Here is a 144,179-nt window from a genome sequence, read left to right as displayed (position 1 = left end):
ACCCTTGGCTCTCTGGCTGTTGCTAAACCACAGCTCCCATTAGCCCTAGCAAGCATGGGCTATGGTCAGAGATTCTGGGGGCTGGAGTTCAGCAACATTTAGAGGTCCATAGATTCCTCAGCCTGCTACGGGTAAAGTCATACTCAGAGTAGACCCATTGAAATTAAAGGACTTAAATCCATCTGTTTAATTAATCTACTCTGTACAGTCATACCATGGAAGTCAAATGGAATCTGTTCCGGAAGTCCGTTAGACTTCCAAAGCGTTCAGAAACCAAAGAGCAGCTTTTGATTGGCTGCTGGAAGCTCCTGCAGCCAATTGGAAGCCCCATTGAGCGTTTGGCTTCCAAAAATAGTTCGCAAACCAGAACAGTCACTTCTGGGTTTGCAATGTTCAGGAGCCAAAACATTTGAGAACTAAGCTGTTCAAAAACCAAGGTACAAATGTACTGCCAACAATGGATAATACCCAGTGATTCAACCAAAACTGTGTGAAATTAGCCCATTCATTTGAGGATAAATGGTCCCATGAACAGCCCAACTAACTTGGTTTCATTTTTGATTTGCCAACTCATTGATACCATTACTTAGCAATAAGGATGAAGGAGAATTCAATTTGGTTAGCATTTAAATATAAATCTAACAAACTCATATTTTCTAAAACAATATGAAAACCAAAACACAACCCAGGGTCAAATCTTCACACATATATAAAAAATGCTGTGAAAATGCTTTTTTAAAAAATGTTTTGAAAAATGCATTCAATTTTGCATAGCTCACTGTCACCATCTAGTATCACATTTGTATACTTCACTTTACAACACATTTGAAATTTGCAGTTTTATTTGCAGCTGTGTAGCTGAGTCCCAGCTTTCAAAATTCACACTCATCTGAATTTTGTAAGCCAGTTGTCTAACCAAAGAATGTCTACACAAATGCAAATATTAGGGAAAAGTGTACATAAGCATTAATATATTAGCAAAAATAACATACAAAATGCATTACAGTAGAGGAAATTGCTTGTAAAATGTGCACATCAGTCAAAACTGCATTCAGAATGTGTTTATTCAGAGAAATTTTCACTGAAATGCTAATGAATTTTCATGGAGAGTTTTTTTTAATGCAAATTGCTGCAGAAATGTCGAGAATTGAATTTAAGGGTGAAAAAGTGAAAATTAAAATGGACAGGTCCTTCCATCTCTATTTGGCAATAAGCCCCACTGAGTTCAATAAACTCAGTGGGGCTTATTTCTGATTTGATATGCATATGATATGATTGCTCTCAGTTTCCAACCTCCCCCCCCCCTCAACCACCACCCCACCCCACCCCCAGCAAGGGGCACCTTCTGCACTTCAGGTCTGCTTTCAAACAAAGCATCTCTGAATTTTATCAAGCATTATTAAAAGAAAGAAAAGAAAAGAATTCATGTATAAAGGAAGTTTATCTTGTATTTCAGATTTATAAATAAGCTCCCATAAACAAGCCTGCTTCAATCATTGCACTTTCTTTGGAGCGTATTTTAATATTGCAGATCTCAAATAAAATAAGCGGCTTGAGAAACCGTCTGCCCATTCTTTAAAAGCGTCTGCTTTTCTGTAAATATTCTACTTCTATCCACTATAATGGTAGCCCCCAGTGAGTGGAAAGACCATTTGTGGTGCGGTGGTATTCAAATACACTGCTGAGATCAATGTTTTCTCAGAACAAAATATCATAGATTTGTTTTCCCTGAGACATTTTCACATCCATCATGAAATACTTAGGCCGAAAGTGGGCGAAATGATCGCAAACTAGTCAGTTTCCTACAGTTATCCTCCGGCAGCTCTTTAGGGTCCAACACCCTGCCAGGGTCTACTACTGTTGCCCACCTCTTTTTTTTAAAAAAACACATTCCAATCAGTGCTGGGCATCTGGGTCTGGGAGATGCCAGTTTAATTTTCCAGAATGTCCCCAATGTGGCATCACCATGGAACACTGTGGCAAATTTAAATGCTCCACGCACCTTGGGCTGATTCAGACTGCTATTGCAACTGCAAGACTAGCCCTCCAGAATCTCTGTTTTCCTTTACCTTACCAGATCTATATTTTATTATGTATTAGGTACCCATCTCAAAATGCAACTACTTTCCCCCACTTCATCTAATTAATAACTTGAAAGGGCAGGGGGGGGAGCCTACAGTATTGCGTTGGTACAGCTGAGCTTTCTACAAACATCTTCAAAATCTCATCACTAGATGGCAGCGACCTTCACAAATTTCCAATCAATGAAATCTTTATACGAACTCAACATATGAGCCAGCCTTTTGCATTTCCCTTATTAAATGCTGATTAGTGCCTAATGTGGATGTTTTGTTTCCATCCGCAAATACTATTCACTCGGATTCCTCACAATATTACCAAACCATTTGTCAGGAAATTAAATAGGCAGGTTTCCAAGATACGCCATTTAGAAAATGAATTATTTGCATGCAGGGAAAGCGTCGCCTTCATTTAAAGCAGAGTTCTGCAACAAACTTAAGGAAAACTTCTAAACAGCTTCTAGCTGATTTTGGTCAAATGGAGAATGTGCATACAGACCAGCCGTTGTGCACATTTATCCAAAAGTGGATAATGTGTACAAATGAGAGTGGACAATGGTCAGGGACTATGCAGACCTTCTGATCATCAGTGGTACTATATTTTGCATATTGCCTGTTGCACAAATTCATATTCTCCATTTGGAGACTATGGGCATTAGCTGGTCAATGTGTGTAATACATTGTCCAACATGATGTGAGGTCTATGCATATGAAACAGACCATGTGCACAGTTCTCTATTCATGATGTCCACGAATGAGTATAACAGACCATTTTTATGCACGTTCTCTATTAAACTCACATCAATTAACCCATTGTAAAGGAATGAGCTGTTGGAAAGTGCCCAAAGATTTTTTTTAAAGCACAATATATAGTAAGCATCACTTAACCCAAAGCAATGGGTTGAAGAATTAACCAGATTAGTTGAGCCCTAGATACTAGTGAGTTCAATGCTCAAGAAGGTGGTTTCTGCACATGCTGTAAAGCAGGCACCCCCAAACTCGGCCCTCCAGCTGTTTTGGGATTACAATTCCCATCATCCCTGACCACTGGTCCTGCTAGCTAGGGATCATGGGAGTTGTAGGTCAAAAACATATGGAGGGCCAAGGTTGAGGAAGCCTGGCCTAGGGCTTGCACCTGAGGTAACTTCAGTGCTGCTAACACAGCCATTTGATCTAGTTACAGGTAGGTAGCTGTGTTGGTCTGAGTCGAAGCAAAAAAAAAATTCCTTCAGTAACACCTTAAAGACCAACTAAGTTTTTATTTTGGTATGAGCTTTCGAGTGCATGCACACTTCTTCAGATACCTGAAGAAGTGTGCTTGCACTCGAAAGCTCATACCAAAATAAAAATTTAGTTGGTCTTTAAGTTGCTACTGAATGAATTTTTTTATTTTACAGCCATTTGACTTCAACCCCGGAGGCGCACTCCATTGTCTCTTGAGACAGATGGATGCCAACAACAGATGCTAGGCAAGGAGGTTCACTGCACAGAGGAGGAAGAGGAACAGGAAGAATAAGCCTAGCTGTCTCTAAAGTTGAATATCTGGTGTTATAAAGAGTTCCAGGAAGGAGGACGGATGATGGTACATGTGATGTAAAGGAAGGGGCAAAATTAGAGATATTGAGGCAGAACAAGAAGAGTCACAGCTGAGGCTAGGCTGCTACAAGGCTACACTAAGGTAAGAAATGATGCAGTGAGGAAAGATGAGCTGAAGGCAAACAAATGTGAACAAAAACATAGCCAAGAGCAAGAGAGGTTTAGTAATCGATAGTATGCACCAAATCATGTTGCCCCCAATGAACAAATCTGCCTGATGCTCAAGTCACACACCCCTATAATTAAAAGTTGGGTTTATCTCTCCACTCCTTTCAGGTCATGATTATTGATAGATGGGGGAAACAATTAGTGATTAATTCCAGATAATTACTGGCAATTACTCTAGATTAATAAATCAGGAGTAAAAGATTGAATTGTATGTACATAGTACTGAATGGTGGCGCTTGTAAATTCGAACTATACAATTTATTATCACAATCCTCTTTAATAATGAACTTGCACGTTTGAGTGATTACCAGTTTAGAAGTGAAACAGGGCCACCCAAAAATAAGAAAGGGGTTTTTACATCCTTGTGGGAGCCTCTTAGGAACACAAATTGTGCAAGCTAATAAACTGAAAGAATGTTTCTTTTAAAAAAATAAGCAAACAAAAAGGGTTGCAGTCTTTCAAGACCCGAGAGCTTCCATTACTTTTTGGAATGTTTAGGGCATATCAATTATAAAAGTCTAGAGCAACTCATATTCTGGAAAGGGGAGGTCCATATTCACACAGAATGCTACTTTTTGTTTGGTGTGAGACACCCTGCCACCCTATCATGTCCACACTAAAATCCTGTATTTCGTCATCCCTTCACCATGGACAGATCTCCCATTTGCCCCAGAAAAAGTAGGGGAAAGGGTTTAAATAAACTGGAATTCTTGCAGATGTGGGTCTTGCAAGTCAGTCTTTAATTAAGGGCCGTTGAGCCATAGTATGTTTGAAGTGTCAGCTGAAGAAGGAAATATGAAAATAAAGGAGAGAGAGAGGATTCTGGGCTGCTTGAGCTCCTAACATCTGCTATACTTCTCTCCCCTGTTCTCAAATTTGTTGTTGTTGTTGTAGTTGTTTAAAGGAACAGGGTCAGCACTGACAGTCCTGATACTGATACCTTCTGGACAGCAGGAGGTGGTTTGAAGAGGATGAGAAAGAAAGAAAATGTCTCTTCTTATGAGCACTAAGCCAGGTATTGAGAACTTTTTGCCCCCCAAGCTGTTGCTGAGCTGAGTTGTTGGCATCCATCAGCCCAGGGGTGTAGCATGGGGAGGGCCAGGGGAGCTGTAGCCCTGAGCACATTATTTTGAGGGTGTGTGAGCCAGGCACACCCATGCAGAAATCCCTGCCTTGTCTGCCGCTGGGCCCCAGAGCCCGCCCTGGCCTTACTGCCACACCCCTCAGCTCCTCGCTGAATGGCTGCCTGGACAATGTTAGGGAGATGCACCCACCAAGGGCAGCCGGCTGGGCTCTCACCTGCACTGTCAGGCGGGCAGCTGGCGCAGTGCCTTCTGTGCCCTGCACCCACCTGGCAGGCGCAGTGGGTTTTGTTCAGCCCCAGGAAGCATAACAGCAGAGCTGATGGGAGTTGTAGTTTGAAACAGTTGGTGGACCAGAACTTCCCCACACCTGCCCTAAGGAGTGCTCTATGAGGTTCTTGTTTCATAATAGCTGGAGCTCTGAGCAGGAGTACTCCTGTTAAATCAAATCAAATCAAAGTTTATTGAACGGTCACAGACCAAGTCGGCAAAGCATAACATAGAAAGATACCAGGAACAATTTCAGTACAAGTTGAACAACGATTACACTTTAGGGTTAAAAGACATAATAAAATTAAATGTTAGCATTCCCCTGCGAATTGCCGTTGGGAAACTCTTGTTTCCTACGTCTAATAGCAGATACACAAAACTTTGAAACATTGGTCGTGATTTCGGGGTCCTTATCCTCTACCAGGGCTCTCAGACGTTGCAGTTCTGGTTCGTACTTAAACTTTTGTAAAACTGGGGTAATAAAGGACAAACGTAAATCCTCATAGAGGCTGCAATATGGCAATACTGTACTTGTTTCTACTTCCGATGAGCCACATGTGCAAGTACGTGTCTCATAAGGTTTACCCTTGTACCTGCCTTGCAACAGGGCAGAGGGGAGTACATTAAATCTGGCCATGGAGAAGGAATGTCTATACTTAGGTATTTGTAATTTTGTCAAATAATTTGCAGGAGAGAACCCTCTCCCACAATCTCTTATTTCAGCCTGTTTGTCCATTTTGCCCATATGACATTGCAGCTGCACGTCCCTGATTCGTTGGCGCTCTTGGTTTCTGGCTCTCTCATATCCCTCCGCTATAGCCAAGGTCTGCGGAGAGAACCCCAGGCTTCTTAACTTTTCATACTTTTGGAATGATAGGTATCTAGTAATGTTAGAGGAGCCAGCCCAGCCGGGGGGGGGGGTGAATGAGTTTTAGCCAATAGTGTATCTTTAGAGTCCACAGCAGTGCACTGACAGGTATTTGTCCAACTTCTAAGCGGACTGCTATATTGGAAACGCGGGGGGGGGGGTCCCTAGTAGGCAACGGAAAAAATTAGTTTGAAATGCCTCCAGGGGAGCAAAATTTTTGAAACTGCAAACCTGGGATCCATAGATAAGTTGCGGAAGTATTTTTGCAGTGAAAACCTGGGAGGCTGCTGGGATGTATTGACCCCCCTTTCCAGTAAAAAAAATCTAGTTAGAGCTTTGGTTGCTCTTCCTGCATTGGCAATAGCGTTTTTCATCTGATAGTGCCAGGAGCCCCTTTCCTGAAAAGTTATTCCCAGGTATTTGAAGGTTGCCACCTGCTCAATTGGATGACTATCAATTCTCCATTTATGTTTTCTTCTTCTTTTTTGAAAACACCATAATTTTAGATTTACAGTGGTACCTCTACTTACGAATGTTTCTACTTACGAATGGAGCTCCGTCCGCCATCTTGGATGCGGTTTAGATAGGCTGTTTCTACTTACGAATTTTTAGATAGGGTTGCTTTGACTTACGAATTTTTTCTCCCAATGCATTCCTATGGGATTCGACTTACAATTTTTTTCGAATTACGAATGTGCGTTCGGAACGCATTAAATTCATAAGTAGAGGTACCACTGTACTGTTATTAATTGATAACTGTTCGGCTTGACAATAATTAGCAAGCGATCTCAGAAGTTTCCTTAAACCAACACAGGAAAAAGAAAGTAGGACTGCATCGTCCGCATACAAGAGGACCGGGAGGGGCATACCTGCTAATTTGGGTGGGTGGGCATTTTCTTTCGCCATATTTCCTGCTAAAGAATGAATATAGAAATTAAATAGTGTTGGCGCAAGGATGCACCCTTGTTTAACCCCGTGATGAGTTTGAATTTCTTTAGTTAGGTGGCCCTGTCGATCACATCTTACCCTGATCCTAGTGTTTTCATATAGACTACGGATAAGGCGCAATAAGCGTCTATCTATGCTTGTGGTGCCAAGCTGTTCCCAAAGTCTATCCCTTGGTATTAAATCAAAAGCAGATTTGAAATCTATAAAAGCTGCGTATAAGGAGCCTCCTTTTCTTGAGTATTTTCCCGCTAGATGCTGAAGGATCAGGGCTTGGTCTATAGTTGACCGCTTTGTTCTGAAGCCAGCTTGTACTTCTGATAAGATGTGCTCTCGTTCCAACCACTCAGCTAGTTTGTCACAAATGGGCGGCGTACAGTTTGCTAATAATACTTAAAAGACTGATTGGCCTATAGTTAGCAGGCTCAGATCTGTCTCCTTTCTTGAATATATGGATAATAATTGCTAAACCCCAGTCCTCAGGGATAATAGCTGCTTGATTTATACTAGTAAACAGGGCGGCTAGCACAGGGGCCCACCATTCAGCATTTGCCTTAAAAAGTTCTGGTGAGATGTTATCTGCGCCAGGGGCTTTTCCAGATTTAAGTGACTGAATAAGTCTTAAGAATTTCTTCAGTGGTTACAGGGGGCCATTCAGTGCCAATATCACTCGAAGCAGGAAGCAGGGCCGGGACTTGTTGATTTGATGAGTATAATGAGTGAAAGTGGGCCTCCCATACCCCAGTGGGTATAGAGTATTCAATTTCAATCGGGGAATCTTTCCAACTTTTTGCAATAATTTTCCAAAACATGTCGGAATCTTTCCTTTGGGAGGCCACTATTAAGCACTGCCACTCCTCCCTTTGGGCCTGGAGCTTTTTCTTTTTAATCAGAGCTTTATAACTGCGTTTTATCTCAAACCAATCTGTCGGGAGCACAGGTAAATTCGCTAATCTATAATTCCTATACTTGTCCATCAAGAGACGCTTCATAGCGATACATTCCCGGTCAAACCAGGGTTTAGATTTATTAAGGAATAGGGATTGATGTGGCGTTTTTGTGTAAGTCAAATAAGGTTGTAGGGACAAGATCAAATCCCTGAACATAACTAATCTGGCCTCTGAGGATGGGGAGTTTACAAGGTTCTTTTCTAGCAAGGAATGTATCCGAGTGAAGTCTTTCCGTTATTTCATAATGGAGCTGGGGAGACACAGCGCCATAGGGACACAAATGAGTCCCTATTTACTCCCTCTAATGCCAAATGTGAGTGGTGTGGTGCCACCCAAAAATAAAAGGAGTGTAAGGAAACTGTAGGGATTTATTGCTTTTAAAAAATTAAAATAAAAAGAAATGTTTATAACCTCCAAACATAGCCTAATAAAAAAAACTATGCAAAGTGGCTTCCAAGAAAACGTTGAAGGAAGCCGAGCCACAGAATGCCGGCGGTAGGTACTTCCAGATGGGGCTAATGTTAAAATTGGGTCACTCAGATATCACAAAGAGGCTACTGGCAATAGAGGTTTGTTTCTTAACATACTGGATTTTCTTTGGAAGAGGAAAATCTAAATTGAATTGGGTGGGGATGGGGAAAATATCAGCTGGCATTTTGATGGCAAGAAGTGAACCCTGCAGGGGGAAGAGAGACATGCACAGTCATACCTCGGGTTTAAGTACGCCTCGGTTTGAGTACTTTCAGTTTAAGTACTCCGCGGACCGCCTGGAACGGATTAATCCACTTTCCATTACTTTTAATGGGAAAGTTCGCTTCAGGTTAAGTATGCTTCAGGTTAAGTACAGACTTCTGGAACCAATTGTGTACTTAAACCGAGGTACCACTGCATGTGGAACATCAACCTCACAATAAATACTGGCCTGGAAGCATAACTTGTAAGGCGAAGAAATGGAGTGGCTTTATAGAGTCCTGGAGGGAGGGTTAGATTGTGTGTGTTTCCATGCATGCATGCAGGGGCAACACATCTCACTCCACCACCTGAGGCGAGACAGGAATGTGCCGCCCCTCGCCCCCCGCCACCAGCGCTGCTCCCTCTCTTACTTGCGTTGAACAGCAGCACCCATGAATAGCCAGCAGCATCACTGTGGTTCCTGCAAGATATCACCAAAATCTCACAAGATCTTACTGGAAACTGGTGCCAGGGCAGCTTTCCCACTGGAAGCAGAGACAGCAAAGGAGGCAGCAGAAGCAAATGGGGTGCCGTTCCTTGGGCTTCCACCACTCAAAGCAGGCAGCTCACCTTGCCTCATCACTGGGCTGGGCCTAGATGTGTGCATGTGCACATGCCTGACATGATATTCTTAAAAATTCTCTTCTCTGCACTGTATGGGGAGGTTTCTAGAGGAGGAAAACAAAAGAGGACAACTTTCTCCTTGTTCCCCAAAACTCTCTCCAGCACATCTTACATAACACCAGGAAAGGGGGGGGGAGACTTTCTGAAACAGAAAAGGAAACGATCTTATTTCCCCCTCCTCACTGCCAAAACTCTCTGCCCAACCCTGAACTCTGGATTTGAACACTTGTTTGTTTTAGATTATTTACAGCCACTGCTTTTTTCTGGGAGGGACGCAGGGGTACGCGAACCCCTAAACATTTTGTGAATCTAAGTTTGGCCTCATTGAGGGGGCAGTATTTCAATGTGTGTAGGAAAATGAGATTACCCCTAAACATTTTTTAAAAGGATAAAAAAAGCACTGTTTATAACCAACTTTAGGGGAATATAAATAGAGTGGCTTTCCAAAAAACATCTCACAGTAAAAAGGATGTCCAAGTCTGCCACCAGGAACAGAAATGTCCCACAGAGGTCCTCTGATGCAAAGGAGTGGGGTTGAGCAGCTAGGTCTCACTCAGAAAATCAAGGCGGCCAGTCAACCCTTGCTGGTAGTTAGCATTGCCAGACAACAGCTCATACTGAGGCTGTAGGATGTTCTGCAATGTTTTGTTGCCAGTTCTTAGTTGTGACTTAATATTTATAATGATTTGTTATTTATAATGACTACTAGCTGGCCCTGCCACGCGTTGCTGTGGGTTATTTGTGTGATTTCCCCAACCCTGTGCCGATCCATGATGTATCCCTGTGATTCCCCCACTCATCCCCTGACCCCCCAGCTTATCCCTGTGAATCCCCCCTCTCCTCCCCTTAACTTACCCCTGTGATTTTCCTCCTCTCCTGCATCCAAACCCCCCCCCATTATCCCTGTGACCTGTTCATTTTGCACACTATCATTCCTCCAATGCGCGTGTTTTGTAAAATCCCCACCCCACCCTGTCCCGATCCATGACGTATCCTGCCCCTCCTCCCTCCACCCCCTCGGCTCATCCCTGTGTTTCGGTAGGATACCCTTCCCTCTGTTGTCCCCAGGGAGTGTTGGCTCCTCCCTCCTGTATCTCCATACCTTGGCCCCCACCCTTGGAAAAAGAACTGTCAGCTTCTTCCCAGCATGCACTTTTGTCTGAGCCCTCTGTTGTCCCCAGGGAGTGTTGACAGTGCGCAATCTACCTTTCTATTGGATGCTGCTGGAGTCTTCAGACCTTCTGCTGGTGATGTCTAATTTGGGCGCCACTTTTTTGTGTGTTTAATCATTATTTTAGGTATGAAAGGTGTGCTTTTCTGGGGGGGAAATTGCGCCAGATCCCTCCCTGGTGGGCAAGGTACGTTCTGCCCAAATTTGTTTCAATTCAGTTCAGTGGTTATGGAGAAAGGCTGTTTCATCCACATGCGCAATGCATACATTTTTATATAGGTATCTAGATTTATGTAGCACCAACAATGCCCAATGGCACCTTACGAAGGATAAGCCCCTCCCTCAAGGTACATACCATCAAAAATATGACACAGGAGGATTTAACGCAACATGTTCAAAATCAATGCACAGGAAGAAGCAAAAAAAAAGTCAATTGAACTCTACACAAAGGATTTAACAAGGTGCTCAGAGAGTGATGCATAAGAAAAGAAATACAATGTTAACACTGAACCTGCTAATTTTCTTATTGACACCTGTATAACTAACTTATAGATGTTTTGACCTCAGAGAAGCTACTCTGCCTTCATACTGATTTAACACCCCGAATTGTGAGCCGAGAGAAAAGGGAGGCTGTAAAATTGAACCCTGCTTTAGAAAATGGAATTGAATGTCATCCGTCAAAAAACGGTCAGAGGCAGAGAAAAGACAAAATCAAGTTCATAAGTTCAGTTTCTGGGATCAGAGAGGCTGATTCACAGAGGTTAAGTACAGTTTAAAAATCCATAAAATTGACTTTTCAGAAACCTTAGCACTGCTTGATGTTCATAACGCAAATAAGAATGATGCATATTTTTAATCAGTAGCCCTCAAATCTCTAAGACAGAAATAATGCTGCTGCTCTTCCTGTCTCTGCAGGCAGAGTAATTCATACATTCATACACAAGAGGGAGTCTCTCTTTTCAAGTAAATAATTATTTATGCGACACACAATCTGCCTTGCGTTTTGATACAGAGACAGTCAATGGAGATTGCCCTGCAATTTTGTGCTTTTTATTTCCAACAATAACAATACAGCAGTGATAATAACAAAACAGAAGCTGTTTTGATTTTCTTCCTCATTCAGCTAATCTGCAGGGTTTATTAACCGATGCTGAAGTTTGGGGAGATGAGTTAGCACAGGGGTAGGCAACCTAAAGTATAGTCTCCAGATCAAGGGAAGCAATAGTGCCACTCTTAATTTTTCTCCTGCTGTTTTCTCCTGCTCTGAAACCAATGGCTTAGAGTTACAAGGAAGGAGATTCCGGCTAAACATCAGAAAAAAACTTTCTGTCAGTAAGAGCTGTTCTGCAGTGGAACTTTCTCCCTCAGGAGGTTGTGGACTCTCCTTCCTTGGATGTTTTTAAGCAGAGGTTGGATGGCCATCTGTCATGGATGCTTTAGCTGAGATTCCTACATTGCAGAGGGTTGGACCAGATGACCCTCAGGGTACCGTCCAGTTCTACAACTCTATTAAACCTGGAAGGACAGAGATCAATGTCTGACAAGCAATCTGTGTCGTCACATTTGTGACAAGGAACTCAAGATGGTGTGTGCTCTGTAACTCTACGGAGAATCCCAAGTAACCCTTCCAAAGGTAGCTCCCAGTATGCAAGCTTTTTTGTATGGGCGGGCCTTCACCCACCAGTTTGATAGAATGAGAAAGTAGCTAATTCTCAGCTCTACTCGCAATGTGGATTACTTACAAAGAGCGGTGCAAATATTTTCCAAGCCCTTAAACAAAAACAGATAATGCTCAAATTATCTTGTGCACAATGCAAATGCAGCTTGGGGGGGGGGGGAGGCAGAGGCAATCTTGTGTAGAACTTGAACACAACGAGGATTGATTTCCACTTGGTCTTTGCATTCTTACCAGGACTGCCAAAGTTCTATCTGAATTCAGTAATGATTTTTGTGAGTTTCATCAGCTCCTACAGTAGCAGCTCTCAAACCATTCCCCTTATGAAAGTTGTGCCTTTGTTTTAAGGCTTCCTTTTCACTTGGATTGAAAAATCACTTCTCTCCAGGGTATCAAGCAGCATTTCCTCCACCATCTAGTCCCAGAAACTTGACACTTTACCTGCAACCCTTTGATGACCCACCAGGCCTTTCATAGACCTTTAATTCAGGACTCCAACAATACCTGAAGGGCCACAGGTTCCCCACCCCTTACTTATCTAAAAACAAAACAAAAACAAGACCATCTTATTTGTCTAGAACAGCCAAACAACAAGGAACATATATGTAGGGTTTTCGTTATGTGCGCAAGCTTTTTGTTTCAGTGAACAAAAAGTCAGTCCAAGTTCTGCATAAGGGCTGCTTCTCATGTCTTAAAGAGAAAACAGTCACCTTCAGAGCTGCAGTGGCCAGAGTCAGTCACTCTAGATCTTTCCATTGTAGAGAAATCAGGGAAAGTGCAAACAATGATATACCCCATTGCTCACTAATAACTAATAGAAACAAATCACTTTTAACAGTTCCAAGGTACCTGTATTCATATGCTGGCTGTTCTTCAGTGACTCGCATGGCCACCATGTCCTATCAGAGCAACATTTCTGATTATAGTCCTGGTTCTCTTGCAAGAGATGAACGCTACAAGAGGTTTCCAATTAACCTCCTCATGACTTTATGATCAGGGGATGGAAATGCACCCACTAGCCACTCCCTTCCATACTAATATGTCTGTTGGCCATGTATTGACATAGAAGAAGGAGCTGTGGACACACATGTAGGTCTTCTTCATCTGGTCAGGAATGTTCATTTCCCAGACTTTCCCAACTAGGTGGAGGAGTCCACAGACCTACAGCAGAATGTGCATATTATGTCCGTTTTCTTACTAACGTCGAATGTGCAGAGCTGCTATGGGCATGTTTTCAGCATGTGGAGTGGATGGCCAGAAGATGACCTGTTTCCACTACCCCCTTTATACCACTGAATGTGTGAGGGGAATCGCTGGAACCCCCTTTATATGCAAATATAGTGTGAGACCACTCATACACAGAGGACATGGTCCCTTTGAAAGAAATAGGACTTAAAGCAGAAAAAGAGGCACCGGAACTTACCGTGAACACCTCCCTCATTCTCTTATAATGGCAATGGCGCCTACCTGAGAGGTGCCAGAACCGAATTCTGGAGAGTTCAGGCTGAAAAAAAGCACTGAATAGGACCACAGTCACAACTGGGGTCAGAATTAGGCTGGAAAGAGGACATTGGGAGTAAATAACTGTTCTCTCAGTACATTTATGTACCCTCCAATTTTGCTGCATTCAATGTGTTGGGAGAATATTATATACTGAAAGATGAAAGTGTCTTATCTGAGTGTGCCAGTGTCATTGAAATGTGACCTGAGGAAGTGGCCCTCGTTTCGTGTTCTCTATTCATACGTGTTTTTTCCCCCTGCTTTGAAGCAAGGTGAGAATGTGGGGCTAGAACAGGAAAGTCGTAATGTATAGATGTTTTGTGCTAATACAAAGGGAAAGGTTATCATCTCTCAGCTCCTTCTCACAGAGTGCTGGGAAGAAAAATGAGATAAGAATTCTAAAGCTCTTTGTGCATTGAAAAAAGGCAGCAGAAGTATATTTCATAATGGTAAGGTTAAGAAAACGCATCACGTTTGTCTAGAGGGCCCTAATAAAACGCCTGCTTTTTCTCCCAAGCTGGAGCACTTAAAGTGTGAGCATTGGAGGTACAAGCAAGTCAGTCTGCATTTCACCGTAATAACAACATCCTTTAAGATCCTTTCAGAGAAATTCTATCCCAAAGCCTGTCAAAGATTTGCGATGAACTGACATTACATGTGGCCAGCCTCCTGGGTGGGGATGGGGGGCACCAACGCTCTTTTTCAGCCCATCACTCAATCTTGGGGGAGGGGGGGAGAGAGAAACTCTTGTGGAAATCCTAAAAGCAGGGGGGTCAAGAGGAGGTTGCAATAGCAATGAAAATATGAATGGAACCAAATATTAATGGTTCTTCTGGCTCAATTGTGGTTATTTTGTGTTGAAAGCTTCTGTACTGTTTCAACCTCCCTAACAGTCAACGTCGATTAACATAGCCATTCAGTAAAGAGCAAGGGAGAGAGGTACATAATGAGCACCTGCCTGTACATGTGGAAAATGGAAACTCTTAATGCTATTTCACTTCTCTGTACCAAGAGGAAAGTCGTTATTGTAAAAATGCAAATGCCCTCTGTGAAGGACTGTTTCATTCTGGTGTTTCATTCTGCCTTAGGTATTTCATTCTATTCCACCTAAAGGGCATCTGAAGACGACAAGGGGGCTACTATTACATGGAAGAAGCTAATTCTGCAGAATAATGTTAAGAGAATGAGCTTGCAAATGCAAGTCGGGCTACTTCTCCCTGAGATGGTAAACCTGTGTCTGTGGTCTGTGTACCACATAAGTGCTGGGTGACTCATGCAATTAAATCTTCCTTAAACAAACAAACAAACATTTCCCACATAGAAAATGAGAAATCAAGGGCAAAGGGTTCTATCAAAATCATTTATTTGAAATGCTAGTTTTCTAGGCTCGGTCATCATTGTTGCTTGTGTCTGCTGCATACTTGCCAAGTTCCCCACTGAAAAATGCGGGATCAGTAGCGGCGCGGCACCAGAAGTTGCGTAGAAGCAACTTCCAGGGCCGCTCTGACCATGTGTGGGCACCGGAAATAGGGCAGAGCTTCTACGCATGCCCGGCGGACATCTTGGTGGTGGCCGCATGGTGGCGGACATCTTGGTGACAGCCGCCACCATGCGGACTCTACCAAGATGGCCGTCGCCATGCGGCCACCACCAAGTTGGCCACCGGGCATGCGTAGAAGTAACTTCCTGTGCTGCTCTGCTCTATTTCCGGTGCCCACACATGGGCAGAGCAGCACCCAAAATGGAGGCTCCCTGGCAGGTAGGAAATCCAGGGGATTTCCATTCGGGAGAACAGCAGGAAACAGATTAAAATCCAGGGGTTTCCCGCAAAAAACGGGATACTTGGGCAGCTAAGGTCTGCTGGTTTGAGCAGGGGTGCATTCAGGTATGTGAATTGCCACTACTTGTGGTCAGCATTTGGCTGACATTGCAAAATAACTCCCCCACATGAATTAGGTCATCTAAGACTCTCTGCGTTAGTCATTCACTTACTCTTTTTGAAAAAATAGAAGCCACTTTTGTAGAGCTTCTCTATCCAGCTGCCTGGAGAAAACTATCAAGTCACCACAGGCAAGCAGAAACATGGCTATTTGCCAGCCTTAATTTAGGGAACTGTGCAAGTCAGGGTAGAGGTAGATTAGAAATTTTCGGGTAGTGAGTATAAAGCACAGTAAAATCTGAAATCTACCCAATTTTCAGACCCCCAGTACCAGTCACCTGAAACACAATTTTTCAACAGTCAAACTCATGAAAAACAGCATGTTGACAACCCTACATGAAATGGTAATAAGAATATGAAGTATGGTTTTAATTTGCTACAGGTAAAGAAAGCTCTTTGTGCTGGCATGACTCAAGAAAGCTCCAAAAGTGATGTTTCCTCTTTAATCAAATGGCAGCAATGCTCACGAAACATTTCACAAGAGTGAATCACTATAATTCAAAGAACCTTTGACTTTGAGTGCCAGATGGCCTTTGGAGCTCAGACTTGGGATTCAGCAGCCTCTAGTCACATAGCAAACATCTTTTGAAACTGAATGGGGAGGAGTAGGAAAAAAGAGGGGAGGAGACAGTGATGTGGCAAATAAGCCAAAAACTGGAAGAAAAGTGAAAGATTCTCTGGGCACAAATGAGACCTTGGTTTAGCCTAAAGTAGTTCTCTGGATCCTGGCCAACATCTCTGGACAAGTTCAGCCAACGAGAAATGTATACAAGCTCTCAGCCTGAAGAGCCTTGCTTGCAAAACATGTGCATAAGTATCAGGCACTCCTGTAAGAGTTGGGAACTGTTATGACCAGGACAACAGGTCACACACAGCTGCTGCATCCCCACGCCACTCTCCCTGAGCGGCCTTGAAAGGCTCGGATCCAGGGAAGGTGCTGCAAGAAGGGCGAAACAGTCATGCACCTCTCAAAGATGAGGCTGGGATCGAAAGGTGCATAGCTGCGGCCCCACTCCCTACATGGTCGCCCCCATGAGCGGCCTTGCAAGGCTGGGATCTGGTGAAAGCAGCGCAAGAAGGATGCAACAGTCATGTGCCCCTTGATCCAGGCCTCACCTTTGCTGGGAAGGCTGGGATCGAAGGGCTCATGGCCACCCTCTCATAGCACCCTTCCTGAGCTGCATTGCAAGGACTCGGGGAGGGCAGCAGGAGGAGTGTGCCACCCCCCCCCAAAAAAAAATGCACCCGGGGCAGTCGTCATCCCAACAGCCCCACCACCACACACTACGCCCCTGGCAGCAAAAGGAGGAGGAGAGTGAGAGGAAGCAGTATATGTGATTTTAATAAGCACATTTGCTAGGCAACCACCAGGTAGACAGTCTTTTCAGTAGCTGGTTATGCAATAGCCTTTTCCAAGAAGGCTCACCTGGTTCCAACCTCTGCGGTCTTTTCAGTGCCTGGTGAAGACTTTTCTACTCCACCAGGCTACTCCCTAACTAAGCATATCTCCACCCAACTTAAACTGTTCCCCGTCAGCCAAAGATGACCCACCAATTAAAACAATCCAATTCTGGAAAGTGTGGAAAGAAGTTAAAGTCATGAGTGTTTTAGAAGTACAAATGAAACAGAATTTACATGATAATGATTCATCCAAGTTGGCACCGCTTGTTTAAAGTGAAGCCATCACTTGAATTGTAAGTGGCACTTCCATTGAGGGTTAATAATCAGTCTCTGCTTCATCAAAGGAATTATTAATATGGGGGACAGACATTCAAGGTTGGGGTGGGCAGAAGGATATGTTGGCAGTTTGTAAATATTTGATAGGACCTCTGATAGGAGAAGAAAAGCAAGCGCTGACTGGGTTCCAGCGTTGGGCAATAGTTTAACCAGCTGCTTACTATTTGGGCATAAGAAAAGACTGGTGGATCAGGCCAATGGCTCATCTAGTCCTTCATCCTGTTCTCACACTGGCCAAGCAGATGCCTATGGGATGCCAGAAAGGAGGACCAGAGCAGAGCAGCCCTCTCCCTGCTTGTGATTCCCAGTGACTGGCATTCAGAGAAACATTGCTTTCAACAAACAGCAGAAGCAGAGCATAGCCATTGATAGTCTTACCCACTATGAATTGGTCTAAACTTGTCATTTACTTTACATGTAGTTGAATGACAATCGAAACTACTTTCAGAAAAGTGATTTAAACTATGTTGTAGTGGAAGCTGACAGAGCTCGGTAGGGCTAAATGGAGGGACACCTCTGCCCCACAGAGACATGTCTAGGGTCCCGTGGACCCTTGGCAAGGAGCTGTATTGGTATCCCCCCTCCAAAAAAAACACAACAAACCACTTTTCCACAATAGCCGCAATATTTGTCTAAAAATTACTGTGGAAATGATATTAATGACTGTCAATTTAGTTGTGAATGCTTTAGTTTCATTGATTAAATGTGCCATGTAATTTAATGGTGTAAATAATAAAGTATATAAATCAATTAGACAGTAAATCAATATACACTATGAGCATAAATCAGTTACACACTATAATACATGGGCTAAATGTATTAACTTAACCCTGGATTACTAACCCTGACTAAAATGTACGTTGTAACTAACCCATCATATTTGTTACAACTCTTAAAAACTTTTTTCCCCTATTCATGTTTATTTTTTTTGGGGGGGGGTTACATGATCTACTATGGTATAGTATGGGGATGCAGGATAAAATAAATGAAAGCCAATCTAATTTCATTACTTATATATTTACGTTTAGGAAAACGTTAGCTTTCTAAATATACTATCAGATGGCTTTTTAGGTCCCATGTTGTTTTATACCATTTTATTACAATTTATACACTGCACAATACTGTACGCTGAACCGGCATTGCATGCTGACATCTACAACAATCAACTACCGGTACTACTACTTTACAAAGGGACACACCTATCTGATCATCTAGGAAAAGACAGTACTGTATTGAGAAAGTTTTTTTAAAAAAACAACAAATGAATGTGTGACAAGCATTTGAATTTCCCAACATCTCTAAAGGTGATCCGAAGCTGACCAGCTTCCCAGTTGATTGATTAGCCTTCCGTTCATGTAACATAATCCTCCCTGTCAACAAGATCCAGCATAATCCAATTTACTACTCTACATTTATAAGTGAAGAAATCAAAGTACATTCAGGTTCCCTAGTACCCAAAGGAGTGGGAGGCATCAGGGCGATCTCCTGACAGGTTTCACATAATCAATTTTAGCCGCTCTGGAGTGTTGAAGTTCTACATAATTTTCCCTGTCATTTTGCAGGGCATTAAAACCAAGTTCTGAGCTTCTTGTGTGTGCGCTGTCATTTCAGAACGAAGTCGATGCAATGTATCATAAGGCACAAGGTGCTAATGGGTAAGCAATGATGTGTTAACGGGCAGATTCCAACATAGTAGCATGTCCTGCTTCTGCAAAAGAGCTGGGTGCAAAGCTACCTGTGGAGAATTGGGAGCAGTGGTTGGTGGCCACAGAACATGCTGTTCAGGAGCTGGCACCCCAATGGCACCAATCCGCATTGTGGTTTTTCGCCCCCTGCGGGCATGCACCCATGGCAGGAGCTGGTTCTGCCAATCCCTAGGTACATCCTTGCCACCCAATCCAAACCTCCTCTAGATGAGAAGTTTGGATTGCTCTCTTAGTGCCCATCAGTACTCTTATCCACTTATTATTTGAAGCATGGAAATCGTGTCTTTCCTTAGTCAGACTCAAAGCCTCCAACAAGAGTAAATTAAAACAACATATACCTGTACATATATACCTGTACATTATCTCTCTCTCTCTCTTTCTCTCTCTCTCTCTCTCTCTCTCTCACACACACACACACACACACAGATAGACAGTGTTACCTCCAGTTGCAGACAGGATCTGTTCCTGAGGTCCAGCCGGATCCCGAGGGTTTCGCAACCAGAGAGACCACTTCTGCGCACACACACACACGCACACACGCATGGCGGTAGATGCTTCAAATATCCTTCCGGGTTTGTCGCTTACGTATCCCAAAGTTTACGTAACCGTAGGGATACATAAGTGGAAGTTCGACTGTATAAACTCAAAGCTGCCATAAAATAATAAAAGGGGAATTAATAGAGTATTTCACAAACATGCACTCACACAAGGTTAGGAAAGCAGGTGGAGTAACTCTGAAACAGTTTCCTGCCATGATGCATACAGATGTTTCAGGTGTGCTTTACAACACAGTGGGAGGCAGGACCTGGTGTCCCCTGCCAGTCACACATACAGCAAATGTTCAAGGAATGTAGCATAAGTACAAGCATGAGCGTGTGTGACTCACACACTCATGCTGTCTGGGGTTGATGGAAGATGGAGTCCAACAACATCTGGAAGGCAGTGCATGAGCTATCACTGCACCATTCCTGGGGTAAACATCCGTCCGTCCAAGGAGATTGAATATGCTGCTGGGAAGCGACAGAGGGAAGCAAGCTCTGTCTGGGAGTCGGGGTGCAAGAAGGGCAATATTCAATAGCCTTTGTAATAGATTTCCCCATTGAGCAAAAGAACAGAAATGTATTCCCTTTACTTGGTTATTCATGTAACAAGATGGCAGAAAGAAAGAAAAACTAGTCAAAAGATTAATTTCAGTTCCTTGGGCAATATCTGGACTTGAATTCATACCAGCTCGAGCAAAGCATTCATGTCTCACCAGGTTATCTCCTATGATAGCTTTCCTTACGTTTTTACTACCTCATTATGCAATTATAAACTGCTAGACACCTATATAACTATATAGTATTATGTTTGCTTTTAATTTTATTTTTAGAATTCATATCAGCCTTTCGGGAGGACTGTCTCAGCATGGCATACCCTCCAGGTCCATGAGAGCCTGAAGCTCACAGGTGAAGCAGGCAGTGCCATGGCAAAGCAAAGAGCAGACAAGAACAGGACCATGGATAGCTCCAAGAGGAACCTTGCTGGGTGAAACTTTCTTATCCTATGGCAAGGATACTAACAGCAGCACGTCGTCATCATCCTAGTCCAAAGGAAGGAGGGGTGGGAGTAAGTTTTTACCTGGTACCGAAAAAGATGTCAGCAAAGGCGCCAGACATCCCTCACTGGGGAGAGCATCTCGTTAATAGAGCCACAACTGAAAAGGCCCTTTAATCGTATCAAGACACCTTGATCTACTTGCAACATTGTGCATATAGGAACTCCAGCACAAACACACAGATTCATACACGAATCTACATCGCCTTCTTGAGGAGTTGGATAATAGGTGGGTGCAGTGTGCCTTCCCTGTTTGGGGAAAGGGTCATAGCTCATGCTTTGCATGCAGGTTCAGCCCCTGAATCTTCAGTTAAGAGGACATGGGTAGCGTGACTGGATCTCACAGAGCTTTTGAAGGAAAGCAGTGAAGGAACACCTGCCTTGCATCCAGAAGGTCGATGTCCAATCTCCAGTAACCCCACTTAAAAGAATCTAAGCTACAAGGCTGAGAAAAAGCTCAGAGCCTGGAGAGTCATAGCCAATTCGGGCCCTCTGGATCAGGGTTTCCCAAACTTGGGTCTTCATGTGTTTTTGGACTACAACTCCCATCATCCCTAGCTAGCAGGACCAGTGGTCAGGGATAGTGGGAACTGTAGTGCAAAAACAGCTGGACACCCAAGTTTGAGAAACTGATCTGGATGTTGTTAACTACACCTCCTACCATCCCTGGTCATTAATGGTCGAGCATTCATAAGACCCCAGTTTCAGCCACTGCTACCTCCATGTTAGGGCTGGGGAAATCTCCTGCCTGGAACCTCGGATAACTGCTGCCATTCAGAATGGATAGTACTTTAATGGATATACTGAGTCAGGCCATTAGCCTAAGGCAGCCACCTAAGGCAACTTCGTAGGTTTTCATTCCCATGCAGCATTTCCTGAAATGGAAGAGAAGGAGCAGGGTGTGTCAAAAGCCATACTTCTTCTTTGGCCATCACTTGTAGCAGAGTAAGATTGTCTTCTATAAACACGGTTTTAACACGTCCTTCCACAGTGAGGACATTGGTTTCCAGGCGGGAGTTGATCACAGTGTGGATTTGTCTAGCATGCCTTCCTCTTAGAATCATTGCTTCAATGTTTAAAAACACTGGTGATCTTTGCTTCTTCGAGTACACTGATATTAGTTATTGTGAACTAACTAATAGCAAGCCACTCTATGTTTACAGGAGCTCAGTCATGTCAATTCCTAGTCCGTCTGTCCCCACCGCTGCCCCCACAAGAACTAAAGAATCAAAGCAATGCTAAAAAATTTCATTTTTCGCTTTTCAGCATGATGTTAAAATACTATGTATATAAATGTAAAAAGCTGAGGCTCCAATACTTTGGCCACCTCATGAGAAGAGAAGAATCCTTGGAAAAGACCCTGATGTTGGGAAAGATTGAGGGCACTAGGAGAAGGGGACGACAGAGGACAAGATGGTTGGACAGTGTTCTCGAAGCTACGAACATGAGTTTGACCAAACTGCGGGAGGCAGTGCAAAACAGGAGTGCCTGGCGTGCTCTGGTCCATGGAGTCACGAAGAGTCGGACACGACTAAACAACAACAATATAAATGTATATAAAATCTTCAAGCAAGTTTAAAGCAACATGATGCAAAAATCAGGAAAGAACAATGTGTGTTGGATTACAGCCAACTGTGATGAATACTGAAGTTCATAACATTATTTTGTCAATATTTCTGTCAGGTAGTTTCAAAAGAGAATGTAACATTGTTAAGGTATTTCTGTGTTGTATCCAAAAATACTTTTTTAAAACAGCATAGTATTCAGAGATCTTTATTTGTACTAAATGCAGTTATGTTTTCTAGATGATAAGGTCAGCCATGATGACCACAAAACCACCGAGATCAGGGATAAAACATTTAAGTGCTGTTTACACAGGTATCACAGAAGCAGTAAACAAATGTAATTCAAAACTCATTCTGCGTACATGTTCATCTTAACCTTAAGTCACCCCAGTACATTTCATTTCCTCCTCATTCATTCCTCCTTTATTCATGAAGAGGGAACATCATCAACATTTTCCCCAAGCAGAATAAACTATATTACCATTAATCTTACTATTTATACCAAAGATAACCGGTATATATAGCCACTGTAAAATAAAAACATGCAAAAAATCTGAATGCTACTCAAAACATTCAAATTAAAAATATGATGTGTTACTCAAGGGTCCGTTTTAAGAAACTAGTGAACAGGATGACCGAAACTTCCAAAGCGTATCAAAATCATTTGCACACTCATTTTGTAATGGCGTGTCAAAAGGACTATTCACAAATGCCATTCTCTGCTTGACTCTTTAAGAGAGCTTGTTTTTTGAAGCTCATATGCTGATAAGAATTTGGCTAGCAAGATTTAAGAACACCAACAGAAAGGTGTTCCTACGTTCATTGCAAATAAAGTATTCTGTAAAAAATGTCTGTCTGGGAAAAAAAAATGAAGAGACGGTGGACAGTATGTTGAAATGAAAAGACAGCCAACGCAAGAAGCCTATAGTACTTTTTCTGACTATATGATTATTTGAATACTATGAACAGTGTGCTGATACTTGACCATTTTGGATCATATACAGAGGTTTGCATAACGTTAAATATTTTTAGATTACATTACCTGAATTTTGTTCATTTCACTTGCAGGCCCAGGTACTGTGCACCTTCTGAGAACAAGTTGTTCTGCTAGAAATTTCCGAGACACAAAAATGTTTGCAAAAAATAATAATAGTTTTTACAGTTAAACTATTTTTTTTTTCAGAACTTTGGAGTTTGTTGCCTTTTCTGGCCTGAAGTTGTGCTTTCGCCCACTCATTTAGTCTTTCTGATACTATAAGGTAAACGGTCATCATTGAGTGAATACTGTGTATTCCAATTCCAATTGCCGCTGGGCAACAGCAACTTTGTTGTTGAACCTAGCCATCTATGAGGATGTAAATACGTGTCAGATTGTGCAGCAAAAATGTACTTCTAGGTATTAGAGCAGGGATGGGGAATCTGAGGTTCTCCAGGTGTTGACAGACTAGAACTCCCATCATCCCTTGGTCACTGACTGGGGTTGATCAGATTTGGATTCCAACAATACCTGAAGGTTCTCCATCCCTGATCCAGAAGAAGGCATAGTCAGGTGTAGTTGGATTCCAACGCCAATTAGTCTCAGTCAGCATGGCCAATAGGTGGGGATGATGTGAACTGTAATCCAACAACTTCTGGGCGGGGCACCACAGTAGCTACCTCTGGAGAGAGTAGAGTGGGTCTGAAAATGCATGTTAGCCACCCCTAAATTCTATGCTATCCAACACATTTATTGATATATTTCATTGTTTTGGGGGGGAGAAACCTTCCTTCAGAACAGGGCAATGACCACTGTGAGAACATGATGGTAGACTAGATAGACCTTTGGTCTGATCCAGCAAAGATATTCTTCTAATTTTCTTAGATATATTTAGTACAGAGTCCTAACACCTCTCTTTTTTTTTGTTGCCCATTGCAGCCATTTGGTGTGGCATCCATAGCACTTTTATCAAGATATGACTTCACTATCACTTCATTATTTTTCAAAAAAAAGACACTGTATATCTTCCTCTGTTATCACATGCATGCTTTCTTGATAATAAATCCATTATAATAAGCTTGTTGATCCTATATCTTCTACAAGTTCTCATCAGGTGGTTTTCTTTTCCTGACACAGCTTATATACCTGGGATGCTAACCACACAGACTTCAGATGAACTCACTTCCACATAAATGCATCTAGGACTTGAACTGTAAGAAGGGGCATGATTATGTCCCAATTAAACATCCACAACATTTATTGATATCAGCTAAAATGACTGACACTGGCCTATATTAACATAAGTTAGCTATCAGCAGTAGACTTGCCAAAAAAATATTTGGGCAGTTCTTGTTGTTATTACTTAAGTAACTTGGCTTCACATACCGGTAATTGTATTGGGTAATTATGGACGGGAGGATATTCCTTTGAAAAACAACTGCAGTTATCAAGAAGTGTGTTCATAAAAACACTTAAACCAGCAAAAGTTGTGGTCCTACCAGATGAATAATAAGCAGTGAGGTCTCTGACACTGAGGAAGACAGCAGATATATTATAAAAATAGCTCCATTGGTTCTCTCAGCCATGAAGGAGTGACCCCTATCCACTCTCACAATTTAAGGCTGTAATCCTAATCATACTTACTAGGGAGTAAGCCCCACTCAGGGATAGCCCTACCATTAAGAGTATGACCTGATTGCCTAAAGTGGCAGATACTGGGCAGTAATGGCTACATGCACACAGGCAGGATTCAGTGCCCCAGCTGTAACAACGATGTTGCAGCTGCCCTGGACCATGTCACCTACTTCCTTCTCTCAACCAAACACAGGCAGCAAGCTCGGGAAAGGGCCCTGACTGATTAAGTGAGCTAACATAGTAATGGCCAGGCCATGCGCTCCAGAGGGCATTGTGCATGAGTTGCGCAGCTCATGCAATGCACCCTGAGGCTGCTGCTGCATCACAACTTTTGTTTCAGTGGGCTGTGAGCAGCTGCCAGGTGGAGCAGAGAGTGAGCAGAAATTTGTTGGTGAGGAAAGAGCTCTGTGTCCAGTGAGGCCTGTCTTGTACCCCTAAGCTAGCCTGCTGCCCCTCTGCTTCAGTGAAAGCTGCTTTCCAGTGGCTAGTCTTGAAGTCAGGTTCAGCTTGCAGTTTTTTAATCTGATTATGCCCCCATCTGAGTGGGTTGCCCCAGCCACACTGGACAGCTCCAAGCAACAACAACAAAAACACATAGTAAAAACACAACACAACATCACACACTAAAAACTACCCTGTACATGGCTGCTTTCAGATGTCTTTTAAAAATCACATAACTATCTGTTTGGCGTCTGCTGGGAGGGCATTCCATGGGGCGGATGTGACTACCGAAAAGGCCCACTTGGCTTCTCTGTGTTGATTGGTGAGGGACTCCGTCTTGTCCTTCACTTCAGGTAGCAAAGATGCATTATGCCAGCCTAAATGCTCCCCGCCCGCCCGCCCCCCAAAAGGCAATGGAAAGTTCCCAAGTAAGCACTCAAAAGATTGTACAGATGTGAATCAAACTCTGGCTCAGCTGTCAGCCTTGTTCCACTAGCAAGGCTCCAGGTGTGTTGTACTTTAATTTTTTTCAGAGTGCTCCAATCCATTTGCCTTCCTTAATACATTTTTTTCAAAGCACAAAATTGATTCAGAAACCAGAGGACAGGAGTTCACAATCTCAGGAAGGAGACCTGGGAAAGAATGTCTGGGTCATTATGAGGTGATCTAGGAATATTGAGGTATCCATTGCAACATTTCATTTGCATGTCCTAACTCTAAAGGCAACACTGTGTAGTCATTATACATTATAAATAGAGGGTCTTTCTTGCGCCTCCATATCTCAGATTAATGTTGGTAGTAACAGAAGGGGTAGGCAGGAGGCTGATCAAGATCTAGTGGTGGGTCTCTGAGCGATTTTGCGTGAGATCAGCAAAGGGTTTCTATCTCCCAGTTGTTTAGCAATAGCAACAACCACCTTACTGCCCCACCTAAATTAGACTGTTGAAGTGAAGAAAAGCTTGAAGTATCCAGTAGTGGTTGGAGGAAACGTGAACTCTCTGTTTTGTTTTGCAACTCAGAATAAATTTCTGGGCTCAGAGGTGTCCTGTTCTTTAATATGAAATCCATGCCCTTAGTACCTTGTTCTGATTGGTAGATCTTGAGGTTATTAATAAAAAGCAAAATGTCTGAAGTCTGTCCACCCCTGGTTTAGGGCAACAATGTAAACTACCTAAACTTATACAAAATCTGATGTATTGGTGTTAGGTGCCATTTCTGAAGCAATTCCTTGAAGGTGCCATTTTAATATCCAAGACTGGGCAAAATGTTGGGTGATACTCCACTAGCTGAACTTCCAACTTCAAATAAGGTAAAGGTAAAGGGACCCCTGACAATTAGGTCCAGTCATGACCGACTCTGGGGTTGCGCGCTCATCTCGCATTATTGGCCGAGGGAGCCAGCGTATAGCTTCCAGGTCATGTGGCCAGCATGACAAAGCCGCTTCTGGCAAACCAGAGCAGCACATGGAAACGCCGTTTACCTTCCCGCTATAGCGGTTCCTATTTATCTACTTGCACTTTGACGTGCTTTTGAACTGCTAGGTTGGCAGGAGCTGGGACCAAGCAACGGGAGCTCACCCCGTCACAGGGATTCGAACCGCCAACCTTCTGATCAGCAAGCCCTAGGCTCAGTGGTTTAACCACAGCGCCACCTGGGTCCCTTCCAACTTCAGATAATGTGATGTTATTGGGCACAACTCTGAGAAAGCTGGATGTAATTACATCCTGCTGAGATAGGGGAAATTCTGAAGTCCCATTTCTAAAGTGGGCAAGCTTTGTTTTGTTTTTACTGAATTATGACCTTGGGGGGGGGGGTTGTTTTGTTTTCCTCTCATTTCCCTCCAGTGGTTCCTTCCTGGGGTGTTTCTGGGATCAGTAGATTTACAAAGCAATCATGATACATAAGTAAGTACATGACTATCCCAAGGAAAGATGAAAAGGCAAAGTGATGGGATTCACGTTATACCATAAACCTACATAAACAGTTACCACTTAATACCAAAATTCCACCACTAAGCATGCTAAATTTTAAAAACTGCTTTGCATATTAACATTTCCATGTGTCTTCCATAAGTGTTGCAACAGATATTGATCTAATGAGATATACCAACTAGCTTTATCCATTTCTTATGCATAACCTTCCTTAACATTATATATCTTGCAAAAAATATGTTTGAAGTCCTGCAAAGTACAATAGATTTTTATCTATTTCTAAAACATGTACAGCGCAGTTCTAAAGTAGAACTCATCTCATTGAAACATCTCATTGAAAGAAAAGTTGAAGTATATTACACTATTACTAAATAACCAAGCAACTATAAACCACATGCAGGCAAATGCTGGGAAGCAAATTCAACTGAAGTCAGTTAGCTTGAGGCTCGTTCTACATAGACAGAAAAATGAGTGGGATGGACTGTCCCATTTTTTTCAGACTGCAGGTAGGGTAAACTGGTTTTGAATGCTGCCCATAACAAAACATAATCTGGGAGGACTTGGCTTTTGACTGTTCTTCTAGGCTTATTTGAAGTGATTGTTTCAAATATTTTTATGCCACCTTTGTTAACTTGCTATATAACTTAAAACCATATATCTACTTTCAGGAAGCATTTTACAAAGAGGAGAATTACAGTCAAATTAAGACCCCTGCAGCCTGAAGCAGTACAAACCCATTTTTACCATCCAAGGGCTACACCTTGACGATTTTACCACCTCATTCTGCTTTTCCAGCCCTCAAGCTGTTCTACACTTTAAGCAGAACAAGGCAGGTGGTAGAATTCTGGACTAAGCCACTCTTCTAAACTTTTCTCCCTAACATGCTAGTTTTCTAAATGCGGGGAAATTTTCATTCTGTGTGAGAGTACTACAGAATACAGCCTCCCCATTCTCCACCTTGCAATCTGAATTCTACCACCTCAGTTTCTCACCTCATTCTGCCTAATATGTGGGATGGATCTTGTGTACAACACCGCTTAGAAATTCTAAGGGTTAAGCAGTATATAAATGCCTTAAACAAACAAACAAATACATGTGTGATGTGCTGAGGCACCAGGGATTCGCCCAAAGATGAAGTAGCTTGCAAACTTAACTTGGAAGGGCATTCCACTTCAATAAATAACAATTTCAAGAAAATGTATTATCTTACTTCCACTCCAAGTGAACAAAATAGTGACAACCACAAATGTTTGCACCCTGTTTCATACACATGAGAGCCAGAAAGAAAGGTATGTTTAAATCACACAACCTTCACCCACCCACCCTGCCCGACATGCTGGTTTTACTAATTGGATAATAACACATATTACCATGACTGTCAGTTACCACTGTGCTCATAAAAGTTATGTGACTTAATTGTGCAATTTCATCACTGAGCTGCATAAATAATCAAGTAATGGCAAATCATTTAATGTGAGGCATATCCCCCCCCCTCTATTTCTTCCAACGCAGCATTTGGGTTTCTCTGCTACAGTGATGTGTACATTTCAAGCTCTTGTCCGAATTCTACACTTCTAAGGTAAGCGTTTCCTTATTGTAAACCCAACTCAAGAGTTTACCAAGGTAAAACCCAAAAAGACATGGTGTGCATCCGGTCTCTTTACTTCATAGCATAAGATTGGAGTTTCTGGACCTGCTGTTGTGAACAGTGTAATCTCTCATTGTAAAAACTGTGAGGGGGCTGTCATTAATCCATCGGTACATCATCTCGTTGTCTCCTAACAGAGTTTCAGTCTGCATGCAGTAACCCTTTTCTGACACATTCTTCTAACACTGATCTGAATCTATATGTCTGCAAGCAATTGAAAGATATACTGCCCACTGTTTTCTTCCAACCAACATCTGTAGACTAACAAAATTACTGACATCTTTAATATAGTAGGGATTCCAGATGTTGAAAGCATGCGTGGTTTGAATGTAGCATCTGCAAAATTAAAAAATGTCTCACAAACTTGAGACCTGTGGCTGAATTTTTTTAAATAGTTTTTATATGAGAATTCATGAACATGACAGGTACTAAACAATATCCAAAGTCGAAATAAATTTAAGCATGCATGCACGCACACGCACACACATTCACACAAAACTTCTCCTTCCCCAGCCTCCAAGTTAAGGCAGAGAACAACATCCACTTTGGACAATAGATCATCTTCTTCATATCATTTTGCAGAGGCATCTCATTTGTCCAACTATACCCAAAAAAAGTCTCTGTCTAAAAGTACCAAGAACATGTATGGCACAGGACAAACAAATGCATCCATAAAGCAATACTGGTGTGTCTATTGTCATGTGTCAGATAATCCACGTTAAAGATTCTCCAGATTGTGTGCTAGAACCATATAGCCGACACCTCTCTTTAAGACAAAACCAAACCAAAAGCACTTCACACAGTTTCCAGTGCAGCCTTAGCATACATGTCCTTACCACAAAACAAAACAAAAAGACTCTAGTCCATCTCAAAAAATAATACACCTTCCATTCTGGTAAAGTAGTCAAGCACACACACACTCTCTTTCCTTAGTTGTTCCTTCAACTCCACTTCTAAGTTCACCAGTAGAACTTCCCCTAGTTTATTTTTCCTCATCTATTCCTTGACTCACACTTAAAAGTGAAGGGGATTTCAGCCTACCTCTGGGTGCCTTGCGGTCCAGTCGCCCGTACTGTATGTACACAGTGATGGAGAGCAGGGAACTCTTCAGTGATAATCAGTGCTGAGAGGCTGCTCCCTCGCATAATGTACATCCTCTAGCAGCAGGCTCTGTTCTCCGCAGCTGGCAGCAGCCTTTGCAGGAGCAGTGATGAGCACAGCTTGAGACTATCCACAATTAACCAAATATTGTATGGCAGCAACAAATCAACAACTGAAAAAAGGGGGGGAAGAAACCGAGCTTATAAATAAGAGCAAAGTACAATTTCAGATGGGAGCTGAAAGCTTCGAGTCACCGAACAGTACATTTCGTCTTGAAGATTATTCCAGCAAAGCTCCTTCTGCTATTTTTTTTTTTTACTGTACCATAATGCACTAGGTCTGGCTTTTACCCTATTGAAAGAACATGAATATATTATTATCCACACAAAAGAGCAGGTTATTGTTTATGAATTACCAGCCTTCCCAGCAACAAAGGCTATTTTCATAAGAAAACTCAATTTCATTTTAGCTCCAATTTGATTACCAGCTGAAGAAAAGAAACCCTATGCCTAAACCTCAAAGGATTTTTATTCATGCCACTGAATGGGCTTTATTGCTTCCCTTTCAAGACTGACGTAGAAAGCTTTTAGAGTAAAACATTGACAAAAAATTATTGCGCTGCTATTTTGTGCAATAACAGAGCTGAAGAGGGGCAATGATTTCTCAGTCATCCTTCACTGTACTTCAGAATAGCAAAGGCTGGAATTAATGACAGGCCATAGAGAGGAGCCAAGCTAAGGTCTCACAATGCATGTCAAATCTAAATGATCACTATACATTGAAAAGGCCCCCAAAAAAGAGCTTGCAGCTGATTGATTCATGGCTTTCACAAGAAAGACAGGCTTGAAGAGTTTATTGCACCACAATTTACTCTGAATTATCATAAAAATGAATGTAGAGGCTGAATGTCACCCCGGCACACTCCAAAATCACACATCCAATGACAAAGTTCAACCAGGAATTATAGCAAGGCTGTTCATGCTACTGTAGTTAAAGGTCTGACTGGGGGGGGGTGTTTTTTGTGTTGTTGTTGCTCCCCCTATTATAAGGGTGTTGGCTGTTGTTTTTAGCTCAGCTGTAAAACTAGGATTTAAAAAGAACTTGGCACACAGGGTTTCGTTTTAAAAAGAGTATTCTTTTAACAAATTTAACAGTTTTCCCCTCCTTCCTGCCTGGTTTACAGTTAAACATTTGGAAAAGAAAAACACAGAGCAACAGCTTAGCAATTTCTTCTGACTCAACCATTCTGTGTCGCTTGAGAACATTGTGTGAGATGTTTGTGATGCGCATCTTTAAAAATAAGATTAACTATACTGGTTATGAAGGTTGGCTTCAGTGGAAAAGTCTTTTATCTAACTTATAAGTTAATTACACACCATGTAAAGATGTTTCTATATATTGGTATCTATACATTCCTGGGCATTTCCTCCCCACACAGAGTACTTGCCAACTTCCTCCTCCTCCTCCTCCTCCTCCTCCTCTTCCCCCTCATCTTCTGGATTCACAACTTGACGGAAGCAATGGATGATTTGTTCCATTAAGAAATCTCCACACATCTAAGAATATGTAAACCAAAATAATTCTGCAACTTATATTTTTAAAATGGTCTCACTCTGTTTTTATACAACGTTGTTTTTGCTGCCTTCTGCACCGCATCTAGAATTGGCTTCACCACAGTGCACAAGTTTGATTCAATCAGACTAAGGATTCAGTCCTCTATATTGGCCTTCCTAACTTGATGCCCTCTCAGAACCACAACTCTCATCATCCCTAACCACTACCTGTGGTTGACTGGAGTTGTACAGTATTCCAAAGAACCTACAGGGCATCTGATTGAGGAAGGCTGCTAAACACCTTTCCATGCAAGTATGCCCCACTGAATTCAGCAGTATACAGTACTTATTTCTGCCACAGATGGCAATATTGAAAGCTTAATGCCTACCTGATAGGGAGGGATATAGCAATGTGCCTCAACACAAGAGGAATAACCAGTATCAATACAATCATACATTATCTAAATGGATGAAATCTAATGTAAGAGATCTTTGCTTCTTCTTCGACTTAAACTTGTACTTGAACTCTGAGTTAGCCACCTTCCCTAAAGGAGGCATTCTGGAAGTGGGCATGAGTGAATGATTTAGCATTCAATAAAACAATCAATTACAAAACAGACTTTCAGCAGGCTCAGCTCTATCATGCTTTCCTTTTGGGTTTAAAAATCCAAGTATTAAATAGCTTGTCCCCAAATCCTTAACTTCTGGTGCCTTACACTTAATCTGAATAGATGTTCTTTTCTTCATCAGGAAACGGTAATTTGACTTCTAAAAAAAATAAAGAAATTGAACAGCCCTTGGAAGCTTGGATGGAGACCCTAAGTAAGAAGAGGTACCGACAACATAGCTTAAGTCAACATCACACCAGAGCTGCCATAAGACTTGGCATCTGAGATCCCTTTCAGATACCCTATGCCGAAATCTCCCCCCCCCCCAATTAATCTTTGCTGTAATAATATGAAAATTACTAAATTTAGGATCCCAGATCATAAGAAGTCTGTGAGCTTCCCCCCACCCTCAATACTCAACCAACAAGAAATATTGTTTACCTTTTAACCAACCATGTGGCTTTAGATGTGAAATGCTGCTTTTCTAAAACTGCATTTATTAGACTTCAACTAAAAGCCAACAAGCACAATCACTAGGTCACAAAGCAGCATCTTATTTGCATGTTATGTTTGCATCCTGCTAGTCTTTCAAAGCATTCAGAGCAACTCAGGTAGTTCCCAGGTGGTCTTTCATTTACATGCTGCTCAGGGCCAGACCTGGTTAGCTTCAGGCAATGCTCTGAATTACGATTACATGAAGTAACTTCAGAGGTAGTAATGCTTCTAAATGCCAGTTGCTGGAAACCACAGGAGGGGAGATTGCCCTTGTGCTCGGGGTTCCCACAAGCATCTGGGTGGCCACCGTGAGAACAGAATACCATTGGCCTAACCCATCAAGTTCTTCTTTTGTTCTTCTGTTAACTGCATATTCCTAAGCATGTTGGTTCATTTTCTATCACCAGCCATTTGTGCACACGGTAGCAGAGCCATATGGCCATATGTTGTTCCTCATATCTCCACACACTTGAAAAATGTGCAAACGCACTGTGCAAATGCTTGAAACTGTGTGGCAGTAGGTAGTTGCACATGACTAGCCAACCACAGGCAGGGAATCAACAGGCACAGAAAGCTCAAGTAACTAGCACACTCCAAAGATAGAATCTTTTGTTTTAACAGCCCAAGTTGTCCTGCCAACCTAGTAATTGGAAAGCATACCAGTGCAAGTAGATAAATAGGTATGGCTGAGGTGGGAAGTTAAATGGCATTTCCGTCACAGTGTTCTGTTGTGCCAGAAGCAGTTTAGTCATGCTGGCCACATGACCCGGAAAGCTGTCTGTGGACAAATACCAGCTCCCTTGGCCTGAAAGCGGAGATAAGCCGCACCCTATCTCTCTCTTTGGCGATCACTCGTAGCCGAGTAAGATTGTCTTCCATAAACATAGTTTTAACAATGAGTCCGTAAGTGACTGTGGAGGCCAAATCTGGATCCACGCATCCTTCCACAGTGGGGACATTGGTTTCCGGGTGGGAGTTGATCACTGTGTGGATTTGCCAAGCATGCCTTCCTCTTAGCACGTTTCTCCCTTGCATCGTGAGATCAAGTGTCTTCAAAGCCCATGACACCTTTGGCAAAGGCTGTTCTCCAACTGGAGTGCTCGCAGGCCAGTGTTTCCCAGTTGTCAGTGTTTATAGTACATTTTTAAAGATTTGCCTTGAGACAGTCTTTAAACCTCTCTTGTTGACCACCAGCATTATGCTTTCCATTTTTAAGTTTGGAATAGAGTAGTTGCTTTGGAAGACGATCATCAGGCATCTGCACAACATGACCAGTCCAATGAAGTTGATGTTAAAGAATCATTGCTTCAACACTGGTGATCTTTGCTTCTTCCAGTACACTGATTTTAGTTTGCCTGTCTTCCCAAGTGATGTTTTTCGGAGGCATCGTTGATGGAATCTTTTGAGGAGTTGGAGATGGCGTTTATAAGTGGTCCATGTTTCACAAGCATATAGTAAGGTTGGTAGTCCAATAGCTTTGTAAACAAACATTTTGTTTCCCTGCGTATGTCCCGGTCCTCAAACACTCTGCACTTCAATCGGGAGAAAGCCGCACTCGCAGAGCTCCGGCGATGCTGCAGTTCGGCATCAATGTTGGCCTTTGAAAGGTAACTGCCTAGGTAGGAGAAATGATTGACATTTTCCAACATTACACCACTGAGTTGGATTTGTGGCAATGCAGAGGGATTAGTTTCTACTTGTTGGTGCAGCACTTTGGTTTTTTGGATGTTGAGTGATAGGCCAAGGTTTTTGTAAGCTTCTGCAAAGATATTTAGGATGGTTTGGAGGTCATCCTCTGAGCGTGGGCACACTACGTTGTCATCAGCATACTGAAGCTCTATGACGGAAGTTACGGTAACCTTACTTTTTGCTTTCAGCCTGCTCAGATTGCAGAGCTTTCCATCTGTTCGATATATGATTTCTACTCCAGTGGGGAGTTTCTCTTTGACAAAGTGTAGGATCATGGCAATGAAAATAATGAATAGAGTTGGGGCAATAACACAACCCTGTTTAACACCTGATCCTGTGAATGGTTCACCCTTGTTATCTGCGATTGTTGCTGTCATATTATCATGGAGGAGCCGAATGATCTTTACAAATTTATCTGGGCAGCCAATTTTCCCTTTTCTCGCGAGGAAGCCTGTTCAGCATAAGGGAATTTCCCTTTTAAAAAAGGGAGAACTTGACTGCTATGTAAGGGACTTTCATTAGTTTTTCTTTACTGATCAATGCAAATCTCTTTCCCAAACTTACTGTCCTCCTCGCAGTAATTTGAGGCACTTTTTTCTTTTTGGAAAACACAGGTAATGAAGGAGGTCTGAAATTTATTTCACAGCAGACTTATCACACACAAGAATAAAGTAGACTAACATACCAGGCAAATGACAATCCCTCCTTTCAGCTGCTGGGAGTCCCAAGGATGTAGCAGCAGAATAGATCTCATTCTGGCCAGGCTATGCAGCACCTATGTCATTTTATGCCTGCATCAAAGCTCCCCCAGTCAAGCCCTAAAAATTTTAAGCTGCCTTCCCCTGGCTTGATTGTTAAGCTACCTTCACCAGGCATGGGGGTCTCATGACCTAGGCCAGCAGGCAAACAAAGTATTTAATCTACAGCTGTGTTATCTCTGTACCAGGAGCACAGCTGTAAGCAATCAAGTCAGCATTAGAATCACTACTGCTGGGCTTTAGGAGAGCCATGAAGCCCTGCTTTCATATTGTGATATGAAGGGTTAATTGTGCAAGGCCACATACACCTTTTCAGATTAGCCATTCATCTTCCACATTTCCACTACAGTTCCTAATATAGAGTCCCCATGCAACTTGCTCTTTGATCCTGAGGTAGCATTCTCACATACTTCCAGTGGCATGGGACCTCATGGCGAAAGGCAGGAAAGGAATCTAATAGAGTACTAAAACAATAATAATTCTCTGTGGTGTGAAAATCCAAGTCACTTGGAGTGCGAGTATATCTCACATTTGTGTATTGGAGTACTACTTTTTTGTGGGTCTTTCCCAGCCAAAGGGCACCCTCTCCCTACCAGGCAGTGATCAGGTGAACTTTTTATCAAGGTGGAGAAAACTCATCCTCCTTGGTTTAAAAAAGTAGGCCTACTCACTGCTGCTCTCAGCAATTAATATATTGTCTGCTGCAGTTCTGCTCCCCCAACTGCACCCCAACCTGAGGCACCCTTTCATCTTTTTAAAGCATGGCACAGATAGCGAAGAAGTCTGCGTGCCATTAATAAGCACACTCTCCAAAAAGGAGTGCCGCCAATTCAGAGCTCACTGAACAGAGTCTGTTCAATCTAATCTCTGTAGAGGAGAGAAGGGTGAAGACCAGTGCCAGCTGGCTAACAATGTCATCGGGGATGCGCAGAAGCAAATAGAAAGCTTGAAGAAAAGCCATGGAAAATGAGAAGCAGCAGCCTGAGATGCAGAGCTGAGGGCAGAATGGTGTGTTTGGGTTGCTTGTGTGATAGCACTGCATGAGACAGTCAAACCAGTCGATTTGTCAGAGGGGTTGAAGCTGGGAGTTAAGGGCACGTATATTCTGTTTTTCAGGTTATTTAGTTTCCGGTGTGCTTTTGGTAATAATATGAAATGAAAAATAAAATATTAAAGGTGGCCTTTCCTTCTAACAATGAGTGAGAGCTTTTGTTTATTCAGTTGTACGATACCACAGGATCCCCAAAAGACATTTAATTAGCAGTGATGCTCTGCAAATCTACTTAAATGTACTGCATGTGGACATCATGATCAGTGAATAAGCAAACACTTAAAACTAAAAATTATTTAATCGTTTGACAACTCTAATTTGTGGTCATCTTAAGCATGCATTGTTAATTCTGGTTTTCCAGTTTGGGGTTTTCATTTCATTTTTAGAAATGAATGCTATTTACTAGTTATACCATTCAAGAGTTTCTTAACAAGGCGGGCTCTAAGGAGGAAAAAACAACAACACAAATTCCTCTGATTCTGAGCAATTTATAAATGTGAAATAAGTGAAAATATCCAATGGGGTGGGGGAAGGGAACTACGGAGTCAAAGGCATGTGCCAATCAAAGCACATTTCCTGGTTATTGGGAACTGCTTACAAACTATGAGGCCTAGGAAAATACAAGGTTTCTCATCAGGTATTCTGAGGAGGTCAGTTTATTCACACATGTGGAATAGTAAAGAATGGAGTACTCAGAAAGTAGTAAACTTTGGCCATTGCTAGAATGGCAGTGATGGAATGGTTCCTTCCTTAGAACCAAGCATGCCTACATACAGTACCTCAAAGAGCCCACAAGACCTGCATTTTCTGCAGCTATCCCAGCTGTGTTATCATGGGCAGATTTATTTTGCAAGCCAAGCCCCATTCTGTGGAACCCAGTGATGAAAGAGATATATCATTTAAATCTATCCTGGTTGATAACATTGCAGAATAGGGAGCTTGGCGTCTAATGCTGACATCCCAAGACATTTCCCACCTTGGAAACAAGAAGTCAAGAAATCAAAATGATACCTGTCTCTTGTTCCTCCTCCCACCCGTCAAGATGGATGCTGGAAGCCTCTCAAAACAACTACTTCACTTCGCTTTGTGGTAAGCCCCTTTGCTTTTGTCCCAGCATTCAACTGCATTTTTTTTAATAGTCATTTGGTTGTTTAATAATAGTGACATACCTCAAGTGTTCTTTCAGCCTTCAATGAGTTATATACCCAGTTCTTTTTTTCCAGAAAAAAAGATGCTGCAACACACTTCCTCCAGAAGACCCACAACAGAGCCAAAATAGATCCTCTTCTCCTCTCCAGCCAGAAGCTTGTTGAGGCTGCTCAGCTGAAGCGATGGAAGCCTTCCACAACTCAGCCAAGCAGCTTAACGAGCTCCCACTGCAGCTGTCTGGCTCGTGAGCTGGAACAGCTGGGGCCTTGCTCAGCTGAGGTGTGGCTTTCCCAATCCCACGGGTCACCTGTTAGCTGGGAGGTTGAAGAGCAGGCATCCCCAAACTTTGGCCCTCCAGATGTTTTGGACTACAATTCCCATCATCCCTGACCACTGGTTCTCTTAGTTAGGGATCATGGGAGTTGTAGGCCAAAACATCTGGAGGGCCGCAGTTTGGGGTGCCTGTTGAAGAGCCTCAGCAAAGCCCTGCTGCGCCTCTGGCTCGTGAGGAGACCCTCTCCAGAGCCCTTGGACAATGTCCCCTTTGGGCTCCAGGGTGGGTCTCCTCATGAGCTCGGAGCGCAGTGGGGCTTTGCTGAGGACTGGTCAGATCCAGCACGCTCTTATTATGTTCTTAGGTTTAGTTCTCACTTAATTCTTCGTGCTCCTATGTAAAAGGTGATCTTGATCTTGCTCTGCAAAAAGTAAATCTACAGGGTAACATCTAGTACAATGTACCTCAGTTTATGAACTTAATCCGTTCCGGATTAAACCGGAAACCATTCTTAAACCGATGCACGCTTTCCATAATGAGGCCTGCCCTTCCACCGTTCAGATTCCATTCTTAGAGCAAGGTAAAGTTCGCAAACCAGGACACTACTTCCGGTTTTGCAGAGTTCGTAAACCGAATAGTTCATAAACAGGGCTGTTCTTAAACTGAGGTATTAGTACACCCATTAAAAGCAATGGATGTGTCCCGACTATGTCCCTTTTCACACACATACACAGCATTTTTGTGGAATTGGTGTTACGCTGGCCTTCAGGGCCAAGAAATACAAAGCAATGGCTTTATTAAGCCTGTTTGTTTGTTTGTTTGTTTGTTTGTAACTTTTTTTATATAAAATAAAAAAATTATATAAAAATAAATGGTGTTGCAGAAGAATTAAAGTTTTGCCTTTATACAAACACTATTCAAGGTGTGGCACCGTTTTTCATGCTAAGAAAAAGTGACTTCTCTATTCCCAAAGAAAGAGAGAAAGTATGCAAGAGAGAATCAGAACTGGAAGCAGGTAAGAGGGGATTGAAAGCAACATAAAGTAACTGGTGGCGCCTTTTGCGTTCTCAATATAGTGCATTAAGTGCACTATGTATCAAAATTTTAAGAAGGGCTTCTTCTTCTTTTTAAGTCCACTGTTATTGAACTTGAAACATTTAATGGTGAGCAAAGCAGTGTTTTTCTTTAATATAATTTTACTATTGATTTCTTCATTCATTCAATCTGAATGATTCTGACAGTTTTTTGAAAAGATACATTACCTTGATGAAAGATGCAATATTTCACATCCAAGGAAGTGAAGGCTGATAGCCTTGCCTCCTGTGCCATGGAACTGAATACTAAACTGCAGCTTCATAGCATCAGCAAATGGGGCAATGCATTAAGTTTGCATTCTTTCATGATGCACCATTGTAATGTATATATTAAAATGCAGAAAGTAACCAAGGTGGGACTATGTCTTCATCTTCTATTCATCTTGGTCCTCTCTAGAATAGCAGAACACTATTTCCTTTGGCCATGATTTATGCAAGTTGGTAGGGGTCCCTGACGCACAGCCTGGCATGGAGGCGGGGAGGGAGCAAGATTGTCCCACCTTGGTGTGGTTGTGCTAAAATAGTGCTATTTAAAAGGCAATGGGCTCTGCCTTTTGCAGGGTTTCCAGCTGCACAGAGAGCAGCTACAATATGCATAGGCCAAGAACCAACCCCCAGTTGGTCTGTTGGCAATTCTATGATCTCTTCAGTCTGTTCTAGATGCATTTGCTAAAATTCTTATATCGTTGTCCTTACAATAATGATCTGTTACATGAACTGTTGAATTTGGTTCTGTATTTCTCCACCTGATGAAGTCACATAATTAGTGTTGATCTTGGGTGGGTCTGTGGTTGGACCCTAAGCAGAACACCTCCATCCTTCCTTGTTCTTTTGACCACACCCTCTTGCAACAATTTGTACCTCTGCCCAAAGGGCAAGGCAAGTGGAGACCTTCTCCTTGCATTGCTCCTAAATTAAGAGAGTGCCATTGATACAGGCATGTCAAACCTGCGGCCCTCCAGATGTTTTGGCCTACAACTCCCATGATCCCTAGCTAGCAGGACCAGTGGTTGGGGAAGATGGGAATTGTAGTCCAAAACATCTGGAGGGCCGCAGGTTTGACATGTCTGGATTACAGGGAGCAACAGTGAGGAAGAGGAAGGATGTGTCGGGGGAATCAGCAGTGATAACCTCTGCTAGGTTGAAGGCTTGAGCCCTGTGATGCCAACCATTGAAGCCCAGCCTGCCATACCCGTTCCACCTCCTGCTGTTCGATTGTCCAGATTTCTGCACAGACATTCTTACAGAGATAATTACATGATTCTGTCTAGGCCAGCAAAGTATGAATTTCTGTGAAATTCTTATTCAAATGCTCTGGTTGAATAAAACTGCATGGATCAATACAGTCATTCTGTGTAGAGCTTTCATCAAACCTTCTTAAAGCTACCTATTTGAAGAAAGAAAGAAAGAAAATACTACTTTTTCCATAAAATTTAATCTAAGTTGTGTCCATACAAAGGGGGAAAAACACCCTCAGCATTAAGGTAGAAATTAACCTAATCGAAATTATTGGATAAGAACAGCATGCCACGGAATCTAATTCTTGTGCAATTCATATACTGATGATAGGTTTTACTGGACCAAGTGAATATATTTAAAATATTGAACATTAAGACCAAAGCTCAGCCAAGTCAACAGCTGAGAAACCATTTTTAAAATGAAATTCATTATTGCTGCCCTGGCTCGTCTTAAACTGCAGGACAAGGAAATAGCTCTCCCTACAGTCAAGCTACACCGAACATTAACCCTTCAATCATCTTTTAACTTGACCACTTCCACATTCTAGGATGACAGGAGGAGAGTGACTTGACTAATATAGTGCAAAACAGCAGGATTTAGCTAGATGTTGCAGCCGATCAGGAAGTTATGGGATGGTAGTGTAAAAGGCCTGTTCCACATAAATCTCCATGTATTAACACAGGATGGTATTTTTTCAAATGAAAAGGAAAATGCAAATTGCAGGATGCTATCCATTTGAATAGATTCCCCTCCCCTATTGTTATCCTGTTAAGCTCTGCTGGAACATGGAATAAGCAAACTGTACGGATAGGAATACAGTAGGGTGCTTTCTTGGGGCTGCTCAGAAACCACTAAATCTGGAGTGCTTTTCCTATATCCTTGCAGAACTTGCAGATTACTGAGTGTGGTGAAGTCATTATTTTTTCTCTTAGCCAGGATGTCTGGTTTTTCCTCTTTGAAAGCACAACTGAAGCCCAACTGAAGTGAACTGCAATTGCTGCGTGCTTTGCAAAATCTGGTGCAGAACAATTTACAGTGGCCAGAGTTGCAGATGCACGCACATATATCAAAGCAATTTCGGAATGTTCATGTTCAAGATTTTCCTGCCCTGTATAAGCTTTGTAAATTGGTTTTCTCCCCTTGGCATGCTGGGTTTTGCAGGTCTGTCTTCCTGCCACACATTCTACACCTGGACGGTTCTATAATTGATAACATAATTATCAGCAGAGTCATATTACTTCACCTGGAACATTCTCAACCATTTATCACAATGTTGATCTTTATTTTAAACGTAAAAAAATCGGGCGATCATTTATGTCTCCCGTGCTCTTTGTATTTATTCAAGAATATTTAACAGGAGACAAAAGGTGACTTATTCATTATTCATCCCGAACAAGGCAAGTATGGCAATTTGAAAAGCCTGACATTTGAGCTTTTTGCCAACACTAGCAAAATTATATCCTTCCCATTGTAAATCAATGAAGTAGAATCATTGTGCACAAAAGAATTAAATTGCCTTGTCACTTTAATAAGGCCACCTTATATACATCCTTCAGCCAGTGCCATTGAGCAAAGAAAGAGTGCTTCCTTTGCCTCAGCTGCCTTAGATCTCGGTAGGCTTTCCAATTAAACGAACATCCTTTTAGTCTTTTGCAGCACTCTGGGCAAAGAGGAGGAATGAAGTTAGGATGGCATTGGCACGAACCTTCTATCAATAGGGTTGCCAGACTCAATAGAGGACAGGACTTCTGTGCCTTTAATTGCCCTGCTCTCTTTTGAGTCTGGAAACCTTAAAGAGAAACCAGCAGACCTTTTGTTTGCAAAGGGTCTGCTGGTTTCTCTTTAAGGTTTCCAGACTCAAAAGAGAGCAGGGCAATTAAAGGCTCAGAAGCCCTGTCCTCTATTGAGTCTGGCAACCCTATCTATCAATGGGACATACCTATCAACATGAATTAACACTCACCTTTCCTCCCTAATTTTTTTTTGGGGGGGGCAAACTTTTAACTGGTTTACCCATTATCAAAATGCTAGAGAAGCACTCAAAAAGATCCATTGAAGATTTTGCCCTCTAGGATACAAATATTAGTATCCTGGACAGACAGTGTGAGTACCACCAAGACATCATGTCCAATCAAGCTGAATACAAGTGGCATGAGAAAGAATGGGCATAATTTTCTGTATTGTTAACCTGTGACTCTGTTATTATAATCAGAACTGGGTCCGTCCCCCCTTTTGCTAGTCTAACCCCTTCAGCACTTCTCTCCCTAGAACGTTAACCTTTGACGTTGCTATTTTAGTTCTCTGAGACAAACAGCGATTTGATGATTCAGAATCAATGTCCTCCTCATCCATTGAATCCATTGCACACTGACATTCATGGAGCAAAAGTGTATACTCAAACTACATTTCCCCAGTCCTTGAGTAAGAGACGGAGATGGGAGGGAGAGAATATTGCCATTAATCTCTCTCCAGGGGCAGTCTTTTAATAGAATCTTCATATTTCAAAACATGTGCGAACTGCTGCAACCTCAAATTTATGTGGGGCATCAATATTTGGCATTGTTTTGATAGTTGTTCTGAAATATAGATAATGGAATGGTTAAGAGAGGTGGGAAGGAGGGAGAAAAATAAGACCATGGCAAGGAGCCTTGAATAGTCTCAATGCCGCCAACATTTCAAGTTTTCGTCAGAAAATGTTAATGCCAAATGACCTTTTTTCTGAAGGGCGTTTTGAGGAGACCAGGCGAAAAAATCATTTCTGTAATATGGTTACCATAGTGATCAGTCCTTTTTGAAAGGCTGGAGGGGAGGGTGGGAGAATGGATGTACATTTGCAATCAACTAGTGACTATAACAACAAATGGGCTTGATAAAGCAATACTTTGAATTTAATTCCAAGTAACAAGGATAGCGGGGAAGAAAAGAAGCTATTCAAGGAGGTGGACAAAAGGGACCTTTGGTAACATTTATGATGAACTGGGAAGCATTTTGCTTGAAAAGGATATACTTGAACATAATAGCAGCCAGGTTTCCCAGCTATGATTTCACCATACGTACTGGAATAATGAAACGTGTGATGCGGTGATTCTCAAACTGTGGTGGTTGGGGCGACAGATCCACACCATACATTTAAAGGGCAGGGCTTCCCCCAAAGAATCCTGGGAACTGTAGTGTTTACCCTCACAGATATACAATTCCCAGGATCCTTCACAAACCACAGTTACCAGGGTTCATTGGAGGAAGCCATGTGCATTGAATGTGCTTTGAATGTATGGTGTAGGGGAATCTAGTGCGTCAAGAAACACAAGTGTGCTAAGAGATGAGCAGTTATATGAACATGGGTCCATTGTTCCATCTACCTCAGTACTGTCTACAGCAGCCTTTCTCACCCATGGATTCCCAGATGTTTTCAGACTACCACTACCATAATTGCTGACTGCTGCCCCTGCAGTATGTTAAGTGGGGGGGGGGACAAGTCCCCATTGATTCTAGAATAAAACGTCATGTGTACACACCCTTTGGGAAAGATTTTGAACCAAGCTGCTTCTTTTTTTTTTACAAAATTTTATTTTGTGTGTGTGCGCACCATGCACACACCTTCCCTTCCAACACAACTGCATATCTGCCTCTTAGGATTTTGGGTTTTTTTCTTTTTCTTTTTAACAGCATGTTGCAGCTATTCTAAAGAAAGCACAGTAAGATTTTAAAAGGGACTTGTTTAATAAGACCCTATTGTTTCAGGAGTCAGTGCTGGGCAGGCTCTTAGTAGGCAATGAAGTCATCATGGGCAAATTACGGTAAATCCAGGTTTGGTGTCCACTTCTGTCTTGCCATTCTACAATTCAGTGAGAGCTGAACGGAACAAAATGACTTGATTTAGAATCAATCAAATCCAGAGAGAGCGCGCAATTCTTCTTCTGACATGCCCACTTCTAGCATTAACCCTTTTTGTCTTAATCAGTACTTTGAGTGCTATCTGCTGGAAAGCTAATTGATTGATTGATTGATTGATTGATAATCCACACATTCATAAAAATATATCAAGGTAGTATACAGCATTTAAGAATAAAGTCAGCAATAAGCATCCATTAAAACATAATCAAAACAACAGTCAGTTTTGCTTCTCTCTGTTTCTCTTTATTCCACCTTCAATTCAGTTCTCCGCATTTGTGCAGCAACTCGGGATTTAAAAAAAAACAAACAAAAATACCTCATGAAATGTCTTTAAAAATTTGGTGCAAATTTTTTCCTAACACATTTTTTTGTATGTGATTCTGACTAATGGACACATTTTTACCAGCCATTTCTCCTATTAGGCCTTTCTGAATGTTGTGTTCCTTTTAATGCGTGCAGTTTCTCCTAATGATTGCCTTTTTTTAAAAAAAATTTGGTTGGTTTGAGAACTGCATTGCAAAATTTGGGGGGGGGGAGTGTGAACTTCAAAAGATGGCTGCATTTCGGTTCTCTTACCATTTCGAAAAGTGCAGATTTGATTCATTCAGTTTTATATGTGAAAGTGAATCAGATTTCGCCCCCATCCCTAACAGAGATGGAAGCTGAGCTGGGATCTTAAGTACACTTTTGCTTCTATGAACATGTCTGAATACCATCTTGGACTGCCCTGATGATCACTACTGAATCAAATAATGAGCAAGCATTCAGTAATTGCTTCCGTAGGGCAACACACACACAAAAAACCAGTTACATTTCATATACCTGGAGCTAATCTTCATCAGACTCTGTAGAACTGTCACTTCCATCTGATGAACTTTTCACTTCTTCCTCTAGAGATGACTTTCTCTTTTTACCTGTACAACAACTGTTTTGAAAATTTGTTATTTGCTATTAATAATAACCAGGGTGGATTTGATTTGAATAAAATTGATTTAAATCACGATTTAAATCAAGCCATTAAGAATTGATTTAAATCATTTTTTTACAGAAAGACTCGTTCTTGCTGGTATAATCTATGATTTACAACCAGATGAAGGCTTCATTTTTGGAATAATAAAATTTCAGAGTAGATTTTAAGGTTATATCAAAAATTACTGATTTGGTTATACTATTAGAAGATAGATAATTATGAAATTATTGTGTGGTTGACTGTTTATATTTGGACAACTTTTCTGCTGTACTTTACTGGAAGGAGAAAAATAATCATTTCCTTAGTAACAATTTAAACAATTTAACTACTGAAAAACAATAACATTATAGCATATGTATCCATGTTTGTTAACTGATGTTAAACAATAAAAAGAAAAACTTAGACAGGCTGAGTTTTAGGCACACATGAAAAACTTAAAACAAATCCTTATTTCCTGATGGACTGTAATGTAACTTAAATAGAAAACTAGAAAGATTTTTTTTCCTCAAAAAGCATTTTATTTTAAATAGCCATTTTAAATTTAAATTTAAAAAATCTGTTTTAAATTTTAAAAAATCCGGTTTTTAAAATCATTTTAATCCACCCTGATAACAGTAATAGTAGTACAAATTCCACACTGCACTGTTGGATTAAGGTGGGCTTTATGTTAAACCAGTGGTTTTCAAAAAGTTTCAGGAATCCCTGGATTTTCTCAAAAGCTCATTAGCAGCTCCTCAGCTTGAAGATCAGTAATACTAGAAGAGGCGGTTTTAGGGTAGATTTGTGTGACCATCCTGGGCATTGCGCAGCAGAGGATGCCACAACAATGCAGTAGAACGGAGTGAATAAGGCGGGGTGTGTGTGTGTCAAAATTTAGCATCGCCCAGGGCACCCCCGAAATTTGAGAGCCCAAAGTCCACCACTGATACAGGCCAAGCTTCCCCAAAGATTAAAATTTAAAAACTCATTTTCTATCATTGATCTCACCCTGCAATGTACAGTCCCAATATAATGTTGGGTTGATGCGCTTTTATGTCAGGGGTGTTCCAATGCTTTGCCCTCCAGCTGTTTTGGAGTACAACTCCCATCAGCCCTAGTCCACATGGCCTATGTAGGTGTGTTGGGATCTGTAGTTCACATCATTCAGAAGGCCACAGGTTACCCACACTTTGCTATCTAAGAAACCATTCCAGGGGAAAGCTTACAGGTGCTTCTCGATGGAATGGGACCCTGATCTTACCTGTAGTTGAGCTATTAAGAAACATATTCATACTCTTTTGATGAAAACACACACATAAAACCAAAGAAAATTGCCTTGCTTGTCCCAGTGCAGCATGTTGATGAATTTAGGAATCTAAAGCTTAAGATTCTAAATTTAGAATTCTATATCTTGGTGTGATATATTCCCTGTAAAAGGAAATTTTTAATGTCTACCATTTTATTAGGTTTTCATGTGTGTTGGAAGCTGCCAAGAGTGGCTGGGGCAACCCAGTCAGATGGACAGGGTGCCAATAATAAAATTAATTTATTATTATTATTATTATTATTATTATTATTATTATTATTATTATTATTATTATTTCCCACTCTTCCACATAGTTAGACCACCAAACAAGAAAGTCCCCTCTTCCAGATGCAACCAGTTTAAAATATTACAAATGAACTAAACTTTCTTACAAAGAAAATAAAGGCATTTTATAGGCTCTAGATTGAAATATCCCATTCATTCATTCATTCATTCAGTCTGTCTGTCAGTCCAAAACCTATACCCCTCAACCACACATCTCTCAATCTCCTCCTCCTTTTTTGTGGATCTCATACCTTCTTTCATAAATCAATATGAAGGAAAAAATAAAATCCTGCTCTCCTTTTCTAAACTATAACATTAGCAACGTTTTCTTGGGGCTTAATCTTGGAATATTTTAAGTAACTCATGGGAGGCCGACATTTAGCTAATCAAGTTTGTATAAAGCGTCAACTTACCTATACAGCACAAATATACAGAAGACCACCATGACGATCACTATTAAGCAAATAAATGCTTTCATGTATTCTAAAAATAAAAATGCAACTTTCTTCAAATTTCTGACAGGGTGAAGTGTTAATTTTGAATTTATTTATCTTCTTTATAAAGGACAGCTTTGCTACAAGCATGCAATGGACAGTTACGTGGTCAATACAAGCACTGCAGTTGCCTACCTTACCTTGTGGTCTGTGCCACCGTTTAAAACAGGCCTCAGAGAGTCATCCTGTTCTGCCTAATCCTATAGATAAACTTCCCTTCAAAGCGATTGAAACCATCTTCCGAACTGAAAAGGTACAGTTGACATCATCAGACTTTTCCTGTTTGGCACACTCTTCACTTTAAGAGGAGAGGTGGTTCTCTCATTATTATTATTTTTTAAAAAGGGCCACATTAACCAGGATTTTCCCTCTCCCCCAAAACACGCACACATACACAGCTGTATATTTAGGCAACGTTTCAGAGCTTCATACACAGCCTGTTCGGGCTCATCTAAACGATGAAAGGACTGCAATCATGAATGTTGAAGTCCATGGCCAGCCATTTATCCTGTCTTTGAAGGAGTCAGCTCTTTGAAGCGTTGACGGGTCCAAATAGTATAAAAGATTGCAGTTAAAGCTAAAGAACCAGAACACTTGGACAGCCACACTTGGCTATCTGGTCAGGTTTCCCCCACTATCATGAGATGCATTCTACTTCTATTTAATTTATAGTAATTATTTCTAAATCTGAATTTGCACATATGGATTGGCCTATGTAAATTTTATGCAGATCTGTGTCCTCTGTTTGATGATGTGGTCATCCTACCAGCAGCGCAGATCAACTGAGTTGGGGAGCTGCTGTGGCCAAGGCCCATTTAAGTAGCCAACAAACGAAGCAGGTGGCTCAGACCCTGCCAAGGCCCTGCCAAGTCAGAAGCAACATTCACCACCTCCGACCTAGTGGAGACCCACAACCAATGGGGATGTAGCCCTGAATCCCAACAGACTCTCAACAGGTTTATTCATCTGAGTTCAGATGGGTCCAGCCAGGTTGGAGGCAATCCACACTGCCTCTGAACTGGCTCTGTGCCTCAGAGGCTTATTTGTTTTCACTGCATTTTGTTCTATCCTATATTTCAGGTGGCGCAGTGGGTTCAGGTGGTGCTGTGGGTTAAACCACTGAGCCTAGGGCTTGCTGATCAGAAGGTCAGCGGTTCAAATCCCTGTGATGGGGTGAGCTCCCGTTGCTGGGTCCCAGCTCCTGCCAACCTAGCAGTTCGAAAGCATGTCAAAATGCAAGTAGATAAATAGGAACCGCTACAGCGGGAAGGTAAACAGTGTTTTCATGTGCTGCTGTGGTTTGCCAGAAGTTGCTTTGTCATGCTGGCCACATGACCTGGAAGCTGTACGCCGGCTCCCTTGGCCAATAATGCGAGATGAGCGCGCAACCCCAGAGTCGGTCACGACTGGACCTAATGGTCAGGGGTCCCTTTACCTTTACCTATATTCTCTTTTCATAATTTTCCATGTACCTGTAAACCTTGAATACACTACAAGGCTCTAGGGTTGCCATACTCAAATAGTGGACAGGACTTCTGTGCCTTTAATTGCCCTGCTCTCTTTTGAGTCTGGAAACCTTAAAGAGAAACCAGCAGACCCTTTGCTTGGAAATTAAACAAAGGGTCTGCTGGTTTATCTTTAAGGTTTCCAGACTCAAAAGAGAGCAGGGCAATTAAAGGCACAGAAGTCCTGTCCACTATTGAGTCTGGCAAACCTACAAGGCTCCTTGTTAAGGACTGGAAGGAACAGCTGGGACATTTTGTCTTTCCTCCAGTCACAAACTTCATGGTGCCATGTCTGTCAGTTTGGTAGTGATACAAAACCATTCACAGTACAGTCAAGCTGGTGGATGCAATACTACTATCCAGGTATACATACATAATATATTCATTACTAAATGGAAGAAAAGAGCTCTCCCGCCAGAGAGAGAGAGAGAGAGAGAAACTAGGACTGAGCATGCTCAGTAGCCTTCAGGACCCATGGGGTGTTCATAGTGCCCATTGGAGAGGGGGAAGGAAAAACGGGATGGGTCAATAGGAGTTGCCTTGCTTAAGCCGTGGGATCTTAAAGGATTCTTGAGATAAGGACTTGGGTGTAGGAGAAGTGCACACCATGAGTTTTAAGAAAAGCTCTTCTCCTTGAGCTTCTGGAGGGAAGAAAGGGGAAATGATAAGTTTCCACTTTCCTGCCAACCATCTGCCATCATGCTGTATCACAACTCCTTGTTTTTGTGTAGTAATTGTCAAGTTTTTGTGGCTGTCCCAGGAAAACTGCTTTCTAGAAGCAGCCACAGAGGGGAAATAATAATAATAATAATAATAATAATAATAATAATAATAATAATAATAATAATAATAATAATGTTCTTACTTGAAGAAAGGGGAATTTGCTTTAAAGGTTGGCAACGGGGCTTGAGTTTGGGTTACAAAATTATAGTTACTTACGTGGTACAGCTTTCTTATAGCACGTTTGTTTGTGGAAACAGCACCCCAACTCTGAACACTCAATTCTTGATACATTTTCACGGCATATTTCATAAAAGGGGAATTCACATACTTCAAAAAAGAGAAACACCCAAAGGCCCAAAATGAATTGCAAGCATGATCTTTTAAATATATCTATGCAAATAAGTTAAGAGTTTTGCACTGCTGTTCTGTTTGTTTTAAATAGATTACAAGCTGCATTCAATAGCCTTAATCCTAAAACCTTATACTGTATCAAAACTTTTTGCACATACGTGGATCTGTCATGTTCCCATATGACAGGGAAACCTCACTTCCCACAAAATTTCTGTGTCAGGTGGGAATGCCAACAGCAGACATTGCACACAGATTTCCATGCTGAAGTTCAAAAGCCCCTTTGCTCTTGTATGTGTTGTCCACTTGCATGGACTCTTCCCATTTTTAACAGATTTATATGTGGTTGCCACCAGAGGGAGCTCCCTAGCAGATAATATAACACCTGCACAACTTTTGCCAGACGTCTTATGGTGGCGGCCTCAGTTGGAAAGAATGACTGAAAACTTTTCCTGAAATTTAATCATCATTGTTTCAGCCAGGAACAGCACAGCCAACAGCAAAATTAGTCCACAAATGTTGTAAAAGATGCTTGTTTCTAGCACGATGCCCCCCAACCCCCCTTTGCTTGATCTGCTTGAAAACATTTATTTTACTTATTCCATTAAGGACTTCCAGCAGCGAGGCATAGCTGAATAGCTTTCAAACACAGAGCTAGGGAAGCAGCTTGTGTTGCTGTAGTAAAGATTGTTTTATTATGAGCAACAGGTTAAATACAACTCTGTACTATTAAAACACACATAAAAACCAAGGTTTCCGGAACATTTCCTGTTTAACTTAATTTGTTCTGTATCCCAACAGTGAACATGAATATAGTGCAAAGTTAACTTGACCATCTCTTGCAAAATGCCATCTTATTATAGGGTACTTTAATCAGTTCATGGCAGCAAGGCAGTAGTTTGCTAACATCTTACCTGCAAACCCATAACGGAGGAAATTGGTATTTCGTTTTTCCAGCCGATGAGGCAAGGGTGGAGATTGAATTGCCCTGTCCAACTTCAGAGGTGACTGAACACACAAGCCAGGAGGAGACCACAATGTTAGGCAACAGATTAAGAAAATAAGCCTTGGATTCTGCCCAAGTTCTTCGAGGTCTTTCATTAATGGGCTTAATTATACTAATCCGTAAAAAAATATTTAATGCAGTCATGTAAACAAAACAAAAAACCCGGTTACATTCTTGTGGATTTGCCAACAGCTTTAATTCGTAAGTTCTTTCAGGAAAAAAATATGCAATATTTTGGTGCCACTATTTCCATACATTTAGCAGGTGGCTGATCTAGCTAGTGTAGAAACCTGCCTTGACCCCTCTCTGATGCTTTCTCTCCACCAAGTCTGACAGATGATCTCCCCGCTGTCATGGGGAACAACTTAAGGATGCTGAAAGTTGTGACATCACAGTTGACTGTGTGTTGTCATTAAACTGGTTGCCTAGGGTACTGAAGGTTGAGAGGATAGGGATATGGAAGTAAAAAATGCAACACAAAGCCTGAGCAAAGGAAGAAGGTGAGGTTTGTAGCTCTCCCCGGACTCCTGAAAAACTGCCCATGGCTTGGAGAAGTTATCTCTTGAGGAGGCTGTACCACATTGTCCATACAAGGTGCACTAAGTCAACAGGAATTGAGCATGTTTATTCAAAACCTGCCAAGGAGTCCAATTCCTTTTGTTGTCTTTTTAAAGAGTTTGTAAAAAGTTCCCATTCTAATAGCCAAAAGGTTTGCAAATAATTTATAATCATTATTTAAAAATTAAATAGGCCTATAATTTTTTATTTGCATTAGATCCAAATCTTGTTTTGGAATTGTTATGTAAGCTTCCTTACATGTTCCTGGGATTTCACCTGTTTTAAAATCTCATTCATCACATCTTTCAATGGATTCACTAATTGTTCACTTAACTTTTTATAATATTTTGCCGTTAGTCCATCTGGCCCTGGAAACTTACTTTTTGTCCAATTTATTGCCTCTAAGACTTCTTGAGTTGTTATTTGGGTATTTAGAATCACTATTTGTTCCTCTTTTATTTTTGGCAGATTAGTATTTTTTATATATTCCTCTATTTTGGATTTTTTCCCCTTTTTTATACAATTCAGAGAAATATTTCACAAATGCATCTCTTATTTCCTTCATCTTATCTGTAATTTTCTTTGTTCACTTTTTTCAATCGCCAAGCTAACAATTTCCCTGATTTATTGGCATGCTCAAAATATTTCTCCTTTACTCTCTTTATTTTCTTCATTCACTATCATGGAGTATTGGGTTTGTAATGTTTTAATTGCCTGCTTTACTGACTCTTTGTTAGCATTTTTTGACAGTTCCTTCTCCTTTTCCATAATTTCATCTAAGATTTCTTTTTTCCTTTTAATTTCCTTTCAATTGAATTTTGTTGTACAAACAGTCCCCTCATAACCGCCTTACTTGCATCCCAGACCATTTGTAATTTAGTCTGCCCCTGGAGGTTTATTTTGAAACAGTGCCCCAGGGCCTTCTTTACTTTTTCCATAAAATTTTGATCTTCTAATAAATCTTCATTCAATCTCCATCTAAATGTAGTTTGACTTTCTTTTTGAATTCCCATTATCATGGAATTATGATCTGACAATATTCTTGGATTGATTTCTATGTTGTTGTTTTTACTTTGGGCTCCAATTCTTTGGAAATACATAAGGCATCTATCAGTGAACTGCTGTCATGAACATTAGAATAAAAAGTGAACTGTTTATCAAACAAGTGTTTTACTCTCCAAATATCAATCAAATTTAAAGTTTGGGCCAAATAAAAAAAAATATTTTTGTAATCTGCCTTTTGTATCTTTTTTCCTAGCTGATCTGTCCTTTTCTAATGACGGAACTCCGTTTAAATCTCCCATTAACATAATCTTTTGATCTGCATATTCAAGTAATTCTGTTTCCGGGTTTTTTTTTTAAAAAAAACCCACAATTTATAAGAACAGTCAATGATATGTACAATTTATTAACATGCAGAAAACAATTTGTACAAACAAACCAGAGAGGGGAGCTGAGGGAAGTCCTGAGAGGGTGGGAGAGGGAGGGATGGGACGGGGAAAATTTGTAATTGGCTATGTATCGGCAATTGGTATTGTTTAACAAATCTTTTTCTTTAATAAATATCTATTTAAAAAAAAAACAGAAATTGAGCAGACTCAGAAGCCTAAGGCTAAAGTGCCAGGTTTGGGGGGCGGGGGGAGCACATTCAGTGCTGGTACTGGTGAAGATTACAACACAGACATTAGAAATTGATGGGCTACGGTAGCTTCCTTTATATGAATGTAGAAATCTGTCTCGATTGTTGGGGATCTAGCCACCCAAAAATGATTATGTGCCAGTTCCTTTTGTGGCTGAAAAGCCGGGAAATTCCAGACGTGCAGAGGGTTGCAATGAGAGAACAGGACTGTTCATTCACGTTTTCCCCATTCCCTAGATTGCGGAATGATCTTTCCAAGAAAACTCAGCTTTCCCATGCCAGGCAAATACGTATTTGTTCTCCCACACTGATACCATTTTTAGCCTGTCTTGATGCTCCTCTTTTAATGGGTTGGAGAAGTACATGGGGGGTTTCTTTGTGCGTTTTGTTGTTGTTGTTGTTTATTTGGGGAGGATTTTTATATTTCAATTCCTTGAAAGTCACTTTTCCTTGCAAAAAGATATGGAAAAAATCATAAATAAAAATAATGCACCATATCTCAAAAGTGTCAAAAGGTAAGCCCGGGGAAACCTGTTGAAAGTTTTGATTGCAAGCTCTTCAAGGCAAGGGACTGTCCTTTAAGCTCCTGCACATTTGCACTAACATATACTGTGAGATAATGCAATGCCAAACAGGGTTAGTCCCAGGATTGGGATTACGGTAGTTCCTATTTCCAAATTCACAACACCACTTAAGTATTTAGATACTTAGCCCCATGAAATTTACTCCCACTCCTAAAATTACGCATGTATGAAGCCAGTTCATAAAATAAACAGCCACATAAGCCCTTTATCATCACAATAAACATTTATTTTCAACGGAAGTATAGCTGCCCATTTCTGGTTGCTGGCAGCGAGAAACAATAAACAGCTGAGTCTTATTGCTTCGTAGGTGGGGAATGTGGATTGCCTGTTTGATGCAAGAATCAACCATACAGCATACAGTATCAGAGACGTGTCATCTTTTAGGGGAGACATTACAATAAACACAAGAGCTACCTCCTTAGACGGCTCCCCTATGTTAAGTTCTCTCCTCCTGTAACATGCAGTAAAAGCAATCCTGAATTCTGATCTCATCACAAGTGTTCCCCCCTACTCCAAATCACCAGCTAAGGGGCAGGTAAAGTAACATATGTGATGTCATTAAGAGTCAGGCGAAACTTTTACTACACAATAAGGCAGGGGAAGAGGGCTCAGAACAAGAGTGCGTTCTGCTGCAGGATCCTGCCTAGGCTCAGCAGTAAGACTGATATTTAACACCACCGGGATTTGAACTGATTCACTGACTTCAGGAGCCAAATCCCTTAGTTCCTTTGTCTTCAAGAAATGTTACGCAACCTTCAGTCTGACGCACTGACATGGTACATGATCACAATGGTAATTTGAAAGTATATACCGGTACTGCCAAAACTGCACGCCATAGAGTTCCTGATTACCAACACATTGCAGAGTCCCAGGCTGCAACCCAAAATGTCACAGTGCCGCGTTTCACCGTAACAGCCTTTTTATATGGACAGAGAAAACTAAAGAGACTAATTTTCAAAAAGCACTGGGGTTTTTTTCCCTCATTCCTTTCTTTTTTATTTATTACTTGTATAAAGGGAATTGAGGTTATGTGGACTATAATTGCATTTGATCTTACAGGATGGAGGGGGTGATTTCTGCCCAGTAGTGGAAGATCAAATGCCAGTTCTGAGGTTTGAGTTTTGCAAATGCTTGACATGCATACATACATTAACCTAAACTTGCAACGATCATGATAAAAATAAATAATACGGTTTTTTTCATCCCAAAACAAAAACAAAAAACCCTACACACACTTGATTGGGACTTTTTTTTTTTAACAGCAGTGCTTGAGTGTTCAATTAAAATACTAGCCAGCTGTATGTTAAAGTATATGCACAACCATAAAAAAAAACAACGTACTACACAAATCATCTAATAACCATTAAAAAAAAACAAGAGCAAGTACATCCACCTTTAACTAGTAATTCTGCATATTGGCATGCCAAAAGAAACTTAACTGTCTGTCTTGGATCTTTAAGATGCTAGCTTGAATACAAAATGGTGCCAGTTGTCTGCATTGACAGCTTGGTGTTTTTAAAAAGCATGTTAAAATTGTGTTTGAAGCTTTAAACAGACATAAATAAATTTAATTAAGTTATTAAAAAACAGGCTGGTGAATACTGGGAAATAGGTTGGGAAATTACAAAAAAAAAATTGCAACTAACATCTACTATGTCTAGAACAATTTAAAACAATCCATCTTGGAGCAGAATTTTCAGTAAATTTTAGAAGAGCATCAGGCACTGCCATGTCTGTCTGCTGCAATCATTACAGGAAGAAACTATAACACTATATCAGTCCTGATAACATTGATCACATATGCATTCAAAATTACAGATAATATTTACAAAGTATTTATTTGGGGTGGGGTGGCATCATGAACTGCTTAGCCAGCTGTCGCACTTGCTGCAAAAATGAGGTAATTTAAATGCACACAAGTTAATTCTAGTTCAGTTCAGGGTCCATGCTATCTACACTTAAGTACAGACAGCTTAAGTGAATGGATTGTTGTTGTTGTTGTTGTTGTTATCATTATTATTATACATTGTAAGAAATAAAAATCATTTGATCCAGTTAAGTCCTACTTTGTAGTGCTTGTTATGCAACACTGACTAAATGTCAGAAGACTTCCCAGCTTGATTTGACAACTGGTCTTTCAATAGAAAGAAAAGAACAACAGTAAGTTTGTTATAAATTGGTTTCATCCCAAGATGGATCATTCATACTCTTTAGAACTTTCCGAACAAGTTTTTCCAACTCCTTGCGAGCTCTTTGTTCTTCTTCCAGAGATTTCTTCATCTTTTTGTTATCCTAACAAACAAAAGACAAACATATCATGGTAACCTGGTCTGAATGGCTGGAAGATTAGTTTCTCATCGATATGTTTTTATAAGAAGACATGAGGATCTCATGGAGCACTAGTCTGTTGCAGACTCTTGCTCTATAATATTATCCAGGGACCAGAGATATTTTGCCTCATGAGGTAAAAAACATTTCTACACCAGTAGGCCCAAGCCACAAATGGAAGAAAAGGTGAGTATCATATTAGAAGGGGCTCCATTTTAAGTACATGAACAATGTTAGGTAACTAGTCATAAAGTATAATGGGGGGAACCCCAAAAAACATTAAAATCATGGCAGTACTCGAAGCTTAACATATCTCCAAAAATAATTATCTTGTACAAAGTAATGCTGAATTGTAGCAGGAAGTATCTGTCCCGTCATCACAAGAATTTTCCACTTGCACTGTTCTAGGGTTTACCCAAATGCTTCAGAGCAGATCTAGGAAGGGCATGGGCCATGCAGAGGGTAGGGGGTGAGGAGACAGGGAAAGCAGAAATCCTTGAGCTGACAGCATGATAACTTAACACTACTGAAAGGTTCATTTTATTCCTTTTAGTCTCTGACCAAGAAATCCTGATATTTAGGGATATATTTCACTTTGGAAACTTGGAACACTGAGAGCAAAGGGGGGGGGAGATGTAAGACTAGCCAACGTTCTAGAAATGTGTCCAGCGTACATTTCCACATCTGCATTACTTGGGAATAGCTTTTCGGGGCTCGTATTATATGGCTTTCATTTTCACAAACTGTTTACAATAATACATCTGCTTAAATGCCACAACAGTTAGTAAGCATCAAAAGCAAAGAGAAGGCCATGTGTTTATAGCTGATGATGGGGGTAAGGGGAGTTGCGACGCAGCTTCACGTTCACTGTTTCTTGATAGGGCTTATGCATTTCCATAGTATGGCTCGGCTTTTCATGGTATTACATTGCCGTCAGGTCATAAGAGAGCAGAGTGCAAAGGCCTAGTGCCTATATGCCACAAGACACGCCACCAGGAAGAAACCAGCAGTGAAGAAGCAGGGAGCTGCATGGAGTAATGCTGACCCCACATTAGTAACATTGATAGCAGTAATCAGCAAAGTAAGGAGGATATGGAGATTGTTGGCCCACCTTGACACTTGATAAGACAGCTCTAAAGGAGGCAGAGCACCACACTCTTCAGACATTTGCCATATAGCCCATGGTGCAGGGAGCAGAAAGTTAATCCTCCTTCAACCTCCACTCCAGCATCGATGCTGTGAAACAGCATTGCTACTGGGGCTCACTGATTCTATTGCTAACTCTTTGAAATCTTAAGTGGCCTAAACCACAGCATACTGCCCCCTCCTAGTCTGTGTTGATAAAGGGTGGGATATATATCTTTTACCAACCTGTCTTAATTCCTGAACTTCATCCTTTAATGCATATACTGTGTCAACAAGGCTTCTAAAACAGAAAATTAAGACAGAATACTTTGTAAATATATTACATTAAAATAAATATAAAAATCAGATCAAGAACTATCAATACACATTTAAATGAGAAGCCATACAAATTTTAAGGTGGAAAAGATAGGGACACAAAAATGGGCTGTGTATTCCTCCACAGTATCTTTTGGTCTTTTCTGGCATATTCTTAATTTAGCCTTTCTTGGAATACAGGTTATACAACTAGGCAGCATAAAATCTCTTTGCTCGGTTAGGGAGCAATCTGCTATAGCAGATGCTGTTCACCTGCAAATCCTCTTTGTTTTAATGGGCTTTGGGATGAAGCAACTCTTAACTGTACATTTTAAAAACATAAACAGTAATGTTTACCAGTACAAAAAAAGCACCTAGTAGTGATTCTGTATATTAATAAGAGCAGAAATCCCGGAGCACTCAAGAATGCCACCTTACCCACAAAACTGATCATTTCCCAGCTGGTACAAGGATGAAGGGAGAAAGATGCAAAGAGAAAAGTTAGAGAACCAAAGATTGTTGATATTAGTCTAAATGGGCTAGAGAGGAACGACAGTGCACATTTATATGCAAGACAGCAATGAACTCCAGTAGGATATTCATCTGCTTAAATATAAAGCCAGAGAGTATATTAGGAACAAGTTTCTACGCAGCTCAAGTTATCACACAAAAACTTCCTATGCTCAAGAACACAGACTGCTTAAAGGCCATCATTTTGCTAAAAAAATAAAAATAAAATCTTACTTTTCTTCTATCACAGTCTGACCATTACTTTTTGTTTCTTCTACAATAATTTTCTCCTCCTCTGGAAGCAGTACTTGGGGAGCAGATTCTTTACGGGAGCCTAATGCAAAATAATAGAATTAAAAGATAAACATTCAGGCACTATTAAAAGCATTTGAAAGAATACGTTTGCAAAAACTGCAGGATTGTTATTACATAGCAGCTATTTGAAATATTGGACATGGGGACATATCATGTCTAGTTCTCTTTTTTTGGAGGGGGGGGGGCGTATGCCAATTACTTCCATAGGTGTATTCACAATAGTTAATGTGAGACTGACCAACAAATTGCCACTTATGTTTTTCCAGCTATGAGCAGATTAGATTAGCACTGCCTAGTTAAATCTAAGAAAACTCTATCTAGAGAGCCTAGTAACATAATCAGGCAATAATGATCTTTCGCCAGTAACTTAATCAGGCGATAATGAATTTTCACTAATATAATTGAAATTTCTTTCTTTACTGCAAAAGCACGCCATATGAAAATATCTTGGTTGGTTGTGATCGCCTGACTATATAATACACCTAATAAAAGAGGCATTTCTGATAAAATATTTAGGAATTGCAACTGCTTCAATGGAGTAGCCTGGCTCTAAAATTGGTTGGTCATTAGAAGAAAAATTGTAATGATGCTCCACTCTATTGCTAAGCATAGTTCAAAGTATTAGCCTTCACTCTCAAAATCTATTTGATGTGGGTCACATAATATATAGAGACTGCTTCTTCTCTTATTTGTCACTATAAAATTTAGGATCAAGGGGAAAAACACATTCTTGATAATATTCTCAGAACTAAACACAAATAAGGAGTAGATACAAAGGAAGGACCATACAAGAGGCGTAGAGGAAAATATTTCTGCCACAACAGCTAAAGAAACACACCACCACAAAGCCTATATAGAGAATTGTTTTATCACTTATCTGTACCAAATGTGTAGTATAAGCCTCCTTACCACCTGACACGATGATACCAGTTTACCAGGTGGCAAGTTCCCATTTGGCAAATGGTCACTAGTTAAACCGAAAACCTATGGTACAGAAATCTTAATAAGCCACTTACACACAGGAGTTGTTCTGAAAATAGGATCAAAACCAGATCTTTTATGCTGCAAACGTAGGAAAAAGAAGATACAAAACAAGTGTTTTCCGTCTAACTTGCTCGAACTCAAGAACTTTAAGAAGTAAAATCACAGGACAAGGCAAGGTAACATAAAAATAGATGTTCTTTTACATGCCTAAATAAACAAGGAGTACTTCGTCATTACCCAGAACAATTAGGCGGAAGAAATATAACTGCAACTAATTTTAAAAGAATAAACACCATTAAAAAAACCACCATATCGTAGAGGCAACACTGAATGAATTGTGCTATTCTTTGCACACAATGATGGCACATCATTAACTTTTAAAATACAGTGTAAATCAAGTAATTTCTTGTTACTGTACTGAAATAAAGGGTGCTATTGCAATAACAACACTGAAATTGATGGCATGGAAACACTGTTATCCCTTTGTGTGTGGTAAGCAACAGCTATTTATTTCTAAACATTTTTATCAGTAGCTCCCTGACATAAATTAAAAACATAAACCCAAACTATCAGTTCAGTCCCTAGGAAAATAGGTAACTATCATTTTAGAATGTATGAGATCTGGGAGACAACTTACTTCAACAAATAATGTTTTGATTTCATGGATGTTACAATATATGGAGGAGGAAAGGGAATTGAAAGGATTGTAAGCCTTATGGATGGCATCAAAAACGGTTAAGTTACTAGCGGTAAATGTTTTTTGATACATGGTAAGACAACTATTATGGAATGTCATGAACAGATTCTAGCAAACACGACTACACAATAGATCCGCTTCTCAACTCTAATTTATTTATGTACTAAATAACAATCTAAACACAACCTTCAGCTTGACCTGTCACTTATTTCCCACTTATTTCCAAATAATAATGCACACTTAGAAGTACAGTCCTTGTGTCTCAAAACAACTTTGTTAAATGTTTAGGATATTAAAACCATCCAAAACTTGCATCTTCTTAAAAAAACATGCAGTCGCATGGCAAGAAAAAGCATGGTTTGTAGTGACGGAATGGGCTGAAATGAAGGCACATCAAAGCTCTGTATATGAGAAGGGGGAAACAAAGACACTTCCACACTTTTGATCTACAAAAAAAAACAAAAACCACCAATCATTTCGAAACATTTTAATTACATAAATCTGAAAGGTTTATCTAGAGATCCCACAGACAATTCATTTAGCAAAGGCTTGGGATGGAAATCTACTGATTGACCTACAGCTCATTTCACAAAATGACCACAACTTTTCAATATTGAAATTAATTTATGCCCATTGAAGTGAATGTTCCTAACAAGCCAGGAAGTAGTGAGCAAGTGGTAAGTGTAAGTGAGCCCATGTTGTGTTGATTTTCTTCTGTTAAAACAAATGCTTTGATTAACCCAACAGAACTTCAGCTCTTCTATTTCCCAGAAGCGAATATAACAAAGCCATCTATGCTGCAAATTTGCATCACACAGTATACAGAAATGTGTAAACAACCAGCAGGAACACATACATGTTTAGAATTACATTAAAACAGAAGCAAACTAAAGCATGATAAACTTTTGCAACAAACAGGTAGACTGTTAATAATGGAAGAAGAGTTTTGAAAAACAATATCCAGCAACATCAAGACCAAGCCGCCCATGTTATAAAATTCTGCACTTAAATATATATATATCACAAATACAAATAGCAGCTGCTGGGGAAGGGAGATTGGAGGGGACATTTAACCCTTTCCTCCCTTGCAGTGGTCCTCATGGAACTTGCTCATTTGAAGCTATTTGCATTGGGAGGATATATTCATTTGTGTTAATGGGGCATTTCTTCCCAAAGCAAACAGCAGCTTTAAAAGGGAGTTATTTTCACTGACAAAATCCTATCATTCCCCACTGAAGTTGAAAAGTGCCCCCAGATTCATTGAAAAAAAATCTGGTAACCTTATGATAGTGCTGTTTTAAAGGTTTCCCCAATGTTGATTTTCAAGTGTGCATTCTACAATAATCTTAAAACAATATCCAATGAGTATTTTCCAAATAAGGAAGTTGAGAGACTTTCCTGTTTTGCCTCCCGCTCCCCAATATTTCCACATCATGGCTTCTGGCTTCCTGCATTGCAAAATGCATGTGATTTATTCCTGCAGGCTCTTCATCATTTATAAAGTAAGTGAATGTTCTTGTTTAACTTAAATAAATGATTTTTCCAGGTTGCAATTCTAGAGGTAATCCTGTATGACCTGCATGCATGTACCTGGGACCAAAATAACTTACTTTTTATAGCTGGGTAATCCAAATTCTGCACCATGACAAGTATAAAATTGGAACATATATAAATTAAGCAACATTTGCACACACACACACACACACACACACACAATGTGTTGCATAATGTTATGATTTTTACATTCTTGCATAATTTGAGTTTGCTTGCAATTAAAAACAGCAAGATCAACGAAGCCCACCCCTTGATTTCAGTGGGACTCAAGCTCAATTTGCAAGCTCGTTGTCTTTAAGTAAGATACTATAAATCTTTTGGTTTGATTTACAAATACCTATAGATGTGCTTTGTAAAATGACATGTTCAATGGTCTTTACAATTGTGGTAAAAATAAAAATAATATCGTATCAAGGTTGAAAACTACTGCAGTTTGCACTAACAATCTCATTACTTAGGAAATACAGAACACAGGACACATACACATGGCAATAATTATTTTATTCACATCTCAACTGGCACTCCAATAACAAATTCAAATGGGTTTGCTTTGCTGATATACGTTAGATAAATAATGCATAAAATCAAGAAAATAGCTGGTGAAAAGAGTGAGAAAAGAATAAGGGATTGACCATGATTAAAGATAAAACTTTCTGATTTGTAGATTTAAAACGAAACTATGGAACACTGAAAGGTATAATCCATCTGAAGAAGTTCATCTGAAGATATGTCAAAATGAATAATCATAAAAGATGCCTGCACATCAATAGGAAGTCCCAGTCAAACCATTAAAACAGCACACTTCATGACATGATAACTTGGGTGAATTTACTGGGAGACAGATATGGGAAAGGGCTGAAATCAGAGCTCGACAACCTCCACACCCTGCAGGAGGCTTTTTTAGCAGCACAAATACACCAAAGTAGCATCTGGACTGGTGTCAAGAACATGTTTACATCCTCAGGGATGTAGCCAACACTGCTGTCCCACTCGCCAGGATTCTGCATGTGCAATGGAACTTCCTCCTCTGCTCCCCTGCAAAATAGGCTGCACAGTGCTGGGAGATTTTGGAGGTGCATGGGGAGGGGACATTAGAAGTGCAATGTTGAATACATCCTTCAATCTAGGATCTACTTCCAGGCATTCTGGCTTGTCTTTAAATATGACAATCTTTGAGGGGAGATCACAGCACTGCTGCAAGAGGTAAGCGACAAGAGACCCTAGTAATGGCAATGCTTCCACTTACAAAGCACCTTGTAAATCCATATGCATTACTCAGCTAAATGGACCAATTGTCTGGCTTGGTGTAAGGTGTGTTTCTGTCAATTCCAGTACTATTGATAATGAAGCAAAGAACAGATAGGAAAGACAAGAACACTCCCCAGGCCTCAAGGAGATAAGTACATGGATCCTTACATGAAGAAGGTATTGTACACTTTCCCCAGTCATAATCATAATAATCATAATCATAGTCATAATCTCCAACAGGCCTTTGAGAAAGTTCATATATTGACTGAATTTTGTATGTTCTCTGGCTAATATGCATACTCAACAGACCTTGGGGAATGTGCATATCTCAGCTGAATCTTGTACATTGACCAACCAACATGCATATTCTCTGGTCAGTATGCATATCATTCCCCACCCCACTGTATGTTTCTTGTTCACAAGTGCAGCCAGCTGCTTCTAGTCCTGTCAGTACTTATATGTCCCACATCTTACTGATCAGGCAAGTAGCAGAAAGAAAGGGGGCAAGAAAATATCAACTTTTTCTGTTGTCCAGCCCCCTTTTCACCCCTCAGCTGTTCACCAGTCAGCTGAGCAACACAAGGGGGATTGCAAGGAGAGGGAATGTTTAAACCCACCATGATTATGATGGAACTTGCCCTCTGTATGTCTATTAAACTTAGGAAAAAGCTTATAAGCAGCATGAGGTCAATCATCATGGGAAAAGAGCCGGGAGAGAAAAGTGTGTAAAGTACCTCTGATACAGGTCAGGAAAACAGCAGTCAGGCATAGTCCAAAACCTGCCTGAGGAATGTACAAAATTCAATCAAAATATGCACATTTCCGAAGGCCTATTGGAGGTTACATATATTGACTGAGAAATGTGTACAATCTCCTCTTCATGAAAGAATTATGTTCACATTCTTCATGATGCCTGATGAATGTGCACAATGGTCAGTTGTTATGCACAATAACTGCTTAACTCACATTCCACTTAACACATATATGGAGTTAGAATTTTTTACCCCAATGTGCATCAATTTACACTTGCCTACATTGGATTGCATATGCCATTTCAATGCCCATTCATTCAGTTTGGAGAAATCCTTTTGGAGCAGCCTGCAATCACTTTTTGTACTTACCACCCTGAACAATTTGGTGTCATCAGCAAACTTTGCCATCTCACTGCTCACCCCTAACTCCAGGTCATCTACGAACAAGTTAAAAAGCACAGGTCCCAACACCAACCATTGGGAGGTCCCACTTTTTACACCCCTCCATTGTGAGAATCAATTTATCCCTACTCTCCATTTCCTGTTATTTAATCAGTTATGGATTCCCAAGAGGATCTGTCTGTTTATCCTGTGACTGCTAAACCTTACAGGAGTCTTTAGGAATTTTATTAACAACATTTTGATAGTCCAACTACACAATGTGTACTGGATCACCCCATCCATATGCTTACTGCCACTCAAATAATTGAAAATTGGTTAGACAGAACTTACCCTTGTGGAAGCCATGTTGGTTCTTCTTCAGCAAGATTTGTTCTTCTACATGCGTGGCAATTATATTGTTAAGAATGCTTTCTACCATCAGAACAAATGCTGAGCTAACTGGCCTATAATTTCCCAGATTCCCATAGGATCTAAAAACTGCTGTTACATTGGCACTTTCCAGTTAGGGACAAGTTACAAATTTTAATTTAAAGATTTTACTTTTGAGTTCCTCAAGAACTTTGGGTGGATTCCATCTGGACCAACTGATTTGCTCATTTTTAATTTGTCATTAGGCATAGAACTTAATGTCCTGGCACCACTAATTGCCTCAGTCTCCCTTTCTGAGAAATTTAGTTTAGGAACAGAGATCTTGACTTCATCTTCCACAATGAAGACAGATTCAAATAATTCGGTTAGCTTCTCTATTTGCTTTTCATCATTTAGCACATATATGATCGTGCTAGCCCCCTTCCTGCTTCTAATATATCTAAGGATTATTATTATTATTATTATTATTATTATTATTATTATTATTAGAGGTGGTCTTAATGTTTTTAGTGATGTGCTCTTCAAATTATTGTTTTGCATTCCCTATCGTCTGCTTGCATTTCTTTTGCTAAGATGTATGTTGTTGTTTTTCATTTGGAAATTCCATTTTCTGAAGGAAGTTTCCCTTGCCTCTGACAGCTCCAACTTTTTGCACATAATAAGATATTTTACAAAATCTTTGAAACTCACCTACACTGCCAAGGTGTTACAATACTAGTGGCCATTTGATTAGACGTGAATAGTTGGGAATCAGAAACATTATGAGTATGGGCAAAAACCAAGAGCCGATGAGAGGCTAACTGGGAGGGTCTTGTGTGGAAAGAGTTCATTCCTGTATATGGAACTCAGGAATCTGCAGTGATGGTAGTGAATGGGGATGTATACACTTCCATGAGATTCTGGGAAGGTCAATAAATTGCCCTTTTGAATGGCTTCCCCCATTGGAATATGTGGCATTTGACAAGCTTATTAAAGTTAAGGTGGCTCTTTAATCTCTTGACAATTATAAGATCAATACCCAAGGTCATCTAATACAACAATAACATTATTTTTCAAGGCTTGATGAAAGTATTGAATGAATCCTTGCTCCACAAGGACAAATGGCCTGGGATTGTATGGAGAGCACCCTCCTGTTGGTCTACACTGGTTGGAAGAGAACTGTAACTGGAGCTGGCTGTTCCTTCCAATAGTGTTCATGAACTTGTTCTCAAATTGTTTAGTGGTCAAATATTCTTGCTGTAAGGCTTGTAAGGGACACCTGTAATCCAATAATGGGAAGGGAGGAGCAAGCAATCTAAGTGAGCATGTTAGGTTAGGGGGGAAATAAAAGCCGTACATTAACCCCCCTAGAGCTGCACTACAGTGTTATGGCATAATACTCCAAACACAAAAACACACACCTTCTGAAGAAGAAGGAAGAGGAAGAGGAAGAGGAAGAAGAAGAAGGTGTATGAATAATGGGTGGAAATTCCTGTTCCCAACACGCTGAGGAGTTTTCACCTAGTCAATGCTGAAACTTGTGACATTTTAACAGCCTGCTTTTCATGTTTCTCTTTCCCAGCCCTATGTCTTAGGGTGAAGGTGGGTGGCGGGATTGGCGGGTAACTTGTGGGGTCAGGACATTTGGCTTTCTGCTTTCTCTCTATTCTCATGGAGGCCAGTGCTAGTATATCTGACCACCAATGTGCAAATCAAATTAAAAACCTCTGGGTGAACACCCACACCCGCTATGCTGGACAGGAGAGGGTATAGGTCTTATCCATCCTCGGCCCAAAAGTTCATGCTTTTTTTCTGCCAAGTGAGCAGCAGTCCTAGGTTGGTGGTGCCCCCATTCCTGCTGGTTACTAGTACCCCAGGGGCTAACCACCTATTTATAGGTAGCCAATGCAGCATCCTGTTCCTAGACTGGTGGTTGCTGAAACATTATCAGCATGATCTTTGCTCCTCACTTTTTTCTTCTTCTAAGTACCTTTTAAAGGTGAAGCTGTGTGTTGGGCTCCCTTCCTGATCAGACTCTAAAACTCAAGGAGGGAAGGAGACAATAAAAAAGGAGAGGCAGCAGTCTGTTTGGCCCCACAGCAATGCTAGTGCACCAACCATGTTTACTTAGGACAGAGAAAGAACTTGGAAGTCTCCCCCTATCAGAAGGGCCAAGAAGGACTCGAATAGCACCACCTTCAGAGCAAGTGGGACGAGCTCCGGAAATCCCTCCACCATTCAAGGCGAACTATATTTAACCACGCTGAAACATATTCCAAGATTTCCCTCCTGTCGTAAATTATTATATAAACTCACCCAGAGTAAAAATTTAATTTTCAGTTTAGTTTGACAATTCTGCTCAGTTTGTACTCATGGTTGAGATAGAAAACTGTTGTATCCTGATCTGAGTAAATGACACATAAACAATAAAACCTTTTAAAATACAGGGATGAGAGAACTGCTTATAAAACAAAACATTTTGGACTACACATAGGAGCTTAAACCAAATCAATAAACAAGGTAGAAAAGCTAACAATTGTTCACTTATTCCAGTAAGCTATGTAACACATTATTTACAGTTGTAAAGAAACACACCTTGTGCAGGTTTCTATCTTGTCTTTTCATTAAAATGGTCTCAATAAATAGACCACAAGATGAGGAAAGGATAATATATTTTTATATAGCAGATCACCTGTATTCACTTTTTAAAAACAGAAGGACAAGAGGACATATATTTAAAAGGAAATTATTAATTATATACTTAAAACAGCCCCTGCTCAATTTTTTTCATGAAACTCAACAACCTGTAGATTCTTGCAGCACTGAGTAGGGGGGGGGAAATCTAATCCTACCATTCATTCTGGATCATAGCCTGGCAGCTTAACTGGAAAACATCTGAAGTGTTTTAACTGTGTTTACTTAAGTTAATTGGATTTCCCTAGCACAATACAAAGCATTTGGGTATACATTTGGAACTAAAACAATATACACAACAGTACTGCTCATATTGAAAGTCTGCTTCTGAATACCTTTAGCCGAAAACCTACAAGTGTTGTATTTCAGAGTGAAAATTGACTGGCAAGTGTCACCTGGCAAAATTTTAATTAGTTAAGTCAACCATTAAAAACACATTTCCTTGGCCTGGATCTTAATTTTCCTTCCCTGAGAGGAACACAGTTCAGGGAGCAGGAATTCCCCATCTCCCACTACAGACCCCTACCTGCCCAACCTAATAAATCAGGCATCCCCAAACTTCGGCCCTCCAGATGTTTTGGACTACAATTCCCATCATCCCTGACCACTGGTACTGTTAGCTAGCGATCATGAGAGTTGTAGGTCAAAACATCTGGAGGGCCACAGTTTGGGGATGCCTGTAATAAATGCTATTGGCAGGTGGGGGACTCTTGGAAATAGTGTGGATCATGATGTGAGGTGCTGCAGAAAAAGGAGTGTGCTGCAGAAAATCACTGATGTTTACATTAACAAAAGAACAACTTAGGATTTGAGACCTTGTTTATGAAGTCAGTTGTTTATGCTTTGCAATATTCAAACTGATAAAGGGAAAATATTTAATTGTGCTTTATTTTAAGGCCATTAACATGGATTACTGTTACAATTAAGCTTCATATTCACTTCTAAATAAAATTTCTTTATTTGTGTTATCAACATTAGGTGTTCTGCATTTTATTCCTTTAGCTGTTGCTCCCACTTTACCACACATCTTATTATTCTTCAGTTTTACACTGTCAATATTTGCATATGGAAATGCACTGAAAATTTATGTAGCTAAACAAACATGTCAGAAATCATTTTACGTCACAGACAATGACCAATATTCTTTATTACCAAGAATGAATGATGAGCATAAAAAACCTCAATGTCTGAGTTCACACATAATGCTAAACCATGGTTAATGTCAACCAAGGTTTATAAACCAATAATAAACCAAGCCTCATGAGCATGACTTGTTCATGATTAACAAACCAAGGTTAAGATGGTCAACAAACCAAGGTTAAGATTCTATTGTTTGGACAATAGAAAAATGTGATTTAATAAACCATTGCTTAGCATTACATGCTAACCAAGTCAATAAAATATTTCTGGGAACTACTGTAATAAAAATCTGTTAAAACAGCCTTACAGCCTGATCCTATGCATGTTTACTCAGAAGAAAATTTTGCCATCCAATGAGACTTAATTCCTAAGTAAGTATATACAAGATTGCAGTCTTAGAGACACGGAAATCCAATGTTAAAAAGTTACAGTATTAGCTCCTGTGTTTTGACAAAGGAAGTCAGAGGAAAGTGCACATCGTTTCCCATTTTTTGGAGTTTTAAGGAATGGCACAGGAATACTTACTTCAGAAAGAGACCTGCTCATAAATCCCTAACTGAAATGGATGCTCAGTAGGGAAAAAAAGCAGTCGTGATTAGTTCAGATGAATTGCCAACATAGCAGTAACAATATAAATATTTACATAGCATGACCTTTTCCAGTATTTTACTTAGTTCACACAATGACAATGTTTAAGAACAACAACATCACACACATTTACTATTTGAAAATCCAGGTATCTCGGTGAAAATTCTGTGGCTCTCAAGAGCCAGTTGATGGATATATGCTCCATCCAAATCTAGTCACTTCTCATGGGTGCCAGAGCACCGTCACATCAGAAAGGTCCCTCACTCACCTGGGGTGCCACACTGGATCTACTGCTACTATTTACACTATTGATCAGCCCACACAACAGAGCTCCAAATGTGTAAACATATACCCTGAACACATCTGAGACATTTCTCACTAGACTTAATTTTTTCTTTAAGTCATTTAAGCATGCTCCCTCCCAAATACCAGAGGAGTAACACTGCCATATTAAAATGTATTGAATCATGTGTACCCTGATCCAGCAAATAAGATCTGCATACACAGCTGATGTTGTGGGTGCACATCCCTTTCCCATCTAATCTAGCAAGACAAGTTTGATGCTGATGAACACCCGCAATCAGAGGTCACCCGCTGCACACAATGAAATGCAACTACAGTAGTACCAGAGCCATGTTCTATAAACAGCAAATAACTGGAAATTTAGAACTTTACAGGGTTGTTGTTGTTTTTAGAAAGCTAAAACCCTACATAAAGCAAAATCTGTGTGAAATAATTCATCAGAGCACACAAGGTGTTATATATACACACACCCAGGCCCTAAATGAAACACTTTTAGTTTAGTGCTTGGCTTCCATTTTGCTTGACTACATCTAAAAGGAATATTTTGAAAAAGAAATTATAAAAAGCTGCCCTTTTCAGAGCACAATAATTTTAATATTAAAGGCATAGGCTAGTAAATGCAAAATTTATTTCAACTGTACATAACAGAAACCTTTTTTTAAAAAATCAAAAAAGAAAACACGCAGTTGTTATATGCCACCACAAACAAGAAAATGCAAACTGTACAATACAATGCACATTCAGATATACATCTATTATAATTGTCTTCAAAAGTCAGTAACTTACTAAAGATGGCTTCTCCCATTCACAAATGAAATGAACAATATATATATTTGTTCTTTTTTAAGACATCACTATATACACATTTTATTGTGTTTTGGCATGATTATGCAAAACACACAATTAATAATAGCTTACTGTCACCTTATAGCAAATACTTATTGAATGGCAGTATCGTTTAAGCTGTGTGAAAGGGACTGACAATGGCTCACACCTAACATTCTAATTCAAATTCTGTACGCCTTCATTTTAATACTAACTGTACACACTTATCTTACAGATTGTATAACAGGTACCATTATTAATATCATTCAAGTTTCACAAAAATAAAACACTAAAACTTTGGGCTGAATACCACCATTTTAACACTGGATTATTATTATTATAATTATATTTTAATGCTGGTTGCATTAACACTTCTGATCCGTTCACAAAAGCCAGCAGCCTGTCACAGTGAGAACACTGATAAGGACCTTTTAATGGCATGGTTAAACCAAAGAAAATTACCGTAACAAGACTCCATTGTTCTGATGGTTCGCAGCTCTTGCAATAATTAATGGTGGCAATTTTTTCAGCGCTTTGGATATTCAAAATTAGTTAAACATACTTCTGAGAGGGGGGGGTGGAGTTCCAAAGAAACCATGGTATACCATATCCATAATACATTATCTTGAGAGCAACAGAATCAATTCAAAAGCTTTCAGCCACTGTAAGAAACATCTATTGTCTAAAAGCCAGAACACGATTGCTTAAATTTATGCCTTCAGTGTCGTCTGTTTTGTTTTGCTTTGCTTTGCTTTGTTTTAAACCTGAGCTTTGAGAATTCTCAGGGTCAAATTACTGGTAGGTTTTATGAAGCAGACATGTTTGAACGGTTTCCTGGTTTCCCTTTTTTGTTTTTATGAAAGTCAACAGAGGCCTGGCCGTTTTGACTCAAGCTGCCTCCTTCCAACCGCTTCTGCACTTGCAGTATATGTGCACGAGTACCCTATATATTTTTCTCCAAGGAAGAAAGGCATTCCAGCAGGGGGCACATTTTGAAAAGAAAGATGTTCTGAATGTAGTGTGCTAAGAAAACCCACCCCTGCCATTTCCCTACTCAAAACTTGAGCCTAATCCTATAAACCACTGGAACAGCAGCATAAGCCTCCTGTTGCTACCACAGAAAGTGACTCAAAACCCAGTAAAACAGCAGCTAACAGCTCTGTAGATTGGTGCTCCTGGCTCATCCCTCTGGGTCACTGCTATGATGCATACGGTTCCTCATGTTACTCTCTGCAGCCTTAGGGGATGTGCAAAGGTAGAGCACTACAATGAAATGCTGGTATTAAGTCAAGGCTGCTGCAGCAGCAGGTGGCTTACTGGTTAAGTGGGGCCAGGCTGCAAGCAGTGTCTCGCCTTTCATGCCATTTGACCTGAAGCAAACCTCTCTCTCTCTCTTTCTCCAGCCAAAACTAGACCTTTGGGCTGGCAGTTGAATTAGGTGCAGCTGAAACGGGTTCATGCTATTTCATTGCTAACAATCCTCTCAAGTGCTTCAATTTTGGGACATTTATTCATAAATTGCTTAAAGTTAAGTGCAAGTAGTTTTACATCTACTTGGTCAGTTTGTTTGTTCCTTAGGTCCTTTGTATCCTGTTCAGTCATTAAGCAGTAGAAACTAAAGATTACCTGCAGATGTTTCTTGTCATCTGAGGAGTCATAATCATTTATGATTAAGTTTCTAGAAAGCAGCAATGGAACAGTGCTTAGTTTAATTTATTCAAACAATGATGTTAGGAAAGTGGGTACAGTAGTTTCAACATCCTAGGGGGAAAGAAGTTGCCAGTTTCTAATAACAATTCTGATTCTTTGTTGTTTTATTTTAGATTACCTTTCCTAGTAATTTTATCTGCAAAACAGAGCTCCCCAAAAAGTATATTGGGCTCCTATAATACAAAAACTATCTCAAAGTACTATCAGTGCTATTTTTCTAGAACAGGCATCCCCAAACTTCGGCCCTCCACATGATTTGGACTACAATCCCCATCATCCCTGACCACTGGTCCTGTTAGCTAGGGATCATGGGAGTTGTAGGACAAAACATCTGGAGGGCTGCAGTTTGGGGGGTGCCTGTTCTAGAAAAACAGGTGCCAGAACTCACCATGAACACCTCTCTTAAAAAGGCAATGGCCCCCACCTGAGAGGTGCCGAGACTGATTTCTGGTGAATTCTGGCTGGAAAAAAAGCCCTGGTTACTATTAATCCAAATGAAAAGTGTGCTTATGAAAGAAATAAAAAAACCTTACACAGTCAGACCTCGGAAGTCGAATGGAATCCGTTCTGGAAGTCTGTTTGACCAAGGCACGGCTTCCGATTGGCTGCAGGAAGCTCCTGCAGCCAATCGGAAGCCGCATCGGACATTTGGGTTCCAAAGAACGCTCACACAGGAACACTCACTTCCGGGTTTGCTGCGTTCAGGAGCCAAAACGTTCGAGTCACAGGGCGTTCAACTTCCGAGGTACTACTGTAGTTACATGCAATTGCAGACATAAGCAAGATCTGGAGAGCTGAATGAGCTTCAAGAAGTCAACAGAAAGAGACATGGAACTTCCAAAAACTGGACATTTAAAAAAGGGGGGGATCTTAGCAAGTGTTTCTATTGTAAAATAAAATTTAGGAATTACTTCCTAACACAGAAAGTAATGATTTACTGTTGCACATGTATTGGTTAACATTGCCTTATAACTTATCAGCCACAGGCCAGAGAGCTTTTTTAGACACAGGAGCTGACAAACCCTTCAGCGCACAGACATTCTTTTTGTCACACCAGGCAGCTGTGCTGAAAACTGCTTTTGAAATTCCCTTAAGTATCAAACATGGTCTGCTGTGACGATAGGGGAAGGAAGGGTCTGCTGTTAAAGGAGCTAGCTGCAGAACTCTCCGACTTGCAGGCATATAGTGGCAGTGAACTTCACCTTGCCAACAGTTATCGGAACAGTATTTTACAATCATAAACCACCCCATGATTGCTCAACTTTTTAAGCATATATGTGGTTCTCCCAGCTTTTTAAGAACTGTAAGCAGAATAATAACACACTTGGCTTGCTCTTCAAAAACGAATACACAGAGTTAACTGCATATACAACACTCTGGGATTTTCCTTGTACATTTATGCAGTTGTTGTGTTTGGTTTCCCCTGCTTTATTGTTAATACACACCAACCTAAACACTGTAAGGCTAAAAGGATTTCCATCCAAATGGCACAAGTGTTGCTTCACAGAATACGAGCCATGTGCTGTAAAAATGGGGCTGGGAAGGGGGCTAAGGAAATAAGTGTTATGGCTGCACCAAAACTTAAAGACCAAACAAAAACTAGACCATTCATAGCTACATATCAATGCTCCCCATCTTCATATAAAAAAGAGGTGCTATTAGTGTATCCCAACAAGGTGTGACTGAAGTATCAGAAATTGGTTTCCCCCCCTCCAAGGTTGTTAAAATATCACATTAAAAGAGACAAGGAACTGCAAGAAAACATCTAAGAAAAGCAGGCTGTGATACAACAAGCATTTGTTAAGAAAAGCTCAGAAGTGCATTAGTTCTGGTGAGAGATATATGAGCAACAGCTCTTACGAGATGTAGACCCCATTCTGTAACTATGGGCTGTCCATATACTGTCATAGTCAGAGTCTTCAGAGAGGTCGGAAGGCTCCAAACGAGAAAGGCTACTGCGACGACCCAAGGAGTCTAGACTTGATTGGTCATCATCAGCCAAGACGTGATTATGCATCAGGTCAGTGCCTTGCCATGCTAAGGATGTATGGGGTGAAATGAAATGGTGGATGTAGACAGGCAAAGGTGGGATGAGGAGGAGAACATACAGGATAAGCCACAACCAAAACACATGAAAACAAAAGCAAAAGGTGACGGGAAGAAAAGGAAAAGAGAAAATATTGTTAAAAAGGCACCAAATCTTGCTGTCCTTATTTTGGCTGGGTTTTATGTACAAATTATATTTAGTACGAACATTTTTTTAAAAAAAAGAAAAGACATTTGTCACAATAAGAATCTGAATTTGTTTTGGTTGGCTTGGATACAGACTTGAGACTTTCCTAGAGGACACACATTTAAATCCATGGGACTTAAGAGTAAGTTCCAGTGATTTCAATGGACCTACTCCAAGCATGACTGGCAGCACAATCCTATGTGTCTTCCCAGAAGTAAGCTTACAGGACTTACTCCTAGGTAAATGTGTACAAGATTGCATCAAAGTCTGGGTCCAACCCACAGTCACATTTAGAAGGTGCTTCTGCTTGCTTATTCATCTTAATGCTATTAGGACCAATTACTCTGGCTAAAATTGGGTATTTAAAAATGAAAATAAGTGGAAGCACAGACTAATGTATCAAAAGAGCAGTCTCTCTCTCTCTCTCTTTTTAATGAAAAGATTTCTTACGGCTCTGCTGTTTTGCATTTCCAGAAGAAATGTCTTCTGAAAAGTGCTATAAAGGCAATCTAAATGTAAACCAAATCAGACATTTTTATTTTAAAAAAATGTTTAAAGTATTCCAGATTTAAGTGGAGTTCAGCTGTCATTGATTTTAAATCTATGTGCCCACTTTATTATTCACTACCTCTAAATCACTTCCCCCTTATAAGTGGATTTCAGCAATATTGTTCTTCATGAGAGGGCCTTGGTTAGGCCTGGGTGATGTACTGATACATCACCCAGGACCAGTTTGAGGACCAGAGTGTGATGGCGTCTTCACCCGGTGGTTTATCACGGGTGAGGCTTGCCTGTGCCTGACTCTGCCGCCGCCAGCGCCTGGAAGAAGGAACAAGCTGCATTGACCCCAACCCTATAAGGCTGAGGGAGCTGAGGCCCCACTGCTCCCTCGCGGAACCAGGGCCGATGCAGCTTGTTCCTCCCTCCGCTTTTCAACGTCATGTTATATCACTATATTGTGATGTTTGGGCTGGTGATACATCATGTTGTTGAAAAGCTGACATCGCCCAGCCCTTGTCTTCCCATGGAGAACTACTTTTGGGGGGCGGTGGTGGGGGGGGGGGTTGAAATTAGTAAGCAGGAGCTGTCAGCGCTCTACCATCCCACACAAAGACTTTTCTGGGAGACTACGTGAGAAATGCCATTTCTCCACAGGAACTATTCCAAACTATGCCTGTGGAAGGAAAAACTTGGCCCCAGAAGATTTAGCTTGAAAAATAAAGGAGAGTCTTAAAGTTATTCAAAATTGGATTCTCAAGATGGAGAAACAGAAGGTTCACTAACTGTACAGACACCTAACATAGCAAGTATTGGATCTGTCTGATCCAGGGAAAGAAAACCCATGTAGGAGCTACGGCCCAATTCACATGTCCAATCTCTGTGTTTGGTACCCTCTGGAAATAATTATGTACAGCCACACCCAGCTGCTTGCACGAGCAACGTTTTGTACAGATGCAGCCATTTCAGCAGCACCAACACATCCTCACACCCCACCTTAGAGGAGGTTTGTAGCAGCTTAGTCAAAATAGCCACAGTCATATGGGTTCATGTGTTAGGCAAATGTAACGCCAGAGCTGGTGCTGTGGCGCTGCCCTTTCCATCATCAACCATGCCACAGACTAGACATGTGAAGAGAGGCCCCCGAATCTGTCGCTCCCACAGATTCTCCATTTGCTTCAATGGAGGGAACAAAACTGTACACACAGAAGCACCATGTGCACATTGTGGCACACATGGATTTCCCTACTAGGGCAAGTGATCTGAGACCATTCATACAGACATTAAAAGCAAACTAACCCAGGGCTTAAAATGGGAGCTGGGCTGTTCTTCCTACTTGTTTTCAACAATACGTAAGGACCTTTTCACATGATCAGTGAATGGAGTCATGGCCTTATCGGTGGCATTTTAGGCTGTGGGCAATGTTTCTCTAAGTCGCTATTCAATGAATATTCAATATTTTCTCCACATCCGCAAAGGCTGGGTGGCCATTTGTCATGTATGATTTCGTTGAGATTCCTGCATTGCAAGCAGTTGGACTAGATGGCCCTTGGGGTCCCTTTCCAACGCTACAATTCTATGATTCTATATAATAAAGGAGGCAGATAGCCTTGCCACATGGAAGAGAGAAGCTGAATATTAGTGACACTAATACCAGTAGCTGGTGCGCTGGCATCAAGAACTGTGCAGTGGGGTGGGTGTGAGTGGGTGGCTGTTGTCTTTTTTGCTGGGAGAGGAAGATGAGGAAACAACTTTTTAAAACACAAATATGCTAGATAAGCACTCCTATGCGGGACATCCACAGAAAAAGAGTATGAAAACTGAATAAATGTTTTCAATCTCTCTCTCTTAAGGGATTAAAGAATGATGCAGGCACTAACTAGAGGAGAATAATATTCAGTGGGAACGTTAGTGATGAGCATGATAATAATCCCTAAATGTAATAAAATAAATCTTGGGACCTGTGATGCCTATGCAACCAAATTCCATTTGGCAATTGTAATAGATATCCGCAGGAAAGGACTGCTTTTTTGCAGTCTCCCCTCAAAAGTAATATACAGTGGTACCTCTACTTACGAATTTAATGCGTTCCGAACACATATTTGCAAGTCGAAAAAATTTGTAAGTCGAATCCCATAGGAATGCATTGGGAGAAAAAATTCGTAAGTCGAAGTAACCCTATCTAAAAATTCGTAAGTAGAAAAAATCCTATCTAAACTGCATCCAAGATGGCGGACGGAGCTCCATTTGTAAGTAGAAAAATTCGTAAGTAGAGCTATTTATAAGTAGAGGTACCACTGTACCTCCTTCCAGAAGATGTGTGACCTATACTCAAAAGAAGTAAATACACATTTGCTGCACAACAGACTGATTGTGTGGAAAGGCCCTTAGAAAAATGCTTTTATTGCCCTGAAAGCAGCATAAAGCACACAGAGTTAAAGACATGGTTTAACTAGGAGAAGAGGGGCTGAGCCAGAAACCCTGATGGCCAGCCATTTTCCTTTTCATGCCCATCTCCCAAAAACCTTTCACAAAACATGGGCTGTGCTTTTCCACTGGAGAGAAAAGGCTTCTCTGTTCTACCTCTGATGCCACAGGTTTCCAGGGCAATGTGGTTCTCCTATCCCCTAGCCATACTTAATGTGCATTTCCAGAAGCGGCACCTCCAAAATGAGAGATGGACGGTGCTACTAACGGAATTGCGGACCTGCACTATGAGGAACAGTCAGGATGTGAACATAGAGGTGAGGACAGACTGGAGACAAAGAAATGGTGTTGTGCTAAAGGGGCCTATTTAGCTATTGTATGTCCTCTCGAGTCTGATGTAGGCACACACGTTTCCCAGTCTCGTAAACCACACGCAAGAGACTGAGAAGCATTACATCTATACTTGACCTCATTCCTAAAGCACAAGGCCAAATCCCGTTCCTTTTCCCAATTCCTGTTAAATTAGACATGGGCAGATAATTTAAAAAAACAAAAACAAATATAATTTTAACAATATCAGCAGCCTTGAAAAAAGAAGCCGTGCATCTAATAGCTATTACCTTTACTTTCATTGCAGATAAATGCAAATAAAAGCCTGCAGATTTTTTGATGTATGCAATGAAATTTACTGCACTATGTATATTTACAAAATATACATAGAAAGGGGGAAACGGCAAAAAAGCAAAATACATTTTGTACCAGCTCTGCGCTTCTGTAAGCACACTGTTGCATAAACTAAAAAAAAGTATGTTTCGCAAAACACTTCTTTTCACTTTGTGTTTTTTTTCTTATAAAAAAAATGACAAACACCAACTGAGCACAGTTGTGCCATTCAAAACATCAGCAATTCATCTGATCCCACCCTAGTGCAATCGCCCATAGAAACATAACAGCTGCCACTTCAAAACAATTGTAGGACTAGAATAAAGTCTGATTTTAGAAAAGAATGATTAAAACAACCTAAACGTAACAGCACAAAGACATAACGCAGCACAAACTATTTGATACCGTGGCTTACAAACATTACGAACCTTTTCATAAAGGTTCTAGCCAGAAAATCTAAATATGAAAAGACTAAAAAGTAGTCCTACAATAAATTCCTAAGAATTAAATTGGTCAAAATTTCGATTATTGGTGGACATATATGACCTCTGATTAATGATCCAAAGCAGCAAGGAGCACGAGAGTCTTAGCTCCCAGTCTAGTAAGACTGGCACTGGCATTAGATATTCTCAACAATACATGTTGCTGAAAACCTGATTAAATGTAAGTCTTAAGAAGTTTTAATGGACAAAACCCAAACCAATGTCTACATTGATTTCTGCCAATAACAAACTATTTGACGAATTTGGAGCATGAAAATATAGGTTGTAAACTAGTTTTATAGACTAATGGCAAAACTGTGCAAACTGGAATAAACCAAAGAGTATTTTATTCCCTTATGTAGATGTGATACATGCTGGCAGATTCTCCTGATCGGTGCAATGCTTTACTTACAATAGAGGATCTCCACCATTGCAGCCTTGTTTAAGATTAAATAACCTGGGTCCTCAAGACACAGTGTAAGTTGGATATATATCTGAGTAATTGAAAACAGCAGCTTTGCTCAACATACAGGTATTTACAAAAATACATATATATTTTTCTGGAATAAAGGGGAATTATTGATATCTGTAACAAAACAAAAATTTAAACTGCTATTAGTTGTTTATGCCCCGTTACCTTTTTTAAAAAAAGTAAATGTCTCTAAAATGCATTTGGAAAAAATGTGCATCTCACTGAATATGCCCTATATCAACACTTAACCATTCTTAAAAAGAATTTTTTTTTTTTACTTAGGGTATTGAAGATCACCTGTTCTTAGACACAAGTTTTATGCACAATTAATAGTTTTCTAAGACTTGCTGCATCAATAAATGAACATTTAGGATGGGTTTCAGCATCATCTGTGCTAACATACAAAACCATGACAGTCTACCAAGTTTGTAAGGATATTATTCCAGAAGTGGAAAGGTTAGAGCAGCGCTGAAATACTTATGGCAGCAGTTTCCAAACTGTACCATGAGAGATTGTGATGTGTGCCTTGCATGCACTACTTTATACCTCTCAGAGAAGACAGTCCTTAGACAACTTATATACAGTATCTTCTTTCTCCATTATGTGGGGAGTGACATCATCCCAACAGAGGAAGTAAGGATGTACAGGAAATGCCTATCACAACTCACGTTGGAGAGGAAAGGCACTACTGTATCTATGAAACTTGGCTCATTAAACAACGGAAATGGCAGAAGGCTATTAAATGGGTTGCCTCTGCAAAGTTGAAAGAAGGCTCTCTGTTCCCTATTCTAAGAGCTGACCAAGAAAATGTACATTTTATCTTTCTGAGTGTCACTTGAAGTGTGCCTCCAATTCAAACCACACCTTAACTATCAAGCATTTAGAAAATGCTGGTTTAGAATCAGAATGGTTGTTTACAGTCCTCTTATTCTAGAATAGCCCTGTGGCATTTCCAGTGACCTCAGTTGGGTAAGTCTAAAACAAATGGGTACATGGACTACAAGTGTTGGCACAAATATCCAAAACGAAAACGTTAGTATGCATAATTCGAGGAATCCAGTATGAAAACATGGCAGTGACTGCTCTGTTCACAGGCCTGACCCTTACAGTGCTTCTCCAATGGCCGAATCTTGGGATTGCCCCGAGTGTGGGGTGCAAACCACCACAAAATGTCACCTGCCAAACTTGTGCCGCTATGCAGAACAAGCTGTATTTACATCATTGCAAATATTTACCTGTGCTATTCTTAGCACATTTCTCTGATAATCACTTGACATGCCACTTGTCAGCCAAAAGAAGGAGAAGGAGAAGAGCTGGAGTCACCACTAAAGATATTGCTTACTGAATAAGTAGGACAGTTGTAATGTTATTTATGTTTTTTCTAAAACTTACTTGAATTTAATGTTTGGCGCGTTTTGGCACTTGTGCAGTAAGCTTCAATGACTTTTAGAATCTGAGCATCTTCCTCTAATGCAGCAGTACCTGCAAAAAATAAAAAGGTGGTCCTGTTAGCTAGGGATGGTCAATTCAAGACAATATTAAAATATGCAATAGCTGGCACACCAATCCCATACACATACCTCTGAAAGCATCAACTGTCTTATGTCAACATGGCCATGGCATCCTGTCTTCCTGGGTCTTGACCTGCTGCATGAGAACCTATCACCACTAATCCTGTATACCCCTAGGTGATTCTCCATCCAACCTTTTACAGTGGATTGACTTCGCACAGTGACTATTGTTGCTAGTATGGTGCTGCTAGTCCCTCCCGCTTCGCCAGCATGGTATCATTCAACGTAACAAAATATGTGAAATGTTAATTTCTTGCTGAGATAATGTAAAAAAAGCTTGCCTATCACAGGGCAGTCCTATTATCAACTAACTGTGGAATGGTGACTGCTGTCTTGGCTTTCAGAACGTTAAGCTGCATCCAAATGAGTCATGCTCGAGATTAGATCCGCAGAAATCAAATGGACTTTTAAGTTAGTCAGGACTAATTCAAGTCTGCTTATTTGAATGGGCCTAGCTCTGAATGTGACTTAGATGTGTACAGCTCATTATACCTGTATTTATGAAAGGAAGAGCAAGCCATATAACCACTGACCTTGTACATTTAAGCAGAACGATATGGATTTTGAGCCAAGGGTGGGCAGAAGGTATTGGTATCTAATGGCAGATCCAAGTGGTTTCCAGTAAATCAGCAAAAATTCTGATTCCCAGTTGTTTAACAACGGTGATTTTTGGACTAAGCAGAAGGAATGAAAAGCCTTCACTCACCCACACTGCAAAACACACTTACTTTTTCTCAGTGAAAACTCTTCTTCTGATGGTTTCCGTTCAGGTTTTCTCTTGGGCAGTAGTTTTTTCATGGTTTTGGGACTTTTGCTGAGATCCTAGAGTTAAAAGAAAAGGGGGGAGGGGGACACAAATACACACAAACACAGTGAAAACCTACTTGTGTCAAGGTATCAAAATACACCAATAGAATAAAAAAAGGTAAAGGGCCCAACAGTTAAGTCCAGTCGCAAATGACTCTGGGGTTGCGGCGCTCATCTCGCTTTACTGGCCGAGGGAGCCGGCGTTTGTCCACAGACAGTTTTTTCTGGGTCATGTGGCCAGCATGACTAAGCCGCTTCTGGCGAAACCAGAGCAGCACGCGGAAATGCCGTTTACCTTCCCGCCGGAGCGGTACCTATTTATCTACTTGCACTTTTTGGCATGCTTTCGAACTGCTAGGTTGCAGGAGCTGGGACCGAGCAACGGGAGCTCACCCCATTGCGGGGATTCAAACTACCGTGTTTCTCATATTATAAGACATGTCTTATATTTATTTTTTCCTCAAAAAAACACACTATGGCTTATTTTCAAGGGATGTCTTATTTTTTTCCTCCTCCTCCTGCCGCGGCCGGCATTGCTGCTGCGCCTATCACTATGTCTTATTTTCGGGGTATGGCTTATATTCCTTGAATGCTTAAAAACCCTGCTATGGCTTATTTTATGGGTATGTCTTAAAATATGAGAAACAGGGTACCGACCTTCTGATTGGCAATCCCAAGAGGCTCGGTGGTTTAGACCACAGCGCCACCCACATCCCTCACCAATAGAATAGCAATACACTATTACAAACTCTCATTCATGTGAACCATTTCTCCCCATTCTGGGTTGTTGCCTAAAAATACACAACACTACTTTTTTTCTTTATTAATGTTTATATTCAACTTTTATATTAGTGCAAAATGTAGCTAACAAAAATCAAGTTTGCATAAATAACTACAATTTAAAATTACAGCATAAGAATCATAAGAATCTGATGGAGAAATGATAAACCGATTTTGGTCTTCTGACACACGGGACTCAGCTAGACTGGTGAAGAAAAGTGATTTACAGTCATACCTCGGAATTCGAAGGGAATCTGTTCCGGAAGTCCGTTTGACTTCTGAAATGTTCGGAAACCAAAGGATGGCTTCTGATTGGCTGCAGGAAGTTCCTGCAGCCAATCGGAAGCAGCAGAATCCCAGTCGGACGTTCGGCTTCCAAAAGAACATTAAAAAACCAAAACAATCACTTCCGATTTTCAATCGTTCGGGAGCCAGAACGTTCGACTCCCAAGGTGTTTGGGAGCAGAGGTATGACTGTATATGCGTTGTATGTGTGATATAAACATTGTGCCACCAGATGGAGATTTGGAGTCCTATTTTTCTCTACCTGTTTTCCCTGTTTAAATTTACAACGCTTTAAACTGAAATGCTTCTTTGTTGTGTCTAGATCCAGCCACGGCCTTCTATTGTGAATGTAGCCTCAAGAGTTCAACTTAGCACATTTCCTTGGCTTCCAACAGTTGATAAATAATAAATTTTCAGCCGTATCCAGTGAAATCGCCCTGCCCCCACCAAGGTACTTCCTCTCCCCCTCCTCTCCCTGTGTGACCCCCCCCCCCAATCTGCTCCAGAAGTCCTAAAGCAGGTAGGGATCCACGGGTGAGGAGAGGGAGAAGAAGTTCCAATGTACAGGTGGAAGTTATTGTGCTAATAGAATGATACAACCCTGTGCACTGAATTAGGATACTGAAAAGAGAACACCAACAGATACATAGCGCTTCAGTTCTGCTGAGCAAACAAGCTAATTTACAGGAATTCCAAGATATGCTAGTCTGACTGTGAACTAGACATCTGTTTAAAAAGTGAACAAGGAAGTGGTGGAAAAACATGGCAGAAATCTACTGAATGGCCTGAGTCAAATGTGTTTGCACACTGGGCCTCTCCTTGCCCTTTTGCTCATACATACCCAATTCCTCCTCCCTCACTTCCCAGTTTGATCAAATTTTGCCTGGCTCCGATGCAACAGAAAACTATGGTTTGATCAATATCAGAAAGGGAGAGAAGGAATCTGAATATCCAAGAAGAGGGGAAAGTGTATGAGCCCAATATCTGGTCACCATGGTTTGCTGTTATAAGTCATTGGGCTGCTTTGCCTCTAACACTGAACCATGGCTTACCACTATGTGGATATGCCCAAGTGAAGCGTTGGGCTCATGTACTCCCCAGCCCGCTCCTGTATGATGGAAGGACATGCGTCAATTTTACTTTCAGTTTCCAAGCTTCATATGAAGCTGGCTTGTTCAGCAACTATCCATGGTTTGTTCTAAATCAAGATTGCTGGTTTGCACATAACACTAATGAGTTGCACTGAAAGTAATCTCCGTTGTAATCTTCCTCCAAGCTGCACTGGAGGAGGAAAGCACCAAGACAAAAAGATTTTGAACTCCTATATAATCTTGCTGCTCTAAAGATAAGAGTGTGTGTCAATTTTAGGAGCTGCTATTAATAAAACCCATTTAAACTATTAAAACTACAAGAGACATTTGCTGGGCAAAAACTACTGGTGAAAACAGAAGGTCTGTGCAAATTCAGAAACAGAGCAAACAGGAACCCTGCTGTCTCGGTTTCTGTTTTTACAATATTAAATTTTGGCTGAGGAAAACTGCACGTGGCCTGGAGACAGTGAAAGCACAATTGAAGGAGGATTTGCTTTTTATATGCCAACTTTCCATAGTGTCTGATCCATCATCATTTCAAGAACATTACTCTCTCTATTAAATATTTCCCCCCATCCTTTCTCCCAGTAAGAAATGTGGCTGAAGAGAAAAAGTGTATGGTGTCCCAAAGTCAAATTGGATATTCCCACTCACTGCCTAGAAAGCACAGCCTTGGTTAATTGTGACCGACTCGATGCAAGCTGAATCTCAGCTGGAATCCTTTATGTTATCCGTATAGAATTCTGACCTGGAAAGAATTTAGACTTCTCACTGGGTTGCACATGCTCACCTCTTTGTAACAGAGTGCTGCTGAAGGCCGTAATGGAGGTGCTGGCCTCAAGCAGCTCAAACTCCATGGCTTAGGAGTCTTGGGAGGCTCCAGGGGTCCCCAGTTTATAGTGGTATGAGGCGTCCCATGATGTGAAGGATGTGGAAGAGTGTGGTATACTGGAGTCAGGGGCATTTGCTTGCTGTCTGCATGCTTGCTGGATGGTGTTACAGGATGAGAAGGAAGCTGCCAAAATGAACAAACATCACACAAGCAAAGAAAGAACAATCAAAAGGGAATGCCATGTATAACCCTACACCAGTAAGCTTTCGTTATTAAATTTACTGCAGTAAGACAGGTTTGTTGGAACTTACCAATCTATTAACACTATGGTATGGGGTTAGCACATCACAGTAAACCATAGTTTAAAATGAGCTATGGTTTAATGTGAATGCTTCTACCTGCTGCAAACAAAACAAATCAGAGTTTGGTTTGTCTTTGTGCCCGAACACAAAGTGCTTCTTTCCCCCCAAACAAATCACAATATTTCATTAATACCCTACCACAGGTCCAACACCAAGTACAATTAAATTATCAGGATGCATTCGTTTGTCTCCAGCAACACAGGAAAAAATGGCCTATTTTAAACCCAATGGTACTAAAGGCTGGTGGCCTCTTACCGTGTGAGATGGCACCGAATGAGGTTTAATAGCAGGCATCCCAAGAGTAGTCACTTTGGTTTGCTTCTGCAGATGATCTACCCATTCATGCAAATCTTGTTGGTTGTTACAAGATACCAATATCCGTTCAATCATATTTCCTGGAACCAAACAGAAAATACAGAAGGAAAGAACGGTTGTGTTGAATTCTCACATTAGCAACAGCCAACGTGGCAAAACGCTTTCGTGTTTCAAACAAATGAACATATTCTGCTTCCTAAGGATCAGCACACTTCTCCTGAATCTGGTGTCTCCTCCACATCATCTTACCACAATTTGGGAATGAAAAAAGAAGAGTGCTTCCAGTTAAACAAGCATTCCTTAGATTTCCCTTGTCCCTTTAAGGACGAGTAATAGTTGGTTACAGAATATATGGGAGGTTTGCAGGTCACAAATACAAATACATATGATGTTTAGGGCTTTTCTCCCTATGAACCACTACTAACCCTGCACAACGATGGTCACCTCACAGAGACTCACCACTACATCTCCAAGAACCAGCACTCTTGTTTGGAGTGCTACGGTCAGCTAACTCTGCTTAGCAGAGAATATGCCTTGCTCAGGATTTAGCTGGTGTTAACTCTCAATATTACCTGTGCTGTATAATTTCCAGGCACAAATCAAGGTGCTGATTTCGACCTCTGGAACTCTAAATCAGGGGTGGGGAGCCTATGGCCCTCCAGATGTTATTGGGCTCCAACTTCCATCAGTCCCATGGTTAGGGATGATGGGAGTTGTAGTTCAGCATTATATGGTGGGACACATGTTCCTCAACTACTGGCTTGGGCCCTGTGCATCACAATATCTGTTCCTCTAGGGAATCTCTCTGGGGTCAACTGAGGAAGCCTTGCTCCAAATTCCCCACCCCGGACTTACTGTGACTTTGGGGAGGACCTTTTTAGCTGTGTTGCCCTGCTTTTGGAACAGCCAATCAGTTTGCAAGAGTTTTTTTGGGGGGGGTGCAGTGAAGGCACTAAAATCCTCTTCCTCTAAAGCCCTCTTCAGGTGTTCAGCTGGACAGGTGACGAGAAAAATATATATAAAGAGGGAAAGGGACACACAAATGGGCACTGCAGAAAACTTATGAAGATCAGGGTGGAGGAGAAGGAGGCACCGGAGCAGGGCTGACATGTATAGTCCTATTCCTCTGCCCACTTCTGCCCTGGCATGTGCAGGCTGAAGGCTTGAAGTGATTGCTGGCCCAGTGATCGAGTGGATTACAATTCCAGGCATCGAGACCATATTGTTATTTTACTGGTATACTGTTGATCTTTTTATTGGCGAAGCGTGTCTTGAGTTCTTTTTTTAAAAAAACCCAACCTACATAGTATTTTAAAAATGAATAAATTATAAACAGTATGACCAGAGAGGAAACTTAAAATTATCTTGTGACTTATTTTTTTCAAGCTGGCTTTTGCCACATAAAATGATACAAACAGAACCAGACAGGGAAGCACAAGGACATTACCTGATATTTCAAATGCATTTCTGTGATTTTCACTTTCTTCTAGCTTTGCAATTGCCATGCCTGTTAGCGGCAATTTCCCCTGAAAACAGACATATCAAACCATTCTTTAAACAAAATCCAAAAACATGGCAGCCTTGTATTTAAGCACTAGCCTAGGAGCCACGGATGACAAAGAACTGCATGCAGGGAAGCAAATGTTCTGCCAGACAAAAAGAAGGGAGTTCTCTGTCTCTTCTCTGTCAGCCCCCAGCAGACCAGTAACTTTTGTGAGCTTATTTACATTGATAAATTCTAAGATACATTCAGCGAATAAAAACAAACGTATGAATTGTTTTTGAGCCACGGGGCGGTTAACCAAAGACTGGGGCACAGCTTGCTCTTGAAGAGTGGTTTATGTTCAATATCCACAGTGCCGCCTTTATGCTCCTTACTTGCACCTCTACCACAGTAGCAGCAGGCTGAGGAACCTTTTTCAGTCATCGAGGACCACATTCTCTTGTGAGCAACATTACAGAGGTTGTATGTTCATGGTGGTTGGAGGTCGAAGCAGAAAAAAGGGGGTGCGCCTCCTCCACGAGAGGGCAGCAACACGAGAACAGGCCTTTTCTGCAGTGGATCCCTGCTTGTGGAATGCTCTGCCCAGGAAGGCTTGCCTGGCGTCTTCGTTACCTATCTAGAGGTGCTAAGCAAAAGTATTCCTCTTCTCCCAGGCCTTTGGCTAATTAAACAATTGTGGGGTTGATTTAGAAAATGGCGTGGCACACCCGCCGGTCCTCTAGGATTAGGAAGTGTAATACTGGCAAGCCAGTACAGTGACAGGACAGGAGGTGAAGGCATAGGTCAGTTGTACTGGGTGAGGCTTGGTGGATCTGGAAAGATTGGGATAGATCTGGCTGAAGCAGGCTTGACAGGAGAAGACCAGGATGCGTCAAACTTGGGTTAGGGAGAAACAGTGGGAGCAGGTAGAGCCTTGGAAAAGTACTGAGGGTCACAAGATAGAGAGGAGGGGGATGTTTAAAGAGCAGGCATGTGATAGGTACATGATGTGTGGGATGTGCAGTTCATCACTTCCTTCATGGCGGAAATTTTGGGGATGTTGGCAGGAAGTGACATGTACCTGAACATTACTATGCATGAGGCTGCACTCTGTAATTGGTTGGAAGCTGCATTACAAGTTAATCATTAGCTGTCAAAGTTGCTGTCAACAAATACAGGCTCCCGAGCTCCGCCAGGGGTTGGCCTTTGGGGAACTCAGCCTTGTCTCCCGTCTCGTTGTTGAATTATCCATTGCTACAAACAATTCTATAGCATTTTAAACTGTGGGGATGTGTTGTTTTCGTTTGCTATTATGGCACTTTTGGGTGTTTTTATACTGCAAACCGCCCTGTAAACTTCAGGTGAAGGGCGGTATAGAAATTTAACAATCAAACAAACCAATAAGTGACTCTTGCTGCTGTACGGTAGAGTTCATTCCAGTCACACAAAGGTCAGCCATTTCCACAAACATATATATCTCCAGCGCAGCGAGAGGCATTATTGCAATTCAAGGCCACATCTGAGCCACACAAAAGTACTTGAGGGTGGCAAGAAGGCGTGGTGAGGGGGCATGATGTTGGGGGGGGGGGAGTCCTAGAGGTTCATTTTGGCCTTCAGGAATAATGTTGCCCACTTCTGCCTTACAGGATCAGTCAGAGGATATGATACAAATGTTCCAAAAGCTAAAGATTACATAAACATAGTATGCAGAAAAAGTTATACTAAAAGTTGTTTTACCTGATAGATAAATCCACTCATTCTAGGACTGGCGGACAACATGAGCAATATGTTAGGAAAGAGAAGAAGGTATCTTTCGTTCTTTTCCTTGTTTGGAAAAAAAAGGATAAGGGGAATCATTAAAATACAAAGTTACAATTAAGTGACAAAACAAAATATCATATGCCATATTGTGATCGCAAACACTGGTATGTGTCGTTACTTTAGTAATATTAAGGCATGTCAGGCATTTTTTAAAAACAAGATTATCCGGGGGGCGGGGGGGCAACCACTTCGGGTTTTCTTTTAAACGGAGCTGCGTTACCTCACTTCCAGCACACTGAATCATGACTTGTGACATGTAAATAACATTTCCAAGTGTTTTAATGTCCTCTCCTTCCCAGCAGCGGATAGCTTCCGTTAGTATTTGGAGTTCAAGCTCCTTTCTTTTCCGTACTTCTTGACACTGTGCCTGTTGGACCAGGAGAAAATACTATGAGCCAGGATGCAAGCACAACTGAAATAGCCCAGAGACAACAGTTGCTCAGTACCATGCCTGGATCTTTTCATTTGATGTGGCTGTAGAATAGGAGAGACACTCACAAGATGTAACTGCATCACGACCTCTCCAGACCACCAAATCCCAACTACCCTTTTTTTTTTACTTAAGACGGCTATGCGTTGCATCATTGCTGCTTTAAAGGCTATTCTATACTTGAAGCCAAAATAGAAACTTGAGGCACCTCAACAGTAGTGGGACAGCTGGTTACCAAACGGTTTTGTTTTCCCTTGACTTTTTTTTTTTTAAAAAAAATCCCTTAATGTCCATCGCTTACCTTTCCTCAAGGTGTCATTAAGATTGCAAGCTATGGGTAGGGGTTGTCTCAACTGTTTCATGTATGTATAACATATAGCTCCTATAGGCACTTGAAAAAATATTACTAAAGTATAATCAGTTATAATGATTTAACTGTCCTAGTCTGACATTTCAAGCGTTTCATTTTTAAGCTGTTTCTACACAAAATATTCCAACACTTGGTTTGACTTCTTACCAATTCTTTTTGTCCTCTTTTAACAACTGAAATGTTTTACAAAGGGCTAGATATATCCTTTCATTCACTGTGCTTAGTAAACTAGAGAACACAATCAATTATCGCCCAAGGATTACTTTATATAGGACATTTATTGCCATATAAGGTTGTGTGAAATGTGTGAAACATCCTAAACAAAAGAAGCAGCTCAAGAAACTTCAAGCACAAATAATTTTGTTAAGAGTTTCAGCACACTTCTTCTCCCTCCCCCTGTAAACCTCAACTGCAGAACACTTTCTCAAATTTGCCTGCCTCCAACTACTTCACTACATTAAGCATTTGCACAGGAGGAGTATATCCAATTTAAACAGGGAAAGCACCTGCTAGTTCTGCATTCTGAATGACCAGGTTCACATTTAAATTCTGTTGGCATGCCAGAGATCTATGGGAAGAATGATGTGTAGGCAGCCTAACATCACACAATCAAACAGGAAGCTGGCTATGTGGACCAACATGGGTGCTTTTATGCAGCACCAGCTTTATGTTTAGATTGGGCCTGAGAGGTTCAATAGGGAAGTGTGAATCTTTATGCCAACTATGGGGCCAGGGAACCTTGTGCCAGCATCCTTTCCCTTGGTGAAAAGCAATCTGTTGTACTGGGTAGAGATGGCTGCACACTCTTTATCCTTATATGGATTTATAGTCCTTGAATTCACTCAGACAGATTTCTATATGCAAAGGTTTGAGTCATGGTCTTTCATGTAGTACCATGTGACTCCTCTTTTATCCTATGAACTGTCTGTCCCTTGAACCCAGACCAGAGTTTCCACTGGAACCATATTTTAAAAAATTCTTCCATAGCGATTCATCTTTAAATAGTTCCCGCATGGTACCCACGCAAAGTGCTCTTGTGACTTTGATACGCTATTTTGTATGATGTTTAGACTAGTATGTTGCCATCTATCACCTACGTAACTTACAGAAAGATTTTTGAAAGCTGTCATGGATTTCTGAATGTCAGGCCGGTCTTGATGATAATCCTAAAAGAATGTTAAAAGATACTTATATGCAATATGAAAGGAACAAAATTTACTTTACATTATATTCAAGCTTTACACATTCTTCTGGCATTATATATAAATCAAATGTTAAGATAGATTTCTCACATCTACGCCGCTTTAAAGGCCAGATCGATCTAGAGAACAAATTTTATTTTAAATAAGCCCATTCCCTCCCACTGGCCTGGTGACACTTCGCCTGATGGACTAACCATAAATTTGTATCCTTCACTCACTTCTCTATAAATACCTAGGGGACACAGGTGGTGCTGTGGTCTAAACCACTGAGCCTCGTGGGATTGCTGGTCGGACGGTCAGCAGTTCAAATCTGTGTGATGGGGTGAGCTCCCGTTGCTCTGTCCCAGCTGCCAACCTAGCAGTTCGAAAGCAAGCCAGTGCAAGTAGATAAATAGGTATCACTGCAGAGGGAAGGTAAACGGCATTTCCGTGCACTCTGGCACTCGTCACGGTGTCCTGTTGCGCCAGTAGCGGTTTAGTCATGCTGGCCACATGACACGGAAAGCTGTCTGTGGACAAACGCTGGCTCCCTCGGCCTGAAAGCGAGATGAGCACCACAACCCCATAGTCACCTTTGACTGGACTTAACTGTCCTGGGGGGGTCTTTTACCTTTAACCTTTATTATAAATACAATTTGAGCAAGATTTCCATAGTGCGCAATTTAAGAATAAGTTGAATTACTACTGGAGATGTAACAGTAGCAGCTGGTGGGACTGCCCTGCTCTTCTGCCTTCTGAACATGCTGGGTCACTTACCAAAAAGGGAAAAGGCAAGGCAGCTGGAGCTCAGTATGGTGCAGGCGCTGTGGCAGAACCAGCCCAATGTTCCAGGCACTGTGTCCATACTGTGCCTACACCATACTAAGCTCTCGATGCCTTGCCCCTCTCCCTCTTGTCTACTGACATATTCAGTAGACAGGAGAGCAGCACAGTTCCATTGGCTGCTACTGGATGTAAAGAGGAAAAGGAATTTTGTTCCAGCCCTAAAGCTAATCAAAATATGTTTGACCCTTGCAACAAAATTTTTTTATGTCTCATCATAATTTAACATTGAAACTAACCTTTCATCCCAACTCTATACGACGTTGTCAAACCAAATACAGTGGTGCCTCGCTTAACGAATGCCCTGCTTAACGAAATTTCCGCTTAACGAAAGGATTTTTCGAGCGGAGGTTGCCTCGCTAGACGAATTCGTTTTATGAAAAATTCATCTAGCAAATCGCGGTTTCCCATAGGAATGCATTGAAATTCAATTAATGCGTTCCTATGGGCAAAAAAAATTCAAAAAAATTTCAATGCATTCCTATGGGATTCACTAGACGAATTTTTCGTTATAAGAAAAGACCCATGGAACGAATTAAATTCGTCTAGTGAGGCACCACTGTAGTGGTACCTCGGTTTAAGTACTTAACCTGAAACGTACTTAAACTGAAGCGAACTTTCCCATTGAAAATAATGGAAAGGGGATTAATCCGTTCCAGATGGGTCCGCGGAGTACTTAAACTGAAAGTACTCAAACCTAAGCGTACTTAAACCGAGGTATGACTGTATGTTAAACTAGTTTTGGTAATAAGGACCAAGCCTACAAGTCGGATTACTGTGAATTTGTACCACTGTTGAACAGCAGTTAAATAGCCAAAGAACCGGTGGGGGGGGGGTGGCAGTTCCCAAATGATAAAATTAAACAATTATGCCAATGTAGGTTTCATGGTAAGCTAAGAGTGCCGAGAAAAACACATATGCAAAACTCCAAAGGAATGTCAGAAAAGGCCTCCAACGAAGCTTGACAGCCAAGATTCATATATGAGAAGCACAAACAAGGCAGTTGTGCAACAGTGGGGGGATGCAAGGAAGTGCAGCTGTGGGACTTTTTTCAGAGCATGCGTGATGACATCATCTGTTGCGAGTGTCTTGCTCCAGCAAATGAGTGGGCTGATATCAATACTTTCAGGTTTTACTACTGTTGGTGACAAATTAGAATAGAGGGACTCAGAGAATGAGGTCAGCTCACTATTGTAAGGCTGCTATAGCCAATCCCGATGTGGTTGTGCAGGTATGATCAGAACAGCTCCTTGCATTTTGGACTTTCCATGGGGGTCATCATTATGACCTCTTGCACTTCGAGATTTACCATTACAGCACTGCTGTTAAATACCCATCTTGTCTGAGACATCCACAAGTGTCTCTTGGGAGACTGGAGTAATAAAAAAGCAACAGGTGCAGTGCCATATAAAATGTGGCAATATACTCATACTATAGGCCAGAGCAAGCCACAGTTTTAGGATCAGGGCATCTTATTTTTGTCTTTGAAAACACAACCCCAGAACTCTAATGGAGTTGATCCTTCCAGACTACTATTACTTCCTTTACATCAGAAGAACGAGAGCATAGTAATGTCCTTTAGAACTCATCTTCCTGAAATGTACCTTTAAGGTCATCATTGTCAAATCATCATTAAATTAGAATTTTAATGCTGCTGAGATATACCTCCATGTGTCTTTCAAGCTCTTTGAGCAACGTGGGATATTTATCCAGGCGCATAAAAGGTTTGCTCAGGCCTGTGGTCAATACAAGAATCCCAGGGCTGTTGGCTCCTTTCATCTCCATGAATTCTCCCAGCTCTTCACTGTTCATTAAAAAATGAAGTTAAAGTTAAAACAAAAGCAAAGAAGTAAAATCAGCCAAACGAGAGAGAAACAAATCATTTCACTTCTTCAGCAATAGCCTGCTTTTCATTTTCTGAGAAAGGGCTAAGCTTCCTCATAAAATAAAAGATGAACAAGCCTAATCTTACTTGTATTTTTTTGATGGAAAACCAGTTCTTCAAGCTCAGCTTTAATTCTCTCTGAATCCCAGTTGAAAAGAATGCATCAATTTAGAGCTAAAATTAGGGCTCCCAGCACTATAAATAATCAAGTATTTCAGGTGATGTTAAACGTATTATTCATACTGATGACGAGAGCTAACGTCCAAGAAGATTAACAGTTCAAACCCTTTGCTCATGTACTTGGAATTAAGCACTATGTTGTTCAATGGCGCTTAAACCCAAGCAAACCTGCATAGGGCAAAAGCATCAGGGGAAAATCCCCCTACCAAAATAATAACAAGCCACACTGTGAAATGAACATACTGGCCTTTAAGCAGGCATTGAAAGTTTCTTTAGTCTAATCATAGGTATTTTCAAGATCTGGTTCCTTTAATGCTGTTTTTTCATCTACTGTTTTTAATTAATTTATTGTATTTTATGCTATTATTTTGTTTAATTTGTTATTTTATTGTTATTGTTTGAAGTTAAGGTATACTCAGGACAACATGTTAATGTAGAAGGGTTAAAGTTAATTTAAATATATAAATACACTAAACACAAAGTTAAATTATCAATAGATTATTGAAGATTTTCCAGAAGAAACACAACTAAAAAGAAGAAACACAAATACATTTTTAAGAACCACCATCGCAGTTGCATTTGTATAGCCTCAAATCTCCCACAGCAATTTAATCCACTTTAGCACAACTGAGAGAATGTCAAGAAAGCATTGTATGTTGGCCCACCCACCATCAACAAACACACACCCTTTCCAGCATTAAGTCACAACATTCCTCTAAAAGGAAGTCTAGCCTACCTACACATCTGTAATGTTGCATTTAACTATTGTCATGTTCTACATAACAATCCAACAAGTGGAATCCCCGAAACTTTCCTCTGCTAGGTTCGCTTATGATTCCTTGCAAGATCTTAGTAGAACACAAGCTTAACATGAGTCAACAGTGTGATGCAGCAGCAAAAAAAGCTAATGCTACTCTAGGCTACATCAACAGAAGTATGGTGTCCAGATCAAGGGAAGTCATAGTACCATTCTATTCTGCCTTGGCCAGGCCACACCTGGAGTACTATGTCCAGTTCTGGGCACCACAATTTAAGAAGGATGTTGACAAGTTGAAATGTGTGCAGAGGAGGGCGACCAAGATGATCAAGGGTCTGGAAACCAAGCCTTATGATGAATGGTTGAGGGAGCTGAGTATGTTTAGCCTGGAAAAGAAGAGACTGGAGACATGATAGGCACCTTCAAATATCTTAAGGGCCGTCACATGGAAGAGGGAGCATGCTTGTTTTCTCCTGCTCTGGAGGGTAGAACTCAAACCAATGGATTCAAGTTACAAGAAAGAAGAAGAACCCAACTAAACATCAGGAAGATTTTCTTGATAGTAAGAGCTGTAAGATTCCTGCATTTTAGGGGGTTGGGCTAGATGACCTTTGGAGTCCCTCCCAACTTGACAATTCTATGATTCTGTAAGTCTGAAATGACCTTTCCCCATCCATACACTGAAGAGTCAAATGGGTCCTTCCCACTGAACATTCTCATTGCCAAGAAAGTCCAAGGCTAGCTGCAACACCTTCCTGCTACCACAACACTTCAGGAAAATATGGTTTTGATTTCAGGAGTAATATCAAGTTTCCTCATTTTGTGTTTAAACCAAATCCCCAAGACCATAAAAATGGTCCACAACACCACCAATATGTTCATGGACATGTACTTGACAGAAGGCTTATGTACATACGCAATATACAATATGTGAAGTACACAGAGCAGCAACAGTTTTGATATTCAAGAGTCCGTGTATATTCAAACATAACACAGCCCTTGCTTTAGCTACAACTCACTACATCAGATAGGATCAACTAGCCAAGCACTTAAAAATAGAATATTTTAAATAGTGTTCTGAGCAACAAAGAACTTTTCTTTTTTTAAAAAAACTGCCATTAATGGTGAACTATTTAAAGACTATGCATAGTTAATTTATTTCCTTCAAAAACCATTACATCTACAAATCAGTCTCGTTAGTTCAAGATCACAGCTGTTTTAACAAAGACACTAAGTTTTTATAACATGCACTTTTGTCTAAATGCTGCTGAATATTGCACAATGAATCCACTCCATATTTAGCTAAAGCAGTACACAGGGAAGAAACAAAATGAGATATGCAAGAGATAGTAGTTTAGCCAAGAAACGAATAGGCCTATTATTAAAATCTTAAATCTATCCCAAACAGATTTGGTATGTAAAATAAATAAGCATAAATATTATTACGAGGCTAGCATACATTTACAAAATTTGGGTATCAAAGAATTTTTGAAACCTCTCCAACAAAGATAGTCCTAAGAACTGACTGTTTTTATCATCCGTGCTTCATGAAGTCTCCTAGGTTAGTAAGATATTAAAATAGAATTTGCAATTTGCCTCTAAAAGGATCCAAACCAACAACATTTTTAACATGTAAAATCACTAAAAAAAAAACACCTAGGAAGAGTATCTTTAAAAACCTCAAAGCACCTACAACCATGTGAACAGTAGGAAAACTCTTAGCATTAAATGAACAAACAAATGGAAAAAGAAACATTTAAAACTGCAACTTACACTTCCAATTCCTGTCTATAGTAGACAGAACATGAACTCTCACTGCTGAAAGGTCTAAATATGTCACATAGACAATGCATGCTGAAAACCCTCCACTAAACCCTTGGCTCACTCAATGACTCTAAGCTTTTTACTGTCTCTAGTGCAGCATTTCTAGATAGAATGCCTTATTCTTGGGCTGTTGCTTCAAGTATGACATCACCCTCTATGTTAGCAGCCTTTTTTTGAAGCGAAGTGGAGGAGGGACAAAAGGTTCTCTGACTCAGATGCTTATCTGTATTCCATGCCCCCATTATCTTCCATAAATGCTATTTAAGCTTCACATTTCAAAATCTGTTTTGTTAAAAAATGCAATAAAGTAATTTCAAATTAGGTTCCAGCTACAGGATCTTCTAACACTCTGTTAAACTGTACTTTAAAAGAAAAAGAAAAAGTGGCTTAAAGCCTTGCTCCAATTCTACAGATGCATTTTTTAGCCTGAAGCATGCAGAGAAGTCTGAATGTTGTGGTTGGTTGTAGGTGTTTTTTTTAATAATCTGCTCCCTCATTTGGGTTAATGCTGGAAAAAGATTGCTTCCACTTGCCTCCGCAGAAAGAAAGTATTCTTACCTTTGCTTTAAAACTTTTCTGCCTTTGGTAAAGATTTAACTGAGGTTGCATCAGTAAGACTGATGGAGGTGTAACCCTTAACTATGGTTAAGGGGGCAGAGTAAGCTAAGGTTACCAGATGTCCCCGGATTTACAAATCAGTCCCCATACAAAACCCATTGAAATTGAAAAGTGTCCTCGGATTCATTGAAAAAAAATCTGGTAACCTTAGAGTAAGCTGTAGCTCTCCACCTCATATGCAAATTTCCCGACAATGCTTTTCTCCATAGCGGTTAAGGGTTATGACATTAATCATAGTTAACGCTAAAGCAGATCCGCTCTTAATGATATTTCCTTGGGTCAAATTCATGGCGAAGTGCAAAAGAGGGAAGGCAGGGAAATGTCCAAAATAGGGATGAGGAACTTGTAAGCCCTCCAGATGTTGCTGCACTACAACTCCCATTATTCTTGACCACTGGCCTTGTCGGCTGGGGCCAATGGGAACTGGAGTCCAACAACATTTGGAGGGCTACAGGTTCCCCATCTCTGGGGAAAGAATCTATGATTCTACAGCCTGATTCTGATCACTTTACCTCATCTAAGGTTACATTTGCACCATAACTATAAATATTTTATGTACAATAATTTACAAACATTGTGCATGGCAGGCATCAGCATAGAAGCAGCATTTCTCCTCCTCCCTAGAGGAACAGAAGGCCTCCTGCTAATATGTTGCCTGCATAATCTAAATAACAAGGGAACCCTGTTGTTTTCCTTGTCTGAACTTCTTCAAATGTTTTGTTTTATTTGTATGTAATTAAACTCAACCAACTGAATTCATACATTTGAATCGGCTTGCTCATTTTATGGAAAGGCAAGGTAATAAAAACGAAAACATTTTAAAATAAAGGTCTAAGATTGCTTTAAACCAAGTGACAATCCTGCCAGAGGGTGTTAAGAACTCCCAAAGTGAGAAATAGTCAGGTTACTTTGATATGTGGCTAACTACAGGTTTCTGAATAAGCAGTAAGGGCTGACGATGGACGGGAATGTCCACATTCCTTCCAAGCCTAAAATATTGTAATTATAAGCTGCATCAATTAATGGCCCTATTGGTTCATAGATAATCATTTCAAAACATCGGGTATCAGAAAAAGGAAACCCTATTCATCTGACCAAGGCTAGGGAGGTAGACCTCAAATTTTATATTAAAATATATTTGTTTTAAATGAAAGCACTTCTGTGACAAGCTAGTTTCTACTGTCTATTATACTCAAAGCACAATCAGATTCAATCAATCCCACAGCAGGCTTGACACAGCCCTTGATAACAACACTGAGTGGAACTTGAACCCCTGAACCTTAGGAATGTAGCCAAAGCTTCAATACACTCAACCACTGTGCGTCTTTTGAAAACGAAGTAAAAAAATATATATTAGGAAGTGTCAACACTGTGCTCCCAGCCACAGAATTAAACACACCGGAAAATATTATAAAGATTGCTACCATAGGTGCTAGCGTTAGCCTGGAACCCTCAGAAAGATTCATGTTTTTCCATTGGCTGTGCAAAATTACTTTTACTTATAGTAACATTCCACCCAACATTCAGCCATTCGATCACAACACCATTCCAAAAGCACAATGGTTTAATTTCAGTTTTAATGTGTTAAGCAAACATAATTGAAACAGAAAATCCTAGCCATGTTCAGATACTCCAACTTTTAATATGGTACTTTGGAAATTTTCTCGATTTTTTAAAATAAATTGCCTAAGAACAGGAACAACTCGGATTGATCGGACCAAAGTTGCACCTAGTCTGCATTCTGCTTCCCAAAATGGCCAACCAGATCTTGAATGCAATAGCTCTTGCCTGCTGTTGTTTCCCTAGCAGCTGGCATTCAAGGGGAAACTGCCCCTAGACATGGAGGTTCCATATATAGTCGTCATGGACAACAGCCAGGGATAGCTCCATCATCCAGGAATTCATCGGATCCCCTTTAAAAGCCATACAAGTGAGTGACCACCATCATTATCTTGGAGCAGTGAGTTCCATAGATTAACAATGCACTGTTCAAAGTGCTTAAGTGGAGGAAAAGGAGGGAATGTGCAAGTGTTGGAAACTACCTAGTCTAGTTCATGTAGGGCAGGGGTGGGAAACCTCCAGATGTTGCTGGACTACACCTCCCATCTTCCCTGGCCACTGGCCACACTAGCTGAAGCTGGAGCCCCACATCATTTCAAGGGTCTCAGGTTGCTTATCCCCGACTTAGAACCAAGCTATCCAATTTTCCAATTGAACTTTTTATTGCACTAGCCATAGGCCATGGCATCATTCAGAAGGATAACAAAAAGAAAACAATAACCATAAAAATCACCGGGCACAGACATACAATAAAACCACGGTCATGGCTACTAAAATCATTTGTTGCATTAAATAGAATAGAATAGCAGGAGATTCTCAGGTAAGATGTGTCAAATTAAATATCTGAATCGCCTTTGCAGTTGACCGCTATTTTGTCTGGTTCCTTCATCTTCTTAGCTGCCAGCGCATAGTGTGCTACTTTATAAGTAACAAAGTCGTCGTTGTCACTAAGCAGCCATTTCACCCTTTCCACCCTATTCAAATGTGTTCCATTCGTAAACAGGGGTTTTTATAAATCAGTCTCTTGGGTCTATATATAACGGGCACTGCAATAAATAATGGCACAGGTCCTCGACGCATGGTTGTCCACACAGACACGAGTCTCTCTTCGTAATGTACTTTGCCGTACTGCCCATCCAACACAACCGAGGGCATCAATTGGAATCGTAGTTCTTTAAAAGCGATTCTTAGTACGGCAAGTGGGAGCTTTGTCAGGTATCTGGCTCAGGCACGCTCCGTTTTGATAAGTGGGAACCAGGGCGAGCTCATGGTTAGATCCCTTTCTGCATCAGAACTAAAGAGACAGTCTCTTAAGTGCCTCTTATCCATCTTCATGGTCACCTGAAGATCTTGTAATTGATATTGGGACAAGAGGCGCTGGATGCCAGGCTTCCAGCATTTGGTCTGTTCCCGTTCTGTGTAAGACATATGCCTGAACTACCTCTGTAACTGTTATCTCACACATCCAATGAACAAAATTAGTTAAGGCATTTTATGGACTCCTGAATCTTTAGCATTTCTAAGTGATGTATATAAAAACAAACCACACAAGAGATTAAAACAATAAGAATTCATTGTGGAACTGGCCAGTTAAACAAACACCACCTTAAAATGCCTGCCGGAATAAGAAAGCCTTTCTCATGTGCCTGAATAAAAAGTATTTGATTTATTTAAGTTACAGGTAGGTAGCCGTGTTGGTCTGAGTCGAAACAAAATAAAAAAATCCTTCAGTAGCACCTTAAAGACCAACTAAGTTTTTATTTTGGTATGAGCTTTCGTGTGCATGCACACTTCATCAGATACACTGAAACAGAAGTCAGCAGACCCTTATGTATATTCAGAGGGTGGGTGGGGTGATGGGAATGGGTGATGGGCTGATAGGAGTGGTAAACCTGTTGATGACTGTTAATGACTGCAATTGGTCTTGCCGGGGGGGGGGAGCAAGGGCTGAGGTGCTAAGGAAAGCTTGATCATGTATAATGAGATAAGAATCCTATGTTTAAGGCACTGAACTAAATAGGAATAGCATTACAGGACTTGTAAGGTTGCAAACCTGTGCACACACCCTCAGGAGTAAGGACTCAACCACACTTCTGCCTCTTTCCTCTAAGGAAACCTGCCGTTTACCACTAAATACAAGCAAATGTCAATTGGGTTTTCTCTGGACTGACATTTTCTCCAATTTAGCAATAAAGACCCATGTTTTCCGGGAGGAAGTGGTGGGGCAAAGGCTAAACTGCTTTGACTCATGCCTACAAACTACAAACTACAGGACAAGTGATGCACACTTAGCTCAGTTGGCAGAGTATGAGATTCTTAATCTCAGGGTTGTGGGTTTGAACCCCATGTTGGGCAAAAGATTCCTGCATTGCAGGCGGTTGGACTGGATGATCCTTGTGGACCCTTCCAACCCTATGATTCTAAGTGGAAGTGTGAACCAGCCCCAAATTATATTGAAATCAATCTACATGCTGAACATCAGCAAAAAAAAGCTGATTTCAAAACTGACGCTCACATCTGCTTCACCTTCGGTCTTGTGCCTGATAAACACCTCAATTTGTTTGCAAAACACCATTAAAAAGTGGAAAGAAAAATCAAGTTAAATTTACAAGGTTTTCTTGTTCTTGAGGCACATACCTGTGTTCTGTGAGGACGGTTACTGCCGACGGGTGGTTGGCACAGTACGCAAGGTATAAACTTTTCATTTGTGGCATCAGATTTAGGAAGCAACCACCAACCCGCTGCTGAGTTTCAGGCAACCTGAAAGAAAGCAATGTAAATGCATTTTTTTTAATGTTCTGAAGCTTAATGCACAATGCATTCCAAATACACCTGGGACATTTGTTTTAGTAACCTCAAAGACCAAGTGTAGCTTTGGGAGTCTAGTGTTGGGGAAATTGTTGTAAAGTTGTTATATGTTTGATAGCTCATTATGCGTTGCTGTTACTTGGGATGCGATGTCTTCTATATTTTATCAATCGATGCCGTTGCTTTTGTGCCGAATGCCCATAAGCATGACAAACAAGGAGGAGGAGAGATAACTCAGTGATGAAGAGAATGAAGCTAGAAGCAGTAGCCGACTCCCTAACTGAGGAGTCAAAATTGTTACAGCTGCACCAATGTTTTGAAATGATTTACTTCAAGAATGTTTACTGCTGGAAAGCGTATTTTTTTAAGATAAAGAATAAAAATCACCTGCTTTAATATCCTTTATCACATTACATAAAACTACTGGTTGTTGTTGGGTTTTTTGCATAGTACTTTCATTTTGGGGGGGAGAAGTCACTCCCATTATTTGTTCATACTTTGCAACTGAGCTGCAAGATTTACAGATTTACATCAACGTGTGGGCTACAAATGTCTATAGATGCCAGGTGTCATTCTAAACAGTTAAACATAAACAGTTCTACTAGATTGGATAGTACATACTTGGTGCATTCTTCTAAAGACTGTACAAGCATTTGCTGGAAAGAACTGATTTCTTCTAGGTTTCCCATTAAATATGAAGTATCTGTAGAGTTTAACCTGGAGCCAAAAAGAAAAAAAAGAAAATTAAGTACTTGCACGAAAAACAGTCCACGTCGTTTTTTGGTGTTGCTTATATGGCCAAGACTGGCTTCCAATATAGGAGGCACAAAATCACTCTCCTTTCGCATGCACCCCTGACATCACAGACCTCCCCCCTTCCTCCAACTTCCCATTTGGGGGCTCAGGAAGCTAGAGAGGCAGGGAGACAGGCCAGAGCTCTCTCCCACTAAATACATCCCAGAAGATGGTTTCCATACGCTCTGATTGACAGTGTCCCCCCCATAGCCAGCTTCACTGCATATTCCTGCATTGCAGGGGGTTGGACCAGATGCTGGGGAGGTGGGGAACGGGGGGGGTCTTCTCTGGGGCTAATTTGCATAGGGAGCTTGCCAGAGCAGAATAATGTTTGACAGCCGTTGTAGAATCTTGTGGTGTGATACACTGTGGCAGTTGGTTCAATTATTAACAGTCTCGCGATTCTCAACAGCTCGATTCTTTTAAGGGAGTTATTTTTGGATCATCTTTTAATTAAATATTTTTTAAAAAATCTTTCATCTTGTTATTTATTATGAAGTAGCTGTATTATTGCAAAATAATTTTAGAAATACACTTGAAAGAGAAGTTGCTGAGTTACAACTCATTACCAAACTAAAAACTATGGAGAGACCTGGTCTGAATAGAGGTATTAGATTCATGTCCCATTATACATGATAAAGCTAATTTTAGTCACCTGTCCCTTTAAAAATCCCTTGCCCTTACCTGTGGAACCCACTGCCATCATTAACAGTCATCAACAGTTATAAGGTTGTAGCGATCTCTGCTTCAGAGTATCTGAAGAAGTTTGTATACACACAAAAACTTATACAGTACCTAGAAAGCTTATACTTAGTTGGTCTTTAAGGTGCTACCGGAATTATTTTTAAAAAAATTGGGGGGGGGAATATTCTTTTAAAGACTGTCTTAAGACAAAAATATTTGATTCTCTTGAGGGAGTTCTTTTCGGATCATCTTTTAATAATTTTGTAAAAAAATCTTTCATCTTGTTATTTATTGCGATTCTCAACAGGTAGAGCAGCAGGCTATGTTGTGTTGTGTTGCTCTCTGCCTCAGACTATCAGTCAGTCTGTAAATGTTCGTTCGTCTGTAACAGTTTAATCTATGTAAGGTGCTTTATCAACTAAAAAATATATCCACCTGCACTGTATATATATTTTTACCTTGTAACTGCAAGTACATCAGGTAAAAGTTACATATTCTTTAAACTTTAAAAGAGAGTGTCTTTCGTAGTTTTTAACAGGAAAGAGAATTAAAGGGTCAAACAACTCACATACACATAGTAAATGAGAACTAAAGTCTAATTCCCATAATATACACCTCTAACAAACTAAAAATCAGGTTCCCTTTCACCCATAAGCCCTATTATTATTAATGCTTTTTGAATTTATTGCCTGCCCTTCGCCATAGGCTCGCAGAGCAGGTTTTAAGCAACTTACACTGCCCATAATGGAAGCCCTTAAGATGCATGCTGGCTCAAATAAGGTTTTTCAACGGCAAGATGTACTTACTTTTCACTAGCTTGTAAGGGTCGTAGGTAGTTAGAAAGCATGGTCTGTAGTTCCTTAGCATATTCGTTTTCTGTTTCTAGAATGTTTTGTAGCACCTAGAATACATTTTTAAAAAGCCTGTGACTGTCGTGTTAAAACTACAGAGAGGAGGAAACCAAAATGTCAAGACATCAATATTGTTTTCTATAGGTTGACTATAAATAGGAGAGGAAGAAGTGTGCACGTGATTTTAAAAAAAGCAATTAGCGTAGTAAAAAAAAAGCACGTTTTTAAAGGTTCAAAATGGTAGGAAAGGGCTGTAGCAGAACACTTTGCAGGTTTAATCCTCAGCATCCCCAGAGTAGGATTGGAAAAGAATGTTGCGTAAAAGAACCAAAGGATATGATATATATAAGGGAAATGTCTGACATATCTTCCGTACAGCACCTTGATTATATAAGGCACCGATGGCTAATCTTTTTTTTGACAAATGTGTGTCAGAAATTAAAAGTGTGAGATGGTACTCTGCTCTGCAGCTCGCCTTCCTCCCTTGGGTGTGGTTTTTGCCAAAATACACAGCGCGCACCACTAGAGTGCAGGTGTAGCTAGATGTCAGTGTTTGAAATTAGCCAGGCGCCAGGTGCATTTTGCACCTGGCTATTGACCACTTGCGACCAAGTAAAGATGCCTGGGCGCCAGGATGGCTCTTGACATTTCCACCATCTGGAGATGCATGCCTAGGGATCACTGGATCTGGGCTGTTTTCGCACACTAATACCACAACCTGTAGAATTCTATCAGTTATTATTTTATCTGCACAATCAGAATGAATTTCTGGAACCAAAATGCTTTTTCTGTGCAGCCTGAGCGGGAGCAGTCACCATTAAGAAAAAGAGGTCGGAACAGGCCAATATATACAGGTGAAACTCGGAAAATTAGAATATTGTCGAAAAGTGCATTTATTTCTGTAATGCAACTTAAAAGGTGAAACCAATATATGAGATAGATGCATGACATGCAAACCAAGATATGTCAAGCCTTTATTTGTTGTAATTGTAATTATTCGTCGTTAGGCGGGTCAATTATAAATGGAATGTAATTAATGAAATATAATCGTGATGTTCATTTTTGTTTATTTTTGTATTGTTGTAACTATTTGTTTTATTACTGTGGAATTTCCAAAAGAAAGCATTTGTAAAAATAAAAATAAAAAATAATAAGTTGCATTACTGAAATAAATGCACTTTTCGACGATATTCTAATTTTCCAAGTTTCACCTATATATGTGGACTGGATCGAGTGACTTTTCTTCTTTAAGTTTTCAAAGCTCTTAACCCAGTTCAAGGCTGTCATCTGAACTAGCCAGATGTTTAACTGAGAACCAATCACAGTCAGTCCATCATTTGAAAAATAAGACTTTGGAGCTATCTTACCCAAAAAGGGCAACCAGACATTCCGTGACTATAACCTTGGTTTAAGGAGCATTTTAGCGCCTAGCTTATATACGAGTTTCTAACACTGCCCTAGGAGTAGGGAAATGTTTCCAGTAGTTGCTAAGAGCATTGCAATCTGCAATAATAAGCTATCTGTTTTTACCACTACCTTTTAAACCCCCAATTTTTTTATTACTTTGGGAAGGCTAATAATTCAATGGATCTCCTAGAACCCCCATGATTAGGATGATGTTAGCCTAACTACATTATTCAATACAGCAGTTTCTAGTTGGTATGGGCATAAAACCATCATTCATGCCAGATGTCTATATGAAAACCTGATGAAACAAGTGGCATGCTGAACTATTTGAAATGGAGAATTCACTGCTTCTTTCATTAGTGTTGCTGAACTCAGTTTTATTCCTTTGAATAGGCCTATTCAGCTGAAGAGAGGGTGGGGGGAAGACAATTTCTGAGTTCATTCTTTTGTTGGTAACTTGACTCCTGCCCCGAAGATTAAAATGTCTCCATTTTGCAAGAAGCGCTACGAAGGACAGATGTCACAAAGAACACATAAGCTATTTATTAATTAGTCAGTCAGAAAGTACTGGCTTGCACACAAGAAGCAGAAAGATTAATAAATTATATCTTAGAAAGAAAAGACAATGTTGAAACATCAGCAGACCACAACACTGTCGCATGCAAAGCCAGGCAATGCGTGGGGGGGGGGGACCTGTTGCTTGCTGCATTACAAAACCAGCAATCAGCAGCAAAGGTTGCATTGTATGTGGGGAGGGGGGCATTAAATAAGCATCTAGAAGAAACATTTTATAAGGCTTTCACATATTACACTGGCACTATTTTGCATCATTTTTATGCAGGAGTCATCAAGGTGTATTCTCATGATCTAATCTCCGAAAAACATTAACTAACTATTAAGAGACGCTTAATAGTATCACTCTTAAATGTTTTTAAATTAGCTGTTTTTAATTTTAAAATGCACGCAGTATATTTGCTAATCTGAGAAAACAAACCATATCTGAATTAAAATATGCTGTACTGTAATACAGTTTCTAAATTACCAGCAGCTAGTAGAGCTGCATTTTGCCTAAGTGTAAATTAAATTCCCACAAATAAGCATGTTCCCAAGGTTCAAATAAATTCTACTTTACATTACCTGCATTCATGCAGTACCATTTTTTAAAAAATCCTATTTTGACTTTCAAGATTCATACTGATTTTTTATGCAGAAAATTCTCAATTCTCATGATTTCTCTGTGTATCACTGTTTTCGGATGGGCTTCAAGTTCACTTACCTGCCTTACAGTATTTTTGGAGGTTAAAAAGCATCAAACATAATAATACTTCACATTCAGCATAGCTGCACCTCACGGTTTCTAATCTCACCGCCATACTTGTCTGATCTAATAATCACCTTTCTCCTCTTTCCTGCTTTCTGCACATTCTGGCTGCTGCAAGAACCCATGAGATTTCAAAGACCTGTTCCAAAAGCTCCATCACCATCTGATGGAACTACCGGCAGGTACCAACTGTGGACTGCTTTCACAGACATGGTAACATTTAACAGTCTGCACACAAACGAAAAGCATAAAGAGCTGGATTCATTCAGTGCGAGCTATTTCCTCGGTCACAAGAGGGGAGAAAAATATCAAGTACAGTATGTCTAACAGTTCGCTCACACAATACCCAGTTATCATCCCCAACTTTGACTACAGTGTGGCTTCAAAAGAACAAATAACAAAACTGCTTAAACGACTGTTTTGATATCAGGTGAAAGGAAACTGAGCGCCACTTTGCAATGTTTTTTCTTCTACTTAAAAAAAAGAAAAAAGGATACACAATCATATAGGGAATCTGCCTAAGTACCCACAAACTTTTTGCAGCAAAATAGATCCTTGCATTATGTTTTTTCTGCCTGTAATAGCATATACTCTCTCTCCCCCCCCAATCCTAGAACTGAGCCACTGCAGAATAAAGTCAAAAATATGTAATGCACAAATAATGGTGTGTATCTCTAAATAGCCAAATTTCAAATAGTCACACGATAATAACAGATAAAACCAAATTCAACATTATACAAGAGATTGTTAAAAGTCCACATAACTACAGGAGCCTGTCTCCTGATCTATTTCAGGAAATCTTCATCATGTCAGTTTACATGCAACTCATAACATGTGTGAACATTCCTTTAAAAAAAAACACAAAAAAACCCCAAAGCCATGAAAAATGTGGGCTGAGTTTAACAACTTCACAGCGACTTTTCTGAATTTCCCGAGGAATGTTTTTGGACCCCGGGAGTCATTATGAAAACTTTCCCCAAGAAATACTCTTCACAGATTCGCATGTCAACTACCAAGTGAGAGACAAGTGACAGATTTACTCAGCATTCTCAAATACTAACAATCCAGCTGCGACAAGCACCCTTTGAATATTGTTCAGCAATGTTTAGATTTTGTGCCCTCATCAAGAGTGCAAGTTAATTTCATCAGTGAAGTTCTCTAAAATTTGCATATTACATAATTCACTTTTCAAACATTTTTTTTAAAAAAAAAAAACTTTACTATCCTAATGGGCTCAATTGTTCCCTTTGTTAATTCATTTGAAATAGCCTCCTTTGATTAGGGCAGGCATAGGCAACCTTGGCTCTCCAGATGTTTTGGAACTACAACTCCCATGATCCCTAGCTAACAGGGCCAGTGGTCAGGGATCATGGGAGTTGTAGTTCCAAAACATCTGGAGAGCCAAGGTTGCCTATGCCTGGATTAGGGCAATGGTGGGGGACACAGGGGCCTCCAGATATTGTTGTTCTACAACTTCCATCATCTTTGACCACTGGTCATGCTTGGCTGCTGGAAATGGGAGCTGGAGTCCAACAACATCTGGAGGAAGGCTATAAATAGGCTCCCTACAAACTGATGTACGGGAACCAACATCATCGCTGCATAGGAAGAAGTCCTGAGAGAAAATGGCCAAAGATGGTGTCTTGTCAAAGGAGCTGAACATACAATTGTAAGTCTAAATCCCCGTCTGGGTGACAGAGCACCATTCCTTGCAAGGTACAGAAGAGACCTTGCCTTCTTCCTTCTGTGACATCAATAAAATAGGAAATAAAGTATTCCGTGCAAAAGGAAAAAACTGCACAGACTAGGCCTCTACAATACATGACTGATAAGACATTCTTATGGAATGCATCCGTTGTATATTTAGCATTATCTCTGTGGTGGAACTCTTCCAATATGTGGAACTGGAAAAGCTCCTTTAAACACCTGGTTCGGGTGCTATTAAGGCACACATCAAAAACCTTCCTTCCTTTTCCCATGAAGATCATAAGGAAGGAGAATAGGAATAGCAATGCGTGCATTAGCCCTCACTCACTCTTTTCAGACAGCACAACCACAACCCCCCATTACTAGAAATACTATGAAAATGCCTGTTTGGAATCTGCACCAAAGCCATGCACTATTCCAAGTTAAGTTCCCACCTCTTTCTCTTTTGCTGCAGTTCAAAATTTTGTGCACACAGCAGCAGGTTTCTTGAACAAAGACTAGCCCCAAACATCTCCCAAGACTTCCTCAGCACAAAAGAATTCGCAAAAACAAGAGAGCTCAGCAGCACAGTCTCTCGACTTTTATTTCATTTTTTACATACTGCTTAATACCAAATCAAGACAAAAAAGATAGCAAATACAATGCACATAACAAAAGAAACATATCAAGTGTCAGAATGCAGTAGTCTGGCCAACAAGTATCTGTAAGATAGGGGGGGCTATGGTCTGCAACCCTCCGACCTCCCCGCCCTTCACTCCCCATACTCTCTCCTACCCATAACCACCTGAATAAAAGCACCACCCCTTCCCTCTTCAACCTCCCTCTTGCCAAGGCACATTCTGACTTGCAAAACATGCAACACTCACCCCACTAACACATACACATATCACACCAGTTCTGTCTTACATCAGCTCCCAACCGATCTCCCTACCGCAATCATTCACACTGCATAAACACAAATCATGCAGTACCCACTACTTTTGGAAACACCTTTTCATTTTTGCACAAAGAGAGTCTTCAGGGATTCTAAAACTAAGCTGGGTATTTGGGGCGGTCTTCAACAAAGTAGTTCTGTTAGTGCAAAGACATTCACCTGTGTAATGGGATGCCTTGTCTCCTCTCCCCCTGCACTCCATAAATCTGTTATGGGGTTTCCCCCCAACCCTCTGAAGCAGATTCGGAGAGGGTGCAGGAAGCATGTGGGGAGGACAGATTCAATTTTGCAGACAGGAAGATCTTGCACTAACAAAACCACTTATTTGGATAATTACTCAGACTTGATCATGGGCTCTTCCTTGTTCATCTTGTGCTGCTTTGTATCACTAGAGTCATATAGGCCGAAATGTGCATATTTTGTGCCAGTAGGCATATAAGGTGCCAGCTCTTCCAAATACTGACCGACTTTTAAGCATCAGCCTTTCACTTCAGCATTTGGGTTCCAATTCTTTAAGCCAAGACTGTAAACCCGTGAGCCTCCAAGCCACATATAGTGGCATACAGGGAATTGGGCAGCTTTCTGGTTTGCTGCCTATGTTGGAATACAAAAACAGGCAAGAGTTGTTGTCAAGCATCCTGGTTTGCCACAACACGTGGCTGGTGGGCTCTCTGCAGCTTAGCAAATAGTGGTTTAAGGTGCCCAGCTCCTGCAGATGAAGAACCTTTGCAAAAATCAAGCAAACCATGACATCATCACCTTCGGTGCTCTAGCCTTAAGCAAGATCTATGGATAAGTAGTGCACAAGAAAATTCAGATAAAGATTACTCACCACATTATAATAGCTTTTGCTAATTGCAGATGTATCGAATCCCTTTGGTGGACTCTTCAGGCTTCCTGATTTTGGGGAGACAGGTTTTTCTGAAATAGGGAATATATTAGCAGTAGGGTGCAATTTCACAGCTCGGACACTAGAGGTCAAACAAAATGCTCTTCTTAAAACTTGTTGCGGCAAAGTTCAGGACCATTTACTTCAGCTATTTATTTACAAGCACAGAGCTCATTCATATGGATCCATCTCGGCTTAGTAAACAAAGATATGAATGAGTCTTTTTGCCTGAGTGTTTCATGTTCGCAGAGTCCGTTCCATCAGCACACTGATGGAAGTCTTCAATTAGAAACAGTTCCTTGTTCCACTTTTAGAACAAGCCAGGATCTTAAACCACAATTTGAAGATTTTAAAGTCTGCCTTCTTCCAAACCTGGTAACCATTGTTTCCCAGTTTGGACACTACAGGAAACTGTAATCAATTGAAAACTTATGGAGTTAAATTGCTGTGTGACAAGAAGGAAAAGCACTGAATCCGGGTCATTTGTTATAAATCTTAGCCTGGAGACTCTGGAACACATTATAGAAACTAACAGGTGTATTTTTTTAAAAAATGAAAGATAAGACCTGGGGCTTTACATTGCCTGCCACTGGTCACTGAACCATCTTCACTAGGACTAGGAATCCAAATGTGAAAGCTAGTAACTTGTAAACAGGTGTCAAAGCATACACCTGCTTAGCAGTCACCATCACATAATGTGTGGGGATCTTACTGAGGCTGCTAAACATGAAAGAAAATCTGTGTATCTGTATGCAATGCACCTAACCATGTTGTCAATACATGTACTGGAGTCTTCAGAACAAAATCTCTCATTCAGTACCCTGCCCTGATGTACAAAAGGTAGATTAAAGAATTTCACACTCATTTTTGTAGCTGGGATACATTGGCATGCATTGTCACAAATATATATGTTACATAAAGGTAAAGGTAAGGGGACCCCTGACCATTAGGTCCAGTCGTGACAGACTCTGGGGTTGCGGCGCTCATCTCACGTTATTGGCCGAGGGTGCCGGCGTACAACTTCCAGGTCATGTGGCCAGCATGACAAAGCCGCTTCTGGCGAACCAGAGGAGCACACGGAAACACTATTTACCTTCACGCTGGAGCGGTTTCTACCCTGTTTCTCCGAAAATAAGCCATAGCAGGATTGTTAAGCATTCAAGGAATATAAGCCATACCCCGAAAATAAGCCATAGTGATAGGCAGTTTAACCTTGTATGTTAAACTGTACCATACTTAATTAAAAAAATAAGACATCCCCGGAAAATAAGCCATAGTGTATTTTTTTTTAAGGAAAAATAAATATAAGATGGTGTCTTATTTTCAGAGAAACACGGTAATTATGTACTTGCACTTTTTGGCGTGCTTTTGAACTGCTAGGTTGACAGGAGCTGGGACCGAGCAACAGGAGCTCACCCCGTCGCAGGGATTCGAACCGCTGACCTTCTGATCAGCAAGCCCTAGGCTCTGTGGTTTAACCCACAGTGCCACCTGCGTCCCACATATGTTACATAGAAATCCACAAAGAAAATAAGTTTGGGCAGTTTATAAGCAGGCTCTTGAAACCCACCATTTGATTTTACTTCTCGTACGTAATTACTGGGAAACCAGCCTGTCTTGCCATTGTGAGTTCCTTCCCACCAGCCTCCTTCTTCCACTCTCGTAACATGAATAATATCTCCTTTTGTAAAAGAAAGTTCATCTTCATTGGTTTGTTGAAAATTAAACTTTGCCCTTACCACCAGCTGGTGGTTGCTGTTATCTGTCATATCCTAGAAGTGACAAGACAAGTGAAAACAAGAGTTTTAGGTACTTTTTCAAAATGTTAACAAAATTTAACTGAGATGTATGAAACGGCATCTGCAAATCCCCAGAGCAGGATAACAGGCTGAAGAATGAGAAAGGTCTCTGTGGTTGTACAATGGTCTAACCATTCCATTTCTATAACATTTGGGAGTCTAGGAACATGTAGTAAACAGTCATGGCCCCCAGGCATACAAGACAGGCAAAGGTCCTAGGATATTACGAAATCCATGATACTTTCCCAAACTTATACTGTGAAACTTGGCATGGATTGAAAACCTGTGTGGCTGTTTGTGTGAGCACCCAACCACCCACACATATTCGCTGCAACATTTTCCAAACTGAACCTGTAACTGCATACTGATGGAAAAGCTAAGTCAAAACAGATGCCTGCTTATCACTTTCCTAGGAGTGCCCTAAGTGCTCTTTCGTTTAATGTCCCAGCCTGTATGTGTGAATCAGTATAAGCTGACATCGGCGACTGATGCAAAACGAAGTGTATGAAAGGATACAAGCACTCCTTCACATCCATGGGTGGAGTCATTCAAAACAGACTGGAATAAAGCCAGCCACTGATTTTAGGATTTACGGCTGCCTTGACTAGTAGTGGAAAGTATGCAGTACTTTCAGCTGCTTAGAAACTTCAGGAGTAAAGAGTGCAAGACAGCCTTAAAAGAAGTGGTATGGCCGCTTACTCCATTCTAGAACATGGACGCCAACTCCTCCATCAGCTTGACACCAACCTCACCCTTTGCAAACAGTGTGAACAGTCATTGTTCGGCAGATTTGCCATTCCTGGAAATGCACGGGATACCTTGACCATACCAAGCTAACCTTCAAATCAAACACAGAGGCTATTTTTACATAGTTCTATAAAAGTTCCCACAGTAGGAAGAAAGTGAGCATGAAATGGCAAGGACTGGTCAGAAGACGTGGGCCTCATTTTGTTCATTTAATTTATATCAGAGGTGAGGCACTGCAATGTTGCTGGACAGGAATTCCCATCATTCCCTTGACCAACAGCCATGCAGGCTGGGGCTGATAGGATCTGGGAGTCCGACAGCATCTAGAGAACCACTGGTTCTCGGCACCTGATGCCTATCATTGGTTAGTTGCCTTTCAGCAAAAAAAAAAACTCTGAGATGACAAGCAGAGGAACAACATTTATATGAACTAATATTATTTACTCTCACAGATTTTACCATCACACTTCAAAAATTGGAAAAACCACAGACTCAGAAAATATCTGAACCAAGAAACAGGGTTGAATTCAACCACTCACTGGATAACCATGGGCCAGTCACTGCCTGATGACCTAATCTACCTGACAGGGTTGTTATGAAGATAAATGGGAGAGGGCGGGAAAATGGGCCACCATGTCCTCCTTCAAGAAAATATGGGATGTAAATATAAAAAACAAACTAGAACAAACCCTTATATTTCCCTGAAGCAGAACAGAACTTGAACCATTATCCAGAAGTCTTAGTCAAGTATGAAACAGAACAGAACCACCCCCTCCCTATACAAAAAAAATCAGGTTACCAGGTTCAGACAAAAAAGCATAGGTTGCTTCTTCACCTATGAACGTGCATGGTTGTACAATTAAAAAGTACAAATGAAAGAGGCCTTTGAGATTTATCTAGTACCTAGATAGTATACTTTTAAGGTAGGATTCATACCCCTTTAGCTGTAAAAGTTTTAGACCTATTACTTTGCTCTGAACTGCATTATCATGTGCCTTATTTTCTCATCACACATGTGCGAACTGAAACTGAATGAATTCATTTGACATTGGCAGACTTGGTTGCCGAGGGCAGTAACTACCGGTAGCACTAGCCCTCACTCAGAGCAGAACTATTAAAGTGAATGGGCATGGCCAATTTAAATACATTGGTTTGAATGGGTCATTTCTAAGTAGGACCCATGTTCGACACAACGCTGAAATTTAACTGGTTAAAACCTAAGCAGAAAATGAAACACAAATGTAATGCTTGGGCACCCATTGAGTAAAGAGGTCTATTCTTCATGTATTATGACTTAAGATAGTGCACAGAATAATAACAACAACAACAACAACAACAACTACCTGCCCATTTGACTGGGTTGCCCCAGTCACCCTGGGCAGCATCTGATAACAAACACGGAGGAACTAGATGGCTATGAACTGTTTACAAAAGCACCATTTCTAGGACTCTTTGGCCACAAGCCAATAGCTAAGCACACTTAAACCTCACTGGCGCACTAGTGGGTTTAAGCAACACCTGACTGCACTGAATTGTTGATCTCAACCCATGAATCTGCAGAATCCGAAAGCAGATTCCTCAAAACAGCACGAAACATATTTAAAGTCTCAAAGGCTTATGCTACGGATAGCTGAGAAGGCAAAGATCAAGTATCTTGTGAATCTGAGCCAAGCTTCTCACTTTGCAGCACTAATTAAGGAGAGTGAAAAGAAAAAGAAAGAGAATAGAAATAGGTCAACACTCACCAGACTTCGATACTGGCCCTGAAAAAGTTTTGAGGTTCTGCTATGTAAAGATTGGGATCCCAGGGAATCAAAAGATTTTATTCGATGAGATGATGGCCTTGCGCACACAGAATCACTTCCTAGCCCAATATCTGAAAAAAAAAAGATAACCATGGAACATTAGCATTTCAAGTTAAGCACACATATACAGTGTAAAATTTGTGCATTTATATTTGATTTCCTAAAACTGAAGTGTAGAATTCCCAGAAATGTACGTGTACACTTTAAAAGCAAATAATAATAATCACACCCCTCATCCCCCAAAATCAAATGGAATGCATGAGGGCATACTTCCATATCCACACCAGGAGGCACATTTGCATGCATGTCCAATTTAGACCGCCTGTCCCTGATCCCAAAAGTGATATCATTACTATGGAAATGAGGAGGAGGATGTGTCACTTTCCATGTATGGTGTCTCCTTAGTTGGATCAGGCAAGAAATCCATGAGGCGTGGGGTGGGAAGAAGAGGCCGGTAGGTAAAGTCCTCACTGTCTTATTTGGGAAAGGAAGGCACCATACCCCAACAAGAGTAGCAAGATAAAACAAATCATGAAACATTTTCAGGGTTCTAAACTTATTAAAATGTATATAGCCCACTCTTTCTACATTCAGGGAGGCACAACATCTATAATAGACACATTATATGGGAATGTAAGTGCCACTGAATTCAATGTGGCTCATACAATTAAGCACTTAAATGCATCTTTATAATCTACTAGCCCCCCCCCCCCCAAGCAGCTCCTTCTCTCTCTGGAAGAAATCCTACAACCATCCTAGACTATGACACCAACTATCAGGAACCAGAATAGCCTACCACAAAACCTATCTATCCGTAATTATATGGTATACTGTAGCTGTAAACTGGTTTGAGAGCCAGTTTTGAATAAAAAGTGAGGGATACATATAATAAAATAAACATTCAATTAGATTGCTTTTAAAGGGACATATCAGAACTTCTGCTAGATTATTCCTCAGCTCTACTGTTGTCCAGCTTCACTGATGTTCGCAAACACATCAGAGGAAGCCCGTTCTCATGTTGCCACCCTGCGGACCACACGTGGAATTAATGCAATAAAATAGGCTTTGACACACATACTAATATTATGAACTGTTAAGTGTATGTTTGTGCACACACGCACATGAGTGCTTTAAGAGACAGTGACATTTATGCCCCATAGTCATGGGGTATCAAAATCATTAGAGGTGATCCTATGATCAAAACAACAAATGTCTGGTACACACCACAGAATTATTACTAGAAAAATGGGACAATTGTCCATCTATCCTCTTAAAATGGAAAAAAGAGCACCAAAACAGACACAGTAGGTATATATTACTAAGAAAAGTAGAGGTGTTCTGTACCTGATGCCAAATATATTCCAAATAGCATCTAAGTATGGAAATGGGGCACTTGTGCAGGGAACACTGAAAACCAAGCAAATTCCAAGCTAATGACTTTGGCGCTATCATCAACAGAGCTATTCAGGTATAGTTCCTTTATTTAGTTAAGGAAGCAAATTCAGCTCATGGACAACTGGGGAGCTGTGAGCCAGAGTGTCGCCAGAGTGTCGCAAGAAATGAGTGGCATAAAAATCCTGCTGCTGAATGGTAAATACAGTGAACTTTTTTTAAAACAAAAACCCTGAAACATAGAAACTTTCAGCAAAACAAACAAACAAAATACAGAACAGCGAGAAAATGAAGTAGGTGGAAATGGATTTTACTTACCTGCTGTTACTTTGTTTAGAGCAACCAAGGAGCTGAGCACCTTGTTGAAGTTCTGTCCCTGATAGAGATCATTTGCATCAAACGTCTTTAAAAAGAAAAGAAACATGAATACATATTAAGTCATGCTAGAAAGAAAGCCACTGCAAGTTCAAAACGAAATTGTTCTGAAAGATCTCAGCCAGGTTTTGATCCGTTGTTTTTATTTTATACACACAAACGTGAGTTGCAAAGAGCGTACAACTTCTGTTTCTCTTGCGAGGACCCCCTACCTTATTAGCTTCCAGGCCCAATTCAAAGTGTTGACAATGGCTTTTTTATGCACTTTGCCTACCTGAGTGAACATCTCCTGCCACATGTGTCCCCCACACCCATAGACATGCCAAAGGGAATTGGTTGTGTGTGCCCTTTCACACAGAACTCCAAGGCCACAGGACCACGTCTTCTCTCTTGAACAACCTCCTTATGGAATCCATTTCCAAAAACACCCCTACCTGGCCTATTGTATGCCCATCTTCCATAGGCCACTTAAAGATTCTCCAGAAGTTATCCCTTTTACAGGCTGATGAGTCAACTGCAGTACAGAGGGGCAGCTATGCCAACCTGTTTCAGCAAACACAATAGCCCTCTTCAGGCATTAGATTTAGGGGTGGGGTGGGATGGGGGGAACCTTACCCTACTGTACACAGGATGTATTAGCCAATCCTGCAAAGTCACCCAGAAAGGACTATTTATTTTCCACATGTGGCCCTCTATCTCTGCCTGAACCAAATGAAGTTATCAGTTGTCTCTCTTTTTTAAAACAAAAATACAGAGTGGGAACTTGTCCTAAGCAGAGCCTGCATTCAGAACCAATATACTGTACATAAGGAAGCTTCACCCTACCCCCCCCCCGAGGTTGCACACACTTAGCATAAACAGGGGAAAAACCAAAGTGTTCTTTTCTAGGGTACACTGTACTTTGGAAAATGTTTTTGCACCCGCATGATTGCTGGTGGGCACGGCCCACAGTTCCCCACATTCCTGACATGAAGAGATAGGGAATTGGAAGCAGGCAGCACTGTGCCTGTGGTTGCAAGTCCCAAGTGCACTGAAGGAGCATGCCCGACACTCTAAAAAAGCGCTCTGCATGGAAGCTCTCCAACAGTGTGACCCTGCTGAAGCCCTGTGCACAGGCTTCTACTTGCACAACAGGGCTTACCACTTCTTCCCCCTGGACAACCCATGAAATCGGCTTTTGGGGAGGCAGGAGAATGCCCAGAACAACCCATGAGGGAGGAGGCATCGTTGTATCTTGCAAGCCAGAGTGCTTGTGTAGACAGAAGTAGACACTGCTCCATCCAGGAAAACAAGAACCATTGCCATGTAAGACACATTCCAGCCCAGCAAAAAAACTTGAGGATGCAGAATGGAGCCAGTGAAAGGAGAATCTAGGGAGAATCTTCATGGCCAGACAAGAGGCCTGGAGGGCTACATTTGGCCCCTGGACCTGAGGTTCCCTAGACCTCTTTTAAACCAAACATTCCCAAGAATATGCAATTATCAAAAGTCTTTAAAAAGCTAAAGGCATAAAATTTGTTTCCAGCAGGAAAAGGAAAATGCCACTCCCTACCCCTCACTCCATCGTCCACCCCGGAGTTACCGTAAGTATCAACCGGAAGAAATCCAGCCAGAGATACAGTATACCAGGACTATTTTTCAAAACAGCAAAGTCACAAAATAAAAATGGGTTAGGAAGCAAGAGAATCTATATAAACAGCAAACAAGAGAAGGATTTGGGCTCACCATTGTTAATTCTCTCTCAACAAAAGTAGACTGCTAAACGTGTATGTTCAAAGAAGTCAAGAAAAACAGGATGTGAAGAGGCTTATGTTTCCTGCCAGTCTGAGGCTATCTGGGATGGTGGGAGCGAGTCGATTGGCCAATCCAACAGCCAGTTCATCATCGGAATAACACACGCACCTAGGCGGCGTTACTCAACAGGAAGCCAAACAAGATGATGAAGGAAAGGTGATTGCAGAGAGTAGAGCATATGCATGTGTAATGGTTTCATGGAAGTGATTTCATGTCATCTGGGAATTCTCTTTAAACAGAATAGTAAGAATTGCCAACAATGTACCAAGGAGGTGGGGGGGGGGGTTCCAACCTGTTCTTGAACACTAAACATTTCTTTGCACCGCAGAAATTATGTGGGGATGCCAAATTTCATGATGGTATGCTCTGTAGCATGAAAACAAAAATAGGTGGGGGAAGAAGAGTAGTTGATTCTTGAGGACATGGCTCAAGGTTCAGCCCATGACAGCTCAGTTCAAAGCATCAAAGGAAGCATTGCTCGGGAAGGGAGCTTTCCATCAGAGACTCTGGAAAGCCACCTATGGCCAGTGCTGGAAATAACAACTGAGAGGCTTCCTAGAAGATGCTTCTGCCCATCTCCTCTGCTTAGCCAGTCAGAATAATCACTACTAGCAGGTCCCACGCAGTCCCCTGCAACTCCTGATCCCACAGAAATAGCTTCCTTAAGGCAGTGGATTATTTTGCTCATTCCCCTCCCCTTTTTTTTGTAAGAAGCCATTGATGGGTGTGAAAACCAAGCTGGTGGCAATCCTTTTGGCGGGCGTTCCATTCCTGACCCCCATGCATTTAAGCGGAGCTTACAAAAGCGCCCACACACCCCTTTTTCAGACCACTTCCATATTGGCAGCGATGAGCATGAGCATGATGTGCATAAAATGGTCACTGCCTGTAATGAGCTGAGGGGGGCAGACTCAGTTACCCCAACCAAAGTCAATCAGCCCACCCTAAGTCAATCAGAACCATGCATTCTTTCTGTGGGTGTTCGCCTTTCTGAGCCTGCAGAGAGGGATTTGAAGAAGAAGCAAGCTAGCCAGTAAGAATGTTTTATAAACTTAATTGTTCTGCTGGGTTCAGAAAGAGCTTTTAAGCTGTCTCCCTTGCTTGCCAGGCAAGGCTCACTCAGCACACCAACTCTGGAAGGGTAGGGATGCTCACAGGAGATCTCACAGGAACTGGACAGCCGTGTGAGATCTTGCACCAGTGCACCAAATCTGTGTGTGCCTTGCCCCCCCCCCAAGCAAAGCAGAGAGCTAAAAGTTATTTTCATGCAGGCAAAACGCAGTGCAGAAAGAGCTTTAAAGCGTTCTATCTTCCTTGCATTTAACTTGCAAAATTTCAGTCAACCAGCCTTCAACTGCCTATGGTTCGAATCGTGCAAGTTAAATGTTTGTAAAATGCAATTGTACTGAAGACTAGTTCACCCAAACACTTTTTTAAAAAGGCAAACGCTGGCACAAGTTGATGTTCTGAGATACTGATCAGTGATCAGTACCACATACTCTGCTGATCATGTACTTGGCGCCATTTGAATTTGTGACAGCTGTAAAACGGAAGGCAGCAACTTGCAGGCTACAGAAAATCAGTCTAAATGGCTCTGAGTCTCTTCTCACCATTATCTGGTATTTAAAGTACTATTGTTTTTCAAAGTAATAAACCATGTTCTCAAGAAACCAAGCCAAACATTTCTGATCTGCCTAGATGCAGAAAACTTTGTAACACACCTTTTTTTTCATCTACAGAAATAGGAATACAGTACAGACAGTTTTGACTCTCAAGCAAGCTTCTTTCCTTCCAGAAACCTGTGCACTGAATGGTTACACACATATCGCCCGACCGTCTCTTCTTTAGCACTGTAAAGGAATGCTTTCAAATCTCTACCAAAATGAGAGCTCAATACTTTTCCTGTCTTCTCTTCTTCCTCTGCTCCCCCTCTCCTGTCAAGAATTCCAACTTCTACCGGCCCAGAAATGCATAAGCAGATATAAAAGTATAAATGGGACAGAAAGCTACAGTGAGAGGGGGAAAGTATTTGATCCCCTGCTAAATTTGCCCATTTGCCCTCTGATGAAGAAATGACCAATCCATAATTTTAATGGTAGGTTTATTGTAGCTGTATCACTCACTATAATGCACATCAATCGCTGACTTTTGCCTTCTGGGTTTCTGGGGGTTTTCCTGTTGTTATTCTGCCTCTCACAGCTACAATAAACCTACCATTAAAATTATGGACTGGTCATTTCATCGTCAGAGGGCAAACGGGCAAATTTAGCAGGGGATCAAATACTTTTCCCCCTCACTGTATAGCCCAGTGGCAGCCTAATCCTATGCATGTTTATTTGGAAAACAAGTTCCACCCACTGCAGTTGAACTTCCAAACAAGGTAAAAGGTAAAGGGACCCCTGACCATTAGGTCCAGTCATGACAGACTCTGGGGTTGCACACTCATCTCGCATTATTGGCTGAGGGAGCTGGCGTATAGCTTCCAGGTCATATGGCCAGCATGACAAAGCCACTTCTGGCGAACCAGAGCAGCACACGGAAACGCCGTTTACCTTCCCGCTGTAGCGGTTCCTATTTATCTACTTGCATTTTGACGTGCTTTCGAACTGCTAGGTTGGCAGGAGCTGGGACCGAGCAACAAGAGCTCACCCCGTCACAGGGATTCGAACCGCTGACCTTCTGATCAGCAAGCCCTAGCCTCAGTGGTTTAACCCACAGTGCCACCTGGCTCACATTTGCCAACCAACCATTCCCCTAATTCTCTACAATAAACCATGAGATTTACAGAACAGTATGGCCAGGGATATCTGAAATGTGCTGAAGAGGTCAACAATATTATCTAGAATGGAAAATGACCCCCAAAAAACCTGCAGTTCAAGTACAATATATGATGCAATAGGATACAGCTGGGTTTTTTTCCTATCCAGGATTCTCTTAAACTATCTAGTTGTTATCTGGTTCACAACTTCACAATGACGCTTGCCTGAGTTCAAAATATTTCGAATTTCCCCCAAACCATGAAAATACAGAAGTCCCCCCCCAAAAAGTGACAGTCATATAGTCTTGAACTTTCCCACAATTTGTTCCTGTTATTAGGAACTCAACTAGAACCAGGGCCTTTTCAACACTGGCTCCAACCTGGTGGAACTCTCTGTCTCATGAGACCAGGGCCCTGTGGGACCCGATTTCTTTCTGCAGGGCCTGTAAGACAGAGTTGTTCTATCTTAATAAATTGTTTTATATCTAGTGTTAGCCATCCTACCGTGTTTCTCATATTATAAGTCATGTCTTATATTAATTTTTTTTTCCAAAAAACACGACATGGCTTATTTTTGAGGGATGTCTTATTTTTTAATAAAGTGCAAGCGGGCGCTGTTTGCCGGGCTTGTCAAGCCCAGCAAACAGCGCCCGCCGATCTTCGGTGACAGGCGGGGGTGGGGGGAGAGCGGAGAACGATCTCCGCTTCCCCCCCACCCCCGCCTGTCACACAGGACAGGTCCGAAGATCGGCGGGCGCTGTTTGCCGGGCTTGTCAAGCCCAGCAAACAGCGCCCGCCGATCTTCGGTGACAGGCGGGGGTGGGCGGAGAGCGGAGAACGATCTCCGCTTCCCCCCACCCCCGCCTGTCACACAGCACAGGTCGGCGGGCGCTGTTTGCCGGGCTTGTCAAGCCCAGCTAGGAGCGCCCGCCGATCTTCGGTGACAGGCGGGGATGGGGGGAGAGCGGAGAACGATCTCCGCTTCTCCCCCACCCCCGCCTGTCACACAGCACAGGTCGGCGGGCGCTGTTTGCCGGGCTTGTCAAGCCCAGCAAACAGCGCCCGCCGATCTTTGGTGACAGGCGGGGGTGGGGGGAGAGCGGAGCACGATCTCCGCTTCCCCCCCACCCCCGCCTGTCACACAGGACAGGGCCGAAGATCGGCGGGCGCTGTTTGCCGGGCTTGTCAAGCCCAGCAAACAGCGCCCGCCGATCTTTGGTGACAGGCGGGGGTGGGGGGAGAGCGGAGCACGATCTCCGCTTCCCCCCCACCCCCGCCTGTCACACAGGACAGGTCCGAAGATCGGCGGGCGCTGTTTGCCGGGCTTGTCATGCCCAGCAAACAGCGCCCGCCGATCTTCGGTGACAGGCGGGGGTGGGGGGAGAGCGGAGAACGATCTCCGCTTCCCCCCCACCCCCGCCTGTCACACAGCACAGGTCGGCGGGCGCTGTTTGCCGGGCTTGTCAAGCCCAGCTAGGAGCGCCCGCCGATCTTCGGTGACAGGCGGGGATGGGGGGAGAGCGGAGAACGATCTCCGCTTCTCCCCCACCCCCGCCTGTCACACAGCACAGGTCGGCGGGCGCTGTTTGCCGGGCTTGTCAAGCCCGGCAAACAGCGCCCGCCGATCTTGGGTGACAGGCGGGGGTGGGGGGGAGAGCGGAGCACGATCTCCGCTTCCCCCCCACCCCCGCCTGTCACACAGGACAGGTCCTAAGATCGGCGGGCGCTGTTTGCCGGGCTTGTCAAGCCCAGCAAACAGCGCCCGTTGATCTTTGGTGACAGGCGGGGGTGGGGGGAGAGCGGAGCACGATCTCCGCTTCCCCCCCACCCCCGCCTGTCACACAGGACAGGTCCGAAGATCGGCGGGCGCTGTTTGCCGGGCTTGTCAAGCCCAGCAAGGAGCGCCCGCCGATCTTTGGTGACAGGCGGGGGTGGGGGGAGAGCGGAGAACGATCTCCGCTTCTCCCCCACCCCCGCCTGTCACACAGCACAGGTCGGCGGGCGCTGTTTGCCGGGCTTGTCAAGCCCAGCAAACAGCGCCCGCCGATCTTTGGTGACAGGCGGGGGTGGGGGGGAGAGCGGAGCACGATCTCCGCTTCCCCCCACCCCCGCCTGTCACACAGGACAGGTCCGAAGATCGGCGGGCGCTGTTTGCCGGGCTTGTCAAGCCCAGCAAACAGCGCCCGTTGATCTTTGGTGACAGGCGGGGGTGGGGGGAGAGCGGAGCACGATCTCCGCTTCCCCCCCACCCCCGCCTGTCACACAGGACAGGTCCGAAGATCGGCGGGCGCTGTTTGCCGGGCTTGTCAAGCCCAGCAAGGAGCGCCCGCCGATCTTTGGTGACAGGCGGGGGTGGGGGGAGAGCGGAGAACGATCTCCGCTTCCCCCTCCCACCCCCGCCTGTCACACAGGACAGGTCCGAAGATCGGCGGGCGCTGTTTGCCGGGCTTGTCAAGCCCAGCAAGGAGCGCCCGCCGATCTTCGGTGACAGGCGGGGGTGGGGGGAGAGCGGAGAACGATCTCCGCTTCCCCCCCACCCCCGCCTGTCACACAGCACAGGTCGGCGGGCGCTGTTTGCCGGGCTTGTCAAGCCCAGCTAGGAGCGCCCGCCGATCTTCGGTGACAGGCGGGGGTGGGCGGAGAGCGGAGAACGATCTCCGCTTCTCCCCCACCCCCGCCTGTCACACAGCACAGGGCCGAAGATCGGCGGGCGCTGTTTGCCGGGCTTGTCAAGCCCAGCAAACAGCGCCCGCCGATCTTCGGTGACAGGCGGGGGTGGGGGGAGAGCGGAGAACGATCTCCGCTTCCCCCCCACCCCCGCCTGTCACACAGCACAGGTCGGCGGCCGCTGTTTGCCGGGCTTGTCAAGCCCAGCAAGGAGCGCCCGCCGATCTTCGGTGACAGGCGGGGATGGGGGGAGAGCGGAGAACGATCTCCGCTTCTCCCCCACCCCCGCCTGTCACACAGCACAGGTCGGCGGGCGCTGTTTGCCGGGCTTGTCAAGCCCAGCAAGGAGCGCCCGCCGATCTTTGGTGACAGGCGGGGGTGGGGGGAGAGCGGAGAACGATCTCCGCTTCTCCCCCACCCCCGCCTGTCACACAGCACAGGTCGGCGGGCGCTGTTTGCCGGGCTTGTCAAGCCCAGCAAACAGCGCCCGCCGATCTTTGGTGACAGGCGGGGGTGGGGGGGAGAGCGGAGCACGATCTCCGCTTCCCCCCACCCCCGCCTGTCACACAGGACAGGTCCGAAGATCGGCGGGCGCTGTTTGCCGGGCTTGTCAAGCCCAGCAAACAGCGCCCGTTGATCTTTGGTGACAGGCGGGGGTGGGGGGAGAGCGGAGCACGATCTCCGCTTCCCCCCCACCCCCGCCTGTCACACAGGACAGGTCCGAAGATCGGCGGGCGCTGTTTGCCGGGCTTGTCAAGCCCAGCAAGGAGCGCCCGCCGATCTTTGGTGACAGGCGGGGGTGGGGGGAGAGCGGAGAACGATCTCCGCTTCCCCCTCCCACCCCCGCCTGTCACACAGGACAGGTCCGAAGATCGGCGGGCGCTGTTTGCCGGGCTTGTCAAGCCCAGCAAGGAGCGCCCGCCGATCTTCGGTGACAGGCGGGGGTGGGGGGAGAGCGGAGAACGATCTCCGCTTCCCCCCCACCCCCGCCTGTCACACAGCACAGGTCGGCGGGCGCTGTTTGCCGGGCTTGTCAAGCCCAGCTAGGAGCGCCCGCCGATCTTCGGTGACAGGCGGGGGTGGGCGGAGAGCGGAGAACGATCTCCGCTTCTCCCCCACCCCCGCCTGTCACACAGCACAGGGCCGAAGATCGGCGGGCGCTGTTTGCCGGGCTTGTCAAGCCCAGCAAACAGCGCCCGCCGATCTTCGGTGACAGGCGGGGGTGGGGGTAGAGCGGAGAACGATCTCCGCTTCCCCCCCACCCCCGCCTGTCACACAGCACAGGTCGGCGGGCGCTGTTTGCCGGGCTTGTCAAGCCCAGCTAGGAGCGCCCGCCGATCTTCGGTGACAGGCGGGGATGGGGGGAGAGCGGAGAACGATCTCCGCTTCTCCCCCACCCCCGCCTGTCACACAGCACAGGTCGGCGGGCGCTGTTTGCCGGGCTTGTCAAGCCCAGCAAACAGCGCCCGCCGATCTTTGGTGACAGGCGGGGGTGGGGGGGAGAGCGGAGCACGATCTCCGCTTCCCCCCCACCCCCGCCTGTCACACAGGACAGGTCCGAAGATCGGCGGGCGCTGTTTGCCGGGCTTGTCAAGCCCAGCAAACAGCGCCCGTCGATCTTTGGTGACAGGCGGGGGTGGGGGGAGAGCGGAGCACGATCTCCGCTTCCCCCCCACCCCCGCCTGTCACACAGGACAGGTCCGAATATCGGCGGGCGCTGTTTGCCGGGCTTGTCAAGCCCAGCAAGGAGCGCCCGCCGATCTTTGGTGACAGGCGGGGGTGGGGGGAGAGCGGAGAACGATCTCCGCTTCCCCCCCCCACCCCCGCCTGTCACACAGGACAGGTCCGAAGATCGGCGGGCGCTGTTTGCCGGGCTTGTCAAGCCCAGCAAGGAGCGCCCGCCGATCTTCGGTGACAGGCGGGGGTGGGGGGAGAGCGGAGAACGATCTCCGCTTCCCCCCCACCCCCGCCTGTCACACAGCACAGGTCGGCGGGCGCTGTTTGCCGGGCTTGTCAAGCCCAGCTAGGAGCGCCCGCCGATCTTCGGTGACAGGCGGGGGTGGGCGGAGAGCGGAGAACGATCTCCGCTTCTCCCCCACCCCCGCCTGTCACACAGCACAGGGCCGAAGATCGGCGGGCGCTGTTTGCCGGGCTTGTCAAGCCCAGCAAACAGCGCCCGCCGATCTTCGGTGACAGGCGGGGGTGGGGGAGAGCGGAGAACGATCTCCGCTTCCCCCCCACCCCCGCCTGTCACACAGCACAGGGCCGAAGATCGGCGGGCGCTGTTTGCCGGGCTTGTCAAGCCCAGCAAGGAGCGCCCGCCGATCTTCGGTGACAGGCGGGGGTGGGGGGAGAGCGGAGAACGATCTCCGCTTCCCCCCCCACCCCCGCCTGTCACACAGCACAGGGCCGAAGATCGGCGGGCGCTGTTTGCCGGGCTTGTCAAGCCCAGCAAGGAGCGCCCGCCGATCTTCGGTGACAGGCGGGGGTGGGGGGAGAGCGGAGAACGATCTCCGCTTCCCCCCCACCCCCGCCTGTCACACAGCACAGGTCGGCGGGCGCTGTTTGCCGGGCTTGTCAAGCCCAGCTAGGAGCGCCCGCCGATCTTCGGTGACAGGCGGGGGTGGGCGGAGAGCGGAGAACGATCTCCGCTTCTCCCCCACCCCCGCCTGTCACACAGCACAGGGCCGAAGATCGGCGGGCGCTGTTTGCCGGGCTTGTCAAGCCCAGCAAACAGCGCCCGCCGATCTTCGGTGACAGGCGGGGGTGGGGGGAGAGCGGAGAACGATCTCTGCTTCCCCCCCCACCCCCGCCTGTCACACAGCACAGGTCGGCGGGCGCTGTTTGCCGGGCTTGTCAAGCCCAGCTAGGAGCGCCCGCCGATCTTCGGTGACAGTCGGGGATGGGGGGAGAGCGGAGAACGATCTCCGCTTCTCCCCCACCCCCGCCTGTCACACAGCACAGGGCCGAAGATCGGCGGGCGCTGTTTGCCGGGCTTGTCAAGCCCAGCAAACAGCGCCCGCCGATCTTCGGTGACAGGCGGGGGTGGGGGGAGAGCGGAGAACGATCTCCGCTTCCCCCCCACCCCCGCCTGTCACACAGGACAGGTCCGAAGATCGGCGGCCGCTGTTTGCCGGGCTTGTCAAGCCCAGCAAGGAGCGCCCGCCGATCTTTGGTGACAGGCGGGGGTGGGGGGAGAGCGGAGAACGATCTCCGCTTCCCCCCACCCCTGCCTGTCACACAGCACAGGTCCGAAGATCGGCGGGCGCTGTTTGCCGGGCTTGTCAAGCCCAGCAAGGAGCGCCCGCCGATCTTCGGCTCTGTCCCCCGATGCGCGACGGCTCGGGGAAGCAGGAAGGGAGCTCCTGCTGTGTCCCGCGCCTTCGCCTCTCGCTCGGTCGGGGCTACACGACATGGCTTATTTTCGGGGTATGTCTTATTTTTCACCAACCCTTAGAAATCCTGTCATGGCTTATTTTTTGGGGATGCCTTAAAATATGAGAAACACGGTAAGCCCGGTTTTGGCTGGGGAGGGTGGGGTATAAATAAAATTTATTATTTTTATTATTATTATTATTATTATTATTATTATTATTATACATAATGCCCATTCAAATTTTAAAATACGTTTTCAACTAACAATTTTTAAGTTCCATGTCTTAACAGAAAGGCAAGTGCAGGCAAGAGGACAAACAACTTTACAAATGAATGCAAACATCACTGACCACTTAATATAGTAAATTGCATATTGTTTATGACCAGTAATCAAGAAGTTTGAACTCAAGGTAGTCAATCACAACTGTTTCTCAGATGACCCTGTGAATTCCACCCCCTGCACCCCACCTAAATAAAGCTAAGTCCTTTTACAAAACTCTTATTCTTTCTGCCTTTCCCCTCCGAAAGATAAGAAACATGGGTGGGGCTTTACCTTGGGTAAACAAAGCCAGAAGTTCAATTGTCTCACATTTCTACTGAAATTCACAAGCTTGTTTCAACAAGTTTGCCCTAACAAAACTGTAGTCCCACACTGGGTTCACAGACAAAAATGAAGCAAGGTAGGTGTGATTGATCATGTGATCAAAATCTAGGTCTCTATGTTCTAATCAATTACTCATTAAAAGGAAAGATAATAAATTTGCTAGGTACTAAAGTTATCAAGTGTTAAATCTACAAGGCCCTTTAAAGTTAGATTCACTAACCCAAGGGAAAGTTAGCAAGCTTGGGGGGGGGGCTAATTTAAATAGCTGTGTAGAAAGGGGGGGGGAGTTCATCATTAACTAATTGACTCTGACTCAGCAATGTAGCAGCACTGCCAAAAGGAAGAAAACACCATACTTGGATGTAACAAGAGAATTATACACAGAAGACTCAGAAGATACTTGTCCTGTTCTAAATTGTACTCCTTATAACAAAGAAGTCATAAGGAAACCAAAACCAACCAAAACCAAGGCAATCAAGGGTTTGAATGAATGAGGAAAAAATGTAGAAACCAACTAGTTTCGTAGAGAAATCTGAGAAAGTGTCACCTACCAGTCAGAACTGAAGAAGTCTACTTTTTACAGAGCATTTAGATTTGATTATCACCTACACATTTCCTCTAGTTATCTCACTACGGAAAAGGACTGGAATCATAGAATCAGAGTTGGAAGGGATCCCGAGAGTCATCAACAAACAAAACGAAAAATTAAAGGAAAGAAAGGCCTGGAATAGGCGTCACTCCCCAGCCTCAGAATCTAATAGAAGTATTCAAATGCATTGAGATTAGTTATATTATTTGTCTACTATATACAAGACATAAAAAGATGGAACCTTGCTGTGCATCCTCTGTCAACAGAGGTCTTAAATATCAAGTTAGACCACCATTGATTAAGATTTGTTTAGGTGCAGTCCTTGAGGAAGAAGGGTTGACTTGATGATTTAGTGTTACTTCCAGCCACATATCCAGGGACTTCTTTAAGTAGAGAGGATGAATGCCTTTGACAGCAACAGCTTTGGGTAGGATTCCTGAAATGGTTGGACATGATCACCCATGATGTTCCTTCTACAAGTAGGGTAAATTTCTCATCATTCAAAGTGTTTGAGCAGGTAGAACCAGAACAAGCTGTTTCTCCTTGCTCCGTAGGCCAGGGATACGCAAGAAAACCCTCTTTCCACCTCCAGTGCTGGGTTTTTTCTTTCATGCTGAGCAGAAATCCACCACCTCTGAGGAAGCGTGAACACATCAGCTATCACCTTCATTTAAGTAGTATAACAATACAATAAACAGTCGTGGATTCCCCAAGGATTCCTGAGAACTGTAGTTTGTTAAGAAAGTTGGGAGTTGCTATGAGGCTCCTATTCCCTTCACACAGCTACAATTCCCAGAGTTCCCTGGGAAAAGGGACAACCAGTTAAACCACTCTGAGAATCGTATCTCTGGGGTGGGAATAGGGGTCTCCTAACAACTCACTGTAGGGGGACGCGGGTGGTGCTGTGGGTTAAACCACAGAGCCTAGGGCTTGCCGATCAGAAGGTTGGCGGTTCGAATCCCTGCGACGGGGTGAGCTCCCATTGCTCGGTCCCAGCTCCTGCCAACCTAGCAGTTCAAAAGCACGTCAAAGTGCAAGTAGATACCTTCCAAGCTGGAAGGTAAACGGCGTTTCCATGCGTTGCTCTGGTTCGCCAGAAGCAGCTTTGTTATGCTGGCCACAGGACCTGGAAGCTGTACGCCGGCTCCCTCGGCCAATAAAGTGAGATGAACGCCGCAACCCCAGAGTCGGTCACGACTGGACCTAATGGTCAGGGGTCCCTTTACCTTTAACAACTCACTGTACACTTAAACACAGTTTCCAAGGATTCTTTGGGTGAAAGCCAAGTTGCATAATAGTGCTTTCAATATGTCGTGCAGATGTGGCATTTAAAAATCTGATTCATAGATGATCTAGGGTTCATTCACTACAGAACAAAAAAACCTCAATATACAGCATTTGATGGGAGGGCATGGATTCAGTTTTATGAAACTAGAGAGTATATATTTTAATATGTTTGCATTACATAATGATATTTATCAGGCTATTTTAAAGGGATGGCTCTCTCTCATATATGTGTGTGTGTGTGTGTGTAAATAATTTGGGAGAATCCAAGTAAAATCAGTGTGAAGACAAACACAGCAGAAAACAATAAATCTCTTTGAAAAACAAGGTGAGATTTTGGCCTGATGAGACAAGAAACAAGAGGCGTGGAACTGAATCTCATGACATTTTCATTTTTACTTAACAGTAAAAAAAACAAAAACCTGAGTGAGTGTGTGTGTGCGGCGCGCTTGTGCTTTGACTATGATCAAAGCACCAACATTGGGGATGTGGAAGTTAACTGCCCCTACCCCTCCAAAAAAAATTAATACAGTACTCTCACAAACAGTTAATAACCTCCCAGCAGAAAACAGAGGTGTCTTCTACTTCAGGGCTAATAGCAGCTGGAAAGAGGTATTAAACAGTGAAAGAAGGGAAATGTAAAAGCCTCACTCCCCCTGCACCATGACTCCAATAAAATCCAGGCTTCTCCCTGACTGCTTTTAAGTAAAAATGCCAGGAGAGAGGACTCAAAATCCTCCTGGTTTCATTTGGTCTGGCCTTCAATGAGAGTTAACAGGAGGTGAGAAAGCTTTTTCAATATCTGGCTGTTAAAACAGCTACCTGTACAAAAGGATATATAGTGTTCACAAAGCAATATAAAAGGGGAGGCATGCAAAAAAAGGAAAGTGTGGCTGCACAGATACGAGTGTGTTAAATAGGTGCGTGGGTAAGAAGAACCACCACCGTGGCAATACGCTGGAGGAGAAGAAAGAAACGCCTGTGTGGAAGGAGAGAGAGAGAGAGGATGGAACAGGTAGGCGTTTGTTTGCTGCCAACCGTCCGGCACAGTCGCTCCCTTAACTTTTAATTCATTGGTTAGCACGGCTCCCTAGCCTCCTTAGCCCCCTCCACCCTCACCCCATATTACATGCTCATATATACACGTGTGTGTGCATATACACACACGCAAGCAAGCAAACACACACATTGCAAAACACATGCACACGTGTGTGTGTGTTTGCAATATGCACAATTCTTTCCCCCCCCCCACCTCACCTCCAGGCGGAGAGTGGCGCCGCAGGCGCGGAGGAACTCGCGGATATTGCTCAGGCACTCGCTCTCGGTGCGCGGCTCCGGATAAACCTGCAAGAGGAAGAGAAGGAGAAGCGGCTCAAGTCAGGTTTCGCGGTGGGGGGTTGCGGCCGTGGAGAGAAGCAGGAGCTGCGGAGTGACCCACCCGCTTCTAACTCGCCCTCCGTGGGCTCCGGGCTCTCGATTCCACCCGCCCGCCCACCGCACTTTCTCCCCTCCAGGCTTCACTTGGAAAGCAGTTTTTTTATTTGATTTGCCCGGAAGTAAACACGCCGACAGGAAATGGCGTGTGAACGGGTGGGGAACTCCGGGATGGTTTCCCCTTCTCTTCCCTCCCTCCCTCCAGCACCTCCCGCCCGCGCCACCCCCTCTGCTGGGTAGGAACTAGAGGGGTGGTGTCTTATTGGCTATGCAGCTACAGTAGACAATACAGAGAGCACCCCACCAATGCAGCAGCAGCAGCGATGTGTGCAGAACGGAGTTGCCAGGATCTTGCCATCATGCGTTTCTGGAAGGGCTCTCTAAGAAACTGCTCCGGCGGGCAGTTTTGCTAATGGGCACAGCTCTTGTCCTTAAGTCACCAGTTAATACAAGGGCCTGTCCACATAGTTCCAACACGCGTCTTCCCAGGGGGCGAATCTCCCCATCCACACAATGTCCTCCCCATCTCAGTTTTACCCTGGACCTTTCCACCTTGAAATGCAGAGGGCTTTGATGCTTGGAAAATCAGAAAAGGCCAGGATCAAAATGCCCCGCATTTAAATGAGGAAGGGTCCGAGACAACACTGGGATGGGGATCCACATTTTGCCCCATTGTGGGCAAACCCCAAGTCTGCTGTCACCCACAGTAGGACCATCTGCATTCCACAGTATCCAGCATGGCATTCGCTTAATGGTGTGCTACAAAGCACAGCACCGGTGCTTGCAGAACAAATAGGCTACAGGAGTCTAGAGAAATCAAGCCAAGCTCCATTGTACAGTCAGTATGGGAGGTGTGGAACCTACTTAGCTTTTAACTAATTCTTTCCACTTGTTTCCCTCATGTTTCCACTTGTTTCTCTCATGAGGAACCTGCTGAATTTGCATAATGGTGCAAAACACAGTGAAAGTGGGGAAATCTGCTGATGTCACATTTACAGAGTTTCTGCAAGCAAACCATTTCACAGCACTAGAAGCTGAACCAGAGAAACGGACCCCTCCTTAAAGCAGTGATTTCACTGCATTGATGCCACATACAGTGGTACCTCGGGTTACGAACTTAATTTGTTCTGGAGGTCCGTTCTTAACCCGAAACCGTTCTTAACCTGAGGTGCACTTTCGCTAATGGGACCTCCCGCAGCTACCACGCCGCCACCGCGCAATTTCTGTTCTCATCCTGGGGCAAAGTTTGCAACCCGAGGTACTACTTTTGGATTAGCGGAGTTTGTAACCCAAAGCGTTTGTAACCCGAGGTACTGTACACTGGTTTCCATACGTTGTCAGTGCAGATGCAGGAGGCTAGGTGAATGGTGCAGAAGTCTGTATTGTTGACTTCTATTACCATTAACTGTACTGTATTGCTATTTAAGACAGTTGTACTCCACCTTTCCAAATGTGTTCAAGACAGCTAACAATCCTTAAATAATGAAACACATGATAAACATCAACAGCAAAACCAAGTACTACATAGAGACAGCCTCCTTGAATCAACCCTTTTTATCTTCTTCGTCTAGTAACAGACACAGAAAATACAGCTTCAATTCCTTGATACAGAGAGCCCAGAGCAGTCACAGAATCATAGAATTGTAAAGTTGGAAGGGACTCTGAGCATGCAGAACTACTTATCTATGCACCCACTATAAGCATGCACCAGTTTCATGCTGCTGTAATTTCTGTGGCCTGTCCCCTTGATATAGTGGGGGTTATAGTTATAAATTGTTAGCCCCCAGCCCCTCACAGGACCACAATTCCCAGGGTTTCCTGTGAATAAAGGAATGACTGTTAAAACAGCTTAGGTTTGTAAAGTGGGTGTGCCCTTAATGTACTGTATGTATATCCCTATTGCTAAATGCATTCAGTGTTATTACCGTATTTTCAGTATGTTTGAACTTAGGCTACTAAACATCTCCACTACAATGCAAACAGATGGGCTCTCCAGGAAACTACAGTGGTACCTCGGTTTACAAACACAATTGGTTCCGGAAGTCTGTACTTTACCTGAAGCGAACTTTCCCATTGAAAGTTACAGGTAGGTAGCCGTGTTGGTCTGACATAGTCGAAACAAAAAAAAAAATCCTTTCAGTAGCACCTTAGAGACCAACTAAGTTTGTCATAGGTATGAGCTTTCGTGTGCATGCTCATGTCTTTTCCATGTCTTAAACCCAATCATGTGCATCTGAAGAAGGGTGCATGCACACGAAAGCCCATACCTATGACAAACTTAGTTGGTCTCTAAGGTGCTACTGGAAGGAATTTTTTTTACTTTGTGTTTCCCATTGAAAGTAATGGAAAGTGGATTAATCCGTTCCAGACGGTCCATGGAGTACTTAAACTGAAGCGTACTTAACCCGAGGTATCAGTGTAATTGGTTCCGGAAGTCCATACTTAACCTGAAGCGTACTAAAACTGAAGCAAACTTTCCCATTGAAAGTAATGGAAAGTGGATTAATCCGTTCCAGACGGGTCCACGGAGTACTTAAACTGAAAATACTCAAACTGAGGCGTACTTAAACCGAGGTATGACTGTACTGAATACATGTCGTCTGAAAATCAAATTTCCAATGAGTGTGGGAAATAAGAATCTGAATGTACGTGCATGTACAAACTACTTTCTTCTGACAGAAACAGGAGAAGTAAGGTGGGAGCATACTTTTGTTTGTCCCCCAAACCCCTTCCATATTTTATTTTATTTTTAATGGAGCTATGAGGACTCCCTCATGGGCAGTTTTACATGCCCTAAAGCAGTGGCAATGAGTACTCAGGCAGGTAGGTAGGTAGGTAGGTAGGTAGGTAGGTAGGTAGTAAGTAGCTGGCAGGCTCTGCTAGCACAAAATAGCCTGCTCTGTGTATCTGCACAAAATCTCAAGCGCGTAAACACCTCACTTTTGTGGGGAAATTTGCAGTTTGGCTTGTGACGCTCACAGAGTTGGCTCCAAGTGAATGAATATAAAACCAACTATCCCAGTGTTCAAGGGAAAAATGGTTTTCTTACTTCTACTATGGAAACATAGGTATGAGCTTTCAGCTGCCTTAAAATAAAAGAGTTAGGACTAAAACCTGTGCGATAAATTAAGCATTACATAAGCAACCTTTATAAGGCAGGAGGAAACTTGAGAGCCTGTAACACTTCAGCCGTGAGAAGTCTTTTCATTGGTTATTTAAAACATAGGTACAAAAGAACAGAAATAAATAGCCAGCATTCATCATGAAAAGAGGTCAAAGAGGACTACCCTACATGTTTCTGAGGTAAAATTAATCCGTTAGAAGAGAGTCCATACAATCCTTTGACATTTTATTACATACTAGCTGGCCTTGCACGCGTTGCTGTGCGTTAGTCTGTGAAATGGAGGGGAATAGCCCCCCTTCAGATCCTCCTGAGCCTCAGAGTCCCCCTGAGTCGAGGCGAGACACTGTGGAGAGGGCAGGTTTCATCCCTGTGTCTCCCCCCACCCTGTTCTGACCCATTACGTATCCCTGCCCTCTATTGCCCCCCCACCTCCACTTGGCCTAGTCTGGAAAGCAGCCTAGTCTGTCTGATAATGGCCGCCTTGGTGGTTTCAGTTGTTTGGTTGATGATGATGTCATTTGGTTTGTGGGTGTGGCTTAGATTTCACAGGAAGGGAGGGGGTGTACTGTGGGAGGAATTCCACTTGAGGGCGCTGTTTGAGTTGGTGGAAAACCAGGTCTGTACCTGCGCAGGTGTGCGATTTGAGGGATTTTTGCCCCCAACAACGCGCGGGGAGTGGCCTGGATCGTTGTGTCAAAATTTCAGGACAATCGGTCAAGCGGTTACGGAGAAAAGTGGAACCTAGATTTTCACGATTTTTACATTTTTATATATATAGATTTTTGCCTGATGTGTCGCGCCATGTTCTGTATCACTTGGCAAGACACCCAGGCTAAGAGGGTGAGAAATAGGGCATTGCAGGGCAGGGCTCTATATCTGAAAGACTTAATAGCGCATGGATTCAAAATTAACTTCGTAATGGCAAAAACAGCTTATCACACTTACTTGTGAATCCTCCCACAGGGATCAGTGGGGTCGGTTTACAAGTGACTCAGTCATTAAAAGCATACTCCAATATAGTAGGTCAAAGATCTCTATGACTATATTATTATTATTATTTATTTATTTTAAAAAAAACCTTTTGCCCCACAGTTGTGGGCAAAAGCCTCAAAACTGAGAAGTTTCTGCTTCAACAACTTGATTTTGAGTGCTACCTCACATAGCACATTAGCTGTGGCACAAAATCATCATCGTTTGTCATTTTTGGGTGTCCTCACCCGTCCTTTGACTGTTTGCTTCATACTTAAGTTTTCTCCTATCCAAATTAATTGCACGTGGTAAGCAACAGCCTTTACACATATTGGCGCGTTCACAGAACCAGTCACTTAAGTGTCCCCCTATAAAAAGAATCCACACACATACTGACTTTGCTTGGTCATTGTCATATAAACATGGTCATCCAAACACTGTCCTGAGTCTTCGAGTCTGGAGAAGGTTCTATAAGTCACAGTCTACGCCTGTTTCACACCACACAATAAACAATATTTCTGGGTTCCAACTTAACAACCCCTTTACACAAAAAAGGAACTTTGCATTAGCGTGCATGAATTATTCGTAACCCAACTTCCTGCCAAACAACTCTGAGCAAGAACCAGCAGGAGACAAGATTGGCTCCACTGGCGCACTTGCACCGTGCTGACCTGGCCCCGCCACCCCACTCCCACTGTGCAGCACCCTCTGCTGCAGTGGCTCAGTTGGGCAGAGGTCAGGTGTGGGGCCCAGCCCCACAGCGCTGTCTGCCGCTGAGCAAGCTCAAGCCTTGGTGAGACCGAGAGACGGCAACTTGCTTAAGACCACCCACCAAACTTCACAACTGTCTGGAGAGCTGAACCTGAGTTTTCCATGTCTTAAACCCAATCCAGGCTTGAGCAACGTGGCACGCACTAACGTAAGTGCAGCCCACCGGCCGTGACACCCCATCAGGTGGTGGGTTAACCCCTTTTTGCCATTATCTGGGTCTAACATAAAAAGAGAGTGTCGTTGAGCCTCTTGCAATACATTGTTCATGGGCTTGGTGAGTCATGAGTTGCACAGATTTGCTGTAGCCTCCTACACCGGCTGAGACTCCAGATGCAATACTGTGCTGACACAAGAGATTCCCAAGCGCTCTACAGTAGAAGTCAATTAGCACATGGAATCTGGAGCCATCAGCCCCGTAGTGGAGCTCTAGACCTTCAGGAGCAAATGTCAGTCCCCCACTCCCTGAGCCACCAGGACAGCTGGTGTCAAAATTAATTTGATGCACATTCAGGGAATGTTTGCACAGCCAGTTTTCAGAGAATTGACATTCTAAAGGAATAGTTAATGTGCAGTGTTATTCCTCAAACAGACCAAACACAGCTGCCCTGTACAGATTATTCCTGTCAGGGGCATATATAAATCTCCACAGGAGGCTGCACATAGTGAGTATTGTCAGGGAAGGAGGCCATATGTGTGTAAATATGCAGGCCATGCCTCGGGGCCCCGTGTAAAGACCTAAAATGCCTCTGAAAAATTGTCACAATCGCACACTGGTGTCTTTAGGATTGCCAGGGAAGGAAAAGAGCTGCAGTTTACACCATGAAGCCCCCTGCTTGCGATGCCTTGGTGCTCAGCTCAGCAGTTCAAGGCAACCTGGTCCCACAGTCAGTGCCTCATTATCAGTTCTCAATTATCTCCTCAGAAAAAGGCATCCATATTTCTTAACACACTGGTCCCCCACTCCTCCCTTCCCCCAAAGCACTTTCGTCTGATTCTTGTCCTATTTATGGTTCCTCTCCAACATCTATAGAACACCAGGTTCCATCTCCAAAGCTGAAAAGCAAGGCAAGCACATGAGATGACCTCACATCCAGAGCCAGTTTATGCAAGCGATAAGTAGTGGCAGTGATGAGGTCTGCAACAGCTTGAATGCTCTCCCATGAGAGAGGACATCTTTGGATGGTGACAGCCTGAAGACACGTGAAACCACCACATACTGTGGCTGAAGCTAAATACGTCTGGGTCTCATCCATGCCTAGATGAGAGAACCTTCTATGCCACCTTGCAGTTTATGATGGAAGAAATATGCGGTATAAATGTAAGTGGGAAATTAAAAGTAAAAATGGACAATTTGTTTGTTTTAAAACTTATATTCCACCTTTTGCCTTTATACGGCTTGCATTAAAAAAAAACACCAGCTCAAATGCAAATCAAATCTCCCCCAAAACAAATAAATGTGCCACCAGATTGTGACTGCTTTGCGAGTGAGATTCAAGTGCATATCAGAATTTTAAGTTTTACATAGTTAAGAGTGGAATATACGGCTCTGTTGCCCCAGCACAATAAACATACATTTTTATACGCCTTTCCACAGTTTGGAAAATGATAGGGAAATGCTTTGAAAAGTGTGGGATGAAAAATAAAGACTAATAGAAATAGATATCAACAACCCACAAGCAAAACAAGACGAATGCTCATTGTTATATAGCAGCCCTACGAACAAATAATGAATGCTTAATAAAGACTGCATATAATTAACTTCCATGTAAGCTTTGTGCAAGCAAAACTGGATTAATGCTCAATAAACAGGTCACCAGGGAGATGGGACCCTAGTGCACAATAATATATCTGGAGTACAAGGTATCTGTAAGCTCTTGAACCTCCTGGTAGTTCATCATAACCTACAACTGGATTGTGCCCAGACTTACACCACTGGCATTTTCTTTTTGTGCAAGTTTTTAAGAGGAGAGGAGAAAGAGAAGAGAAGGAGAGGCGGGAAGACAAAGACAAAGGCATAGGTTGAAAAAGGATGAACTTCCATGTGAAAACTGAAACAGGCATGCTTCTAAAACTGAAATGCACAGGCAAGAGTTCAATGCCTCTTGTCCTCTAACATGTGTGGTGTGGATCCTTATCACATCCCCTGCTTCTCATGCCCTATTTCTCAGCAACAACTAAAGTGTGTGGAGGGGGCAGTTAAGAAAATGCATAATATGGTATCGCAGCATGTGGGTGGCACATTATGTCAACAGTAACATAAACACAGAGAGATGTGGTCGATAATTAAAGTGTGAGCCCTGCATGCCATGTTCAGCACATGCAGTGCAAGAGTTGGACCAGGAAGGATCCTCCTTGTCGGCCTATGAGCTGTTTTTGTTTTTTAATAGTGTGGTGGTGAAATAAAACTGTAAATGGCTACTAGTCATGATAATTATGTACTACCCTTAGTAGCAGAGGCTAAATGCCTCTGAATACTAGTTGCTGCAGATCACAAGTGCAGAGAGTAATTGCTCTGTTCATAAGCTTCTCACATCTGGTGGGCCAATACGAAAAGGAAATGCAGGACTAGATGGCTCCTCTGGTTCTGACCCTGCACAAGGTCTTCTTACGTTCTCAATATAAATGTAAGCAGTCATTCCCAGAATGATCCTAATAATTGTGCACCCAGATGTAATTATTGCCTTTGGCTGCAAACCAGTTACCTTGGGAGGAAGCCCCATTATGCCCAATGAGTCTTACTTTTGAGTTAACATCACGGGACTGTGATGCTAACCCCCCCCCCCCAATTCCAAATAAATGTCTTCTCCAAAAGAAACCCAAATAAAACATGTTGTGCACAATACAGCATTGTAAAAAATTAACATGTGGAAAATCTTGCATGTTGTTCATATTAAATGTTACTTTTTTGTGTATACTTCACATGAAATCACTATTTCTCATCAGGTTCTAATTACTGCCTCCATTAGTGCTGAAACATTCCTGTGTAAGGGTAGCTTGCTGGGTACAGTGGTACCTCGACTTACGAATTTAATCCGTCCCGAACAGACCTTCGTAAGTTGAAAAATTCGCAAGTTGATGCCAACGGGGGGGGGGGGTTAAAAAAATTGCAAGTCGAAAAAACCCTATCTAAAAATCCGTAAGTCGAAAAAATCCTATCTAAACCGCATCCAAAATGGCGGACGGAACTCTGTTCATAGCTCGAAACATTTGTACGTCAAGTCATTCATAAGTCGAGGTACCACTGTATTTACTTCATAGTAATTAATGAGCTGGTCAGCTGTAAACAAAGGGGGCTTCCAGATGTTTATTGTGGAATCACAGCTGCTCATGTGTGCAAGTTCCTTCCTTCCTTTTTTATGATATTTTCTTCTTTTTTCCATACAGTTACATTTGTTACTCAACAATTACGTATCTTCCAATTCAACAAAACTAGTGACTTCCTGCTCACACTCATCATCAATGTTTATAACCCAAAACACATACAACTGTATTTTAAGGTTCCCCTCTTATCTAAATCCATCCTCTCTCTAACATGTTTCTTCATACATTATGCAGTTTTCTTACACTTCGAACCCCACTGTGGTCTTCGCATATGGGAAATAACTTTTTTTATATAAACTAGAAAGGGTTTCCAGTCTCCTTTAAAAGATTCTCAATTTGTGTCTTTCATCAGTGCCGTCAATTTTGCCATCTCTGCATATTCCGAGATTTTCCTCAACCGTTCTTGTGTGCACAAGTCTCTTTCCGTTGTCCATATCACATGAAAATGCCGGTTTGTACTCTTTCCATCCATTTTAATCCAACTTTGCTCTTATCGCAGGAATTCTGTTAAGTAAAAATAACCCATTATTCATCTGCAGTCACAGCTTGTGTGGAAGCTCATTAGCAACTGTTTTGGGGTGGGTTCTGTGTGTGTGTGGCGACATTTCAGCAAGAGGTCTCTATCACCACACTCCTAATTCTATTCGCTCCTCACTCAAGCACAACCTAGCCTTTTTGTTTTTGGTGGTCCAAATGATAAAAGAATGGCTACTTTCACCAGTTGCCATGCACTCTGGGCATAGTGAAATCTCAACAACCCAGTTTGGATGGTGCTTGATACTTTGACGTCAAAGACTCAGGTCTCTTTCTATGCCAGGTTCTCTGCAACGTGCATACAGATACACACCCAGAAGGGCCATCTCAGTGAAAGCTGCTTTTCAATGGCGCGGCATCACTCATCATATTGCAAAGGACTCTGTGCCAGCAGAAATCATACATCCAAAAAATGCAGACCTTGTCATGGTACCTGAATGTGTAAATTACATCTAAATTTGCTTATTGTAGCATGAGCTTTCATAGGCAGTATCAAGTAGTGAATGAAAGTTAGAAAGCCTGAGAAAAACCATAGTTTACCATTTCATTCAAACCAGGAAACCATGGGTTGGTCCACATTACCATCTCAGAGCACAGTAAAGTTGTTTTTTTCTCAGTGCATTTCACAGCTCTTTCCCCGCCAGCTGTTCACTTCTGCACAGCTTTAATTAATTTCAGTCTGTAAAAACATCAGGGACTGTTGATGACAGGGGTGTCTTACCCTATGCAAAGGTGTTCATACCTTGGCTAGAGACAAAGTAAGGTCCACTTAAGGACTCCAATTGGTGTGAAGTGACACCACTGGCTGGAGAAACAACACATCAAACATTGGTATATCACAGCAAAGTACAGGATACACATGCACTTTGGATAATGTTGTGTGGACACGGATTAAAAACGCAACACTGAAACTCAGTGAGTACACAGTAAAAGGGAGTATAAATGCAACATATGGTTCCCAAGTTCAAAACAAGCCAAAACATTCAACCACGATCTGAAGCCAGCTTAACATTGTGACTTGCTGGTAACTCTAGTCTCCCAGTTTGGATGAAATGGTAAACTACGGTTAATTCCCTTCCTGGTTCAACTATGGATCAATCAAGGGGGTTGTGTGTGCAGGCAAAACACTTGTTCATTTCTCAGCTTATTAGGCTGGGAGTGGATTGTCCAAATGCAGCCAATGTTAAGTTGGCTTTTCGGTGCCATACATAAAGAACTATAAACGCACAACAACAAAGCCCACTCCAAACTCTCTGGCTGCAATCCTGAGAAAACTTGCTGGGCTTAGGCTTGTTGACTGGCAATGGCAAATGAGCCAGCTGAGCAGCCCTCTTTGCTGACTTAAATCCCGCAAGCAGCTTGTGTATCCTTCTAGCTTGATCTCCATCCCTGGTGAGCCATCTTTGTTCTGGCCACAATTGGAAAGATACTTTTTCCTGATTTGGAAAGGTTTTCTACCATATACCTTCAAACAGTAGAGGGGATGCGGTGGCGGCGAGGTCCAGAGGTCCAGGCACCATACCCAAACAAGCTGCTATGAGGGTTTACATTGGCAGTTCAGCCTTAAGCCATGTTTCTCAAAGCACAAGGCAGTACGATGCTCTCTGGGAATTGCAAGATTCTCCATTGCCTCCAATCAAACCAACGGTTGCTTGAGCTCCCACCAACAATTCCCTATTCAGTAGGATCCACACAGCACATTTTCCATTCACACTGTTTCAGGGCAGCAGCAGATAGTAGCTCATGTCCAATTCATCTGGTTTATAGCACCTCCCTGCAACTCCCAATTCCTTCTCTTCCCCCCCCCCCCGCCCTCCGGCCTCACACACACAGTCTAAGCTTTCTTCTCGTGTGCCACTGCTTGCCCTCCAAAATCCTCCCACATGCCAAAAGAGCTTCTTCTTCCTCCCCACCAGCTATCTTGCCAACCCAAACAGCCCTGTCATCTAAGATGCACTCTCCCCAGGATGCCCCCACAACCCCTTCAAAACTCCCTTCTCCCTTGGATGCAAATGCAAGCAAACAGCACATTCCATACTCTGCCCCACCCTGCCCCAAGGACTCCTCTCCACATCCCTTCGCCCAAGGAATGGTGGTGCTGGGGTTAAACCAGGGCTGGGCTATCACGGTTGGCTTTTGAATCCATGCACACACAGGACGTTGCCCCTCATTGCAGAGCTATCCTGTAATTTCTTGAGAGGCCCTGTTGTTTGATTTGTTTTCTGTCAATCTGAAAGGAAAACTTAAGCCTCATCCACATTACTGTTAAGCTGAGGTGTGAACGGGTAACAGCCGCTGTATATGCACAGTTTGACAGCTTCCTGAATAGGTTGCAAGGCTGGAGAAGACACCCCAGACACACCGGGTGAAGACACCCCCCCCCCCCCGTACGCAGCAATGTGCAAATGCAACTTGATACGCAGCATGGAGAAATGACATTGCTGTGTTTTAAGCTTAGAAGTAGGTGAAAGGGAGACTGGGATCTACTGGTAGATCTCTGTGTAATTTGAAGCAGATGAGCAAGGAAAGCTGGCTTCCTTTTTTTTTAACCAGGACAACCTCAAAAGTACTTGTTACAGGTAGGTAGCCGTGTGGTGTTGGTCTGGTATAGTTGAAACAAAATTAAAAAATTCCTTCCAGTAGCACCTTAGAGACCAACTAAGTTTGTCATTGGTATGAGCTTTCGTGTGCATGCACACTTCTTCAGATACACTGAAACAGAAGTCATCAGATCCCCACAAATAGTGAGAGGCTGGGGAGGGGCCGGACTGTTTATGGCTCTGTATATCGGACAAACAGGCCAAACCCTACGCCAAAGGATAAATGGACATAAATCTGACATCAGGAATCACAAGACAGAGAAACCAGTAGGAGAACACTTCAGTCTCCCAGGACATTCTATATACAAGATCTCAAAGTAGCTGTCTTATTACAAAAGAATTTCAGAAATAGACTGGAAAGAGAAGTTGCTGAACTGCAATTTATCACCAAACTTAAAACGATGGAGAAACCTGATCTAAATAAAGACATTGGATTCTTATCTCATTATACATGATAAAGTTATCTTTAACCATCTCACCCCTTGCTTTTCCTGTGGGTCCAATCGTAAACAGTTGTAAATTCTTCCTGTAAGACCAAATGCAGCCATAAACAGTCCGGCCCCTCGCCACCCTCTCACTATATGTGGGGATCTGGTGACTTCTGTTTCAGTGAATCCGAAGTGTGCATGCACACGAAAGCTCATCCCAATGACAAACTTAGTTGGTTTCCAAGGTGCTACTGGAAGGATTTTTTTTTAATTTTGTTTCAAAAGTACTTGTCTCCCCCAAACTATACTGCTAAGACTGCTCAGGGAGAAGGGGCAATGAGGAGTGGGTTTTTTGTGTGTGGAAGGGCAGGTTCCAGTACTCGGCCATTTCTTGGGGTCAGAATTATTTCATTCTAGGTGTATGTCTTTTGCACCAGTGTCCACTTGATGGATCTTGCAAGGTTCTAATATATATATATTAAAAAAATAAATCAAAGGTGATTCTGCCAACCAGGTCTAAGTCACACTGCCCAGCGGACAAGATATGCTTAAAGCTATAGTTTTGGATTACCCAGTAGCAAGATCCATGCTGCCAATTTCTCCAAGGGTAGAAGAAAGGAGGGTGGGAATTCAAATTCCACATGTTCTGCAAATGCAGCTGGGAGTCGGAGCTCCAACACTAACAACCACTACACCCTCTAGAGGCCACCACTGTACAAATAATATTCTGAATGCACAAACCTATGTAGAATAGTGCCAAAACTTATGGCAAAAAAAAAACCTACAGCCAGAGAAATATTGTTTTTCTTGTTGCGTCAACACAGGTCCGTGCATTATGATGATGCATCCCTTTCTCCCTCTACCCACACATAAACTAGACAACTAGTATGAACACGAAACTTAGCCAATATGTAGGTCAAAGTTGACATTAATTTACAAGGGTGGAGTGGGATCAGCAAACAGGCTGATCCCAAGTTTGGAAAAGTCTACAGTCAAAACTATACCCAGAGATAAGAAAATACAATAAGCCAATCTGAATACATTGTTTATAGACATTGAAATAAAGCAGCCGTCCTTTTTTTGTCTGCAAAATACACCGGGGGTGGGGGGGGCTTTCTCTGGATTTGAATCAATGTTTGAAAAACAGGTACTGTATTCATTTTTTTTAACACACAACAGAAAATGTTAAGGTTCTTCGTTTTCAACTAAAATGCTGTTTCATCCACCGTGGGTCAAGCAGTAAAACACTAAACTTAAGACTTCAAAATAACACTCACAATAAATCACCAACACTCCTTTGAAAACTAGGTCAGCATACTGCAATGTGAGCAAGCAGAGATATCTCTTAGTATAAGGGAAATTTTAAGTACTGTAATAGCAACAGCGGTGCTATAGTAGTTTGAATTATGTGATCTGCACCTCACCCATGCTAGAACTGTAAGTCTAGACGCAGGAATTCATGCAAAATTATCTATCTTTCTATCTATCTAATCAGTCATATTTTGTGAAATTTGTATGTTCCATTGCAAGACTGTCGCCTGAGAATACAGTATGTCCTTTCTGTCACACCCATTCTCCCATCCAACAGGCCCAAAATGGGCCTTTGAATCTGTGAAGGCCTCAGCAGATCATTAGCATCCATGCAAAATTATAAACTGCACTGATCCATAAATTCCGGAGCAGATTCTTAATTTCAGCTGTAACCTTCTGCCTGCATGCCTATCAGATCACAGCTGCTATAGTAATATTACTTCTCAGTAAGAACAATGAATAGCAGTGCTTGTGCAAAAAAGGGGGATTCAGATTGCTAATGTCTTAAATAAATAAAAAGAAGGAAAACTAATTTTCTCTTATACATTATCTGATTTTTTGAAAAACGTTTTATTCTCCCCATGCTAAATCACTGCGGGTCTTGTAGGGCGATTAGAAACGTTTTACCCTTAATTTTCGTTCGGGCAAGTTCTGCAAACGTTCAACGATTCCTGCCCCTTTAAGAGGAAATCGAAAAGTACAGCCGCTTAGCCCTGCTCCAAACTGCTCCTATATTTACTCCCCACCCATTTCCCACCCCCTTCCTCTTTGACAATGGCGCCTTTCGCTTGCTAGATGGGATGTCCGCGCCGTCGGCTGAAGGAAGGCAACTGCATTCCGCAGGAAAAGGCCGCACGTTTCCTGCGTTTGCGAGGGTGGGGAGACTCCTTGGACAAAGGAAAAGCGCTTAGATGCGATCGGCTCACTTCCTTGCATGTCCAGATCGACTGAGATGGAAGGAGCCTCTTCGGGTTGCGCCCATGCGCGCCTCTTTTATCTGGCAAGGGCGGCGGAGCCTCTGGCTACCTGGTTGACTGTTGTGCCCTGTGCCAAAGAGGATCGGAAAACCAGCCGGGGCCGCTGCATTATTCAGCACCCAGCCCGGGCGTTTTTATTTGTCTGCTGCACTCGTGGGTTATCAGATCCGCTGTGCACTCAAGAAGAGGGCAGCATGGTGTGCTGCTGCATGCGCTGTGCGAGCACTCTGGTGGTGAAACCCAAGTATAAAATCCGCTTGCCTTACCCGTGTGATTGGGGGGGGGAGGGAAGGAGGGCGGTGGAGAGAGAAGAGGAGGCTTAAAGGGGAAATATAGGGACATTATAAATGGCACTTACTTTATCGATGGTCCCCGGCAGCAGGCGATCCAGCAGCCGGCACAGCACCACCCCGTCTTTCAGAGACGCCTGCAAAAATCCCTCCGGATCCGAGATGCTCTTTTTGGGCGATTCCAGCACCCCCAGAGTAATCAGCCATGTAACGGTTTGCTCAGCTGAATTCATGGCTGCTGCTCTTGCCAAGAGGCGGTTTTTAATCCCAGCGAAGAGCCAGCGCGAGAAAGCAATTGCGACGAAGGAGGACTGGATCTGTTGGATTTTTTTTTTTTAAATATCAATGATCTCCTCCTCCCTTAATTTTCCCCCAACCACCCCACCCTCCCCCTTCTTCCCCGCTTTATTTTTGCTTGTGGTTTCACATGGAGGCAGCCGAGTCTGGAATCGCTGCTTCTGCCGCCGCCGCCGCTGCCACTGCTCCCCCCTCCTCCTTCCCCATGTAGTTGCAGATGATGACGATTCGCTTTACGAAATCCAGTAGGTCCAGTTTCTCCCTCCCGTGCGTTTTGGCAGATTGTCAAATGCCTTTTCATTATATACACATGAACCTGCAGTGTCTCCTCCTTTTTCCTCTCTGCCTCCCCCTCCCTCCTTCGCCTGCTGCCTCTCCATGACATCATTGAAGCGGGAGGAGGGGGAGAAGAAGAGACGGGCCCCCTCTCGGCAAACAGACCTTGCACAAATTCAGCACCCCTCCGCGCCTGGGCGTTTTGCATGAAAGGCACATGGGTGGCGCGCGCGCGCGCGCATACACGCGCTCCGCTTCCCGTTAGAAATTCTGTAGGCAAACTGCTTGCAGATTGGTTTTTTTTAGACGGCGCTCCAAAACCTGTCCTGTTGCAAATGCAGACGTTCGATCCGGAGTGAAACCTGCACGGATAAGAAAAGCATTCGCACGCGCGCATGATTGCATGCGACTACTCTGGGACATACGATCCTAATCTTTTGTGACCCTATGCGTACCACGCACACAATAGATGATAAAATTGCAGGCGTGAATAATTATTCTGAAGAGCAATATCTGGAT

The 144,179-nt window shown here is 42.4% G+C and overlaps 2 protein-coding genes across 6 annotated transcripts; both read right to left on the bottom strand.

Moving 5' to 3' along the window:
- Window positions 1-44,566: 44,566 nt before the first annotated feature.
- TEX29 (testis expressed 29) lies at window positions 44,567-50,599 on the bottom strand. Its single transcript, XM_088667571.1, has 4 exons — window positions 50,263-50,599; window positions 49,217-49,327; window positions 46,692-46,761; window positions 44,567-44,663 (listed from the first exon to the last, which is right to left on the bottom strand). The coding sequence occupies exons 1-4, from the start codon at window positions 50,447-50,449 to the stop codon at window positions 44,567-44,569; spliced, it is 465 nt and encodes a 154-aa protein (XP_088523697.1). The 5' UTR covers window positions 50,450-50,599.
- Window positions 50,600-53,339: 2,740 nt separating this feature from the next.
- ARHGEF7 (Rho guanine nucleotide exchange factor 7) lies at window positions 53,340-143,739 on the bottom strand. Of its 5 annotated transcripts, XM_035114324.3 has the most exons (22): window positions 143,156-143,739; window positions 128,586-128,672; window positions 114,201-114,285; window positions 112,431-112,561; window positions 109,710-109,911; window positions 108,083-108,171; window positions 101,837-101,931; window positions 100,173-100,268; window positions 99,381-99,503; window positions 91,585-91,723; window positions 89,002-89,061; window positions 87,316-87,462; window positions 87,012-87,098; window positions 85,239-85,317; window positions 83,732-83,871; window positions 83,073-83,297; window positions 80,048-80,141; window positions 79,141-79,230; window positions 72,834-73,010; window positions 57,648-57,747; window positions 56,835-56,889; window positions 53,346-55,427 (listed from the first exon to the last, which is right to left on the bottom strand). In XM_035114324.3, exons 1-22 carry the CDS (start codon window positions 143,318-143,320, stop codon window positions 55,305-55,307), a joined length of 2,589 nt encoding a protein of 862 aa, XP_034970215.3. In that variant the 5' UTR covers window positions 143,321-143,739; the 3' UTR covers window positions 53,346-55,304. The 5 variants fall into 5 exon arrangements, with proteins under 5 accessions (XP_034970213.3, XP_088523696.1, XP_034970215.3 ...); XM_035114322.3 differs by lacking the exon at window positions 72,834-73,010 and having other exon boundaries at window positions 53,340-55,427; XM_088667570.1 differs by lacking the exons at window positions 72,834-73,010; window positions 143,156-143,739 and adding an exon at window positions 128,767-128,874 and having other exon boundaries at window positions 53,340-55,427.
- Window positions 143,740-144,179: the final 440 nt, after the last annotated feature.

This window comes from Zootoca vivipara, chromosome 4 (genome assembly GCF_965207765.1).
Source record: "Zootoca vivipara chromosome 4, rZooViv2.hap1.1, whole genome shotgun sequence".
In the NCBI taxonomy this organism is placed as follows: Eukaryota; Metazoa; Chordata; class Lepidosauria; order Squamata; family Lacertidae; genus Zootoca; species Zootoca vivipara.
The sequence above is the reverse complement of the archived record's forward strand: the minus strand, read 5'-3'. Positions and strand labels throughout refer to the sequence as shown.

Coding starts and splice junctions, on each gene's coding strand:
- TEX29 (XM_088667571.1), bottom strand. CDS start 50,449: ATGAAAGACCTCGAAGAACTTGGGCAGAATCCAAGGCTTATTTTCTTA. Junction 49,328..50,262: donor CCTCCGTTATGGGTTTGCAG/GTAAGATGTTAG, acceptor TCTTTTTTGAAG/TATGTGAATTCCCCTTTTAT. Junction 44,664..46,691: donor TGTATATTTGTGCTGTATAG/GTAAGTTGACGC, acceptor TTTTCAAAACAG/TTGTTGTACAGGTAAAAAGA.
- ARHGEF7 (XM_035114324.3), bottom strand. CDS start 143,320: ATGAATTCAGCTGAGCAAACCGTTACATGGCTGATTACTCTGGGGGTG. Junction 108,172..109,709: donor ACGAGAAGTAAAATCAAATG/GTGGGTTTCAAG, acceptor TCCCTATTTCAG/AAAAACCTGTCTCCCCAAAA. Junction 80,142..83,072: donor CAGCACTCTGTTACAAAGAG/GTGAGCATGTGC, acceptor TTTTAACTCTAG/GATCTCAGCAAAAGTCCCAA.